Genomic DNA, 144,179 nt, shown 5'->3' on the forward strand with positions numbered 1-144,179 from the left:
TGTAAAACAATAGGTTGCACGTCCATCTCTTATAGGTCCATGGTTCGTCATATCTCGCAAATATCAGTTTTACATTTCAAAACGGAATCATAGTTTATTGCCGAACATCAGCTTGGTAAAAACTTAAATTAAATAAAGACGAATTCAAAACCGACCTTTCTCAGAAATTAAAACACTTATAGATAAGTTTGTTAAAAATGTGAACATGTGAAGCAAGTTTTAGAGCGAGAGCACTTTTGATCAAAGTAAGGAGAAGAGGAGTAAAATATGGAAACTCGTAGAGTTGATAAGTTAAGGATAAAAGGGAGATGCATGACGAGATTTTAAACCGAGAACGATTGACATGCGGTTTTGCTGTTCAATCTGTTCAATAACTTTATGATTTCTGAATTTCTTTTTGGTTTTCAATCTCGTTTGCAGTTAACGGTTCACTGCTCTTGGACACTTAACAACCTAACTAGTGCGTAACATGTTATGCGAAGTAAAGAATATTGTATTTAATAAGTTAGGAATATTTAATGTAAATTATTCAAACAGAACAAAATGGGTCAATATGAGAAAGACAACGGCCCAAAAACCAAACTTTGTTTCATTCTGACATCATTACCATTCTTGGAAATTGGTATTTATAATTCTGTAGCTGCATTTAACATTGAAATAAAATTATCTGTACTTGAATAAAAACTACAGTAAGGTTGAGGAGCATTGCTATGAGTCTGGAGGCTTTTATTTTCATAAATCTAATATAAATGTAAAATATTTTGAATTAGTTTTATATATATTTTTATAAGTTTTTCTAAATTGCTAATTTTTAAGCTGCTCTTGTGCACTTAACAACCACTTAGTTTAGCTCATAGATCCTGATGTTTGCGCAGGATAAAAACTAACAAGTACCAAACAGTTATTATCCGTATAAGCATTTATAGGTATAGTTAAGATAGCCTTCAGCAAAATAAAATTGTATATCATTTAAAATATTTTATTTTCCTAATTAAGTTATATATTTTAAATTAACGAAGATGATCTTTATCTCAATTATCAAAACATTTGTTGCATCTTTTATTCTTTCATTTAATATCTAATATTCAATAAAAGCAAATCATTTTAAAGAGCAGTACATACGTTTAATTTTACGATAACTGAGGAAGTAAAACCACAATTCGTCCCAAGAAGCTCGTTGTTTGAGTTGTTTCTGTTGTGGAAAACGCATTGGAAATTTTAGCATTGAGAATTTAAAATAACTATAAAATGAATGAAACAAAATTTTTAGCACAGTGAGTTTGATATTTCTTAAGAAAACGTTTTATTATTACAAAAATAGAGCAGTTTTGTGATAATTCAAAATTGTTTTCCAAATAAAATAAAAAAAGTTTTTTTTATGTTTTCTTTTTGTTAAAAAAAATAATAAAAAACAGTTTATGTTAGACATTTAATTAGAAAAAAAGTCAAATTAGACAAAAGAAACAATAAAACTGAAGATCATGTCTAAACATATCTAAAGGTGATCCTCTTCATTAGACAAGTAACTTGAAAAGTCTGATTCTGATGAAATTGAGGACGAAAATGGTAACTTGATGAATAAAGAAAAGAAAAAGAAAAAATTCTAGTAACTTGTACAAATAAAATACAATTTAATCTCAAATATTTATGCTCAATTATTCATTGAGAAACTTACAGTTTTGTTTTTAGGTTGTCATGAAACTATTTTCAGGCTTAGCCACGTTCATATGCATTCTTTTTTTTAAAACTTTGTTTTGCAAAATTTTTTTGACTTGATAATATACAAAAGTGTTAAAATATTACTGATAAACATTTTTTGGGGGGTTTTATTTTAAAAAAGTAATATGCTTGTTAAGTTTAGGTGAAATTCTTTTCTTTTTGCATTCTCTGAATTGACTTGGAAGTAATACTTCACTTCAAGGTTTCGTCGACGTATACTATTTTATAGTCGAAATGACGTAAAATCTGACGTAGTAAACAAGTTAAATAATGTTGAAATTCGGTATTAGTTCATTGACACAAAGTGGTTGTCATTAAACGTTGTAATATATAAGTATCAAATAAAAGATACATTAAGTAATGAACATGATATAAATGTCAATGTAAACTCGTTATTAGACTTCTTTTCCGTTGTATTTACTTTCTTGCTTCGTGTCAGATGTTTTAGATGCTATGAAATGGCATCGCCGATATCTGTCTGTTTATTAAGTTCGTTTAATTTCAGTTTCTACAATAAAAAAATTTTTATGAAATTAGGGTTAAATTTAAATGTTAAATCTAGACGTTCGAATGCCTTTTACGTCATTTTTATATCAGGAAATACTAATAACAACACTCACTGATTATTGCTATGCCGGTAACTAACTACCGGTAACTAAAGCGTTTATTTTAGGTATTTTTACAATAAACCAAGTTGGGAAATGTTGTTAAAACTCCAAAACAGGATTCTGAAATCTGAACTTTAAAGAAAACGAGATTTTTACTTTAGAGATCCTAATATCTTTTAAAATGATTTTAATAGTAAAGATGTAAATGAGATAATAGAAAAAATAATAAAAATGAAAGTAAAAATTAAAATGTATTGCTTATAAACACAAAAAAGTTGGGAAAAAAACATTCATTCTATAAAAACATTTTATGCGCTTATAAACAATTTTTCTTACACTGAAAAAACTTAAAATCGAAAAACAAATGAAACAAAAACTATATAAAAAACAAAAGAGAAAAAAAAAATTAGTGGGTTAATTTTTTAAAGAACTTTTTGCAATTTGGAAATCATGCAATAACTTTATAGCTAGTTGAACTCATTGCCTCATAATATCAGAAATAGCATAAATCTTCTTTTTCCCATGTTTGCTGATAGAATACATCTGTAACGTTCTTATTAGAATTGTCCTGTTTTCACTCGCAATTATCTCAACAAGAGTGTTATATATACAACGATATTTATAGAATTGCTGCAAGCTATTGTACTCTAAAAACAGCCCTTAACAAAATGTTCATCTAATTGAGACTTCAAACAAGCGTTTGTTTCATAGCTTATAAAGCAGCTTATCTGTGATCAGCTTGATGCATAGGAGGTCCCAAAAGTAATTCAGCACTCAGCAGGTGGATTGTTTGATGAAGTAGCTTTTGATGACTTTTCTCTTTAGTTTTACATCCTTAACGAACGAAGTGAAATGAAAAGTTATGAACGAAGTGAAATGAGAAGTAACGAACGAAGTCAAAGTTCTGCTGGGAAACTTCTCATCCCTCAAAAGTTTCTAATTGAAGGAAAGAAAATAAAGTAAAACTTGTTTACCTACAATCTAACAACACAATAAAACTCAAACTCTTGATTTAGCTTTCTTTATTACCGATGGTTGCACAAAATCATCTTTTGACAAACAAAATTTTTCAGAACTTTTAAAATAGTTCTTGTCAGCTGTGGGGCCGAATAAAGCCGATTTACAATCTCTTCAGGGAAAATTTACATTCATGTTAGAGGAAATGCATTATCTATCCAGTGAATGTCAATAAACTTCTAACCCAAATGGGCATACATCTTCCGCACGACGTCCGTAAGACGTTCATAGGTCCGGACGATGCATGCCCACTGGAACGGAGAGAAAGAGAACTTCTATATGATAAATAAACCCTGAAAGACTTTATAAGATTTTCTTACAATTTTATTATATATATTTTCTAACAATTCTTTAAAATTTATAAGAACCAATAAACGAAAAAACCTGTCTGTTCCTGCGGGTAGCTCACGATTGTAAAACAACAATTACACTTTTTCTTTTTACTATTTCTCTGTTTAGTTTTTTTTAGCTAACTTTAAAGTACTAAATCGTAAAGAAAAGGTGCATGTTAAAAGATAAACATATGAGATGTACTGATCTCACTATGTTATACCCAGATTACAAGAAGGAAGAGGCTCAGCTGGAATATAGGGATGTATCAATCACATGATATTGACATTCTCTTGTTAACATTTTTAGCTATATTTTTAAGAATGAAATAATTTTATACTTTATCTTTTCTCTCAGGCTGCAGGTAAATTTTAAAAAAACTTCTCCTTAGTAGCGAATTAAGTTGTAGAAAGGTGTTTTTAAGATTGAGAAATAAAGGAAAAAAGAAGTTTTCTCAATTGACATTATTTGTGAGCTCATGTATAACATCCAAGTTATACTATTAAAAAGCAAAAAAAACACTCTTTTCAGTTGCAAATCATTCGAGAAAAGTAGCGAAACAACGTTTTTAATTGAAGTTCAACTTTACAACTTACAACATAAAAATACAAGCTTGCAGCAATGTTAAAAAACCAGAGGAAATAATTTAGTAAAGTTTTTAGTACCTATATTTAAAAAAATACTAGTTATCGTTTGACTGATACACCTGCGGTTGATCTTGGTCGATGAAATCGCTTATCGGTATCGTGGTCATGATTTTCGATCATCCATTGAGCTGTGAATGTTTTAAAGTACTTTTCGCAAGAAGCTTCTACATAAAACTGAGAAGGAGTGCGATCTGGATGATCAGCTTCGCCTTGGATGCGGATGCTGTTTACTTTAACGGGGACTGGAAACTCGTAAGCAATCCAATTTAAACCAGGGCTTGACACTCCGTTTGATACCCATATACTATCTGGATTGTTATCGTAGGCATTGCTAGGGTAGTAACCTAGACAAGACAAAGCAGTTTTAAACGTATAGATGTTATTAACATTAATACTTTGCCTAAAAGACAAGCATCTTGCTAGTTTTGATGTATCTTACCAGGACCAAAGTACGTGCTTGCATAACCTTTGGTAGGATCATCATGTAAAGGAAAGCGAGCATTAGTTGAGTCAAACATTTGTATAGTTTTTACTGTCCATAAAAATGGGACGCTATCTGCATTTCTAATTCTCCAGAAAGGATAGCTCCCATTAATAAAAGGACATTTATCTTTACAAAATCCGTTTGCTGAGTCACATTCGTGTTTTCGGACTAAAAGACGAAAAACATTTAAGTCATTTTTATTGCCGCATCTTGTTAAAAGACATGCAAAACCAGTTTATTTCTGCGTCATGCTAAAAAACACACAAAGCCCGTTTTATGTTATTATGTTATGTTAAAGGTTTAAACTGTGCATTGTTAAAAGAAAAAAATTTTCTCTCATAAAGTAATTTTTCTCAGCTCAGCTCTTTAAAAACAAAAAAAAATAAAAAATAAATCGAATGTAAATATAGCCATTTAAAAGAATAAAAAGATCAACGTTTACTTCCGCTAAGTTCTCTGCAAATTTGTAATCGTTGTTCCTTGTATCTTGGATCTGTGTGCCATTCCCAAGACTCGCAATAACCAGGCTTGAATGGTCTTTTCCATGGCGCTACAATTTCGTGCGAAAAAGTACGGGGATCTTGATCAAAACCCTGTTTTCTTATTTGGTACAAATCTCCATGAACACCACCTGAATATGATGCTTTAACAATATCAGTAAGTAAAATCAGTGCAAAGAAGTATAGGAAAAAGAGAGTCATCCTTATTCTTTTTTGAAATGTGAAAACGGAATAAGTTTAAAAGATTAGTTGTAAAATAACACGCAAGAAAGTTTTTTTTTTAAACAGGGGGCTTTAATTTTTGTAATTTTTATTTCCCTTTCTTTTTCGACCTTTAAGACAATCAACTCAGATAAAAGTCTTTGTTTAATTTACCACCCCCTAAGCATATATAGATGTTGTTGCCAAGCACATATAACATGAGTAAAAAAATTTAGCATTGTTGGAATAAGTTTGTAATTTACAAGTTGGCTGCCATGGTTTCCAATAAGTTGCGTTATCTCTCAGTTAATTTTTTTTTGTTAAATTATTAAGTTGTTAAGTTAAATTATCAAATTGCTAAATTATACTATTAAATTATTAAATAAATTAAATTAAATCTAAAATGTGAAATGAAAAAAAACAAACAAACAACAAAAAAAAAGGAACGTTGATAAAATTTTAGCAGCAAAAACAACAAAATATATTGAAAATGGGAACTTGATGTCATGGTTACTACCCGAAAAAAGATAAGTTTTCTAAAACAAAAGCTTTTTACTGTCCAAATTATTTCACTAAAAGATTACGCTGACAATTTGAATTTTTCTCTGAGGATTCAGGAAATATCCCACAGCAACTTGAGTTTAACAAATTTTTTTGACTAAAATCCCTGTCCACTGTATAAGCACAAAAGTGAGTACAAACCATTACAAGTTAAAGCTAACATTTTATTCAAACAAAAAGTTGTAATATATATTTTTTACATATATATTATAATTAAATATTATTTTAAAAAATATCAAATAATTATCATTTTTTTCTTGCTATCTTGCTATTTTACGTTCTTTTCTTAAAATGGTGCCACTTTATGAGTATATATATATATATATATATATATATATATATATATATATATATATATATATATATATATATATATATATATATATATATATATATATATATATATATATATATATATATATATATATATATATATATATATATATATATATATAAATGAACGCAAAATAGCAAGAAAAAATTATATTCATTTATTATATTCTTTTACAATAATTAGTGAAAATATAATAACTTGAGACACAACAATAGTTATTTAAATAAACGAGATATATATCAAAATGAAAGTCAATAAAGTGATTGCACATCTATTAAAAAATCTATAAAATTAACGATTGATATTTTGTATGTAAACCCTTCACATTTATGACGTCTTGTAGTCACTAAGTTTTATTAGGCATCGAAAAAACAAGTTTTGAAGTAATTTCCGGCGATATTTTTTCCCATTCTTCTTTTCAATAATTCTTAAAATGTTTTTATTCGTTAAAAGGAATTTTGAATGTTTAAGTCCAAAATATGCCACATATTCTCAATCGGATCAAGATCCGGACTTTGTAATGGATGGGGAAGTGTGTCGTACTTTATAAAGAAGCCATTCTTTAACGATCCTAACACAATGTTTTGGATCATTGTCCTGTTGAAATATAAAGTTGCTTTTAATGTTCATTTTTTTGGTACTATTGACTAAATTACGAAAGACATACATACCCATACGAGCACGTTAACCCCTCCATGTTATAGTTGGGATTAAATTTTTCAACTCTAGCTCAGCATTCAGTTTTCTCCAAATCATTTTTCTGCCATCTGATGAAAACAAATTAAACTTACTCTCCTCAGAGAAAATTTTTCAAAACTCTGATGGCTTGTTGACGTACTCTTTTGCATATTTTAAACGTTTGAGGATGTTATGTTCATTTAAAAACGACTTCTTTCGCACAAGTCGTCGGTCATAACCAGCATTTATAACTTTTGTAACAGTTTTTGTACACACTACTTTTCCTGATGTTTCTACAATATTAAATGCTAAAGTTTCAGCATTATTTTTGGCGTATTTTACACTTCTTTTAATTTTTTTTTAACTTTGCCTGTTCCTCACGTTTATTCCAAATTTTTAGTCAATATGCATGTAGTAAATTTTCAATACATTTGGAATTTTTAAAATTTTTTTATAATGTATCATACAGTACACTAAAGGGATCTTTTATGATTTTTCAGATTTCTTGTAAACTTTTTCCTTCTTTACTTAAAGTAACTATTTACACTTTCAAATAACAACCTTCTGCTTTCTTTGGACTCATGTTGAAAAGTAAATTATATAAATTAAATTTTTGTCATTTTCATAAGTCACGAGTTTTATAAAAACAAAATATTTTTTGAAAAATATGTTTTACAAAATATTTTTCTTGAATAATAGATTTACGAGCCAATAAAGCGGTTTTTATTGGCGAGTGTGGAGATACTTTATTGTGAGTAGTTTTGAACAATTTGGAAATTGTTTAGATATGTTTTTAGTTTGATTATTCAAAATTTAACATGTAGTTTGAAAATAGAACAAAAATTTAAATGTATGTATGTATGTATGTATGTATGTATGTATGTATGTATGTATGTATGTATGTATGTATGTATGTATGTATGTATGTATGTATGTATGTATGTATGTATGTATGTATGTATGTATGTATGTATGTATGTATGTATGTATGTATGTATGTATGTATGTATGTATGTATGTATGTATGTATGTATGTATGTATGTATGTATGTATGTATGTATGTATGTATGTATGTATGTATGTATGTATGTATGTATGTATGTATGTATGTATGTATGTATGTATGTATGTATGTATGCATGTATGTATGTATGCATGTATGTATGTATGTATGTATGTATCTATGTATGTATGTATCTATGTATGTATCATATGTTTTTAGATTGTTAAATTTTAAAGAAAACAAGATTTATGAAAATAAAAGCCTCCAGACTCATAGCAATGCTCCTCAACCTTACTGTAGTTTTTATTCAAGTACAGATAATTTTATTTCAATGTTAAATGCAGCTACAGAATTATAAATACCAATTTCCAAGAATGGTAATGATGTCAGAATGAAACAAAGTTTGGTTTTTGGGCCGTTGTCTTTCTCATATTGACCCATTTTGTTCTGTTTGAATAATTTACATTAAATATTCCTAACTTATTAAATACAATATTCTTTACTTCGCATAACATGTTACGCACTAGTTAGGTTGTTAAGTGTCCAAGAGCAGTGAACCGTGAACTGCAAACGAGATTGAAAACCAAAAAGAAATTCAGAAATCATAAAGTTATTGAACAGATTGAACAGCAAAACCGCATGTCAATCGTTCTCGGTTTAAAATCTCGTCATGCATCTCCCTTTTATCCTTAACTTATCAACTCTACGAGTTTCCATATTTTACTCCTCTTCTCCTTACTTTGATCAAAAGTGCTCTCGCTCTAAAACTTGCTTCACATGTTCACATTTTTAACAAACTTATCTATAAGTGTTTTAATTTCTTAGAAAAATCGGTTTTGAATTCGTCTTTATTTAATTTAAGTTTTTTCCTGTGTCATTGGAATATCATATATTTAAAGTGTCATCGAAATATTACGATGTGATATCGTTATTAAAATTTTAACAGGGATTGTAGTTAGTTTAAATCTCGGTATATACCGGAACTCTCGTCATTCCGATGATTTTTTACCGGAATGATAACGATATGGAAATGAAACCATACGCAGACCCTTAAACTAGTGATAAAATTTAATTTGGACTGCAGTTTTAGACTAATTTCTTATCAATTTAAAACTTTGCTAATACATTTAAAATATTGCAAGTTTTTTCCTCTTTTAGAAAGTATATAATTTATAAACTTTTATTAATTCAAAAAAAATAGAAAAAAAAAAACGATTTTTAAGTTGGAATGACAGAAAAAAAAAAGATTTCTAAACTCGAATAACAGAGATTTTCTTTAAAAAAATAGGCTAAATCTTATACTTCTTTTATTTTTACTATTGTTGTGATTAAATTTTAAAAAATGCCGAAATAAAAAATTAAAAAATATATACTTTCTTATTTTCTCAAGTTGTTCATGGTTTCTTTACCTAAACAAATAAATCTTGATAAATCTTGCGATTATCAAGACCAATGTTTATGTTACAGATGCCAAGAAACATAAATATTTAATCATTCCTTCTTACTATATTTCAAAATGGTTAAGTTATGCTATAGTTTTGCTAGAGTGTAGTTTGATAATTGTAACTTTGTTGTTAAAGATATCATTAAAGATGATATTTTTATATGAAAAATGGCAAGAAAACGCTAGGGATCAGTGAAACACGATCGGCAATGTTAACATTATTGCAATAAAAGTATTCAATGAGATAAATTGCGAAAAAACTAAAGTTTATACTTCAACGGTATAAAAAAAAGAGGATGAAACTAGAGGGGCAGTCAATCGGAAATAATCTTGATGTTAGCGAATTACTTCTGCTACTAAAGACAGAATAATTGATACCGCTAATAAAAGAAAAAAACTGTTAACTGTCCCAGAAACTACAAATAGTACAAATAGTTTCCAAGAAGATCCAATATCTGTGACAACATTGAAAAGGCGACTGATGGAAGCAGGGCTTGAAGGTAGAATAGCCACAAGGAAATCACTTATTTGGCTCAAAGATAAGAATTAAAAGTAGAAGGAATCATGACGAAAGAATTGTATTTGGGAATTTTAAAAAATCATGGTATTCCTTCAGGATGTCCGATAATTGGAGAACCTTTCGTTTTTCAAGAAGATAATGACCCAAAGCCTGAAAACTTCGTAGGAATCATTTAAGTGAATTTGAAAATGATAAATTAATTGAAAGAAAGATTTGGCCTACCCAAATACACAATCATTCTCCTATTGAACATTTATGCAAAGAAATGGACAGAAATATCAACAAATTATTGCCAAAGAGTAACAAAAATATGTGTGAAAAACATGAAAAGGAATGGCATAAATTGTGTGAAAAGCATGAAAAGCAGTGGCGTAAATTAGGCTTTCAAAAATTGGAAAAATTCTTTGGTAGAACTCCACGAATATGCAAAGCAGTTATTGCGGCTTAAGTTGGTTACATAGATGTATTACATGGATGATTCTCATCAGAACAAGTTATAAATTAAACTTGTTTGTTAATATTTTTTTTATATATATATAATTGTAATTATTAGTAATAAAGCATATATTTCAAGTGATTTTCGTTTTTAATTTTATCCCTTCATTTGTATGTAAAACATTGAAAGTTTATAGTAAATTTAGATGGTAGTGTGTGATATAAAAAATATATAGATTTAAAATTATAAACATGAAACATCATTTGTATAGACCAGTTGCACTCAAAATTATCAATTCCAAAGAAACTGAGCTCAAAGAATGATTATCATCAAAAAATCAAATCATCATTACAAATCAATGTGTTAAAAGGGAACGAAAATTGCTTGAATATTTACAAACCGCGGTCAACAGCTATTATAAAACGCTTTATTACCGGCTCATACAACTGGTTTAGTACTAATTAAAGCATGATCAGACCAGTCATCAAAGGTCAATACCCGGTTAAAAAACAATAAATAGAGTAGTAAAAGAATATCTTGATCTTCGATTATCAATAAAAACTGTTTGAATTAATCAGAAAACAAATTTTTATTATGGCCGAATGGTTCGTGAAAAACTCTTAGTCAGTAGGATAAGTTTAAAAAAATTGAATTTTGCTAAAAGTCATATAAGCTGCAGTCGTTTTGGAATAAAATTATTTGTCTACTAAGGCATCTTTGAGCAAACTATTCAAAAGCTCAATAATTAAATATTAAATCCAATTATGTTTTCCAGCATGACAATGAACCTAGAACATTGCACGAAGAGTTCATAGATTGATTGTAGTGTTTGTTAGAAACCATCAAAAAAGTTCTTTAATGGCCCACTCAATCTCAAGAAATTTAATCTAATTAAAGATCTATGGGCTTATTTGGATCCAAAAATGTGAGACAAAAACTAAATAACCAAAGCCTGAACATTTCTGATTTATCAATTTTAAGCTGAACGCAAAACGTTCATAAACTCAAGGTTAGCCGAATACGTTTTTTGCATCGAATTTGCACTTTACGTATGTCATAGCGGTTAAAAGAGTAATTATACATGAAATTCTTGCTGTTAAATGAACTTAAAAAAACATTCAGCCAACTTAATAAATGAAAAAAAAAATCTGTGGTACTTTATTAAAAACAGAGTTTTTATCTGCCGATTAAAAACAAAGTTTTTATCTGCCGATTGTTGATAATTTCAACTGAATTTTAAATCTAATTGACTTTTTAATATTACTAACTTAATATTACCAACTATAGATCCTAATATTACCAACTTGATTTGTAATAACAAAAAGTGTCAATGCGCTAAACTATCATATTTCCCATTCCTTACTTTTTCATTAACTGTTTCTAACTCATAATTCACCTATTAGTCACACCATTAGTGAAAAAGCGTCATCTCACACGAGTTAAAGTTATCACGTTAAATCTATAGTATTAGGAATTGCAAATACCAATTAACCACAAGATTTTTTTATGTCAATAAAAACAGTCAAATGTTATTTTAAGAACAAGAATACAAAGGTTTACTTAGTAAGGAAAAATATTTCAGAAGTTTTTTTCAAATAGAAACAATCTTTAAAAAAGCACCAACTTTTTGAAATTGCTCTGTAGTAATTTTTTGTAAATTAAATATATAATTAATTTAAAATTGGCGCGAATACAAGTTAATTCCTTAAATTCTATATCCAAAATTGGAAACAGAAATAAAAAAAGGTAGCGAGGTTATGAAATATGAGAAACTTAAATCACTTCTCCAACAGGAGATACTCAAGTTAACCATTTTGAAGGGAGAAAGTTTGTGAAAAGAACTAAAATTAAAAGTTTACAAAACTGTTATTTGCAATAATATTTTACAATTTTTATCAATACATATTTACAATTTATACTAAAATCCAGTCTTGAAAATAACTATAAATACCACTGTGATAAATGGTTAAAAGATAAATACAAAAAATAAGGAAAAGAATCTTTCCCTTGCTAATTTAATTATTTATTTCATTAAAACCAATCAACCAGCTTCTGTAAAAAAAAATTGATTCTGTAAAAAATCCAATGGCCAAACTTTTTCACGAGTGTTGCTTAAAACACTTTTACACTTCTGTAATCCAAGATGAATCAAGTTCTTTTTTCCAGACTGTGATATACCATAGAAACGATAAATTCAAGCAAGAGCAGCAGCATATTCATTATATTCAAGCTAGCAAACTTTCTTTTTTTTTTTTCAAAAAAAATCATAGTCGCTTTAGTCGAGCTTTATTATCTTTTGCATTTATAGAGTATCGATGACTCGATGAATTAGTCAGTTTTCTTGGTGAGCCAACAGTACCTGGACCACCAATGACTTGACATGTTGGTGAATGTTTTTCTTTTGAATAAAAACAGTGTATGCAAAAATCTGTGTTACATTTTGTACAATGTCCAACCCGTTGATATGATACCTTTGCTGGGGACTGACATTCAGGACATTGTTTATATTTATCTTTAGAGTTTAAGTCCAGAGTTAAAAGTGTACTATTTTCTACTGATAATTTTGAATTAGTAACTATATCTAAGTTCATATTTGATGATGATAAAGGCAGACGAAGTGAACAAGGCACAAATGATTTTTTAAAACTTTCTCTATTTTCCTAAAAATGTACACAAAAATAGTTTAATATTAGTTTAAATTAAGTCACTTATTTTTTAAATTTTATGAAAAAGCTAGTTCATTAACAGAGAACTCTGAAAGAAAATTATGAAAATTCAATCAAATTACTTTATTTAACTCATATGATCGTTTCATCTTTTTTAAAAAGCGATTCATTCTTCTTCCAGATTTTATATCAGCATACTTAATAATTGTTCGCCATGTTGAACTGACATGTGAGGCTCTGAAACATAAATTTGTTATAATTTTTCTTACATCAAAAATGGAATCAAAAAGTACTAACAACTTTCTTGTTTTAAAGCTTCAATAAGATGAAGGTTATCAAACTGTAGTATTTACTAGATCAATCAAAAGGTATACCCAACAGCAAAATAATGTATTTACTCATTCTGAAAAATTAAAGTAAGCAAGATCCGTTTTAGTAATTTTACCTTAACAAATCACGATCAGTAAGACCATCGAATATTTTTTTACCAACAGTGGTTATCATTGATTTTGAAGAAAGTTCCTTTAGAATATCTACTTTTATATCTTGGTCTATATATTCACAGCAGATTTCCTCTGCATCGTCAAGACAAAAAATAGGAGGTTTTTCTTTGTAAATGTTGTGACTAGACCTGTTTGAAGAAGCCTCATCAGAAAAAGGTGGTGTGTACATAAAACTAGCCGAAGCTAGCTCAGGAGTTTTCGCCATGATGAGCAGACTTTCGTAATTATCGAAAATATAATCTTGAATTTTGGCGCTTCAGTTACGTCTGAGAACTGTTTACTTGAAATTCTAAAAACAACCGCTTTAAATTTTAAAGCCAATCAAACACGCGAAAAATATTTTATAACCAATTAAATCAAAGAAAATTTAAACTTTGAAAACAGATTCAAAATATGGAGAAAGTCTTCCTGAAGAATCCACTCCATAGTATTATTACTATTTTTATCAGTATAATAATAATAATAATAATAATAATAATAATAATAATAATAATAATAATAATAATAATAATAATAATAATAATAATAATAATAATAATAATAATAATAATAATAATAATAATAATAATAATAATAATAATAATAATAATAATAATAATAATAATAATAATAATAATAATAATAATAATAATAATAATAATAATAATAATAATAATAATAATAATAATAATAATAATAATAATAATAATAATAATAATAATAATAATAATAATAATAATAATAATAATAATAATAATAATAATAATAATAATAATAATAATAATAATAATAATAATAATAATAATAATAATAATAATAATAATAATAATAATAATAATAATAATAATAATAATAATAATAATAATAATAATAATAATAATAATAATAGTAATAATAATAGCAATAATAATAATAATAATAATAGTAATAATAATAATAATAATAATAATAATAATAATAATAATAATAATAATAATGATAATAATAGTAATAATGATAATAATAGTAATAATAATAATAATAACAATAATAATAATATTAATAATAATAATAATAATAATAATAATAATAATAATAATAATAATAATAATAATAATAATAATAGTAATAATAATAGCAATAATAATAATAAAATTTTTTTTACTACAACAGCAACAACAACTACTACTACTACTGCTGTTGATGCTACTGCTTGTATAATTTTTATTATCATTTATCATTAGGAACTCAGGATGTAAACTTCAGCGTTACAAATTAACACTACTATCAATTTTAATCCAGTGTAAGAAATAACAGCCTTATGAAATAAGCAAAAATTAACAGCAATGGGAAATGAGTATAGGCGAAGTAAAATCTTGAAAGTACATAATAAAAGTTGAAAACTGTAAGACCTGTATGGCTTACAGTTAGATTTATATCATCATCATTACATCATCATCATCATCATCATCATCATCATCATCATCATCATCATCATCATCATCATCATCATCATCATCATCATCATCATCATCATCATCATCATCATCATCATCATCATCATCATCATCATCATCATCATCATCATCATCATCATCATCATCATCATCATAATGCTCCGATTTATAATATAAAACGTCTTTGACCATATGACCAGTGACCATTGTCTTCTGGTGTCAGTCAGCAGAAAGTTTAAATATTTAGCAGACATTTTATAGCGAAATTCAAACGTACAATCAATCAGAAAATTGTTTTCCTCTGATATGTTAATTCCTGATTTGGAACTCTCTGGTTGTTATCAATGAATTAAATAAGTTTTAGAGAGGTTCTCAGTAAATTGCACTATTAATTCCAGTATCGTTTAGATGGAAAATCTTTTAAGCCTGTCCCTTTTTTGAAATCGAGATGCTTTGATTGTTTTTTTGACAAACAATTTTGAAAAGTATTTTACATGAAATTCGTTATAGTTTTTTCTGTTCGGATAATTTAGTCTTTGCCAAGTATAGCGATAGGTTTTTCTTTATTTTTTTAAATCATATCAGCAAAATAATGACATTAAAATAGTACTTTTGATTAAATTCCAGAAAATTTTTTTTGGAAGAGTTTTTTATGAGAATTGCTTTTTAAACTTTTATTCTTAATACCATATTTAAGAGTTTTATATTTAATATAGTAAACTCTTTTGATTATTTTGTTTATTCCTATGCAGTTGGTCAAATTGATCGCTAGCATTTGCAGAGTACCATGGATAAGGTTTTCCTCTCTTTTTTTTAGTTACTTGAGGTGCACGCTTTTGAATACTAACTTTATTTGAAATATAAGATACAATATTGCGCTATTAACATTCCTTATCCCGTAAAGCTGTGACCAATCGATTTTACGTGAGTATTAGTCGTTTTCCATAGGTTGTAATTGTTATACTTACAAAAATTTTTTTTGTAAGAATTCAAGATTGTCCACTTTCCTTAAACAACCCGCCATAAAGTAGCCACTTATTTTTTTTTTTTTTAGTTATTTCCACTGTATTGTTTTGAAGTTTTTTCAACTTTAAGTAATAACACGAAGTATAAAAATAAATGTTTTCAGAGAAATTAATATCGAAAACTTTCAATTCGATTTCATTTTCACTTGTATTGCTCAGCTTCATTCATGTTATTCATTTAAACCTGTGATAAACCAGTTTTGCATATATATATACAATATAATATATACAAAACTGGCTTATATGTATAATAATAATAATAATAATTAATAATAATAATAATAATAATAATAATAATAACAATAATAATAATCATAATAATAATAATAATAGTAATAATAATAATAATAATAAATTTTAAGTACAATTGTTTTTTGTTTTTTTTTTTTGGATGATGATTCTTTGCACGTTATCTGAGTATGTCTGATTTTGGATTTTTAACTTGTAATTTAAGAGTTAAAAATTGATTGACTTTTTACATTGTATTTTTGCTAAGAACTTTTGGTGTGTTTCATAACTTTTAAAAACATTTCAAGGAAACTACACGGATTATAATTGCAACCATTACAGTTTTATAGCTCATTTAAAAATAATTAAGTAATATTTACACTCTTAGTTTTATTTGAATAATTTTAAACCAATAGTTAAAATATAAGCTGAAGAATTTGAAAAAATCAGAGGGGTGTTAGAACAGTGAAACAAAATCTGCGTGTTTTGGATTGCTTGGAAAAAGACCATTGGTTTCTTTTGAGAACCCGTGAGTCGGGTTTTCAAACACCGTCTTCACAGGACATCAGAAGACTCGAAAAAAGTGTTGAAAATTATGTTCGACATGATTATTCCAGAGTTGTGTATTAACAGTATCCTTAATCAAGTTATATATACTTGTGCAATTTGACAAGGTTTTTAATAACAAACATAAAATGCCACTAGATGGATCTATCAGTAAGATGTTACAAAATACTTTACAAAATCTTGTCTCTAGGTTATTTTAGTCAGGCCATTTAAATTGACAACTTAAACATCCAGTAAAAACAATTTTTCGCATTAATTGAGAAAAAAACCTGAAACGAAATACCCATCAATGTACTCATTAAGTTTATGGCCGATATATTGTCAGGCGCTTTTTAATGTCAAAGGTAACTACGTAATGTACATTATTGTTTGATGATATACAGAAAGAAAAAAATCAATAATAAAAAAATTTATATATATATATTTTTCTTTCTGCGTTGTTTTATTTGGTCGTATTCTTACTACCAATGCAATTTCTTTTAAATGTTTTAAAAAGTTGTGAAAAGTTACAATAAAGATAAGAAAGCAGCCAAAATTAAAAAACTGTACCTACCATTGAAATTAAAAGCTACATAGAGAAAAGTGATCAAAAAGAGATGGTCTTATCTTTTTCACTTGATGCATAAAGATTAACATAACTCATAAAATAATATATTTATCTTTCTAGATAGATAAAAGATTAAAAAAACTCATAGAAGAATATAACTCCATTTTAAAATAAATCGAATATTGGTATAAAAGAAATCTTATTTAACAAAAAAAATATATATAGTTTTCACTTTCAAAATATTTACAAGAACAAATATTTAAATAAGTCAATAACAACTAAAATAATTTCTACGCAAAAGGATATATTAAAAAAATTTTAAAATAAAAAGGAAAGATTTTGTTGTACATTTTTGAGTGTTGAAAAATACCTTTTATTTTAAAATGCCAATATCATATTAATTATAAGAGGCGTTAGATTGCTAGAGAACATCTTATTTCAAAGCTACTTATAAAACCCTTCCAACTTTATTCAGACTTTCTGGCGAAGACAATTTTTTTGGATCATCTTTTGCTCGGCGCAATAATACCTTCAAGTTGAGCCTGAAGAATGACACGTTTATTATACAGCATATAAAACAGTGTAACCAATTAAAAGATCCTAGAAAAAATAATTTTTTTTATGTCTTCGAGAAAACGAAATATTAACATACTTTTAATTGCTGATTTGTCTTCTTTAAGAACTGGATTTCTTCTGAATGTTTTTTCTCTTCAATTGCGCGACGCTCTACTTCCCTCTTTTCGATGAGATCACATTTGCCCTTTAATTCATTCACTTGTTTTTCTAACTCCTCTTTTTGTTGAGAAAGCTCAATGATCTAATGTTCGACATAAACTGTTTACATTAAGGTGCCCACACAAAAAAAAATCAAAAGAAGATATTGTTTACTTTTTTCATTTCTATAATTCTTGACGCCAAAAATAAGTTTTAACTTGGTTTAGTACCATACAAACAGCTTTTTACAGAAATTTCAATTTAATAAGATTCCAATTAAACATATTCAAAAAATAATTTTTATAACTAATGTTTTAAAAAGTGCATGTCTCTAATATTAAAAAATGTTTTAAGCATCCTTATTTGGATTTTCTTTAAGTTTGAATCTTGAACAGACTGTATGCTCTAAGCGAATTCAAAAAACTATAAATATTCTTGATAGATTATGTTTTTGTAACTATTTGTGGCTAGAAGATCAAATCCAGAACAGAAATCCGATTTTAAACGAATTGTCGTGTCACAGCAAATTTTGATCAACTAATGCATAGAATTCCAGCAGATATAACATGTGATTGACTAATTTCTTACATACTATACCAGCAGGCATAGCATGAACTTACTTAGTTGAACCTTGGTATTTTCAGACTGAACACTATAAATAACATAATATCTTCACAGTGAAGATGGGTTACAAAATCAGCTCACTGTACCAAATACAACTTTCTGTCAACCGTTTGGTTAGCTTTCCTCAAAATACAACACCATCACTATTTCTTTTTAACATCTTTACAATTTCTTCTTGCAGCAAATCTCCTTTAAATTTATATATGCTTCTTTTTGTAGCAACAATGTGTAAATGTTTGTGTGTATGTATTAAATTGTTTATTTCCAATTTTTAACAAAAAAAAAAAAAAAAAAAAAAAAGAAATTAAATTTAAATTATTTATTTACACTATATCAATGTATTGGGACTGATTTTAATTACACAATAAAATTTTTTAGCAAAATTGGGCAACTTTTAGAGGTGCCCCAAGAATCTTTACTATATCATAATAAAAATTATACTACTCTTGTTACTAAAATTCAATGCAAAGTATATCTTTTCATGCTCAGCTTATTTCTCAGAGTAAAACCACATGTTATGCTTGCATTTGTGAAGGTGAGCATTGAGAATATGGTTTTAAGAGACATTCTGGACAACCTCTTATCTAAAGTTGTAACAATTCAGTTTACTAGGCCTAGCTTTATGTGTAGTGATATTACCATTGCCCTCCAAGGGTCTATAATGATCTCCCCATTTAAGAATTTTTTTTCCCAATTGATCATCAGATAATTTTGACAATTATGACCAATACTTTCAAGGACACAGGAAACTTTGTGAGTCTGCCGAAGAGACCTATCAGGAATAACATCATTTATAAATCTCCAATGACCTCTTAATTGTACTGTTGTAAAAACACAGTCCATCTTGCTGACTGAAAAAGTTTGAAAAAGTTTTATAATGGTTTTTTTGATTTTTGCACACTTTCATCCAATAAATTTCATTGTTTCAGACAAGATATCAGAAGCTCAGCATTAGACTTGGTAAGATAAATATCAGATAATGCTTTTCTGGTTATGGAAGTATGGCTTTCTTTTATAATCTACATTTTTTAAATTGTAGAATGTATTTGCATTATTTCGCTCTTCCTCCAATATACTAATCTCTCCTGAAGGTGGATTGATCCAAATCTGGAGGGGTGGAAAAAGGTCAGAACAGTATAGCACTTGGCAATGTGATAATAGGGCAAAGGAATGTCTAGATACATGATAGGAGGTGCAGTCTTTCCATTTTGAAAATTGGAACAGTCAACAATGCAAGAGCCATTGCTTGAATTACAAAATGTTTTTTCCAAAATCTTGGGATAGCTAATTTCATGCCTTTCTTTTATCGTCTATATTAATCTGTAAAAATTGAAAATAGAATTATGTAAAAAAATAATTACACATTAACTATTATAATACAGTACTTTAACAGAGCAAAAATACCATTTCCTAGAGCATTGGAAGTTGTAAAAATCTTTATTCTAACTCTTTTAAATTGTTAGAGTTGTCAAAGTAATATAAAATAAAACACTGCCATTTAATAGAATGACAATTAAATTGATAAACCTACCTTCAAGAGTTCTCTTGCATTAAGTTGCCAAGGGTTTGTTTTGATCCTCAACAGGTATACAGAAAAATCCTTTATAAGCCTTGAACATCTTGACAGACATTTTTACAATGCTTTTCATACTTCTCTTAACAAATTGTCCACAGATTAGCAATACATCAATTGGCTCCAAGTAATCTCTTGATGTCATCTAATTCAATAATCCTTTGTACAACATCTCTAGTAAAAGTAACACTTTTTACAACATCTCTAGTCAACAGTAACACAATTATTTTTAAAGCAATTCTTAAATACTATTGATGGTGGAGAAATATGTCAAACACAGCTGTACCATGATTCTAGCTTTTGGTCTTGATTCTTTGCTTCTAACTTAAAATAAAACTTCATTATTGGTGAACAGGTGGGCATGATTTCATCCAGTACATTAAAACTTCATCAATAACATGTGTTGAATTTACACAAACTGCTTGAAAAGTTATCTTATGGAAATAGAAAAATTAGAATATTCTAATTTTTTCTATTTAGAAAATAAACATTACTTTAATCAATATTTTTTAAAGTTTTTAAATGAACCAATTTTTATGAAATGTTCAGCAAGCTACATGTTAGATAAACTTGAAATAAAAAAAACTGATTAGGGGGCACCAGTAAATGTTGTTTAAATGTCTAAAAAGTTTACCTGTATATTTTTCTAAATAATAAAATCAATATATATAATATATAATATATATATATATATATATATATATATATATATATATATATATATATATATATATATATATATATATATATATATATATATATATATATATATATAAATGTATATATATAAATATAAGTTTGCATACAAATATATATATACCTTACTTATTACTTTATCTAAGAGGGGTATGTGAAGTGAAGCAATTTTGAAGTAAGCAACAAGTGTAATAAAAGAAGAAAAATTCTTAGAGTTGCTTATGAAAAATTCAGATACCAAGAGGTACGCTTCATGACAAAATTAAAAACTTTAATCCTTTTATTATGTCTGAAATTAGGATATTTTAAAAATACTTTCAACAATGAGTTTGAAATCAAACCGCTAGAACATATAAAAGGCTTTCTTTTACAGAAACTCTATCTAAAATATCTTTACTTTCCAATTCAGATATTAAATCTAGAATAAATGGTGCTTTGTATGTTTATCTCTTATTCCAAATGTTTTTTAAAATATAATTAATACTAGATTAAGAAAAGCTCAAAGAAGTAAAGTCATTATCAAGAATGAGTTGTTTAACATCCATATGTTTCAACAGATGTTAAGCAACTCATTCTTGAAAATGTGAAGCCACTTTCTAAATTAACTAAATAAAAAAAAAACAAACAATAAAATATACAACAAAATTGGAAAAACAAACAAAATATGCTATCTGATTGTTTGAAATGTCTGATAACAAAACTAAATGTATTATGTACAGAGACAACTTTGATGAAGATTGGGTACATGAATGTTGTGTAAAGATTACACATTTGACTACTACAACTGTGATGTTTATGTAGTGAAAAAAAAAATTTATGAAGTGATGAAGTATGATTTTATAATTGAAAGATATTTGTGCATGTCTGGAGCTAAATTGCACTTTTGGTTATTCTTGTTTATTAATGGATTATTTTTTTTGTGCATGTGTGTGTTTTATAAAGTATGTGTTGTTTTTGATTAAAAAAAAAAAAAGTTGCTCATGCTTTGAAAAAACTGTTTTTCAATTTATTTTCAATTAGCAAATAGTTAATATCTACAATTCTAACAATAATGTTGTGAAAATACCTATTTCCTATCAAAGTGAATGGCTGATAATAAATGCATTCCTAAATAGTATGCCAACTTCAAATAGCGAACAACAGAGTTGGGGTTTTTTGGAAAAAAAAATGTTTAGAACTGTTAAAAATATTTTGGACACAGATTTCATTGTGTTTGACAAAGGTTAAACTTAATGCTTCACATTTACATGAATTATCACAACTCTGAATCTTAAAACTCCTGATTGTGCACAACAGGATGCTTGTGGGACATAATGTAAACTAAAAAATGAATGAATTATGTGTCAATTGGTGTCCTCCAATTTTGAAAGTTATTGTTTTATGTTTTGTGCTTTTGTTAAGTACACTATAACTGTTTTATTTTTTGCATTTTATTCAATAAATAGGTGTTTCTATTTTCATTAAAATGTTTTGTCACATTTTTTTTTGCTTGCATAAGGGTAGTACATAACAAAGTCTAGTATATGTTTTTGAGTATAAATATCAAATGTGAAAATACCTGTTGCTCCATGTCAGTTTTTCCTTGCTCTGCCTGTAATGCTTTCCTCATTCCAAAAGCAATGCTGGATCCATAAGTTAGAAAAAATATTGTAACTATGTTTGTGTATGCTACTTGTACAGTAAACTAAGGTTTAATTAACTACTTGCTATCTTTATACAACTATTTCTATGGTTTATTTGAGTATAAATACTTGAAGATAATAAAAATATATAGGGGAACCTGTTGTACCTTTGACCACGTTGTACCTTTAGTCACTTCATCCTGTTGGCCTACTATTATCATTTTGAAAAAACATGAAATACTATTTGAAATATTAGTCTATGACAATTCTTCTTAACATAAAAGATCATGCTTATGATAGATTGTATTGATCCATGAGAAATTATAATTTTTGGCTCTTAAAAAGTAAATATTTGGGGATCTTGAACCTTTGACTGGTCCATGTTGGGCTTTGATATTTTGCGAACTTTAGGAAACCAGTTCTATGAAAATTATCATAAAAGTCATTTATGCATAATTGCCTGATGATCAATTTTAACGATTAAGTTAGTTGGCAGCTACAACAACTTGATAATCAGGTTGATTATATAGCTTTACTTAATTTCTATACAGCCATAAAGAAGTAAGAGCAGAAAAATATATAATCATTTCTGTTAATATATATATTTTTTAAAATGTAAAGGAGCAAGATTGATGTTTTTCTCAAGATGTAATAAGTTATCTCTATATTAACCACAGCTAATGTGTCTTGGTAGATCTTCTGCATACAATAAAGAAACCATAAGAATTATATAAAAGTTATAAAAATATTTCAATATGTTATCATTTTGAACCATCAAACATTTAAAACTGTGATGCAATAGGATTTTCTATAGTTCACATACCACCAAAAATCATAGCTTTAAAAGGCAAAAAACAAGAAGGAAGTATGACTAGTGCAGAATGAGGCAACAATAATTAAAGCCTTTCATGCTACTGGAAATAACATCCCACCATTACTTGTATTTTCATGTGCTAAATTTAAGGAATACATACTGAATGGTGCTCCTTCTAATGTACAATCTTTGGTTGAATAACCAGTTCTTTTTTTAATGGATAATCATGAAATTCATGTGAACGTTTTTATTATTGAGTTAGCTAAACGTTTTGGCATACTTTTAATGACATTTCATCCTTATGCAACCCATAAAATGCAACCCCTATTTAAAATTTTTTTATAACAATGCCATGAATATATTGATGATATTTCTCTAAATGCTGTTAAACAAGTTACAATTTATATATCATAAATCTTACCTTTTTGGTTAAGCTTATTCTCATGCTTTTGTACCAAATAATGATTAACAGTTTTAAATGTACTAAGTTTTTTTCCTTTAATGAAAATATTTTTACTGAAATTTATTTCATAGCTGCAAATGTTGCTGATAAGTCAATAGTGGATATTGAAGCTTATGTTTTTAATGATAGTATTAAGGTTAAAACCACTCCTGGGAATTTACCATCAACATCAATTATTTCACCTAAAATAATACAACCTATCCAAAAGCCAAAATAGAAAAGACAACTATTACAAAAAGGTGTGAGGAAAAATTACATATTTTAACTGATACACATGAAATGAAAGTTATTTTATATTTAAAATCTAACAATGAAAATGTCAAAAAAACCTCTCCAAGACAAATAAAACCAATACTAAAACAGATCATTTTTAAGCTAGAGTTACACAAGTTTAAATGGTGAAAGTTATGATGAAACTGATTTTGGAGTAAATATACTTGATAATGAACTAGAAATTGCAAACAAGAAAAGTAAAATAGTTTCAAAAAATTTGAAAGTGGAAAGAAATAATCTTGATATTATATGGCAGAAGCTATTGAAGTTGTTGGTTTAGCTTATAAAATTAAATATCTTACGAAGTCAGACAATAAATTTACACCAGATAAAAAATATTTCTGATCTGGAATTGAAGATATTAAAATAAAAGTTTTACAATCATTTGTTGGTCACAGATCATCTAGACATCATTATCATATGTTTGATTTTGATTTGACATCTTTTACTATGCAGTAATATTTAATATACTATATTCTTTTAACTTTGTATTTTTTATTGTCTGTATTCAAATATTTCACTTATGCATTATGATCATATTTAAATATGGCAGCTAAAGATTGTGGTTGTGGTTGCATTTTAAGAGGTTTCTGTTACAAACCTATCTATGGAAGATTCGTATACCTTGAGCCTGATTTTTAGTATAATCACATCATACCATTACTTCCTATTGATAACAATATAGTTACTTAAAATATAAAATTTCGTCAAGTAAAAGGATTTTAAAGTCAGTGACCCTACGTACAATTAGTTAATTTCTAATTGTATCTAGGCCACCAACTAGCATGCTAATTTAAAGAATTATATTTTTGCTCTTAAATCTAAAATGATAATAACAACATATTTTGTACAACTCAATCACGTTTGAGTTTCCAACCTCAAACCTAACCATCTCATGCAAAGAGTATCTAACTAAAAAAAACATGACTAAATTGAAGTAAAACTGATAAATGATATCATTTTCCATTATTTCAAAAAATATTTAAATAAAGCAAAGTCGTAAAGATTATGACCATAGATATACTTTAAGACACCATCCTAGGTACTAGGACAATCAATAGCCCTTTGCACAAGACTAGATAACCTCAATCAAAATAAGATCGATTATAAAATTTAAGCTAAGAGGAGACTTATGTAATGTCGCATTTAGTAATAGTACAAAAAAAATGACTTGAAGTACAAAAAAAATATTTTATTTAGTTTTGTAAATCTATTAAAGAGATAAGAAACAAAAGTTTACACAGGCCATCAAAAATTGTTTTTTGGCTATAACTTGCCATGGCAACATCCTTTGAGACTTAAAATAGGATTTAAAAAAAAAAAGGAAATTGATATTGCCAATCAGCTAACTGAGTTGCATAACTTAAAAATTGATATTTTAAAAATAAAGTGGGGTGGCTTTAGATACAAAATGACTCTTGGAGCATAAATCTTCCTAAGATTGCAAGAACCGATTTTTGGATTTATTTTAGGAAACTTTGATTGGTTACAAAATGATTTTATCAACTTTTATTAACATGAAGTTAGCCAGAAGTTATAACAAACTAAATAAGTCCAAACAATCCATGATTTTTTTAGTAATAACATAATGGTCAAAGGAACAACATACCTCGGTCAAAGGTACAACGTCCATGTTGTACCATTAAAAAAAAAAGTCAAAAGTATGATTTTTGCAAAAAATATGAGAGAATAACACAAACTTTCAATGATTTAAATTGATTCAATTGTAAGACAAAAAAACACCCGGAAACAAAAAGTGGTCAGAGGTACAACAGGTTCCCCTACTTAATAAGATACTTTTTCAAGATATCTATAAAAACCTTAATTCCATCATTAGAAGAAACACAGTAAAAACTTGATATTCAGAAGAATTTATGGAATATAAAGCAACAACAACAAAAATTAAGCAATAACAAAAAAAGCACTTCTAACATAGTAAAAAAGTACTTCTAGTATAGTAAAGTAACTAGTAATACTGTAACTTTAGATAGATATGGAGGAACTCTTAATAAACCTGCTTTCGTATAATGTCTGATAGGCAGCTATTGTCATATTAATTTCATCACGAACTCTTAAAAGAAGTAACCCACGCTCTGCACAATTGATTGTTACTTGACGAATCAGCTCATCTAAAACCATTCATAAAACATTTCAGATGATGCTGACAAAACTAAAAAAGTTGATGATATTTCAAAACTTTAACAAACCATACACAACTTAGCTGCAGTTTGTTGCTTTTTATTATGATTGAAAATTTGTATGATTTATAAACTAATATTATAATAATATTATTATAAAATAACTTACCAAAGGTTTGTGAATATAACTCTCTACGAACTGGACATATTCCAGTCTCCCTAGCTTGCCGTTGCTGCAACTTCATATCCAGCTGCTCCTATAAAGTAATTAATAGTGTCATCACATGCATACATACATACATACACACACATACATACATACATACATACATACATACATACATACATACATACATACATACATACATACATACATACATACATACATACATACATACATACATACATACATACATACATACATACATACATACATACATACATAAATACATACATACATACATACATACATACATACATACATACATACATACATACATACATACATACATACATACATACATACATACATACATACATACATACATACATACATAATATTTATATACACATGCATATTATTACATTATATACCTGAAGATTAACAACATCCATGCGTGTTGCAGGTGTACTTGATACTTCTTGGATCCAAAGTTGTCCTCCTTCAGTCCGTTCCCTTAAAATCACAAATATCAAAAAGGCAACATAAATCTAATAAGTAACATAAGTGAATACTATAAAGAAATAACATAACATAACATAACATAACATAAGTGAATAATGTATTCAAAAGTAGATAATAAATTAGGCTATGCAACCTTGGAGGAAGAATACTATTTAAAATTTCTTCAGTTTGACTTTTGTTTAAATCACCAGATAATGTTGGAAATTTTCCTGTTTTGGGAGGAGATGGAATTAAAGGAGAATTTTCTTGCATTTGTAGTTGCGGCGATGACTTCAAAGCTCGAGACTACAAAAGTAAATTTTTATGTTGCACCTACTGATCAGTTCATTTATAATTAGAGCTATAAGCCTCGTAAATATTCTAGGTAATTCGTTTTAAGGATATTCACGTGGCGATTTAAAAGTAGTCTGAACATTTATTTTGTTCTTATAAATGTATAGTGACAAAGGTGATAAACAAGATCTCATTAAATCAAAAGGGACCATACAAAATAAAAATGAAATAAAGTTTTCACCCGTTGAGATTTCTTCTCAGTGTTTTTACTAACCAACAATGGGTTATTGTATTTAACAAGTGATGCATTAGGATTTATCATATTTGCATAAAAAAGGTATATAAAAAGATAGGGAAAAAAGGAAATTAGGTAACAAGTAACTAATCACAACACGGAAATCTTCAACTCTGCAGGCAGTTTAGATAGCCTGTATATAAAGTATCTATGGCAACCGATAAAAAAAGTACAAGTAATTTTAGTGTTACAATTCGCATGAAGAAATTTTGCGCTATGTCGACATAAAATAACTTACCATTTTGAAAAGATATTAGAGTATACGTCCGGCTGTTTAGATATCTAATGCCACTTGTCGATCTACTGACTTTTAAATTAAATAAGAAGAACAAAAGCAATGGCATTATTTGGAAATACAGCCGTTTCATCTCCCAAAAATCTTGTGAACTTTAGAGCTGGAAAAATGAATTTAAAGGGAACAACAGTTACTGCAGATAAACGTAAAGGGCTTGTCTATGTTTATCAGAGCGACGATTCTCTCATGCATTTTTGCTGGAAAGATAGGACGACTGGCATGCTGGAAGATGTATGGCATTAATTATTTTTACTATCATATTTTTTTTCTTTTAGCCATTTGGGAAAATAATCAGCAATAATTTACAGAAGTTTATTCTCAACTTTAATAGATTACAGTTGCACAATTTAATTTTTTTTTGGATAAATTTTTATACTCTCTTTTCTAAAATTTGTATTATGCATGTGAGATTTTAAAATATCACTTTTCAAAAGCTCACATTTAGCTTTTAGAGAAATCCTTAAAAAGATATGTTTTTCTTGAAGTTTATAAAATTGGTTTAAATTACATGTTTATTTTTTTAAAAAAAGAAGTAAATTTCAACTCATATTTCCCACTTTTTTTAAAGTTATTGCATTTTAAAATTCATACTAAAGTTCTCTTACTTTCCTCACATTCTGGAATTATAGATGTTATCTCATTTAGTTATATCTTTAAAAAGAGTAAAGTAAATCTAATTAAAATTTGAACCCAGACATTTTTTTTTGTTAAAAAAACATTTTAGTAGAACTAAGTTTTACTTAAGTTTCTTTTTTGATCATTCAAATGTAAGAAAATATCATGAAGCATAGTTGATGTTGTTTTCTTAACATTGTCTGAATCATCCAAGACTTTTCAGGGCATTTAATATAACTATATTTAATTAGGCTGGCATAAAATTTCATTCTGGTATTACTGATTCATATTGAGTTATAGATGATTATAATTTTTTCATTTTTGTGTGTTGGTCTGCTAGTGTTTAGCTTTGACAAAATGACTTTAAATACTAACATTTTTTTTTTACATCTTTTAAGCTATATTTTAGTTTTACTAAATACAGCATGCAATAAAATAGCCTGTGTAAATTTAAAAAAATATATTTAAAATTCTTTGTCTTTTTTTTTTTTTTTTTTTTTTGTCCAGGCTGTTTTATATGTAGCGTTATGCTGGTGTGTTCCTGCATCTAGAATGTCTGCTTCAGGTTGCAAAGTGCATCTCTTTTATGTACAGAAATAATATGTACAAAATACCTAATTGATATTCTACAATAGTCACCAATACAGTGTATATATTCCATCAGTATTAATTTATTTCAACTTTAATGGAAATGTGAAAAAGAAAGTCACTTTGCATTGGTAGTACAGTGAAAAGATTAAAAAGCAAGTCTAAAGTGGCCTATTGCAAATCATATGATAAGTTGTGTTTTGCTAAGATAAATGATATAAACTTTGTTTATGTTACAAATAACAAATTGATGATGTTTGATGTTTATTCATTACCAAGAATTGTTCATAGTAAAAGAAGTGACCACCAGTATATACCATAATTTTATGTCCAATTATTTCTGTGCACTTACTATAAATTTTAGTAACTTTGAATTGTGAATACAAATTAAGTGCATCTTCAATATACTAGGCCAATCATATTACTGGCCAAGATAAGATTTGATGGGTTCTGCTTACTAAAATATTTTGAGTTATGAAGCCCCATCTTTGACCTTCTTTTAATGAATGTCAACCAATCAGATGAAACTTCTATGCATGATGCAAACATTTAAAAGTAGTTTTAACATTTTGATGTTTTATTGTTTACAAAATTAAATTAGTTAGGGTTTTATTTAACATGCATTTTTTAGTATTTTTTTGTGTGTGAGTTTTTCTTGTATTATATTTACCATGTATAGGCTTGATTAACCATATGAAAGAGTAGTATCAGAATGCCTAAAATCAGTCTTTGATGTGTTAGGCAACTTTAAGATTATATCATAAATTCTGCTTCTTAAAGATTTTCTTAATTTTTAATGATCAAGTGTTAAAAGCTAAACAAAACTAAAATCTTTTTGACTTTAAAAAGTAATATTTTAGAATATGAAAATAATAAATTTATTCATTTGATTTTGTTTTATATTGAACTTTTTTCAACCTTTCTTCTTTTTCCAACTTAGTAGCACTATTTGTAGTAAAATTATATGAACTATTTGTAAATATGTTGGCAAAAGTTTACAGAAAGGATTGCTAGCAAATTTTTTCCCCCTTGATTAGCTTCACATAAAGTTGATCAGTCTATAGTTAAAAAAAAAAAGTTTTTTTTTTTTCATTTAACTATTTCTATTGTATCTGTGTTATTAAGTCTTAAAGTGCTGTAGAATTTTTTAGAACTAACCACAATAACATCTGAAACAATTTGATGGTAATGTGGTTTGATCTAAAAAGTTACAAATGGTAATTTCCTTAAAAAAGATTTGGTATTTAAAATGGTTTCTTTAATACTTTTTAGGATCTCATTATATTCCCTGATGATGTTGAATTCAAGCGTGTAAATGAGTGCAAAACAGGGAGGGTTTATGTTCTCAAGTTTAAGTCATCTACTCGTAGATTATTTTTTTGGATGCAAGAACCAAAAGAAGATAAGGATGAAGAGAATTGCAAGAAGGTTGATGACATGTTGAATAACCCTCCTACCCCTGGAATAAATACAGGCTCTGTTAGTGGCAATTCTGGCTCAGGGCTTCCACCAGCTCTTGCATCACTTGGTGATCAACTTGGTATGTAGACATTTTAATTTGTTTATTTAGATAATAATTAAGTGTTTTTATATTCATTAAAAAGTTTTTCTAAAAGGTTTATAAATCTGTTTACCTCATCTAGCATTCAAGATTTAGTTTCAAGGTTTAATGATTAAAAAATTGCTTTTCACTACAATTTTGTAAAAGATGGAAAACAACTTTTTTTACAAATTTGTAAAAGGTGGAAAACACTTTTTAATGTCTGTTTTCAGTTTAACTTTGTCTTTTTAAAAGTAGAAAGTAATTTTAAAGATATTTAGGTCGTTATTCAGCTCATATTTAGTTTTTTTTTTTATAGATAAACAATTTCTGACAGAATATTATGGTTTAATATGTTTTAGTAAAGCTTTTTATTCACAAGTGATTCAAAAGATTCATTTTTATAAAAAGTACAATTTTAGGTTAGAATAATATTGAGAGCTCATTAGAACCACATTGATTCTGCATAATACAAAAATATTAAATAGGCAAATAGAAAATGTTTTAAAAAATTTTAAAAGAAATTACAAGGTAAAAAAAAACTTTTTTCTAAAAACATGGTTTTTTCTTTCCAAGAGCATAATGGAATTTTTTTTTTAGGTGAGAATAGTCTCCAAAGCTTATTGAACAACATGGATCAGAATCAATTAATGCAGCTTCTTGGGATGACTGGTTTAAGCTCTGGTGAAGTTGGTGGTGGTATGCCTATTTTGACTCGTCCAAATCAAGAATTGAGACATAATTCTACTCTTGGACAAAGTCGATCACAAAGGTTAATAAACTGATTCCCTGAAAGTATTGCATAAAATATCAAATTATTTTGTTGCATCTTTATTTTATAGAACTATCATTAAGTGAGAGTGTCATCTTAATTCTAGACATGATTTTTTTAAAAATTTAGAGAATTAAATACTTTATTCTCTTTACTAAAATGAAATTAAAAAATTTTTTTTCAATTTTTACTGATTTAGACTTATTTTCAAGTGCTAGATGCTGTAATAAACCTTGTTTTTGAATTAAAGAAATTTATGGCAATTTTTTTTTTTTCCTTTAAGTTTAAGATGAATTTTTTAAATCCTCATGTTATGAAAAAATATGAAATCATGCCAATGGTTAACAGCTGAATTTCTTCAATATTTTTCGTCAAGTTAATATATTTTCTGAAAGCTTTTAATATACCTCATAAATATCTTGTTCAATATAAATGTAAAAGATAATCATGAAAATATTCATGATTATTTGAATCTTAATCAAAAAAGATTCAAGTTATTGAAATTATAATTGTTAATTATCCTAGCTGGAGCTTAAAGAAATTGGCATAATTTTCTACCTGAGTATGAAAAAATGTGTTAACTGCTTATACAAAAAGTTTATTTTATCTCTATAATATTGATAATCTTCTGTTAATTTTTTTAAGAATCAATTATCAGTTTCAGTTGTTTTTTAAAATAAGAAATGTTTATGGAAAAAAATTAAAAGAAAATTAAGTATGGCAAAAGTTTGGTGTTTAATTTTCTCCCCTACTTCTTGTAGTGCTGAAGTTAATCCTGTTGTTCCAACTACAGCTAGTGCTGCACGGCGGTCTAACAATGCACCAACACCAGCTCCTTCTGTACAGCTAAGTGAATTGCAAAGTATACTATCAAACATGAATGGTAAAAGAAGTTTTCATCTAGTTGTAGTTATGACAGTGTAATTATATCAGCCACCTTTTTTTTTTTTACACCATTTTATTATGGATTTCAAAATTCAAATAGAAATTAAATCATTTGTTTATTATGTATTTATTAATAAATTTTTTAATCCTCTAGCTCCTCCTGCACCTCAATCTCATGAAAGTAAGTTTGTGTTTCAAAATTAAAGCTTTGGAATTTTTTGTATCATGAAGATTTTTTATATTTTTTTTTCAATGTTTTTTGAGTTTCACTTAAACATTTTTTAATTTCATTTTAATCTTTTACTCAGTGCTATGTGTTTGAAACTTGTCCAGATGATGCATGCTAAAAAAATTTAATTATTTTTTTTTCAGTTTTAAAAAAAGTTCTTTTTTAAAAGTATGAAGGGTAAAATAAATTTCTTGCTTTTTCTTTTATGTTTGTATATTTAGGTGTGGACTTATCTTCCTCATTTTCAACAGAAGCACTTTTACCGCTACTAGTTGATAAAGATGTTCAGGCACGCCTTCAGCCATTTCTTCCTGCTGTTTCTACTCTCACAGGTTCAGAAAATGAATTAAGAGAAACTATCCAATCACCCCAATTCAAACAGGTTTGTTGGTATTTTAACTAGTAAACTGGAACGTTATTGTAAAATCTTGATTATGCAGTAGTGTGCAAAAGTTTGGAAACAATACTTATATTTATTTTGATTTTGTTTTCTTCAATTATTTTTTTTTTCCTATTTGCCTAATCAGGCTGAATCTTTCACAGGAGATTAATAATATCATATAATAATTATAATGGTATAAAAAGTAATATTTTGCTTAAAAAACATCCAAGTTCTACTTCCTTTGAAAAATGATTTATGAAATTAAAAATAATTAAAAAGAAATATTACAAAGAATAAAAAATGTGCAAAAGTTTGTTAATATTTAAAAGTTTTTAAATTTTACAGAAGTTTTAAAAGTTAATGTAAATATAACTAATAATGGGTTGGACATCAATAGGATATTGTGATTAGAATGCACCTGTCATTGTTTTTAAGGCTTGTAATAATTTAGGGTTTCTGAATTCCCTGGTTTAAAAAACTGGGAAAAATTCATCAAAGAATATGGATTCCAGGAAAAAAACAAAAAACCTGTAACAAGTATTTGTATTTATTTTTGCTTTTTGAATATAGTATTCTTATCACTTAAGTGACTGCATAGCTTTGCAATAGATAATCCAGCAGCAGAAAAAGCTCATTCAGCCTCCACAGAAGATGGTGGGAATGGTCAGCAGGGTATTGTAGAGTAACTGTAATAAGAGTTTAAACCTCTGTTGCTGCAAAAATATTGAACTTTCTGTTAATGAATTTTGGCAGTTTCTTGCTGGTTACACAGGTTGAATCGTATGAAAATTTCCAACTTTTCTGAAATTATTTTTTCTTGTGCAATCTTTGTATTTTGATCACTAACTACTTGACATATTTCATCTTAATCACTTATGTTTGGAAAAAGTCAGTAAAGAAGCTCTTTTACTTTTTTTTTTTTTTTTGCATCACTTTCTTAGAAGGCATTGAAAACAAATCATCGTGGAGAAAATGTGGCAAGCTGACTAGAGCTCCTTTTTACCCTTCTATGAGACATTTTTTAACTGCTGTTACTTGTTGTATTGAAAATTTAGAGTGACAAGTTTCTAACTGAGTAAATATGAAACAAGAAATGGCATCAGCAGAAAGCAGTGAATGGCATCAGCAGAAAGTATTGAATCTTGCCGACACAATGCTTCAACACCTAAATTTAGTGGTTTTAAAGCAAACTCTAGTTTGATATAATTCTGCAGGACTTCATTTTTAACAGGACTTTTTGTAGATAAGTTGACTGGTGTATGCACTTTTTTTTATAACACCTTCAAGCTCACAGACTTGGTATTTTGATATCAACATGATTAACATTAAAGTCATCATTGTAAATATTTTCATCACCATCATCACTAAAATCTGTGTTTTTTTCTTCCATATCAGGAACAGTTATGGGAGAATAAAGTACATTACACACTGCAAGCTGAACAGCATGAGTATAGCGAAGCTGATGTTCCAATGCAGACAATCGGCCCACTTTTTTTCATTACTGAAACACCATCTGTTACTACACAAACAATTGAAGTCTCAACATCCAGACCAAGCTCACTTTTAAGAATGCTAAGACATTTTTCAGCAAAAAATGTACCTGATATCCTAACCATACCAAGATTGTAATGACTGTTTTGCACATGAACATTTATGTTCATGTATCGTTGATTCCTAAAAGTAGTAAACTCATCCAGTGAAATACTGAGACGATTTTTTTTTTCTTCTTTTCTTCAATTTTATATTTATTTTCTTCCTGAATCAAGTCATATTGATGATAGATTAGTGCCATTATTGATTCATCTTTAGGTAGTTTTAGTCCATTTCACATTTATTTTCAAAAATTTCATGTTTTGAGATGACGAAATAACTCACTAGTAGACCATTCTTTGCAAGCTGAAATTATTTTGCATTTAATAAACTTTGCAGTACTGTCTATCAATCGACAGTAGTACTGCCAAACATAAGATTATTTTTGCCAAACATTTTAATTTATTCTTCAAAGTGTTTTTTTTTTTATTTACATGTTCAGTTGAATATTTATTACACATTAACTAATAAAATGATTAATTAAAAAATCAAAACAAAATTAGAAACATTTAAAAATCAAACACAACTATTTGATTTGATTTCAACAATTTGAAAAACTAATTAAATTTTTAATCATTTTCTTATTGCATAAGGTGACATTTTTTTTGATAAATTTCTCATTTTGTTTGCAATTAAAAAACCAATACCAGGACGGGATTTTATGACCAATTTCCCGTTTTTCCCGGTTCCAAAACCCCATAATAATTCAAGAACATTTTTAAAGTCAAGTTAAATTTAATGATCCTACTATAAGTTTTGGATTATGCTGGAAGATCCCATTTTCTTCTTGGATAAGGCAGCATGAACAAGGTGACTTGGTCCAGTCATATCTTAGTTAAAAACACCCCCTATGCCATCATTTTTTAATACCCTTATGAAATGATAAGAAATTCGTTAACTTTCCCAAACTTTTTCACTGGTGCATTTTTATTATTTATAAATATTCAAGGTAATTAAGTTATAAATTGAATGTTTTTTTTGAGCAAGTTGTCACTTTGGGTTAATCTCTTTTTATTTCTTTTTTAATGGACAGGCTTTATCAATATTCAGTGCAGCTCTTCAGTCTGGAGAACTTGCTCCCCTCATGCAACAGTTCAAACTTTCACAAGCCGCTGTTGATGCTGCAGCTAAAGGAGGTTTGATGATTTTTTGTAATCATATCGCCAAAAATGTTTTTGCAGTTAAGTTTTGCACAGATTTTATATTATAATAGTCAAAGTTACTATGATATAATTCTTTTATCTTAGACATCGTTGCTTTCACTAAAGCTCTCCAAGACAGCGAATCTTCTAGCAGGCATCAAGATTCGGTTGAAGATATGGCGTTAGATTAATGTATGTTGATTTGTGCGTTTACGCCATTTAAAATAATGTATTTTTTTTTACTCATAAAGTTTCTTGTGTTGATGTTTTTGTTATAATGAATTTCTCTTTACACCCAAAAAGATTTTCTTTGATTGAAATAAAGATACAATAGTCTTGTTTTTCATAAATACGAACACCAAAGGAAAAAAAAAAAAAAAAAAAAGATGGCTTTTAGGAACCAGACTCTGATAGAAAAAATAAAAAGATGACTTTTAGGAACCAGACTCTATTAGGGGTCGAGTAAGGTTTGCTACAATCACCTTATTGCCTTAAAATTAAAATTTTTGGTTTTTATGGTCAGATAATTTATATCTTATATAAAAAAAAAATCATGTTAAACGTTTGTTCTTATTTAATATTGCACTTTTTACAAACTACTCTCTTACAAATAGAAAGCTACTTTAAAAGTGCTTCTTGTTGTAAGCAACAAGTGTTGCGACATTTGAATTAATTATTTGTCTCTTTATAAACAGAATACTTTTTCTTTCAACTTTATATACAAATACATCGTGGTCTCAAACTAGTACATTGATAACATGCAACACAAAACAAACGTCTGTACATACGATGCAATAACACCATTTACTTCCAAGTGACAAATGTCATCAACTGGAACGTGATATCTGACACGGAACCATAATTCACCAAATGATAAGAATATAACAACTGCGTTTTTTTAGCACTTCATAAAGTTTGGATTGTACTCTCCAACTTTTCTTCGCTAAAACTAGTTAAAATCCTGATAAATGGATTTAAGAGCTTTATTCGGTTTAAAGCTGTCTATGGTTTAAAGTATTTTGTTGCAAGCGTTGTCTTCCAAACAATACTGCCCTTGTCAGGATGCTCTCCAGATTTTAGATAACTTGTGTTCAATCCTTATTAAAATTTTGACACCTAACTGTTTATGTAGACCAAAAATATTTACAAGTTTTAGTATTTTTTTGCTGTTGTTCCCTGTTAACAAAAGGGGGAGGTGTAGATGAACTACATTTGTGTACTTTTTTTGCTTTTTTTAATTTTGCACTATCGGCCATCCATTGGTCGTACAATCTGCACAAGATTTAAAAATTTAATGGTCAGCTTTTTAAAAGTTAGGACTTGAGGTCATGCAAAATGAACAAGCGTGCTTTAATTTGTTTTCTAACCATTTGAAGTAAAGATATTCAGATACTGTGTAATCTAAGGAAGAAATGGCCAATATAATAGTTTTGTGGACAGTCTTTGAGATTTTTTCATGCATATCTTTCACACTTGCTCAATTTCTCTGGGATTGATGGTGATAACTCTGCTTGTAGAATGATTAACAAAGTAAGGAAAGCCTATCCTCCATTTTGTAGAATGGAGGATAGGGTTTCCTTACTTTGTTAATACTTTCATAAAAAATTAGAAATGAATAACTGTAATTTTTATTGAATAACTTGTTATTTTTTTTAAATAATCAGATTGTAATCTGATTATTTAAAAAAAAGTTATAAGTAATAGATTACTTCTTTTTTCATTTACTTTTAATAGAAATGGGAATTTATCCCCGTTAAACAATTTTCCAATTAGCTCGTTGTTCTCAATCAGTTTAATATTGAAATCAGATTTCACACTTTTCTATCTTCCCTCATTTCACAGAAATTGTGCAACTTCAATCATATTTTGATTACTTAAAAATCATAATGAAATTATCAAAAAAAAATTAACTTTAAACCCATTAGAAAATTTTTTTTCCAATAAATAACACTTCCTTACAGGTTTTGCAGTTCTAATTTAAGTTTGTTCAAATTATGAAAAAAAAGAGAGGTCTCTTAACCTCAGTCTGTCCGAAAGAGACGAGTTGCTTTAGACTAAGGGTTTTCAAAGCTAAGGTGTTCTCTTATTCCTTTGTGTTCAAATCTTTGATTGAATTGGAAAGAACTTTTCCTTGCGTTGAAGGAGATGTTAATTTTACAAGTTTTTTTGTCGTTTTAACTTAAAAAACTAAAGTATAAAATCAACATGTTCTTTTGCTTGATTTGGCATTTTTAAATGAATGCTTCAAATAAAACTTCTAACATGCATTCGTAATAAGCATCTGCGTCTCGTTATTTTTTTTATTCGAGACGAGACGAGACGATGATATCCGGGACACAATTTTTAAAAACCGAAAGAAAAGTTATTGTCCCGGTTTATAACTTCATTCCGGGACAGTTTATTCGTCAATTTTTTCCGGGACATTTCTTGTCTCGTTATGCTTGTTCCGGTTCATTTCAGACAAAACGATTCCGAGACGCAGACCCTTAATTCGTAATGCTGGCGTGATATATCGGCCGGCTTTAATTATTAACAATAAACAACGGACGTTGTTAATAATAAAATTTTCTTTGCTTTTATCTTAATAAAAAGTTAAAAATATATCATGAAAATTACATATTTTCAATACTTTCTTTTCCTTTTCTGTCAAATAACTTTAATGTTAAACAAACTTTTTAATCTGATTGTTTCAGAAATATAAAGCCAGTTATTTTCATATTGTATATGTACATAATGTGTAATTAAACAGCATTATACAGTTTACATTACGTACATATACAAGGTGATGAAAAAAAAAATTGGCTTTATACTTATCAATTCATCAAGTTGCAACAAAGTAAGCTGAATCTCAAGCCTCAAATGATTCAATTACCGATGATAATAAGTTCGTGCGGCTTCAACAATGATATATTAAAAATAACTAGATGTCTAACTTCCGCGTATTTTTTTGAAGCAAAAATCGGCCATTATGGGGGGCAAATTTAACAAATCATAAGCTTCGTATTTGTTTTGTTTTGATAAATGGCGTAAAGATTTTGCCCCCCATAATAGCCGATTTTTGCTTCACTTTTTCTTATGCTGATTTACGGCAGTTAGACATCTAGTTATTCTTAACATATCATTGGGCTTCAATGCCGCCAACTCCTTCGTTGAGCCACAGGTCAGCGGTAGGAGCTGACCATTCTCTTTACAGACAAGGAGCTGTATTTACCGTGAAACAAGCTTCCGTATTCCCTGAATCTTATTCAAAAAGACTTAAGCATCTTGTCTATTTTTTTTGTCCATAATATCACTGCTTAATATCGCGACAACATATTCTTAAGTTGTTCTCTATTGACTAAAGACTAACTTTTCTTCTTTTTTTACTTCATCCCAAACAATTATCATTTCGACCATTTATCTGGTGTTAATGTATTAGTAGGTAATATATTAAACCGTCATAGGTATAATCGATTGTCCTATTATATTTAGATGCATGCATGTATTCATAAAATATTGAATAGTTCTTTTCAAGTAAAGTTTAGAATGATCAAGAAATTGATTTTTTGTAGTTGATTAGCAAAACTTGTTTAATAAGCTTAAGGGGTGATCTCTTGACTTGAGACATGTCTGGTTTTACGAGTATTCTTTTACACCACTAAATAGCATAAAAGCTTTCGGCGAAGAGATTACTAAAGTGAACAATACCAGGCAAAAAAGTTGTTAAAAATTTTTAAGTAATTTTTTTTTCTACGATGTTATAGGGTATGACTACGATGTTATAGGGTATGACTACGATGTTATAGGGTATGATTTTGTCATATCTGAAAAAGAAGAAAAATTTATACGAATAAAATTTTTTGCTGTAAAACAATGTGACCAGTGCACCATTTTTGCAATAAAATATGATTTTTTAATTATAGGCAGGTGGAGTCACAGAACCTATGCCACGACCATTGAACAAGATTAAAGTAGATTTAATTGAAAGCACTTACTTTGGAAAGTATGTTAGGGACATTGAGTCAAAGGAAATACTCAAAGTAAACAATTGATAAACATGGTCAAAATACAACCCCAATATACAAACTTTTAGGAGGGAAAATTACACTGTACAAAATAAGAAAATTATCATTAGAAGAAAGAAATATTAACGAAAAAAATATGCGCGATTACAGGTTTTTCCATGTGCAGTTATGGGAGTTCAACAAGCCCTACATCTTTTTAAAGAAAACAATTTGAAAGTTTAAGATCGATAAGCAGTCAGTTTTAACTTTTTAAATTGAAGCCTCCACGAGAAACCAAGATGAAGTTAATAACTTGCTAAAGAGTTTTTACATGGAAAATAAGAGACCTACAGACCACAAAGATCATTTAGGTAACCCGTTATCTTAGAAAAATATTTATGAAAAACTTATTAATGGACTCTAAAATTTTGCATTTTTACAGCACCAAAAACTACATCAAAATATTCCAGAAACATACAAACCTGACCTGCAGACTTTTAGGAATAAGAATAATAGTAAAAAACAATGATATGTTACATTTATTGCTGCTGAAGATACAGATAAGTAAGCCCTTTAATCCTGTAAATATTATTAAAAATTCATGCTTACTTGTAGTTTTTGACCCAACTTTTACCCAAACTTCATAATTATTGCAAACTTGCAAAACCACAGGTTATTTTACGAAAAACCTTTATTTGTTTTGAAATGTGCGGCCGTAGCAGGATCTTTTTTAATCGTCAAAATGTCTAACAAAGCAAAAGATCACGAAGATTGCCGGAAAACCATTTGTTTTATGTGCATGAAGAAGGCTACTAGAGAGCTGACTCAGTTTCAAGCGGACAGAGTGAAAAAAATCTTTGAAGAAAATCTCAATTTCCTTGACCCTAGAGTGCCCAGAGGCATTGGTTCAGCATGCCGGATTACACTTTTGAGAAAAGATGTTGAGCATCCCTCCCTTTTCAATTTCAAGTCTATCAATGTGAGAATGGCAACCAGAGACCAAGAATGTCACTGCATAATATGCCAGATAGGTCACTCAAAGCTGAATGAAAGAAGTCCATTAGAATCAAAGGAAATGAAGGATTGTCAGCCACAAAAACGTTGCCTGAGCCTTATTGGTAAAGGTTTGACACACAACTGTAATCAGTTTCAGTACCGACAAAATTTGAAACAACTTGCATCTAAAGACCCAAAAGCAGCAGAGCAAATTGCCTCACAAGTGATCACAACCAAAGATGCAATTCCTGGTGGATCAGTCAAAATCTCTCAACCTCAAGGAGGTCACAACTTCGTGTAAGATCAGGTAACATAATGAAGATCTGATTTGCAAATTGAAAATACTTTGATATTGTGCTCAATCATTATTTTTCTTTTCTAAATGGTAGTAAAATATTTTTTATGTTTAAGGACCATCCAGTGCAAAGGGATTATTCCATGAGCCCAGCATGACAACAGAAGATCTTGTTCAAGTTCAGCTTAATACTGGGCTATCAAACAATGGAATGGAAAAGCTTGCCTCAACCATTAACCAAGTTGCTAAATCAAGGATTGTTGAACCCAACTTTCGAGCAAGGTTTCAGCTAAAGTCAAAGCTTTTGTCCAACTTTTTCACTCAGACAACAATTTCATCACAACCAGAAAATAGTACTGAACAGACAGAGAACCTTGTTGTTCATTGCAAAAGCTTGGAAGAGCTAATTGATGAGGTTCTCTTGTCAAGAAAAGTTTTCTCTGATCATTTGATCAAGGTTGGGATTGATGGAGGTGGTGGATTTTTGAAGGTTTGCCTTGGAATCATTGAAATGGGCCAGAGAGAGGATGTCAGCTCCCCACCTTCAAAGCAACTCTTGACTCAGAGAATAGCCAAAGATAGTGGTGTCAAACTACAGTTGATTGTTGCTTTTGCTGAAGAATTACCTGAAAACTGAATGTCAAGTAATCTGGTCACTGATTCAAGAAAATTCATCAAAGTTTATTATTTCATGTGATTTGAAGTTGGCTAACATCATGTGTGGGCTGCAAAACCATGCAAGCTCACATCCTTGCAAATGGTGTGATGTGGATTCAAAATGCCTTTCAAGTTGTGGCTCACTTAGGACACTTAGATCATTGATGAACTGCTACCAAGCATTTAAACGATCTGGAGGTGATGTCAGAGTGGCAAAATCTTTTGGCAATGTGATTCATGAGCTAATAATCACTGGTGCTTCTGACTCATTGATTTTAGAGCTGATACCTCCAATGGAGCTCCATCTTCTGCTTGGTGTGGTAAATCACCTGTACAAATCTTTAAAGTATATATGGCCCAAAGCCAGCCAATGGCCTGCTGCTCTTCATATTGATGAAGAACCTTTCCATGGAGGATACTTTGCAGGCAATCAATGCTACAAACTCCTCAACAATCTGGACTTGCTTCAGCATCTTGCAGAGAAAGATTCTGCCTTCCAGGCTTTTGGTTTTGTGGAAACCATGAGAAAATTCCAAGTGGTTGTATCTTCTTGCTTTGGCACAAAACTTGGATCAGATTACTCAGAAAGCATCAACCAGTTCAAAGCCTCTTTCTTGGCACTGCCAATGTGTAGTGTTACTCTAAAGGTGCATGCTGTGTTTTTTCACATCAAACAATTTGTCGAAATAAAGAGAGCACCTCTTGGCATTTTCGGTAAACAAGCAACAGAAGAAATTCATCACCAATTTAGTGCCCATTGGCAGAGGTACAAGCGATCTCCTGGTTATCCTGACTATGGTCGGAAGCTTTTGGTCTGCATTAATGACTACAACAGTAAGCACTTGTGAAGAGAACTCGAGAATATGAGAACTAAAGATTTTCAGAATAACAAGAACATGATCTAATTCGAAATTTTAAGATTATTTATTTCAGTGTAAAAATATTCTGTATTATCAGCCTTAAGTAACAACAGAATATGTTGCATTATATTTTAACTGCTTTTTACAGAAATGGAATTGTTTTGAATGCTGTAAAAATGCAAAACTTTGAAAAGCTGTCATTTCATCACTATGTGCTAAAGGTAATAAAATTTGAAATTGATTTTCTCTTGTGGACAAAATAGATGGATTTCAATTCTTACATTTTTGGAGTCTGGATGCACAGGGCTTTCAGCCAATATAACTCAGTTTCTTGGCACAGCTCAAAGTATTATCTTATGATTTTGTGGAGCAGTGTTTACCGTTCTCAGTATATTACACAATATATCTCAATAAACATTCTATTAGTATGTAATGGTTAGCACTCTTTTATTCATTACCTTTAAAAAATACTAATGATACTCTCTCACTCTTCTTGTAGTGTTCAATACTGTTTTTGTCTATTACTCCTCTTTTTTTCTTCTTCTTTTTTTTTTTACAAATATCTTTTCTTCTTTATTTAAAACGGCCAAAACTTCTGTTTATTCTTCTTTAATCAAAATTTCTTCTGACTTCTATTTAATTCTTTACTTCTTCTGATAATCAAAACGTTCTTCTTCTTTTTCTCTTTTGTTCACTTATAAAACTTTTTGTGTATCAAAATATTTTCAAACACAAAAATTCTCTCTCTTTAAAATTCTTCTTAAAAACTTTCATAAAAAACTTCTCTTTAAAACTCCGTCTTCCTCTTTTTCTGTCCTTCTTTGAGTGTTTACATCTTTTCCCAGTTATTTTCAACTTTTCTTCTTTCAGCTTTACAATTTATTTATATGAAGGGTCGTCTTGTGAACGTCTTTTCCAATCATTGTCAATTTAATTCTCCCTTCTCACAATAAAATACGAGACTAAAAATACTGTTATTGGTTTACCAAGGCTTGGCAGGTCCAAAAAGTCTAAGACTGAGTAGACTCAGCATCAAGGTTTTCAGGGGCCAAATTTGGTCTTGTATTACGAAGTTACTTCAGATCAAACTCTAACTCTTCTACAGCATTGTTGTCCCCGCCATTATTCATCATCTCTTCAAATGGGTCATCATGGTTATCCATTGCACCTTGCCAAGCTTCCACTGAGATTCCTGTCTTGCGAAAACAGTTAATGACTGTTTTCTCAATCACATCATTCCAAGCCGTTTTAAGCATTATCATAGCTTCAAGTATTGATGTTCAGGGCAGTTGAACGTCAATACTTGAAGTTCTCTTTTATACTTGAAGTTACACTTTTGATTAGTTCTTAATATCTTTACTCTTTTCATTAGCTCTTATCATCTTCCGAATTACTAGGGAACGGTATTTAGCTTTTAATGACCTGAGAAAAAAACTTTTTTATAAATGTATTATATTTTCTCATAAAAGAATAAAGGAGAAAATTGTATATTGAGTTATATATTTCAATAATAGTATTGATATTCATACCCTAATAACAATATTTCAAACCTGACTTCTATGCATTAATGTATGTATATGCAATAGGTGTTCATTATTGAATAATGAATATTTTCAATAGTAAAATCATATATTCGATAGTGATTCGGCCATGATTAAACAAACATTGAAATCAAAAATAATTAATTAAACATACCTGATAACCCCCTAATCCATGGGTTGTGCACAGGAAGTAGTATTTGATGGTAAAAGTTGTAAATGAATAGCTTTTAGTCCTGAAACCTCTGAGTGAAATGGGCATTTATCGACTAACATAATGTGAGGAGGGAGAACAAAATAAAAACGACGATCGATAAAAATATACACAAGATGATTCACCAACTCTTCACTTAAATAAGTGATAAAGCGTTAGAAGATGACTCGTCCACTCTTCAGATTAATAAATGATAAAGCAAAAAGAATTAAGTTAAAAACAACAACTGAGAAAAGACGTAAACGCGAAGACTCGTAAGCGACAATTAGAAAAGTCAAAAACAACGATCAGAAAAGACTTATACACGATGATTCACCGATCTATCACGTAAGTAGACGATAAAACGGAAAATAGAAAAATTAAAAACAACTGAGAAAAGACGTAAACACGAAGACTCATCAACCTGCCATATAAGTAAATGAAAAGATATCGTAACAGGAAAACAAGCAAAAACTATAAAAGCTCAAAAAAAGAAAGAATCGGACAGTTGTTGTTCGGAGAAGAATTGGAGAAGTTAAGAGTTAGAAGGGTTAGTTGAGAGAATTAGAGATAAAGAGATCGTCTCTTTTGAAGAAGAGATTTAAAAGAGAATTTTAAGAGAAAGAATTTTTAAGAGATTTAAAAGAAGATTTTTATGAGAAAAGAGTTTTAAGAGAATTAAAGAGGATTTTAAAGAAGAGAAAGAATTTTGTGATAAGAAGAGTATTTTGAGGAATATGTAGTTTAATAAGCAGTTGAATAAATTAAGAAAAGAAGATTTTAATATTGATTGTTGGAGAATAACCAGAAGATTTAATTAAAGAAGAGATATTTGTAATAAAAGAAGATATAAAAGAAAGAGGAGTAATTAAAATAAACAGTATTGAACACTGCAAGAAGAGTAAGAGAATATTATTTGTATTATATAAAAGTTATAAGAGTAAGAGTGCTACCATTACACATTAATAGAACATTTGTTGAGTTTTATTATATTATAGAATATACTGAGGACGGTGATTATAAGTTTAGCCCTTTTAGATTAAACCTTGCCCATTCCTAATTAAACTATCCCTAAACCTCGCCCTTACCTAACCAAGTACTCTCCAGACCACTAACCTTGTTCCCAACCTCCATATACCTAATCCAAACAAACCTTAACCCAAACCTTCCCCTTCCCCTTTCCTTCGTTAGCTAAACTAAACGTTAAACAAACATTAAAATTAAATTTAATAGTTAACTGAAACATAAAAAACGCCACCCTCACAATAACAACCTTTCTTCCTTGCATTTTGAACTTACGATCGAGTTCACGCAACCATTCCTCAAAAAGTGTTCCATCCACCTATGTTTTTTTTGTGATCGATATCTACAAGAAAGGTTACGCACGCGTTTGGTTTACGAAGCATCGTAGGTAGGCAGATTTTCCATCATAAATATTGAATTTTTTTTACAGAGAGCGTTTGACACAGCTATCCCGGTTAATCGAACTTTACTGTGTTTTCCCCCTGAACATCATTCACCTCGGAAATGAAAAAGATTTTGATTGTAGTGCTTCGTAGAAGAGATATTTTCAATTCGTCTGAATTGAAAATATCATTTAGTTTGTATTTAGTTTATATTGTTGGTAGGGTTGTTTCTTCCCAAGGTGCAGTCATATCATTTGTAACTTTTCCCGACTCTCCAGAGACCTCCTTGAAAATTATGCAATGTCTAGAAAAGAGATGATAAATCCTATAGTCTATCCGACATTGCACAACCATCTGTTCGATGCTTTAAAGTTTTTGTAATTGAATGCAATCACCAATTCTTGAGCTCCAACAGAATAGGATTATTGATTGGAACTTTACTTAAATAAGGTAACACATTAACAAGGCTTGATTCAACTTTCTGTACGTTCCTGTTTTGGGACGTTGGCCTTTTAATAACGAGTTTTCAAAAACATCAAAGATCATTTTTTTTATTTTTCTTCCATGTAGTTAGGGTACTACCAAAAATGCTAAATGGTTTGCCACATCTTTATTCTGTCTACCCTTAACCAGTTTTTTAACGCGTTGTACTTTACTTTCATAGTAACGTCATTTTGCTTTCTTTTAGCGGCCATTTTGTTTGTGTCTGCCACGAGCAAGTTAATTCAAAGAAGGTTTAAAACATTAAAAAACTCAAATGTATCGATGCATTCTAATCTTAGCATTCGAATTAGCTATAGTAGAATGACGAAAAATAAAAAGAACTCCAACGTTGAAAGCAATTCGAATTGCACGATGAAAAATACGTCCATGGGACCCAAGAACCTGTTCGACTTACACGATTTTTCGATTTACGTGAGTTCGAATTAAAGGAATTTTCTTGTTAGTATTTACTAGTAAATCCTTACAGGACAGTAGAATTTGTTCGAAGTAAATGATCATTCCAATTATAGGAGTTCAAATATACGTGCAAACTTTACTTTGAATTCCGAATTTAGAATACAACATAGAAACATTTAGTTTTTAATCTTACATTGAGTTTTCTTTCAAAAACTCAATGTAAGATTAAAAACTAAATGTTTCTATGATCTTTTTCAATTGTTCTATAAAATTGGAAAAAGAATACAGAATAGGGATACAGAATTTAAGTTGAAGTTCAAGAGGGTTATCGAGGTACTCATTCAAGAACTTCAAACCGAGGCTCATGAACAAGAAGTCATCATCAAATAAATACTATAAATATCTTAGAATAAATAATAATAATAATAATAACAACAACAACAACAACAACAACAACAATAACAACAACAATTAACAGTAATAAAAGTTCATAAAAAAGAAAATATGAAGCAGATAAGAAGAACTTGACTACACGCGTGAAATTCTTATTGATGAACACGAGATCTTAATAAAATCGTTTTAATCCATTTTCCAATACCAGTCACCAGTGTAGCGTCAACCCCCTGAAAAAACAGAGGAAAAAAAAAAGAAGCATATGACTCGATTAACAATAAAATAGGTCAAAAGTAAAAAGATTTCATCAAATATTTGTAACAAAACAGCATAGGAAAAAAAATTTAGGCCGTTGCTACTTGAAGCGCAATGCGCTCTATGCAGCCATATTCTACTTGGAGCGCAACACTTTGTACGTATGCGCTTAATCTTGTTGATGTTTTGAACAATTTTGATGTGATTTGCTTTTATTTTGCGATAATTTTTTTGTTCAAAATAATGTTGCTAAAAGTTCATGATACTTTCTTATCTTGGGATGAATTTTTTCGAGCGATTGAAATACACTGTAATGGAACATTCCAACCCATGGTTAAACATGGTTGCAAGCTAACGGTAACAGCTAATGCTAAGACCAAGCTCGACCAAAGACCTTATCCTGAAATGTTTAAATACGTGTACTATATATTAATTTGCACACATGGCGGATTCAATTCAAGCAAAGGCATTTTATTATAATATTTAAGATTAGTACTGACAAACCATTATGGTATGCCAGCATTGATCTAAAATATTTATGTACAAGACTTTGGCATTTCAAACAGATTTTGCAATCTACGTAAATGTAAGCAAATATCATTCATTAGTTTACTTAAAAAAATTTTTATCTTGTTCATATTAAAAAAATAGGATGTATATTCTCTTATTTTTTACAAATATATATGTGTGTGTCAATTTTATTTTAAGGCTATCAATTCGATCTAAATATAACATTATCTTTGATCGAAATATAATAAATATTATGCATTTTAAATTCAAGCATGTGCAATTAAAAAATACTGTAAAGTGACCAAATATAGTTGGTAAAAAAAGAGTAAATTGCAAATTCTATTTTGGTGCTTACTGTTGTTGGTTTTGAATGTAGGATTATTTGCAATGAAATAATTTTAAAGTTTGATTAAAAGGATTTTTTATTTTGTTATTTTGTTATAGACTAGTATAATTATAGCTCTTTTGAGCCAACATAGTTGATATGGTTATTCTTTACATAACCTTGATACTGTAATTCCAATAATGCTAATTTCAAAACTAAATAATGATAATGATATGTTCAGATCAAATGCCTTTTTTAAGGAGATATGTTTAAATGGAAAAAGGACAGAGTTTATGATGTCAAAGTTATGAGAACAAGACTTATCGATGTCATAATTTTAGCAATCTACATCAAAATATTAAATTATTAGTTTTGTTGCAATTTATACCAATAAAATATTTACTATAGTTAATTATTTATAATTATAATTATTACTTTTTATTTACATTATTGTAAGAAGCTTTAATAAAATATACTAAAAATGTATTATTGCTATTATTATTACTACTAATAACTGTACTAAATTTAATATTTTCTAAAATTGTGTCATTGATAATCAAAATTGGTTGAAAGAAAAAACAAGATGAGCCATGTGGTTCATTATCTTGTTTTTTCTTTGGAAAATCATATTGTTATTATTTTAAAAAATAGTGAATTTATGTTTATTTCAAAACAAAAAATAAATACTTTATATACTTTATAATATAAAAAAATATTATTAATACACAAGTTTTTCTCCTATATATAAAAACAAGAACACATAAAATTACATGTAGATATCTATGATGTCTGCATGTAATCTAAAGACAACTATAAACTAAAAAGATTACCTTAGTTTACTTATGCATATGAACTAGAATGTTTTTCTCAAATGAATTCATGATTATTTTAGATAAATGCTGGCAAGCCATAATAAATTGCTTAGAACTAATCTAAAACATTTCATTCAAATAAACACTGCATTGAACTGATGAAATTAATGACTCTCCAAATAAATGTTATCGTTGTATTTTGATGGCTATAGGATGTTCTAATCCAAAACATTTACTTTATAAACTGCACAAAATGTTTCTTTAGTAAATAATTTTTGATTTCGATTTAACCGCCTATCCAACCAGCTTTATTGTGAAAAATAAATTGCACTGTTTTAATAATAATTGCGCATGCGTGTACAATATTGCGCTCTGAGTAGCTTATGGCTATGTAGAGCGCATTGCGCTCTACGAAGACACTTTGAAAAATTTAACTTCAACGAGATTTTTAAAACTCAATTTCAATTTTCAAATTTAAAAAAAATCAAAATTTTAAAAAAATATAACTTATTATAGAATTTAACGGAATATTAACACACTAAACCAATAAGCAAAGAAACTTACAGTTTTCATTCCGTTATGGTGCAACATTTCAAGAACATCTTCAGTAGCTACATTACCTGAAGCCCCTTTTGCGTAAGGGCATCCACCAAGACCAGCTACAGAACTATCGACCACTCTGACGCCAAGCTGCAAAAACCATGTTTTATATTAAAAAAAAAAAAAAAAACGAAACATAAAGAAATGAAATATAGATAACTGGTAATGAAGATAATGTCAATTACATCAATTGCAGCTTCGATATTAGGTATAGCTCTTCCATATGTATCGTGACAATGTATGGCGAGTTTGCTAATATGTATGTTTTCTTTCACACAGGTAAGCATAAGAGATATTGACTCTAGAGTTTAAAAAAATAAAATAAAATAAAACAAAGCAGGTTAATTGATATATATTTACCACCACGCTATGAAAAAATCTACACACTTAAATCAAAATCCCATGTGTATCAATTTAAAAAAAAAATGTCAAAGTATTTTTAGCGTTTAATGAATTTTTATAATAAATAAATCCTAAATCGAGCGTTATATATCACAATAGCGAACATTAAAAATCGTCGTTATACATGTTTCCAAAGACGTTTCTGTCCTATTTACTGAGTTCATGCATACAAGGTTTAGATTTAAGTGGTTAAAACACAAACGTTTTAGAATAGTTACCATATTCAATAGTAAATTGGTTTACAATTAAAATGTACTCCCACATTATATCGACACAACTTTAAAACTTTCATTAGATTGTTTTTTAAAACTTCGTTTATTAGATTTTTTTATGCTAAAAATGTCAAATTATTTCATCTCAATCACCTCATATGCTAAAAACAATCCTTCGTTTCAATAACTTTCTTTTAATAATTTAACACAGCGCCGAGAAAAATCAACGCTTTCCTTTACCTGGGGAACCAACACCAATCGTATCTCCGAGCGATATCTCATAGCATCCTAAATCTATCAAACGCTGAGCAACCTGTAGGATTAAAAAAAAAAGGTGATATCAAGTTTTTTGTATTTAAAATCTACGTAACAGTAACTCTGTCCAAAGATATAAAATAAAAGAATTGCAGTGGATTTTTATTGGAAAAAGATAAAAAGTCTTACTCTTAAAACGGCTTCAGGTTGAACATTTCCTTCATAAGGACATCCGGCTACACACGAAACATATCTAGAGAAAAAAATCTCTAAAATACAAATGGAACCATATCAGCTAACGAATCTTGTATTTAATAACCTTTTAATATTGCTAAATATGTTTTATAATACTTCCGTCAGTTATTACTGCTCAAGTAATAACCGACTTAAATTGTATATGAATCCTCCATGTTAAATATAAATTTAATAATTTGTATATGAATCCTCCATGTTAAATATAAATTTAATAATTTATTTCTTACTAGATTCGTAAACTTAGCAACGTCTAATAATTCAAAATTTAAATACTAACTTCTGATTTCCTGAAATATGACTAAACGAAATGTGTATGTCAATTCGAGTTTAAAAAGTTTGGTTACATAGAGGGGGAAAAACAAGAAGACAAAGACTGTGAGGACATAAAAAAACAACAACATGCTTTATAGAGAATATGATCAAATTTAACAGCTATAGTTATAAGTAATTAACTTTTAACATTTTTTAACTTTTATTAAAATTTAAAACTTTTCATTAAAATTTTTTTTTTTTTATACTACATGGTCTGAAATCTGCATATTGTTTTCTACAATACTCGCTTATGTTTAGCAGCGTCATGTGCTGGAGGTTTATTAGAGCTGAGGGGTTAAATGTTCTAGTAAAAAGGTAATGCTCCATCAACTAAGCAACATAAGAGGTGCTATAAGAATTATATGCTACACATAAGCTTTCCCTCAGGACCTGGGTGGGAAGACTACTTCCAATATTGGATTAGAACTTTGGGAAAACTATTGAACTGTGCCACATTATTTTCAATTGATCAAAAGTTTCCAAAGATTCCACTGTCTTAATTAACTTTAATGTCAAAGCACATTGGACAACCATGTATCTGGTAGTCTCAAATGCTTTGGTATACGTTTAACCATATCTACTGTGAGTGAAATGTTAAACGCATTTATTTTTTTCAGGCGGCAGAAAATGTGATATTTATACTACTTTTCCGCGTAAAACATTTTCGGTGTCAATGTTTACAATCATAGAATCATACTAACTAAAACAACAAAAATATCGTGAGAGCTATCGTGGCTCGCACGATATTTTTGTTGTTTTGCTTGGTCTAAAAAATGCGGCATTGAAAAAGGCAATATCTTTCGGACCATGCGACCATTTTGAGTTACTCATAATTTTGCGTGTCGCATTGTGAAGTCGTTCAAGGATACTAGTGGAATAATCGACCGTCCGAAATTCGGCCGCATGCGCGTTTTAAGAACAGGCCGAACCGTTATAAAAACTAACCAACTGTTGTTAGAATCGACTGAAAACCCCTGGGAAGTAAAAAAATATTTGTGTGAGATGAGCATCGCAAAGCATCCAACTCTCGCATTCTTAAACTTCATTTGGGGCTCCGAGTGTACAAATGAAACATCTACTTAATTATGATACCATTAAAGTAACAACCAAAGCGAAAATCGAAAACGTTACGTCGCCGGTACGCAAAAAATGCACGCAGACGAATTCTGTTTACTGACAAGAACATTTTCACAACATTGAAAATTCTCCGTGGACCTTTGCCTTCAGCCCATAAGAGAAATTGAGTGGGTCAAAAATGTTCTGAAGTCTGTCTCTGCGGATCAGTGACCATCGTGTAGCCTTTAACTAAATCTATTGGACTAAAAATTGTGGTCCGTGTGAGAAGGTAAGGCTTGCTTTACTCGACACCCAAATATCTCTAAGGAACGCTCTCTTGTGAACAATTTCCCCGTACATGAGATCCATGCTCCAATCGACGACTGGTCGGACAGATTTCGCTTGTGTTGGAAAAAAAAGGTAGCTATTACGAATAAGTTGTAGCTATTGAATGACTTAAAAAAATTAAAAAAGAAATTTAAAAAAATCTTTTATCGTTTTCATTTTATAGGCAAAAAACCGTAAACTAAAACGTTTGAGACTACTAGGTATTATATTGTGTTAGGCATCGAATGTGGGTTGACATTAAGGTTAATTATTCTACAAATGAGAATCCCAGACATGTTTTAGACACTGAGGTTAACGACCAAATTACTAACAACATTTTACAAATATACATTAAGTCAGAGGTATTGTGAAACTGTTCTAATTTGACTACATCAGAAAATGATATTTAAAAAATGGAAATGTTTTCACATTTTTTCACCTTAAATCTTAACATCTGAAAATAGCTCTTAGAATGAATTAAAATACCCCCTAACTTTTACATTTTTTTCCACCGCAGCAAGACAAACCGATTCAAAGCGTTTGAGACTTTCGTCGATTGTACAATTAATGTTCTTCTTGGAAAAGGTTTCTGATGCTGCAGCAAAAATTGCAACTTCTTTAACTCCCACTTCAATCTACATGCAAGTAAAATTTAGGAATATTTATTAATGTTTTTTAAAACCTTCCATTTCATCACTTTATTCAACTTAAATGAAAATAGACACTGTTTCATGTTGTTGCTCAAAGATTTCCCATTAAAAATCCAAACGTATTTTGCATAACAAGCATAAAACATATTTTGCATAACAAGCATAAAACATAAAGAAATCTTACAGCAGAATTAAATCCCAGCAAGTTCGGTACAAGGACAGGATAAGAAACACCTTCTTTACGTTTAATCCCGCTTATTACTTCCTTATGATCGCGCATCTATTTTTACAAAAAATTATTCAGAAAAACTCAAAAGCATTAGGAGTTTAAACTAATATGGGTTTTCAAAATGCAATCTCAAATTAATACCTGAGGGACCCATTTCGGTGATACAAAGCTTGTAGCTTCAATAACAGACAAACCTGTTTCTGAAAGTTTATCGATGAGTTGAATTTTTACATCGGTGTCTATAATTCCCTACAAAAGCATAAAAACTAATTAGAAGTTTTGTTTCTTTAAACATAGGCAAAATATTCTTTCAAACACTTTAGAGAAACTGGAAACATATAAGAAGGATGCAGATTTAGGTTAAAGGTAGTGGAAATAGAAGGAAAGAGACAAACCAGAGGAAAAAAAGTTAAAAAGAAGAACAAAATATTATTTAACAACTTATAGTCGTTATAATAAAAAAAATATGAACTTAATTTTAAAGAGTAAAAGGAGCCTAAAAAAGATTTTTATGGAAAAGAATGATAAAAACCAAAACAATAAGATATGTGATGTCCTAAGCATTGACATTAATTAGAGCAATTGTAAGATTAACCTTTTCATTTTGAAGTCCATCTCGAGGACCAACTTCAACTACTTTTACAAAATTCAATCCATCTGAGTAAAAGCGAGACTAAATTTGATAAAAGAACTTTTTTTAAAAAGAAAAAAAAAAAAACAAAAAAAAAAAAACAAAAAAAAAAAAAAAACAAAAAAAAAACAACTAATTTATATATTATTTCAAGACTTTTTTCATGAGCTTTTATCCAAGATGTGGCCACAGAAAAACGACAAAGAAAGTCAGGACATTATATACTCTTAATTACTATATGTTACAGACCGTTTTTTTTATAACCAAAAAATAGTCTGTAAAATACAGTACTTAAAAATATATACGCTACTTTTATTTGTATTTTTCATTTTAGTTGTATATTAACTTCTTACGTTTTAAAGATTGTTAACAATTTGTAAAACGTAAGAAGTTAATATACAACTAAAATGAAAAATATTTGGCAAAGAACGCACATTGTTTATCAACTTGTAACTCTAATGAGCATTTCTTACTAGATCTAACGCAGCTCTTTATACTTCCTCAAAACAAGTACTAAAAGCAAAAAAATTAGAAGGCGCTCTAGAGGCTTATCCTCCAGTACATTCTCATAGAGTGATACCTTAGATGTACAAATGATCTTTTTCACAATGAACATTGATCATATTACAATCAAAATTTATCACAACTGTTGATATACAGTTGTGATAAATTTTGATACAGTAGATGCATATTTAATTACTTCTATGTTGATTAATCCCCTTTTGTTTAATATTGTCCAATGTATCATGTGGTAAAAATTATCTCTTCTTCACTTGATGGATTTTGTTCATTAAGCTCCACTAACTGTTATTGCTAGTAACAATCTTTTTAGAGATTAAAATTTAATTATTTGTAAATATAAATAAACCTAAAATGAATTGGACAAATAAAACTGATAAACCCAGAGTAAAGTATTGCTGACATTAAAACATCAAAAATATTTCAATTTGGTAACTAAAATTCTCTGGCGTATTTCTAGTAAAAATGAGACTCAATCGTCTTACTGCTTGATTGGTTAGATACTTAAGCAAATTAATTATCATAAGTTAACTGACAAAAACATTTTTGTTATTGGTGTGTTTCTACAAACTTTATATCATTTTTACTATGAGACCATGCCTGAATTAAGGGACCTTTTCGCTATAAAAAAAGAAATTTTCAGGTTTTGATTGATCTATCTAGCAACTGCTGATAAAACTGATACATAGTCATATTTCAAAGTCATATTTCAAAGCTCAAGCTTTCCTTTTCTACTTCTGGTCCATACAGTTGTTAAATATGCCTGCTTTTAATTCTACACAATGATTTTGTATGACACTGAGAAAAGTATTCACATGTTTTTTTAAAAAAACGTAATTTTAGTCATGAGGTTCTTTTCTTTGGCAATATCACATCAAGTATAATACTTTGATAAAACAAAAAAAACATCAACATTAAACTGACATTAAAAACATAGTTATCCTTAAGTTTATATTAAACCTTAGATGATTTTCTTATTTTTGTGAAAAACTTGCTAAAAATTTTCTAAAAAAAAGTTCTGACTTTCCCTGTCACTCTTTCATAATAATGCTTATAAAAATTACCCACAATCTGCATGCTTTTAGTTGCTTTTTAATGACGCGACAATACAAACCAGAACCCATCTAAAGCTTGGTTAAACTTCTGAATATTTCAATGCAGTGATTCCATCAGAAGAAGATAAAAGATATTGTACTTTAAATTATCAAGAATAGATTTAAAGTAAATATATGATAAAAATGCTGTCTATAGTGTACATATATATTACAGAGATTACATAATAACTACATGGTGCAATAGTTATTACAAATAACCACTTAGAAGTTTTTAAAGGGTTTGACAAAATTGAAAAATCAACACTTAGGCAAAAAATCCAAAAGAAAGAAATTTAGCTCTAGCTAACATTAACTTGTCTTTAAAAACCATTATTAAATCAATTAAATACAACTGTCAAAATTAAAATATTCTTATAAAAATACATACATACATACATACATACATACATACATACATACATACATACATACATACATACATACATACATACATACATACATACATACATACATACATACATACATACTTACATACATACATACGTACGTACGTACGTACGTACATACATACATACATACATACATACATACATACATACATACATACATACATACATACATACATACATACATACATACATACATAAGTACATATCTTTATGCATGTATGTGTATATGTATATATATATACATATACACACACACACACTTTCAACTGACAGAGTCCTGCAAAAGTATTATAATATTATTATACAGTAATTATTACAGTTATTCTTATTTCATTATAACAATTAATTTACAAGTTATGTGTCTTTTAAAGCAAAATATTTCAAGAAACTTAAACAACAATTTTGTTTAAAACTATTGTCTATTTGTATAGGGACTACTCTCAATTATTTACAATGCTATACAGAAAAACTTAGATAGCCTAGGCTAAGGAAATTAGATTAAAAATTAGCCTAACTTAGATAGCAAAAGTTTCAATTCCAGTTCTTGGATGGGGTTTTACAATTTAAAAAATAAGCAGTTTAAAATATAGTTTAAAAAGAAAAAAGAAATTTACAACATACACAAACATATAATATGCATATATTATTATAATCGCATAACATTATGTTATGTAACCATATGTTGTGATTATCAAGCTTTGAAAAGCATTTTGTACTTCAGAAAATAACTGTTCAAGAACAAACTTTAAAAAATGCTTATCAGGACCATGTTGCATTTAAACAATCAACATAACAAACCATGTCTAAAACAAACTTAAACAATATTAATCAACAACTGTGAACACAGTTGAATTTTTTCAAACACCGGTTCTGCAGAAGTTTGGGAATTGAAGCATGGACAAATGCAGCTACTAGATCTGCTACGCCCTAGGACATACAAATATTTGTTTCGATTTAAATCAGGATCAGTCCTCTGACCTTCTATAGTAACATGGATGATCTCAGGTATGATTTCATCAGAGAAGCTGATGCAACTGTGTCTGGAAGTGTAAGGAGGAGATGCAGTTTGATGCTGAGCTTACAGTACAACTCTAGAAACTGCTTACTGTTACTTTAGTTAGCATATCTTTTGGATTGGAAGAGACATGGTTGGGAAAGGTGTGGATTGCTGAACTTACTTCTAAAGCTAAGCCACCTGCTTTAATGTCTTGATCTGTTTTTTCAAGTATTCTGCACCTCTCTTGCAGTTTTTTCTCTGTAACTGTTTGTCTCATGTTTTCTATGGAGAAGAGAAAACTGTACACTCCATCTTCGCAAAACAGTTGTTGATATTTCTGAAGGCTGTTAACTAAAAAGAAAAAGATTTCTTTTCTGAATGTCTTGTCTGAACTGTGCAGTGTCTCTTCTTCTGCTGACTCAGAATAAAAATGGCCTTTGTAGCATTAAAAACTATGTCCTAGACGTCTTTTCTAGACCATCAGGTCACATCTTTGAACTGAGCTATTTTTTTAAAACTACATCAATGCCACTTTTTGACACAATACCCTCTTTTTACATTATTAAGCTCATTGTTAACACAAAAAGGTTGTAAGCTAATGAAGAAATAAAAAAATTAAGTTTTTATCTAAAGTAAATCTCAAAAAATGAACTAAATGAAATAAATGTAAGCTACTAAAAAAGCAGTCAGAGATACTTTCTAACACTAGCATGCTATGTTGTTGCTTTATCGAGATTAACAAGATAACGTTAGCTTTAATCAAGTTATGGTGCTACTATGCTAAAGTAGATAATTGAGACCAAAGTTTTTTTGATTTCTTCTTGCTTCCATTGTCTTTTAGAAAATTCTGAGTACACACACTCCATTCTACTTTGCTTTAATCACAAACTTTATACAACTTTACAATGGCAGCCAGTGCAGGCATGCACATTTTATTGATTAGCAGTATAAAGGGAACTTTCCATAACACAAGAATGCCAACCAGCCAACTGCATGACATGCTGGTCTGCTTGGAACCACATTAGAGAGGAGAGCAACTTCATGAGTATTACCCAGTCATTTTGATAGAATTATGTGCTTGATGGTCTAGAGCCCCTTTAGCTTGGGGCCTGGGCAAATATCCAGCTTGCCTATCGTATCTCGACAGCTCTCTCTATATATACATATATATTCTTTTAGTAGAAGTTAATTAAAAATTATCGCAAAATATTAACTTCTTTTGTTAAACTCACAGTAAAAATATAACAATTGCATGAAAATTGCTTTAAAAATAAGCATATTTCTTTATAAAATGATTTGAGGAATATTATAATTGTTTTTTTTTTTTGGTCTATTTTTATTTCTATAAATAATTTTTACTCCCATTTTTACTTTCCTCCAATAACGAAATGCTTTTCCTCATCTTCTGATTCATCATCTTCACCACTGCTTTTTTGTTCTATTTAAGAATAATACTAAGATTGTAATACTCAGAATTAAGCTTTCAAAATGTTAATGTTAATGGAAATAAAAATAAATCTGGTAAGAAAGTACATAAAAGTTACATATACTTTTATGTACTTTATAAAGGGAAGCAGCAATTTGAAGTTTCTCAACAAATATATTTTATTTAACCTTTTCTGGTCTCATTAAAAACTTTTTAAGGAACATCAATTTACTGACCATTATCATTTTTAATTGAAACAGACTTTAGCTTCTTTGAAAGTAATTTCTTCTGTTTTTTCTTCTGTCTAAAGTTATTATTAATATGGATAAATAAAATTTGATAAGTTCACATAAAAAAAAAAAAAAAGAATGATACGCCCATTTGAAAAAAAAAAATTTGTTGCCAGAATATAAATACTGAATAACTATCAGTTACAATTATAATAATAATAAAGTAAAAAAATAATTCAAAAGTTTTTTAAACTATTGCAAAATAAATCAATTGTTTTTCTGTTAAAAAGCTCAAAAAGTCATAAAAAAAAAAAAAATATGTAAAATATAAAAATTTTAAACATAAAAAGTTTTTACCTTTTTAATCTTTTCTTTTCTGTACTTTTATCAGCATTTATTTTGTTTTGTATTACTTTTTGTTGGAACTGTTCATCCAATTCATCCTATTAATTGTTAGCATTATGCAAAGTAAGTTTTTATTTACTTTGAAACTGAATACTCTACAATAATTTTAGCTATGTTTAACTATTGTGACTGCTTTCCAATTTTTTTTGTCTTAAAAATAAATTATTTTGTTTTGTTAAGATTTGTTGAGTACACTTATAAAAAGGTAACTGAGTAAATTTTAAAATTAAAATTTCAATTACTTTTAGTCCTTTTTTTTCAAGATACTCATTTCTTCGTGCTTCACGTCTTCGTATTCCACGATATACATGGAATTCCCCACTACCTGCCCCAGCACTGGATCCTATTTTTAGAAAAATTGATTCATAATAATAGCTAATGAATAATTTATATTATTTCTCCAAAAGATATAAAATTAAAAAAAAAAAAAAGAAAGAAAAATAAAAAAATAACCTAAAGTTAAAATGTTTGAAGGATAAACAATGGATTTTACTTAATCTGAAATTATGATTCTGAAAAAAAAAATTACCCATAACATGACGAACAAATTCAGCAGGTTCTCTTGGTTTCCATTCTTTTCTTGGTTCAGGTATGTAAGGTTCTTTTGTCTAAACCACATTTTCATAACTTAAAAGTTGATATTTATTCAAAGCTATAGTAAATGTTTGTAATCCAAAAAAAATTGAATTTTTTTTTTTGCTCTGAAAAATTTGACAACTGTTGTTAAGAAAATGATTATAATTAAATTTAGATTAATGAGTCAATTTTTTTTTTAAATGTTACAACTGAAAATTTTTCATAGTTATATACATTCGGAATTAAGAGCTACAAATAAAAAATAAATCTACATATTTTTATAATTTATCAATAATTCTTGCATACATGTTTAAAATTAAGAAGCAAGATTTGGATAAAAATTAGCAGTTTCTTTCTAAATCATATTCAGATAGGTCAGCTTTTGGAAATTTTTATAGGGCCCTCATTTATATATTCATTTTTGATTAAAAGAAGTAAAAACTGGGAGAGTAATATTTTGAAAAAAAAATCAACTATATTGATTATGGATAACTAAAATATACATGAAAAAAGTGAATTATGTACTCAATTCATATTGCTTAAGTGGTGTGAATTATGCCCATAATACATAATAATTGTTGAATCTAAAGGGTGTTTATTTTTGAGGTATAGAACTTTGAAATGGAATAAAACAAAGATGATTTTTTTAAATAGACATGAAATTGACTTTATTCGAAAGATAATCTTTTGACATTATAATTTAAATATGATTTCTGGCTTATGACAGACATGTCTGGCTCTGATGTAGTTTAGTTTGGAGGTCCAATTTTCAATGACTTTTTTCAGCATTTGTGGCTGTATATTGCCAATACCACGGCAAATGTTATCCTCCAAGTGGTCAATTGTTTCAGGCTTATTGGCATAGACTGTTGAAACCACAGCTCCTTGATTGCTGTCTTTTTGAAACCACAGCTCCTGTACATCATAGTTGTTCAATTGAGGAATGAAAAAGTCAATAATCATGGCTCTATAATGGTCACTATTGACTGTAACGTTCTGGCCAGCATCATTTTTGAAGAAGTACGGACCAATGATTCCACCAGTCATAAGAACACTAAAAGTCAGTTTTTCTTGATCTAATGGTGTCTCAATATACACTTGAGGATTATCTTCACTCCAAATATGGCAGTTTTATTTGTTGACATTTTTTTTGTTCAACCAAAAGTGAGCTTCATTGCTAAACAAAATTTGCTATGAAAATCGGGATCAATGACAATATCATTTTGGGCCCATTCACTAAATGTATGCTTTGCTAGGTAATCGTGTGGTTTCAATTTTTGCACAAGCTGAATTTGGTAAGCACGCAAACCAAAGTCTTTCTGCAAAATCTTACATAAAGTGGATGGACACATTAAATTGCTGTGCACAATGGCAGATAGACTGATTTGGATCTTCCTCTTTGCTCTACAGCATCAACTTCTTCTTTATGCACTGTACAAGGTCTCTGTGGATACTTATTATCATTTAGAGTAAATGTGGTGCAAAAACATTTCATGGTTAATCGAATGCTCTGATGGACAATTATGTTGACCATAAAATCGACGTAGTGCGCAATATGCACTTTGTACAGAACTATGATTTTCAAAATAAATTTGCACAATTTGGAAGTGTTGTTCAGATGTCAATCTATTCATGCTGAAATCCCAAATCAAACAAAACATAAATCACTTGACAGCTGTCAAAAAGTTTGCCAGTTAAAAAAGTGTTGCTAACTTACCTTTCTATACCTATAAAAAAAAAAACACCCTTTATTTCAATTTAAAACATTCAGAAAAATAGAAATCAAGTTTTTGTTTGGTATTTTTTAGGATAGTATCTCTAGCTATTATAATTTAGTACTCTTTTGATAAGAATTTTTTTTTTTTTACATCTACACTAAGATAGATAATTAGGTAAATATATATAAAATGTAAAGATAACATAGGTAGGTATGGAAGAAATACTTAAAATATGAGCTTCAGTATTTTTCTGTCCCAATGTATGACTACATAATTACAGAGATATATCAATAAAACAAAAAAACAAAAAACAAAAAAAATATGCAAAATGAAAAAATTTAAAACTACCGGGTCATTCATTAACTTTTCAATTTTTCGTTTCTGTATGTCAGTAGCTGTGTTGCACACCACAACTTCTTTTGCTTTTTTGTTTTTATTTTTTTCCAACTCAACTTTAATTTCATCAGGTTTTTTCCCTTCTTTTTTCAGTTTCTCAACTTTTTCTTTTATACGTTGCTCTTTCTTTAACTCGACTTCATTTAGTATTTCATTCATACTTTTTACCAGTTTAATGAATGCTTTACTTTTAACAGTTCCAATAAATACTTTGCTTATACCAGTTTCAAAATTAAAAAAAAAACCATTATGAATCAAGATTTATAAACACAACAACAAAATAATAAATTTAAAAAATAATAAATATATTTAATTATAAACTTTAAACAACTTAAAGAATTGACTTGATAATAAGTTAAATTAAAATTTAAGTTATTATCAAGTCAAAATAACCCTTATGAAATCGATGATAAATTTATAAGATTTATCATCAACTTGATAAAGGTATATAAAAAGTTAGAATAGTAAATAATTAGTATTCAATATTCAAACTAAATTTAGAAAGAAAAATAATTGTTAAAGCTTATAAATTTGGTAAATTCTTTCATGTTTAAAACTAAATTAATTTGTAAATATCTAGAAAATGTAAAAACTTTTATTTTCCTCTATAAAAATCAAGAAGAAAAAAAGTTCAAAGTTTTTAAGCTTAAAATGTCAGAACATTTTACATTTTTAATTTTTTGTAGAAAAAAAAAAACAATCTTTTTAATCAACAAAAACTGACAGTTTTTTTTTTTTTTAAAGCAATTATCTAGTTAACAATAATAAAATAAAAGGTAAGAAAAATAAAAATAATGAACTTTAAAAAAAAATTCTCATTCACAGCAGATTGATATCTCTTTAGTATGTTTTAAGTTTTAACTTTAAATAAAAAAAGATTCTACAATTTGACAAGATTCTATTGAGATTTTGTTATCCACCAAACAACTGCTTTCCAAAAAAATTCTCTAAACTTGTTTGAATTCTTTCTGTGCAGCAGCTTCAAAGTTTGCAGCTTTAAACACAGCACAATGAGCAAGAAATGTTGCCTGATCACCTGAAAATTTTTTAAAGTATTAACAAACATTAGAAATAAAACATTGAACATAAAAAAATCATAGATAATTAAGATTATAGTTAAATTAGTATGGTATCAACAAGTGTTGTTTGAGAATTTCTTAAATAGCAATGGAAAATATTTATACCAATCATTTTTATCAGTCTTAATATAAACTAAAATTAGTTATTAAGGTGATCATTAAGATGACTTAAAAACAATTTTTTGAAAAACTTTATTCCATTAATATTCAGAATTGTAATTTTTTTTTTATGTAAGCTAGTTTCTTTACTTTAACTTTTATAGGATAAGAACTATCCCAGGCAATCAGATCTTCCAAGATTTTGCTTCTGTGTTCATGATTTTTTTGGTCTAAGTAAACTTTAAGTCTCATCATCATCTTCTTCTTTAATCTTCTAGATTTTTTAACTCCAAACATTTCTTTGTCTCATTTTACAAACACAATTTATGGTTTGTAAGAGAAAGAATTACAAGTTCAATCAATGATCATAGCGTAATAACTTTTGCAGCATTTTTAGAGAGATAGCTAATATGCTGAAGTTGGTATGCTAAAGTTGGTATATCCAGTTAGATCACAAGCTAAAATTAAATGATTTCATCAGCATAACTTGAGCATACTTCTTTGTTCTCTGTTTGGTTGGAGTCAGAGATTTCTATTTCTAGAGCACTGTTATACTCTGTTACTATTATGTTCTGTTTTTATTTTGGTTTAATACTGCAATTGTTTTTTTTCTGATACTCTCATCATTTTGGTCAAATCTACAAATTCGATTAAATGAGATGAGAGCTATAGAACAAGTTATCAGTCATAACTTTGAAAATCCTATGGATCTTTTAAAAAAGCATAAATGGATATTGCTGCATCATAACAGCACAGTATGTATGCAATTTATCACCTATTATTACTAGGAGTATTTATTTTTCTGAACTATAAAGTTATTTGTTTTCCATATTATACCATAATTTACAGAACAAAAGAATTTCAGGGAGACAAACATTACATGTTTACTTAAGACTCAGTCAGAACTATATCTAGTTCAATTTGTCTTAGTTTGGTAGTAGTCTTTCAACTAAGTAGCTCTCCACTTAAAATGGAGTTTAAAATGATCCAATTTAAAATGGGTTATCTTTGATCTCTGGCATAATTTCATATAACTCAATATATTTTTGTTGCAAAACAATGAATCATAATTGAAATTTTACAGGTAGCAAAAGTTTTTTAATCTTAATTATAATGATGCCATCATTTTGTCTGAACTGAACAAATAGAGTGAAAAATGCTGAAAGATATTTCATTCTTCTATTTTCATAAATGTAAAAAAAAGCCTGATATCAATATTTTACTTAAGTATTACTTAAAATATATACACACAAATATATAAACATTTAGATTATAAATTTTAATTAATTTAGAAGTAATTGAGATTATTAACATACATTTTCCTTTTTTTTTTTTCATATAAATTTTATGATTGGCATCCAGGTCTGTTTAAAAAAATGTGATGTTTATCTACTTCTTAATTCAGAAAATATTTCAGAGAACAAAACTGCCTTTTAATTAAATCAATTCTAACAAGGTTCAAAGGTTGTTATTAAAATAGTGTCTAGTACCAAAATTAACAGACACTTAGATCCTTCTTTTGTCTATGAAGGTAAAACTTTTTTCAGTTATCAGGTTGTTTTTAAGTGTCATAATACTGACCAGGGCTGAAGAGCTGGAGTTGTAGAATTTGAGACTTTTTGAGGGCTTCTTAAGCCCGAGTCAGTAAAATTGTATAGAAAAGGTAAATGATGATGATGACGATGATGATGATGATGATGATGATGATGATGATGATGATGATGATGATGATGATGATGATGATGATGATGATGAAATTTAAAAAAATTTCTTTTTAAGTAATATATGTGCTGCACATAGCAATCAATCATTTTGGAACGCTTTATTTAACAATATATACCTTAAATTCTTACATAAGGAGGAATCAGATTTAAAGTCAGGGTTTGATAATCATAAAAGGGTGAAGTCAGAGTTGGAACTTTAGCTGTCTTCACAGTACTGGTCCTGATCTTAACTAGAAAAGTTTTTTCTGAAAGTTTTGAGGTTGCTTGTACTTATCATTTTAATCAGGATTGCATTTGTGGTTAGAACTGTCCTAGTGTACAACAATTTCAAACTGCCTGCTGAAATAAAATCAAAGAATTCTATTTTTCAGTTTTTGCTTGATTTACGTGAAGAACATGCACATAATTTAGAAAAAAAGACATTGTTAGATGTTGTTACATGTTTGGCTCTTTGTTATTACAAGAATTTTTTATTTAAAAAAATTTTTTAAACACAAATTTTAAAGCAAAGCAAAAAAAATTGCACATAATCATCATTGATATATTATGATAATACTTTTATCAATACATTTTTTTGTAATTAAATACTCAAAACTTTTATTTGTATTATGGGTTTTATTTTTAAAATTATAAAAAAATCTTTAACATGTTCTGTTCTCCTCATTTTTTCCTCAATTATTTCATTTTTGTAATTAATAGTTTAGTTTTTCATTCTTATTGAAATATCTTAAAGTTAATCTATAAAAAAAATGAAATATCAAAAGATTAAGTTAAAAAAAAAAGATACTAGAAGCAGAAAAGGTCCCACATCACAGGATGGCTTTTCATCTTAATTTTTTTTTTACAGATTTTATCTTATTTAAAAAATCTCATTTCTTACATCTAACAAGATAATATATGTTTTGGTCAAAAATTTCATGAAAAGAAATAAAAAACCAACTGCAGTTATTTAAAATTACTGATAAAACAGGGAAAGAGTTTAAACTTGCACATTATTAAGTGTTTTTATCTCAAAAAAAACTTAAATATTTTTTATAAAAAAAGAATAATAAAAAACATACCAAGGCCAGCAGCATTTCTATCTAAAAGTTCTTTCATAATTCTCTTAGACTTTATCTCTGAATAACAAAACATTCAAAGTATGTAAAATAAAAAGTAATAAACAATAAAGCATAACAAAGTTGAAGAAATAAATATTCAAAGTTTAACACTTTTCCATTTAAAAGGCCTAATGATAGTATTTTTATAGACAAGATTAACAAAAATATTCATTACACAAAGGGGTTTTATAAAAAAGCAAAACAGTAACATCTCTTACATTAAACGATAAAATTAAAAAATAAAAATTCTTAGCATAAAAAAGGATTATGATGGCATCTGTTACAAAATACCAGATAATATTTCTAAGTGTAAAAAACTTACTTTCAACTTTTGATGAAAGCTGGACCCATTCTGTAATCCAGTGGCGCTTAGCATCAATGCATAGAGAAAATTCATCAAGACCTCTAACATGTACAGCCTGTGATATCAATATGAACAAAACAACTAAAGCTTGGTGACATTTTTGTTTTAACATTATGTGTATCAACATTTTCATAGCTTCCATAAACCTTTTTTTTTTTTTTACATACAGCAGTTCATTTTGAATTCCTGAAACTTTCACAAAAGATTAATGATATAAAATATAATACTACTTTTTCCCAAAAAAAAAACCACTTCTAATTTTTAATTTATTTCAAAAAATATTTGTAAAGAATAAAAAACAGAAAATAATAGACTTTTGTTGTAAAACAATTGATAATCAAGCAGTCAACAAAAATATCTTTGCAAGTAAATTAGCATGACAAATAAAAAAGCAAAGTAATTCATCATCCTCCAGGTCAATCACTAAATCTGATGTTCGTTTTTGGACAAAGTATAACATTTAATATTATAACCTTTTGTGAAAGTTTTTTTCAAATTGAGCAAAGAGAAAAAAAAAGTAAAACAAAAAAATGATCAAAAAAGCATCATTTTTTGACTATTGCACATATATGTAAGTGGATTGTGCACATATATGTAAGTGGATTGTGCATAAACAATTGTACATAAATATTTGTACAAAAACAACTTTTAAAGGAAGAATGACATATGAATAACTTAAACATATACTTTTTTTACAGTTGAAAACCAGATTAAGGGCAAGCCACATAATTGCAATTAAACAGACAACAATTATCATTGCAAAGTTTAATTGATACTTACATGCTCAATACAACTTGGTGTAAGCATATCAACACCATCACGAAGTATCAATATATCATCTTCATGCAAGTGAGAAATCCGCTTTCTGAGAGAACTAACAAGATACCACCGCGGCAGAAACCAGCCAGTGGGTATTAACCAACATCGACACAACTTTATCTAACAGATTAAACTTTTGTTTAACAAAATACTTTTGACAATTAATTATCAAAAAGAGTTGTAAGAATTGAAAACATTACAACTATGTTTTTTTGTAAAAACAGCTAATAAAACTTATTTTAGTATTGTTTGTTGTATTGTTTTTTTGAATAGCATAAAACATTTTTGTCAAATTTGTTCAATTGTAATTGTGGGGCATGTGACAGTTGTGGAGCTTTTGACAATCATGGAAAATGTGACAGTTGTGGTCTCATGAACCATGTTATTCATTATAAACATTTGATTAAGAAGAGATTTTATGAAGCATTAGTTAGTTAACATTATTGTAGCTATTTAGTTCACCTATTGTAGCTATTTAGTTCACATTTCAACAAAAATATTTAAAACCAGATGAAAATAAATATATTGGATAATTCATATGAGATGAAGACAACCATTTTCATCTTTTTTGATTACATTTGAATTACAAAATAAACTTTAAGCTCAGTCTAATTCTTTAAAGCTCTGCGAGCTCAGAAGAAATATTTTCTGATACTACTTTAATCTAAAACAAGCTACAGATTCATTTGAACAATTTTAGTTAATCTTTTAAAGTTTCAGATTGTTTTGCTTTATGATTCTAAAGTAGTAAGTAAAATGATGATTAAAAAATATACTGTATATATGGTTGTATGGTACTATTCAATATTTAAAATGTAAATTAAAATATCATTTAAAAGTAATAAAACTTAAAAAAGAGAAAAAAAACTGAATTCTTTGAATTAAATGAATAAAACGAAGTTTCAAAAAGAAAAGTCACTTTAAAGCTGGAGTAAATAACTAAATGACTAAAACTTCTGAATCCAGGAATACATAACACATTGCAGAATCAATACTATTGCTGCTAATGCTAAAAATACTACTATTACTAATATTAAAACTAGTATAATAATAATAATAAAACTATTAATAATAGTAAAAAAAAAGTAATAACAACTGAGTTTTCATAAAGTCATACCAGGTGATATCGTGTCATTTTATTTAATGAAAACTCCTCATGCTGGGAAAAAATGTCACGGAACTGTAGCAGTTCATTATTCTCTGGATGCTTACCATCTAAGACCTAAATACAAAGGGTTCATCAAAAGACAAAAGTAATAAATGCTAATTTGCTGACCTTGAATGCTGTAAAATAATGGTTATCTTCTAATATAACCATAGTAACCTTCAGGAAAATTCAATTAAGAAAGGGTAAAGTATTAAAATTGTTTTCTATACTTTTTTAAAAAAAGCATTTTAAAATTATATCTTAGAATATTTAACTTTGAATCTGTTATGCAGATTCAAGATTAAATTTTCCAAGATATAATTTTAAAATGCTTTTTTTAAAAAAGTATATAAAATTTAAAAGGGTTGCTGTTTTAATCATATTTAAAATTAAAAAAACTGCTTTAATTTCAATGAATTAACTTTGTAAAATACTTCAAGCTCTTCTTGAATAAGTGAAAACAAAATTAAGCAATCATTATTTCTTTTTTCCTGAATATACAATCGAAATATATCAATATTGTAGAATATTTATAAAGGTATCAATTGGCAAAATGTAACCTTACTTTCAGGCAAAATTGAAGAAGTTGCTTATTTTTAATTTCTTTACTAATAATACCAACTTCTTTGATAAGTGGTATGTAATATTGACTTCTTTTTTCATATTCTTCAAGTATAAACTCTTTCTTTTGATCTGGGTGCCAGAACTGTTGTGATAAAAATTGCTTTGGATAAAAGTATCTAAAAGTAAAAAGATAATAAACATATAAAAAACAGTTATTTATGGGTTTGGTCACACCAGAGCTATTACTGTCAACTTAAGATAAAAATTATTAACATTGAAACAGCAGAATTTTTTAATAGAATCCTCAGATCAGGAACAATAAGTAAGTATCTAAAAGATCATCAAGATATTTACATCTTGATATCAAACCAGAAAACTGTTAAAAAGAACAGTTAAGTAATATAAACATGGCTTGAAAATCCAAATTCTACAAATCCTATGAAAATTCAAATGACTAAATTTTTTAGCAATCAAAACCATATAAAAAATCTAACTTACGCAATAATAGGTGCTGCATAACCCAAGAATGGAACCATAAAAAGCATAGCAACTGGAAACGTCTTTGCAACATCCCTTCTTGTCTATAAAAGAAAATAGAAATATAATCAAATTACAAATAAAATAATATTGTTTAAGGTACAAAAGCAAAGTTGGGACAGAAAAAAATCATAATCTAAAAAGCTTCTATTTTCTTGATTGAAAAATTGTTTAAGTTATTTCTAGCTGTCCCTTCTTTGTGACAATGCAACTTAACATTAACCTCTTTGTGTTTCTTTCTCTTCAACAATATAGTTACTAGAAATACTATAGAATATTATCTCATAGTAATCTATTTATTAGCAACAGTATATTTTCAAATCATGTTTGGAAAAACATTTTTCAGAAAGAGATGACTTCAACATGGAAACAGTAATAAAAATAGATAATTGTGTTAAAAATAGATAATCTAGCAATTAGCTACTCACAACACATTAGTTGTTGAAGATTTCAAGGACCTTAAGCAACTTGAAATTGCAGCATAAAAAAACTGGTACAGATGAATAAGTTGCTCATATTATATAAAAGTTTTTGTGATTTACTAACAAGTTGAGAATGCTTAGGCAGTTTTTTTTTTTTCAATTCAGCATTAATAAAACTTTTTCAAACACTAGTCATGATAGCTGATTGTGTTGTATCAAGTATTCAGTAACTACTTGATCCTCCACTTCTTAGGTCAATTAGCTCATATCACATCAGAAAAGTAATGATTATTTATTTGCTTAATGATTTGAGGATTGAAGCCTCAAAGTCACCAGTAAGACTTTGTAAGACTTTAGAAGCATTAAAAAGTGTTCTGCACAGCAAACAACTTAATTGCATAGATCTAATCTGCTTCCCACAAGAAATGCATGAATTCATTCAGAAACAGAAAATAGACCTTCATTAATCATCACAGCATAAATTGAAATATATACACAAGCTGATTACCAAGATCTGATGATTTTTTGTTATTTATGTTACTTGCCAGTTACAGGTAACTTGTGTAGGTGACAGGATGACTTTTAAGCTTGTTCTCTTTAAAGCACAAACATCCAAGTGAACATAAACACCTTTTTATTGTACCTAGCACACAGTTGAAGTGAATGCAACATGGAAAACTTTTACTTTATATTTGGTAATTTGTATTTTTTTGTAGATACTTGATCATAGTATCCTAAAATACAAATCAGCCAATCAATTGATATAAAATAATGCTGAACATAGTTTCAAGGGACATTTATGACATGGTTTTATGCAGTGATATTTTCATTAACATGAAGTAAAATTAGAAGTAAAAATAATTGATTTTGTTTATGTGAATAAAAATTTAAAATTAGGATCTGAAGAACGAAAACTGAAATAGAATTGAATATAAGCATCAAAAAACGAAAATAGGAATAGAATTAGGAATTATTACCGAACGAAAATTATTGAATATCTATTCAATGCGTTCAATCTTTTGTTGTAAAATAAAATAAACATCTAAAGATTCTTAAGAGTTGCAAATCAATCAATAACAGAATAATGAGTTTATCAAGGTTGTTGGCTGGTGGGAAGCGTGACAGTCCTGTATAGAAATTCTTCGTTTACGATGAAAAAACTGACAAATCCACGTGTCTAGTACAGGACATAATGAGAGCGCGTGTGATGCATCTCTTGCCGGAAAAAATTCCAGTAACTTGGTAGCGCACATTCAGAGAATACATAAAGACATGTTACACGGTTGAAAAGAAAAATCCAAATGCAAAAAAAATATTTTTGAAACACAAAATTGACAACATCAATTCTACATCTTCCTGAAATAGTGGAAAGACAAAACCTCAGACAATAAGAGAGTGCTTTGAACACTGAATCACCGCATGGCCAACTGATTCAAGTGAATATCAAGTGTGTCAGGGTAGCGTGATTGAAATGATTGTTAATACCAGCTATCCAATGGTATTGTTAGATCAGCCGTCATTTCGAAAGATGATAAAAACGCTTGACCCAAAATTTAAATTGCCAGGTAATAATTAACACAACTAAATTTTTAAATTATTGTTTTAAATTCCTTTAATGCTAAACAATTTTTAAATAAAAATTTAAAAAATTAATTATAGTATCATTAATGTAACACTATAGTAACTAACAACACAAACTGATGTGCATTAAATTTTAACTGATTTAAATTTTATATTGCAGGGTCTGCAACACTGAACAAGCGGATAAACGAGCGTTTTCTTCTACAATCTGCACAACTGAAAGACTTGATGAATTGTACACTCAAAGTAACAATTTGTCTTGATGGTTGGACGAAGAAGGGTCTCACAGCATCGTTCCTTGGAATATCTGCTTGTTCCTATGACATCACCATTGATAAAACACAACTTGCTTTCCTAAATTTGATGGAACTCCAACATCCCCACACGGGTGAGATGCTTGCCAAATGCTTAAAGAAATGTCTTGACCAATGGGGTATTAAAGAATATCAAGTTACCTTGATTGTTTCAGACAACGGGTCTAATATGGTTAAAACCACCAGGCTCTTAAAGAAAGTGCATGCAGCTAAGAAATCTGACACTTCAAGACTACACTTTAATTTTTTCAAAAAAATGTGCCGTTAGGACTACTAATTGCTATAAAATTTGATAGAAGTATAGTATGAACTAATTTAATAACTGAAATAAGAGCTAAAATGATTAAAATCATAAGAACTGAACTGAAATTAATTTCATCAGAACTGATTCAAAAGAAGTAAAATTAAAATTAGAAATTAAATCAATGCTACAAAAACTAAGTAAAAATGGAAATTATATTTAGAACTTAAATATCATTGGTTTTGTGCAAAAGGCTCCACTTTCTTTGATCAGCTCTTATGTTCAAAATATTGAAAACTGATTAATAAAGAATAAGCTTTTTTTTATCTACAAAAGTTTATAAAAAGTTTTTGTTGCACTGAAAGCTCATATTGGTTTTAAATACAGAAAGACCAAATTCCCAATTATCAGGATTCCAAACTGTCAGATTTCATTACAGAAAACCTTTTTTTTTTCTCTATTGGATAATAACAATGATTTCGTACCTTTACTTGCAGATGAATGGTCCAAATCTGAGAGATTCAGACCACTCTGTGTAATGTCAGTGCTATAAATTTTCTGAGCAATGCCAGAATAAACAAACATTATCAAAATACCTTAGAATTGAACACACACCCTACAGTAAAAACTGCTAAGTGAAAGAAATGACCCAGATGTATGTGATGGCCAGTAAATCCAATTAAATATTGGTCACTAGATGTATGAAATTAAAAAATAGAAGTTATGTAACAAGAAATTTAAAAAAAAAAGTTTTTTGTGAAATATCTTGAATTTGAAAAATTTTGATCATTTCCTAATAAGGAAACTTTTAAAATTATTTAACAAGACAAGATATAAATTAAGTTAGAGTTTTAGAAGAAAAATAAAGAATTTAGATTACAATTATATCTTTTTAAGTTTAACTTATATTTTTTTCTAACCATTATATTTTTCTAACCATTCTATTTGGAATTAAGCCTTCTCAGACCAAAACTGTGATGTTTCTTTTTTAAAATCACAAAAACATGCATAAAACATATTGAGCCAATTAAATATTGGAACTATTTAATATTTTTTTTGTCAGTTTTCTATAAACTGTTAAGTTTTCCAGATAAAAGAGTTCCTGCAGACTTAATACTTCAATCACTTTACTTTCGTCTTTAATTTAGTAATTTAGCAATCTTTAAATACCTGTCAGGCAATCGTTAAAATGAAGCATCATAACTTGCTTTTCCTCTTTGGAACTTTTACACAAGGGGCAGGGATGGGTTGGAGGAGCTGATTGTATACTAAAATAAATATCAATAAGTCAAAAACATAAAAAAATTTCCAAGTTTAATGTTGACATCATTTTGAACTCAAGTTTTCTCTGTAACTTGTAATATTTTATGTCATCTTTTATCAAGTGGACTGGACTGGAAGTTGACTGGAAGGGCATTGAGGGCAGTGACTGGACCAGAAGATTGAGGGCAGTAAAGCTTTAGGTTTTTCTAAATTGCAAGCCTTCAGAATCGATAGAGTATGTGCAAACTACTTTACAAATGTAACAACTATGAATGCTTTGACTTGTGGTAAGGATGGGAATCTCTACCAGAAACTAAAGAACTTTTGACATTTTAAGCAATATCAGGAAAATAAGCAAAGTTATTGATTTAGACTAATAATTTAAAGTGATAAAATATATTTTAGATTTACGGCCCCCTCCTCTTTTGTTCGTTCTTCCACTAAAGGAAACATTTACGCCTTCATATTTTACGATTGTTAAAATTTTCTAAAAAAACAAAAAGACACAATAAGTCTTCCAGACTCAATAAAAATTTTTTTGGTAAATGTTAAAGGTATTAAGGTATAGGTTTTTATTCATTTTGCAATAAGCTTTTCAAGTCCACTTCATGCACAATATTTCATTAAAAAGGTTTTTTTTTCATTTGATAATTTGAATTCTTAAATTTTACAAATCTAGACACAAATATGGATTTACCAGTGTATAACATACATCTAACACATTTTTTTTCAATTAGCATTCTTTTCTCTAAGGAGTTAGCTCAAGAAAAAAAATATATAAATTTTCATGTAATGTAAATGTGTTTTAAATAATAATGAAAACTCAATTCTAACCATTTTAAATTAAGTGTATTTCATTTATTGGAATATCTTTTGCTATTTGAGGTTTAAATACTGAAAACTGATTTAATCTAAAAAAATTCAGTTTTAAGTATTTAGTACAAAAATGTAATGGTGGCTGCCCATATATACATAACCAACCTTAACAATTTTTCACTGCTTAGTTATTTGACTAAAAGAATAAATTGACTAACCTACAAGAGTGTTTGTTTTAAAAAAATTGAGGTAGTTTTGTATACTCTTATGTCTATTGTATTCATAAGGATTGAAATTATTATAAATGGTGCATAACATTACTAACAGTTATTATGAAAAGTGTAAGTGTAACTTGTAAGTGCTCTTGTTAAGAAAGAGTATTCTGAAAAAATAAACAAAAAACTTAAAAGAATATTAAATTATTAACAGGTCAGCCAACAGCAGAATTTTTACAACAGCAGAATTGCTTTTGAATTCATTTAAGCAAATAAACTTTGACTCAAAATGAAGTTTTAATCATTGATTATCTATCAATTATTACATATTTTTGTGATAAAATAAAAAACATTTTTAACATTTTAAATAAAAGTTAACCTTAAAAAAACAGTTTTGCTTAATAACCAAATAAGCATGTGTTTTATTACTTATAAATCATAAATTGAAAATTTATTACTTGTTATTTAAGAATAAAAGTTATATATAAATAAGAATAATAAAATACATAAATAAGAAAATAAATTAAAACAATAAGAATGATAAAATATAAAAGAACAACAAAATATATAAACAAAAATAATTTAAATATATAAATAAAAATAGTAAAATATAGATAAGAAAAATTACTTACTTGCCTCATGTGTAAGAGATCATCTCGGGAAATTGCAGATAAATTTTCTTGATACTTGTATAGACCAAGTTTGCGTCTTGTTTGTAATGCTAATTTAACATCTATCAATAAAGCTTTGCAGCCAAGCCCAAAAGACTTCAAAATATTTGTAAACTTATGATATCTAGAAATTTTTTTACTAACAATGTCTTTATTTTCACTGTCATTATTTTTACTATCATCATTTTTTTTATTACAGTCTTTTTCATTGTCTTGAGCTTCTTTTTTAATTAAATTAGCGTGATGTGTTTGCAAACACCTCTTTAAATTCAATTTTATAGCTAAATAGGATTCAGCAAATTTAAAATGATGCACATTGGAAGTTAGTTGATGAGTAAAAGAGTTGATATTACCAGTCTGTAATACATTTTTTCTGTAAGTAAACTTGGAGCGATTCCGAAAATAAACACGACTGATAAAGGAACAGGAAGCCATTTTTGTTACATTCTAATAAACTTTCTTTAGTAAATAATATAAATCTTACTAATCTGCTATAAGAAAGCAAATTAAAAATTTTAAACAATTTCTTAAACTGTATTAAGGTTTATTTAAAGTTGTGTAAAAAGTAAGAAAAATTTTGTATTAATATTGACCACAAAACCTATAACAATTTTACCATCAATAAAACTTTTAAATAAAACAAGAAAACATAAAACAAGAAAACATAAAACCAAATCATTAGCACATTTATAAACATAAGAATTAAAAGCAAAATGCACTTTAATTAAAAAATAAATTTTTTTGTATGAAAAAAAAATTCATCTCATAGAGAAAAAAAAGAACCATAGATGTCTAAAACCTTCAAAGATATAACAAAAAACATAGATATTATAATGAACAAAGTTTTTGAAACAGAGAATTTTTCATCGAAACAAGAAAAGTTTAGCTTTTAAATAAGTAGTTCAAAATTTTTAGGTTTATCTCAAAGCAAACTTCTGCTATCAATTAAAAATCAGTTGGAAAGTTCACATATTTGTATATCACCTTGTTCCTTCACTTGAACATAGTGAGCGTAGACCTTATGCATTGCTGTAGGCAGTTTTTTTTTAATTTAAAGAAAGACTTTGTTTATGTTAAATATGTTCAATAAGAGGATGAAGAAAATGTAGGATTAAGAAAATGTAGGATTTTAAAAAAAAGGTCAGCAATTTTATACAGCCATTCACATGCAACCAAGATGAAAAAATTTTCAAATTTAGTATCACTTAGCATTTAAAAATAATTCTAACTGATGGCCTGTGCAGTCAAAAGTATATAAAGAAAAATATCTTATAGTAAATATTAGAAGTAAAATATTTAAGAAATTTTTTCTCAGAGGTAACATGAAATTTATAAAAATACCAAAAAGAATTATTAATTACTAGAAACCCAGGATATCAATCAGGATATCAATCAGAATATTTATTTAAATTTCCTTGTGTAAAGTCCAAATTAATGTTTGGCCACAGCCACTGGAAGAAATTACTTTATATCCAATTGCTTCTAACCTATTTAATATAATTCTTGGTGAATGTGGGGATCGATACTCAATAAAATTTTGACCAACATCTAAAGAAGAGTTTCATAAAATTAAAAAAAAAGAAAGGCTAATCATTTATCATCATTTCATTACATTGTTATGATTGCTATCAGAATAAAAAAAGTATAAATTACCTTGAAACTTAACAGCATCTAAATAGGACATTACATTCACATCGCTTTCTTCATCCCCACAAAATGTTGGACCATGTTCAGTTCTTATTTGAACACTTATGAGTATATAAGGCATTTTTATTATAACTACTATTTAGCAATCAATTTCTTAAAATTATTTAAATTACAAGAAACCATTTGTTAAATAACTTGAAGCCTCATTAAATGACTGAAGTGTGATCAAAATTTTACATACAGATTAAAGGAATTTTCTAATTATTACATTTTTTTAATAAAATATCATAACCTAATACTATATTACAAGACTTAACTTTTTAAAAGATTTTAAACTTTCACTGAAATATTCAAATAAATATTACTTTGATTGAGTGCAAATCTAGAGCGTATTTATTAAAAACTGTAAATCCCATTAGAACAAACTCCATCAAAACTAATTTCTCAATATCATTTATGTAGTCCTACAGTTTGAAAATTTACTTATGAAACATTTATTATGAGTACGCTGAGTTTATCAATTTAACTAAAGAGCAGCAAAGTATATGTAACTTATACTAAAGTTTATTTTTGCTTTTTTTTTATTTTGAAACAAAAATTGAGTGATATTTTAGGTTATTAAGAAATTACTTAACAAAAAAAATAAATAACCAATGAATGTTGCAAGTCAAAACTATGTTGAAACGTGTAAACAACTATTTTTTTAAAGTATATATAGTGTTATATATTAGTGTATATGTTTTTTAAGTATATATAGTGTTATATATTAGTGTATATGTTTTTTAAGTATATATAGTGTTATATATTAGTGTATATGCTTTTATGTAATACAAATACATCATTTGAATTAAATAAATATCAAACAATTTTAAAAATCTTCATAGCATTTAAAATATTTAAATTAGGCTCAATTAGATTATCTAAATAAAAAATGCCAGGTCAATTTTTTAGTAGGACTCAAGAGTAAATAAACAATTACATAACGTTAATACTTCTGACTGGTGAACAAATGCACCTGATCATGAGTAATTAAAATTCTTTTTTTACTTATATATTATATATTTTTTACATATATATTATTCAACTTTTTTTTTTATCATCATATTTTACCTTTCTTATTGTTTTTTACAAAATTGAATAAACAACTGAACATATGATGTACACACTACATTCTAGATTTTGTCATTGAAAATACTTTGCTGGTTTTGGTCCTATTTTTTCTCTCCATGTTTCCCTGTTACTAATTTATAGTTATATAATGAAGTAAAGATTTTTTTAAACTAATTTTTAATAATTGACAAAACTTTTTAACGTTTGTAACAAAATTCAAAAGTCCACAGATTTGACTTTTTGAGTTAATTTATATCAGTAAATTGTTTGCTTTATTATTCATTAATATTACTGATATAACTTTGATAAAGTTATATCAGTAATATTAATGAATAATAAAACAAATAATTTTCAAACTTTACACAATTAAGTAAATAATGATGGTGTATATTTTTTAAACTTTTTGTTCTCTTAACTTTTTATTCTTTTAAATTTTTTAAACTTTTATATAACTTTTTACAAATTTCTTTGCATGGTTCCAAAATTTTATATATATATATATATATATATATATATATATATATATATATATATATATATATATATATATATATATATATATATATATATATATATATATATATATATATATATATATATATATATATATATATATATATATATACGATTATTAAGAAAGAGATAAAAGGCGTAATTATATATATAATTACGCCTTTTATCTCTTTCTTAATAGTCCACTGGGCTATTAAGAAAATATATTTATTTATTATGGAATGGGTGATGGACCCCCATTCAGTCTTTAAACTATCTTTACAGTAAGGTCCGATTTTTAGTTTTGTGATGCGAATTAAGTTTTAAGGAAGTTTAAAGTTTAAGCTCCCAACTTATCCAAGATAACTGAATTATTAAGCTGAAGAAGTATCAGATGCGGATTAACCATTTGTGGGGCCTGAAGCTAAGTGAATTTTTGGGCCTCAAAAGCTTATTACCAAAATATAAGTAAAACGTAATGAAACACAAATAAGCTTTGGAAAAACTATAAATTCATTTTAATTCATAAAAATAACAATAAACACATTAAAATTTAAATTTTTTGTTTACGGCATTTTTTATTTGCAAATTCTCTTAATACTTCATCATAAGATTTTGTTAAGTCATTTTCAATTGACAAAATTGAAAGATAATTAAGTCTGATTTCCGGCATTGTGGTGCGATATTTATTTTTAATAAATGTTAATTTTGAAAATGCTCTTTCGGCCTCACAACTGGTTATTGGTAAAGTTAGAAATATCTTTAATGAGGGATATAAGTTTGGAAAAACATCTATCAAATTTCTCTCGTATATTAATTTAAGCATACTGGAACATTTTGTTTGTTTTTCTTTATTTGTAATTTGAAGATATTCCCTATATTGTGTACATTCATTTATTAGTCCAGCATCTATGTCATTATTGTAGAATGAAATGACATAATTAATGCTTTCCATGTCTATATGAGAATGATCTTTTTTTCCTATATTCAAAAGAAATTTATATTTCTTATTTATTTCTTTGTATACTCTTCCTCTTTTCGATAATTCGTTTGCTAAAGAATCAAAAAGGACATTGTACACCTCCTCTACCCGAAACTTGTCCTTGCCATTAAAAATGTGTCTTTCGCCGCTTGTTTAAATCATTATCATTTCCTGTAATTTCTTTACTCAAATATTTAGCTTTTTTTTCGAACTCGTTCATTTTTTCTTCTGAATTTTTTCGCATTTCTTTTACAAATAATTCTAATTAGAAAATTAATTCATAGCCTTCAAAAACATCGAGCCCGGGGGTTTGTAAAATTTGGCTGACTTTATTAAAACGTTCAAGAACCTAAAAATATATATATTACAAACATGTAACTAAATATTAAAAAAGGCTTTCTTTCTAAGAAAGCATTTTTTGTATTTCTTTATAATCTATGTTCTCTTCGGGGATATTTTCTTGCTTAGATATTTTATTTAACTATTAAAAAAATTTATTATTTCAAAATATAAATGTAAACATTTAAATACTTGGGTAACTAAATATTAAAAGGCTTTCTTTATCTAAGAAAAGTCTTTTTTTATCCATTTCCATAACAAACCAAACCAATCAAAATCTCTCTTCGGTGATATTTTCGCGCTTATAGAAATCTATAATTTTAATAACTCTCTAAAACTCTCCGTGTCAAATCGCACAAAGGGAATAAAAAATCTAGTACAATCAGAAAATAAATTAAAAAAATTTTTTTTTTCTTATTTTCAATTTCTTTAATTTTTTAAAAATTTTTTAGAATTATATTTGATATAAAATTGGCAGTGTTCGGGGCCCCTGAAGCTTCAGCTTCGTTAGCGTACTGGTGGATCCTCGCCTGAGAAGTATTATTATTTTAAAGTCAGAATTAATTAGAGCATCCCGCCATCGGAAATTGCGTAAATGCGTAAATTCCGATGAGAGAAATAGTTTATAAAGGTCACTCCGATGTGATGCGATGGTGAGGAATGGTATCACATCGGAGGTGCGATGTAGTCCGAGGCCGATGGGGAGAATTTCACGCACTCTCCGTTATATTTCGAGATTAACGCATTATCGTACGATATTTTCGCGTAATTTCACAATAAATCGTATTTAAAGTGCAAACTCGTAATATTGTGGTATTTTCGATGTATTTATCTATAATTACGAAGTTTTCGCAAAATTACAGCAAAATTTTGCAAGCCACCACAAACCATCGGAAAATATCGGAAAATATTGGAAAATAAAAAGATTAAATCACATCGTAGTGACCTTAATAAACTATTTCTCACATCGGAATTTACGCATTTACACTATTTTCGATGGAGGGATGCTCTAGAATTAATTCAAAGTTTTATTTTCCAAAGTAACCGTTTTCCAGAGTGACTATTTAAAATTTTACGGGAAAGTTTTGCTAAGCTAAAACTCGCTGGAGGAGTGTCTACTTCGAAAAATAATTCACGTCAGGATTTTGCACTTGTTGGGGATTGTCAACGTGACAAACGATCGCCAACTTGACGTAATGGGTACAAATCTGTTACCATTAAAATAAAACCCCAGAGTTTCATAGCATCATCTAAAATTAAAAAAAGAAATTTAAAATAACTGCTGAAGTATTGGAATTTATTTTTTCAAGGCAAATTTGTAGCAAGTATTTAAAAGTCGATTTTTAATGCTGAATTAAGATGTCGGTTAAAGTAGCAGGAGTTTTAATAAAAATGTGAAAACTTGTTGTTTTCACCTTTTTTAGAGGAAATTGAGAAACAAAATTCAACCTTTTTTTAGATCATAAAGTGTTGATGCTGAATTCAAATATGTAGTTAGTGCTTCGTCCTCGCCGTTTTTTTTTAACACGTTGCACTGAGTCAAAAAAGGTGGGAAAATGGCAAACGATCATCAAATATAAACATTTGATACATTAATATTAGCTTTTTTCGGGTCAGAAAATTTAAATTTGTTATTAGAAATAAGCTTTACGGGTACCTAAACGCGTATTATGCGCGTGTCAGTGTCATTTACGCGTGCAGATAATTTAAATTAGAAATTAGCCCAGCAAACATCGAGTCAAAAAAAGAGGTCTTTTAGAGGTATAAAAAACGTCTAATACGTCTAAAAGACATATTTAAGGCGTCTTTTTTAGACTAAATGTTTGTTGGGAGGATTCCTCGATCCCAAACACCTTATAAAAAAATACCACATTTTTAAAAATAAGTTTTACGTGTAGCTAAGGCGTGTACTCGACACCTGAATGCTTGTTAGAGTCTTTTATGCGCACAAAGTTTTATTTTAAATTAAAGAAAATTTTGGTTTCCTTAAACCAAAACGCGCTTTAATTTGCTAATCAAAAAAAAAATTGGATTGGATTTAAAAAAAAATAATACCGTATTATCTTGCCTTACTTTTCCATAACTAAAACAAACAAAAAAAAATTATTAATAGTAAAAACAGCTTTATTTTGTTATTACGTCATAAACAAAGATGGAACTTCAGGGGAAGTGGTTTGAAACTTATGTTAGTTATTACGGGATTACTTCTGATAAAAAGGTGTTGGTACTAGTTCATCATAACATTCATTCTAGATATCTTGACTGTCACATACCAAGAATACCTTTCTAGTATAAGAGCAGTAGTTTCATAGCAATTCTAATCAAATCTCTAAGAGTTCAACTCATAACTGGAACATACTGATATAAGCATTGTCCTCAATCCGATAATAACACCGACCATTACTCCTGTTATATCAATAAACACCTCAGGATTTTTATATGCCGTTATGCCAGTGTTCTTATCATTTGGCAAAGCAACTGTAAGGCTTAGCTCCTCTTTAAACCACTGTTAAATATTCTTCTTTCTACTTTTTACTGACACTATTTTAGAAGAGGATTTGGCAAAGTATGTTTTAATATCCATCTCGCATCCCAAATGTAAAATATACTTAAAAGATATAAGCCAGCAATGCAGAGTAGAAATCCCCAAAGATAAAGCTTTTTCATTGACTGTTTTAGATCTAATCAATATTGGATTATTAAATTCACTAAGTTTAACTCCACAAACATCACATAATTTTGGAGGATAGAGTGTAAATAAGAGCATTCACCACTTTACTATCAAAAATTGTTAAAACTAGTTTAAGCATAAAAGTGATAATTGTATCAGGTTTGCCCTCTGCTACTTTTAACTTTACTTTAAACTTTAAGCTTTAAGATGTTCATCTTTATTTCTGATCAACTCTTTTGTTTCCTCTTGATATTGGAGTTATCAACAATAATATGTACTAGAGAGTTTCTTATTTAACCATATTGTTTCCTTCATAATGGTTACTTTAAGTGGGACAATAGCTGTCTAATTTGGGCCTCGCCAATAGTTGTGACAATAGTATATTTCGGTTTATACGCACTTTGACTGGAGGCACCATCAAAACCCCCTTTCACCTCAAACATTCCCCCACTCTCAGGGATTATTCTCATAAAGTCTTGGCATTCTGTAAAAGTTAGTATCCTTGTCAGAGTATGATTAAGCATACTCTGTAGAGGACTTGAAGCAGATATTTCTGTCACAACTATACCTTTGTTTCATTTTCAATTTCATGAAATAAAGGATAAATATCTGCATTCTGTTTTATGGATGATTTTCTGATAATTTGGTACTATTCATCAGAAAAATCACACCGAATTTAAGCTCAAGGCATCATCAATCTTCATTTTTATTGGGAAAATAACCTCAATCCCTTTAACTTTGCCAGGATTCGTAGCATTTTTCATGACAACAACAAAATCTTTTTTGGAAGGATCTTCAGAGGTTCTTGTTCTTTCCAGCTGGGACTGCTGCAACGTCTTTTCTGTTAACCGTTATTTCTTTATCCAACCAGGTCGCTCATGTTTCCATCAATATAAACTCCATCAATATTTAAATATAAATTCAAATTTAAATTTTTGAAACATTTAAGAACCTTTTCAAGAAGTCTAGAAAAGGATCTTGAATGTTTCAGCAATTTAGATTTGAATTTACATTTAAATATTGATGGAGTCTTCTTGAGATTTATTATTTCAAGTTCATCAATATTTTCATGGTCTTCGACCGACAAATTTACTAAGCTCAATAAGAAGAGCCTCAATTAAATTACCTTGATAAATTCCTAACTCTTGAATGATAGGAACTAAATATTCTTTCGATGATGAATGTAAGCAATGAACTATTCTTCGTTATTTCGTGCGCAAGTTTTTTTTTAAACGTTTAATTCAGGCCGTCAAATCAAATTTTGTTTTTTTTGATAATTGAGAATTAGCATAATTTGTTTTGAGCATGAGTTTTTAAATGTTGGTTTTTAAATTATGACAAATTACCTCTGAAATGCTAATGCAGTGTGAAGAATGTGTGAAAATAATTAACATGAGTTTTTACATTTGACTTTTTTTAAACGTTGTATATTGAATTTGAGCAACTTCGGACAACTGATTTTTTTTTTTTTTTTTCTGCCTTTTTATAAACCCATCAATGAGAAAATATTAAAATTAACATGGAATCCAGTGGATTCAGTGGATTCTCTAAGCTTTTCAACCGAACTCGTGATTAAACAAATTTTAAAAAATCAATTTGATCAAATGACAATCTAAAATCAAAATGTGATTTCAAAAATATTGTTTAAAGTTACCAAAAATTTAAGTTATAAAAAATTACACACATTAAAATTTACCAAATACCTTCAAAAAGATGCCTTAAAATTAAATTTTGAGCTGTTTTTAGCCAATCAACCTTTTAGAGAATTTAATTTAGCCAATCAACCTTTTAAAGAATTACTATTAAGAGAACATTTTGTGTACGAGCTTCGCCATAAAAAAATTAATACTTTCTGAGGAAAAGGTGCAAAAATTGGGGAATCTTTAAAAATTAGCGAAAAATTCCAGTTTTCTGGTGGTATTAGCTACATTATAACTCAATGTATTAGTTCCCAGTAATTGTTTTTTTGCCTGCTTTTTTTGGATTTTGACTCATTGTGCGTTGATGAACTTTTTTTTGGATTTTGACTCATTGTGCGTTGATGAACTTTTGTAGAATGCAAGAAATGCAGGAACTATTTGAGTTACCTAAAATGTGTTTTTTATTTCAAATTATGAAATCCAGCACCATTAATAAAGTTGGTTCAAATGAAATCAAGCGCTATTAAAAAAGTTGTTTCAAATTATGAAATTAAGCGCTATCAACAAAATTTTTAAAAAGCCTAATTTTTTTTGAGGGCAGTTAAAAGAATCATTTTTAAGTAAACTAGCGATCGACAACATTTTTCTCTCCAGGCTTTAATATTTGACATTTTGACCGTCTATCCCATTTATATCAAAAACAACATTGTGTTTCTCTCAAATTAATTGGATATGCTACAGACACAGAAGAAAATTTATTAGTGTTGTGCGAAATTACAGCCTTTAAAAATTAGGTTATAAAGAATAAATGAATTGTCTCCATCTTGTAGATTAATGATCATGATAAACTACAATTTTATGTTTATTATTTTAACAAAGTTTCAGAGAGATTCATGTTCATAAAATGTTATAACTATATGTTCATAATAAACTAAATTATTATTACTAAATTTTAAGGAAGACAAAAAGCATAAAAAAAGGGAAAAGATTTTGAAGAATAACGAATCAAAGAATCAACGCTGAGGGCTGAAGAGGTAATGATATATATATATATATATATATATATATATATATATATATATATATATATATATATATATATATATATATATATATATATATATTTTTTTTTTTTTTTTTTTTTCTTATTTATTTTTTTGTATATATATATTTTTTTTTTTTTTTTTTTTTTTTTCTTATTTATTTTTATATATATATATATATATATTTTTTTTTCTTATTTATTTTTTGGATTTTACAAGTCTTTTAACTGAAAGTTTTTCATGTTGTTTTTAGAAAAAAAATTGATGTTGAGGCAAATGATCATTTTGAGAATATAAATTTTAATACAGTGAACTAAACTATCATCTTCAGAATATTAACTTTGATACTTTTCCTGAAGATTACGAAAGAAACACACTTTAGTGTCATTATATAGAACATTGAAACTTGTAATTAGCTGTACATGTGAGTCATCTTTATAAGGTCTTTTAGCAGGTGATAAAGTTTAGTTTCTGTGTGTCTATAAGGTGTAGATTTGAAGTCTTAAAAAAAATTTAAAACAAATAGATGATTTAGAAATTGAAGGCTGCTGAAGTTAAGATATCAATTCAAAATTAAAAAGATTGAATTTTCCCAAACTTAATTATAAATACTTCTGCTTCCGATTGCAGTTCAATTACACAATATTTTTTTAAACGAGTTACAAATAATTTTTGTTAAATGATAATTACAAATAATTGTAATAATCACACATTTTTAAAATGAGTTTCACAATAAAATACCCGTTTTACAAAGGTTTTCATCTTTTAAAAGTTGTTGTTTACACGCTACTGAATTTTTAGACCAATCCTCGGTGATTGATTTAAAACACTGATCCACTTTATGAATTGCAGCATTGATGCATTCATTGAATTGAGAATCTTGCCTTTTATCTGTTTCGCTTGTGCATAACGATGTTGATAAAATTAGTAGCAGAAAAAGAATGATATTCATTCTACTTTTTGTAAAAGTCCTAAAGTCAAAAGAACAGCTATATTGTAAATGAAGATTTATATTTTCATTAAATTTTAATAAGTTTTTGTAAACTTTAAATATTATCCAAAAAACCAACTACAATAAAAATCAATGGAGAAATTATCCGGCAGATAATATAAACAAAAACCATCTGGTATCCAAGGTTACACAACTTGTCGCAGAAATATTTTAGTATTCGTGTTAAAGTACTTTGGTGTTTTTTCGGAAAAAAAAAAAAGACCTGCAAAGAAGATAAATGTAAACAAAAAGCCATTTACATCTATTCAACCATTCGTTTTTTACAATGTACGCTAAAACACTCTAAAATAAGTTTTAAAAAGCCTAAAAACACATTGAGGGTAGATGAAGAAGATTGGGGAGACCGAAGGGGAAAAAAAACACGATTAAAATTTAAATTTTAAAGCGAAAGAATTTGTGATTTTTTTTTATCTCAGTTAAAAATTTTTGTTATCATTAGATATAGTAAAAAATAACGCACGCTTATACTTCAACCTAAAACCTAATCCAACCACAAACCCATGAGCCAAAACCCTAATAACCAATGCGAAGAAGTAATATAACAAGTAAAGAAGTAATATAACAAGTAAAGAAGTAATATAACAAGTAAAGAAGTAATATAACAAGTAAAGAAGTAATATAACAAGTAAAGAAGTAATATAACAAGTAAAGAAGTAATATAACAAGTAAAGAAGTAATATAACAAGTAAAGAAGTAATATAACAAGTAAAGAAGTAATATAACAAGTAAAGAAGTAATATAACAAGTAAAGAAGTAATATAACAAGTAAAGAAGTAATATAAGATATAAAAAGTAAGTGAATAAACGCGAACGCACATTCTTTACTTCTTACACACCTAATAATAAAACTGAATAATTTATTTCACTTTTTCCGAAAGAAAACTTTCCTAAAATAAAAAAATCTTGCATTAAAAAGGTATTGGCGTACTTTTTTGACAAGGATCGTGAATTTCTACAGAGAATTGTCAAATATTAGGCTTTTGACAAGATTCCGTCAATAAGGACTAACTTACGGAAAAACCAAATTTTCAAATAAATTTCCCGCTAACCGATTTAACGAAGAAGTTATATTAAAGTTATCTACGCTATTTTATCCACCGCAAGCATTTTTTTGTTTAAAACCTAGTGACGAAAAACGTTTTCTAACACTTCATATTTTGGAACGAATTTAAAGACGAAAATGTTTAGTAGGCACTATGCAATGCAATATTTTCATAATTACCGGTTTCTATTCGATTCAATCATAGAAATACAATATTTTTAAAAACATATGTTGTGATTGTTGTCATTTGTTTCTTTCCTATTACTTGTAATGTTTTTGTTCCAGCTTTTGATAAGGGTTGCGAGTTAAATGAGCTTGAGTTCAAGTTACTCAGTATTTCCTCCTCATAACTTGATTACACAGTGGGGTGTTACTCTGGAGTAGCAATAGAATAGGAGATAAAAAATTCCATCTTTGTTGTAGAAGTCAAAGACTGCAATAGTTTACTTAAACTGTAGTTTACAAGGACCACTTTTTTATTAGAGATGATTTGGCTGAATTCTAATATAATGAAAGATTAAATGATTGAATTCTAGTATAGTAAACCTGTTTAGTGCCACATCATAAAATCAAAATGAATGGTTTACAATTAGGGGAACATGGGTTAAGATGACGAATGGGGCAAGATAAAAACATATTGTTATCTTCAAAACTCAACTTAATATGAAATCTGACTGTAGCTGAGAGGGAAGTAGATTATATTGCTTTTTTTATAAATATTATTTTCGGAATCAAAAATAATTATTAAAAAGGTTTTTCCTATAATAAAGAGAAAAAAAATTTATCCACTTGTATTTGATTTATTTCATCATTACATCACCAGCCAAAGGTAAAGAAGAGTTTCTCATTCATTTTGTTCAATTTGGAAGCCATACAAGTAGTATTAAGCTATGATAGCTTATTTATGTAGAGTTCTGAGTCATTTTGAAGATTAGGTAGCCTAGGGGCAAGATGAACGGGGCAAGATGACTCGTTTGTCGTTTCGCCAAAGTACATGTTTTACCATAAACCTGTAATGTAATAACTTTTGTGTAGCTTAGTCATTGTTACATTGCTTTATTATGCATTAAAATACTTTGTTTGACATTTGCTTTATTTTGTTGTGCTGGAATTTGCTACGAACGATTAGTAGACTTTTTTTTGCATAGCCCTATATAAATATATAGTTTAATTGTTTAAAAAATTACATAACCGTTTGTATTACATATCTTGTTAACTAGAATTTATGATATCGTGTTCTTTAAGAAGGAAATGGTATAATGGAATTTACTTTATTTAAAGTCGCCATCTTGATTAATGACTTTGGTTAATGATTTTTTTCCTGGGTATTTTTAACTTTTATATGGGTTTTTTTTATACATATGAAACGCATAATAATATTTCCACTTTTTGATAAAGTTTTACTTATTGAAACAGTTATTGAATAAGATATATGTGCTTTTCAAAACGTTCGTCATCTTGCCCCATTGTCCCCAATATCTCTTTCACCCCTTCTTACTCCAATTTTTCTAGCGTAAACTTTTAGCTTACGCTCAGTTTTCTATTCCGTATTTTGCTGAGGCCTCAGGATTTTTAGGGCGTAGAAATTAAAAATTTAAGTAAAACGTTAAAATGTACTTTTTAATAAAAATATTAATACTATGACATGTCTGTCAACTCTCATTCTATGGGTTTACGAATTTTGAACAATATGAATGAAAAAATACTGGAAAAAAACTGGAATATATGTATTGTAACCATGGATGAAACTCGTTTTTTCCGAAGTAGATTGGTTTTTTCACTTTCATTCAGTTCTGTTTTGCTTCTCCGTCCTTCGTTCTTCATCTATCGTTGTTGTTGGCACGGAAGAATATTACTGCATTAAATTCATCAGACAGTAGTTTAGAGAGAAAATTTGAATCTGGTCATAACAAGAGAAAAAGAAAACTTGAGGAAGAAAAATACCTCGCGACTCAAAAAAACTTAATTTTACATCACATTAAGCCTTTGAGTGATGCAAATACTCAAGAAATTGGTTTTTATGTTACAGATCGTTCTTATCTCATCTCTTATGAAATTTTGAATACTCACATCACATGTAGCTTAATTATGTGTAAATCAAATTATATTTTGAATTAATTATGTGTAAATCAAATTATCATTATGAAATTTATAATAATTCGCTAGGTTATAAAAGCTAGAGTTAATTATGAAAAATAAGTAACATTTTTTATGCATTCAGCAACTCAAATCTAAGTACAACTTGCTTGCTGGGAATGTGCAACTTGCTTGCTGGGAATGTGCAACTTGCATGCTGGGACTTGTTTAGAGAAATTCTAGTTCAACAAGATCCTTTAACACTGAAAGAGGAAGATTTCCAAAGGATAACCATGGACAAAAATTCCCAGTGATGTATTATAATGAATATTTTCTAAATAGGGAAACCTACCTACGAGAACCTACAAGAAACCTGCAATAAAAAAATGATTAGTTAATTCTAATCATTCAAACAGCATATTTTGTTTTCCTCGCAAATTGTTTTCAATATGAAAAAAGAGCACAAAATTGATTGAAATTTTCATATTGAAAACATAACACATCAGATCTCAAGGACCATGAAAAAACCATAAAGAATGCTTTATAAAATTGATAGTTTAACTACAAGAATGAAGAAAAATGAGATCAATGCAACTTAAAAAAAAATGTCAATCAATGCAACTTAAAAAAAAATCAAATTAGAAGTGGAACATTTGTAAAACATTTTGAAGAGAATAATTTCAGTTTTAAAGTTTCTTGCCCTCCTAAAACAAAATGATAAATTATTTTCTAAAGGTAATAGAAACTTTTTGGGATTGAAATGATTTCAGAACTTAATCCAAATTATTCTAACTTTTGAGTTCAGAAAAAAAGAAAATCTATAATTTCAAACTGTCTGAATGCAAAATATTATTTAATAATTTGATTTGAGTGATTGCACTACAGACGTAACTCACCAAGAACAATTAACCTTAGATCTTAGATTTCAAAAACTTCATTTCAACTTCATTCAAAGATCATTTGTAGTTGAAAAAATAAAAAATTTAACATTTGATGAAAGCAGACCTAGATATATCAAATTGACGAGGTCAATCATATGATGATAAAGCAAACATGAAAGGGATTCATCCTGGAATGCAAAAGGGAGTAAATGACATTAACACTAGGGCGATCTTTGAGCCATTTTGTGTCCACTGTTTGAATTTGAAAATATGTGATGCTGCAAAATCATCTTTTAAAGTTTGTAATTTTTTAGTTTGGTATAAGAAGTTTATAACTTTATCTTAGGTTCTAATACCAGATGGGGTGACAAAATATATCCACGTGATACAGGTGTGCCATTTTAATGAAATCAGTGTAAATATGTCTGAACTCGATGATAGTTACGAATGGAGTTTAAAGACATTAAAAAATGAATATTCCAAAGTTTATGATGCTCTAGTTGAAATTGCTAACAGTTCAGAATATGATCTATCTACCAAATTTCAGACAAATAATCTTTTTAAACAAATTTCCAAATTTACAATCATGGTTAGCCTAAGTGTATAGTGTGAGATTTTACCTCAAGTATGTTTGGTTAGGAAAAAAACTCTTATTATGATCTATATACAGCGCAAACAGAAATTGACCAAGTATTTTACTTTTAACTACTCAAGTATTTCAATGACTTTTGAAATAAAGAAATTAATCTGATGCAAAACGTTTTGCTCGAAAATTGAGGAAAATTAGAAGTAAATCGTTAGTTTAAAGCTAAAAACACAGTTCGCCCTCGAAAGAAAAAAACTCTTTTTTTTCTCGATGAATCTGTAGAGAAGACAATTTAAAATCCAGAAACAGAGATATGGTGGAAGTTTTCAATATACTGGTAGATCAAATGCTACCATCTTTAGGTATTCGATTTAATCAACTGGCAGAACTTTCTGAGCTTTTTTAGTTTTTACATCAAATTCCGAAAGTTCCACGTCACACAAATTACTCAACAGCTTAAGAAACGTTGCAAAAACTTTATGGTTGCCTTAATATTCAGATGTGATTTTAAATCAATTATTTAATTAAATCAAAGCAAGATCTTGTATGGTGCCAGGAAAACTGCTCCCTTAGGCACTAATCAAGTTTATTTTAGAAAATCACTGCAAACAACCTTTTTCAAATTTAGTTATACTTTACGAATTTTACTAACATTTTCACACACTGTTACATCCACAGAAGAAGTTTCTCAAAGTTTAAATTGATTAAAGCCTACTTAATATCAAACATTTCACAGTGTAAACTTACAGGCTCAGCACACAGTGTAAACTTACAGGCTCAGCACACAGTGTAAACTTACAGGCTCAGCACACAGTGTAAACTTACAGGCTCAGCACACAGTGTAAACTTACAGGCTCAGCACACAGTGTAAACTTACAGGCTCAGCACACAGTGTAAACTTACAGGCTCAGCACACAGTGTAAACTTACAGGCTCAGCACACAGTGTAAACTTACAGGCTCAGCACACAGTGTAAACTTACAGGCTCAGCACACAGTGTAAACTTACAGGCTCAGCACACAGTGTAAACTTACAGGCTTAGCACACAGTGTAAACTTACAGGCTCAGCATACAGTGTAAACTTACAGGCTCAGCACACAGTGTAAATTGATAGGCTCAGCACACAGTGTAAACTTACAGGCTCAGCACACAGTGTAAACTTACAGGCTCAGCTAAGACAATTGACGTGTTAAAAAATATTGATATTAGTGCATTAAGTGAATCATTTGCAAATCCTAAAGTATGTAAAGTCAAGTTTCAATAAAGTCATCGCTATAATAATAATTTTAATAAATAAAGTTTAAAATATTTTTTTTCATTTTACGGGGTCTTACATTTTCATCTTGCTTAAGGGCTTCAAAGTTCAAATGCAGCCTCTGATGTAGAAAAATGCTTTATAGTAAATAAATACGAAATACAATTAACAAAATAAATCACGACGAAATGCAATAAATAAATATGAAATAAACTCATAAATAAAAATGTAATAAATTTGTAAGAGAAGATGTAATAAAACTATACTGCCCAGCTTAGAAAATGGACCGTATCTAATAAAAACGAAAAAAATCGAGTTTAGTTCGTTTTCGTCTTCATTAAACAATTTAAATTCGTAAAAAAATTAAAATTAACATTAAATTTAATATTATTTTTTAATCAAATAAAATTAAGTAGATTTTTTTTATTAAACATTTAAACGGTCGGGCCAATCGGCATTGACGTTTTTTTTACAAATGCCACCGCATAGTTTTTTTAATTACTGTCTATTTTCTAAGTAAAGCAGAATACATTAACTTTTAAAAAAAAATGTGTATAATTTTTTATTAAAAAAAAGTTTATTCAAAACACCCGAAACTAAAACATATATTGACAAAATTTACATTTATTTTAAACAAAAGTTGTTCAATTTCATGCATTCCTAGGAATCTTAATTTGTATCAACCATGTACTTTCTAGAAGTCGCGCTGCAACATATAAACTTTGTTCTTTACTCAGTGTTTTTTAGAAATCATAAAAAAAAAAAAAAAAAAAAAAAAGAATAAAGTTCAGTGGAATTACTCAAGGATTCATCGTTTTCTTTTCTTTTTTTTCTTTTTTTTTTTTGCTTGATTAGTTGTGGTCAATACCTTCAAAGTAATTTTTGGATGTTCATATTCATGCCACGCAAACTTTTTACTCGCCCAGCTTTCATCGAGTTCATCGAGTTCGGTTAAGTTTCCTTATAAGCTTGGTTTCCAATAGTTGTAGAAATATCGTACAACAATGGTGCAACATTCGTTTGATTTGTTGTGCGGTAAATTGTTGTGCAACGCAATATTTCCATTGCATTGAATTAGCGCAAAAATCTTTCAAAAAGACAGTGTAAACAAACAAAAAATGGCCGTCATAAAAAAAAATCTCCTTTTAAATTATCGACTTTTTGTTATACTTTTAACTTTAAGACACCGAACAAGCGTAAAAAAAAGAAAGCATGTGTTTAAGGTCGGAGAACTTTTTAAGAAACGCGTTAAGCAAGGTGCGTTTAGTTCTTTGGTGCAAGAAATGACGCTAATTGATAGGGAATTTTCTTTTATCGATACTTAAGAATGTCTCCTAACAGACTTGAACACCTTTTGTCTTTAATCGGGTTTTCAAATTTGTTGAAAATCCGAAACTTGTTGTGCTGTATGGGAAGTTCTCAAAAAAATATCTCTCAGAGCCCCAAATGACATAAAAGAAAGGCAAAATATAATTAAAGAGTTTAATCAGAATTTGAACTTTCCACAATGTATAGGAGCTATTGATGGAAAGCATGTACGCATTGAGGCTCCCGCAAAATTAGGTTCTTATTTTTGCAACTACAAAGGATTTTACAGCATGATTTTATTAGTCATTTATGATACTAAATATTGTTTTATAATTTGACATTAGGGCTTAGTGAAGGGATAATGATGCTGCCATTTTAAGTGAAAGCACATTTGGTAGAGCATTTAGTAAGGGAAACTTTGATTGACCAGAAATGTCTGAAGTCGATCCTAAAGTTCCACCAGCCCTTGTTGAAGATGATATATTTGCACTTAAACCTTGGTTAATGAAACCATACCTAGGTAAAAACCTTACCGTTCAGCAAAAAGTTTTTAAATATCGCTTATCAAGAGCACGGAGAACAATTGAAAATAGCTTTGGAATTTTAGGTGCTAGATGGAGAATTTACAAATCTCCAATTAAAGCAAAACCATCGAAAGTGGAAAATATAATAAAAGCTACTGTCTGTCTTCATAACTATTTGTGTTTAACAGATGTAGCACATTATATCCCTACTGGTATTGTTGATAGTGAAAGTTATTCAAGAATTATTATTCAAGGAGATTGGAAAAAAGAATTACAAGATCAACCATGTTTGCTTCATTTCTCGAAATCAAAAAGAAATAGATCAGTTTTTGATGCAATTGCAATAAGAAATACTTTTAAAAATTATTTGTATTCATGTGAAGGAAGCCTTTCGTGGGAATTGGACTATGTTCAATCATGTGACCAGAAAGTTTATTAAAGTATATTACATATACTTTAGTTAATAACTAGAGTATATGTAATATACTTTAATAAACTTTCTTTTAAATGACAATATGATATATTTAACAAAGCAATACTTTTTTATTTTTTTATATTTTAGATATGCCCCAATAGTTACTTAAAAGTTAATAAAATTCGTATAATATATTCCATGATTTTATTTAAAATGTGTAGTTTTTCACATCAATTGGTGAAACAAAATAGTAAGCTAGACTATAATATTTACATTATTTATTCACATTAAAAGGTTAAACAGAGAGGCTAGATTGTTTCACCTTTATCTGGAAACTCTAATTTGAGAAGAAGTGCTTGTATTTGAACTTTAGCCAAAGTTTTGGAATAGTTGTTTAATTGCTTTAGCTGTGGAATCAATGATTTCATAAGTAAATAATTTTCATCCTGTTCTTCTTCAATCTTATTTTTAATACTGGAGTTAATTATTTCTAATGTTTTCACTAAAGTTTTGTCAAGTAAATCATTAGAATCTAAGTTTTTTCTTTTTCTTTTAGTTTTGTTATAAGTATGAATTGTCGATTCATTTGACTCTACTTGCACACAAGAAATTATATAATCGTTTTTTTCAGTCTCATCTTCAGATAAATGATGATTTAGCTCCTTGTTCAATGCATAATGAATATTTTCTACTTGCTCACAAACCACCTCATCATTTTTCTCAAAATTCTTTGTTTCTAATCTGGAATCAGAAGGTGAACGAATATTCGATGTTGCTTCACGATGTTCTATAAAATTATTTAGCCAATCGAGCTGAAGAAATTGAGGTGGAACTGAATTCCTTCCAGAACCTGATGGGATATTTCTTTTTTATTTCAGCCACCTTCCATAACTACTTCGAATGCTTTTATAGCATTCTTACACTTGATTAGCAGATAAGTTTTACAGACGACCAATTTCTTCCCATGCCATTTTCTTTTTCCATTTGTCTTTAAATTCCTTATCAAACTTGTCATACAAAACTGGAAGTTTTTGAACTTCGTTCATAAAATCTGCCTTAAAGATTTTTTCTAACACACAAGATGGAGCCGTCGCCATGCTTTGTAAAAAATGGCGATATTTTGTAAACTTTATTGTTGTACCACAGTTATTGTGTGGTTTCCAATAAAATAATAAGCTGCGCGTTTTGCACAAAAAACAAAATACTGCTGCAGTAATTTCTTCGGAATTAACTGTATAGTTTGTGTGCTGTTTTCTTCGGAATTAACAAACACTGACACCATCGTAGCTATTTTCTTCGGAACTCTTCAGTATTTGATTTGAAAATCCTTCGGCACATTGATCCAGAAAAAAAGCAGAGGAATCTTTCAGTTATTTATACATCGGGTGCATCGGTATTGTGAATTAAACGGAAAAAAATAATAAAGATAATGTATAAATTTCATTTTATACATAGAAAAATTCAAAAAAAAACATTTTTATGTATAAAAGGTTTTTGAAACAATCTGAAAAGAAAAAGTTTTGCTGCATTCATTTATTTATTTTGAATTGCACTTGTCTTTTATGGCATACTGTTGACCAATTTTTAGCATATTGATACCGAAATAGTATACCAAGCTATTTTTACAACATCCCGCAGATTTTTTTTATTATTTCGAGCCTTTTGCTTTGCTACCATTTTTACGATTTTCCATAAATTTTCTGAGAATAGTGCTGGGCAATCCAATTGTCTGATATCATTATGTTGGAATCATACCTTAGCTTTAGTTATCTTGCTGATATGGTTAAAGCAATATGGTATCCTCTTCATGTGGAAGAATTATTTCTTCAAGTATGTAGGGATAAATATCAGCTGTCGTAATGTCTGTTGTTAAGTGAATAAGATCAACATCAGATAACGAAAAACATCCCCGCAGTATAATACTGCCACCACCAAACTTTAATGAATTTTTATTAAAAACGTGGGTCTCTGTTTCTCTGCCTATAATATCCCAAGTTAAATATATATATATATATATATATATATATATATATATATATATATATATATATATATATATATATATATATATATATTATTATTATTATTATTATTATTATTATTATTATTATTATTATTATTATAACCATATTATTTACTTTAAATCTCCTGCTTACATAATTATTAAAGAATTTGGTTTTAATTTTTTTTTTGGCCAACTTCCAAATTTTTTTAGGTTAATTTTAAATAGTTTACTGTGAACATCTAGTATCAGTATTTAGTAGAACAATGCAGACCTAATTTCTTCTGTTGCTGGTTATCAAGATGCTCATATAGTACGGTTCATTTTAAATTGCCGCATATTTGGGTGTTTATTTTCAGTTATCGAGACTTAAATACATTTCTGAGTTAAGGTTTATTTAAAAGTTTGCTGAATACCAACATTGAACCCAACTCTTTTATGAGTTAACAAAAAATTACCTTTAAAAACCTCGCCAATCTTTTCATTCAAAATGACTGTCCGTTGCAGGTTAAACATTACTTTTTACAAGCCACTTTAATACTTCCTGCCAAATACTTTATCCTTCTGTAAGAAAAAAAAAAAAAAAAATCAGGGCGATGTGATATAAATTATGAAGAACTGAATTTAATAAGTAAAAAATATTTGTAGTTTGATCAAAATCGCTGAAATTGATATTCATCTCGGAAGTTAAATTATCAAAGAAACGCTTTCTTTATTTACGAAGTTTGATATATTTACGAAAATTGATATTTGATATTTTGACATCATAATGGTTATTAATTTATCAAACTTTGTTTTCAGTATAAAGGTAAGAGTAAATGATTTAGGTTGATTTGTTTGTTTAGTAATTTCTATTTTTTTAGTGACAACTCCATAGCAACCATAGCTTTAATAACGTCACAACTTCATATCAACACTATCATCACCAATCAGATTTTAAGATATATTTAGTTGTTAATTATAGTTTAATTATTCTAAAGTTTTTTTTTGTTTTGTTTCAATCTGCATGTTGATTTATTAGGGTAAGGTTGCTAATATTGTACCGATGCCTAAAATTTTACTAATAGAAGTTAATAATTTTATAACGCTATTACATTTTAATATTGTTCTTTTGAAAAAATATTTTTTGTCCTAACTTCCATGAGCGGCAGTGTATATTGTACTTTTAACATAACTCGTTATTTTTACAACCCACAAGAAATTTTTTAACTTATTTTTTATCTTTGCTGAATGAAATTAAGTAGTCAACTGTTTTTTTTTGTCATCCAACTGCTTTAAGGCCAGAGTAAGCTCTTTTTGGTTTGTTATTGGAGATTTCTTATTTTAGGTTTTTATGGCTAAACATATTTCACTAAAAAAAGCAGAAGATGATTTGTTCTAAAGATGATAATTTATCTAAATTCAAAATAAATACCTAGAATTTAAAATATCTTATTTTTAGTTGTCAAATTTTTTAATTAACTGTATGTCAGATTAGTTGCGTAAATTGTACCTCAAGGCATGTCCTAAATTGTACCGACGCAACCATTCTGACCGCTAAAAAACGCTTGTAAAGTTTAACAAATTCCTTTTGAGATTCCAATTAGAAAAATATCCATACTTACAATACGAACTTCACCACTTAAACAAAAAATAAATATATTAGTATAACTCTTGTATTGACCAGCAGTCCTTAAAAAGATGCACTCTCTAGTTCAGTTTTACCAATATGTCAAGGCTGTTGTCATGTTGGCTGTGCAGGTGTTTATCAAAAACAGATACAATATATCTGAAACTTTTGCCAAAAATAATGTTTTTATATATTTTATTTTACAATATTTAGTGTGGTTGCTTTTAAAACAGATATAGTATATATTTTTTACATTATTTAGTATAATTATCTTTAATACCTACCTTCCTCCTCTATTCTAATCTTAGCTAACCCATTGGTAAACACACAATTTAAGTAAAAATTGTGCCATATGTGGTGATACCTGTTTTTGGCAATTTCCAGAAGAAAAAAAAGGTCAAGTTGCATAGAGTTTATTAAATAAAAAACTTCATTTCATTATATTACGGGCAGTTAGGTGTTATGTTATGTTATATCAGAATATTTCTAATTGCTGATTTTATAAAAACCATTCCTTTTAATCAGTTCTTTAAATCCCTTAAATCTAAAATCATAAAATATTTGCAAAGCTGTAAAGTAATTTAAAACAAGAAAGTGGTACAATATTGGATTACAATGGTACAATTAAGGATCTAGTTTCCTTAATTGTACTTTTATCGCTATTTTTTTAATTTGATTCTTCGAGACTTAACACTTTTTAAATTTTGAGTTTTTATAACGTCTTTACAACAAACAATCCCTAAATTATGAAACTCAATTGAAAATCCATGTTTCCACTCAGTAGATTGACTACATTTTTTAGTTTTGTCTTAGGGGGTACAATATTGGCAACCTTACCCTACATTATGCCAACGTATCCTTATGTTTTACACGGGGGTTCTGGAACATCCAGATAGAAAAATACTTTTAACAGTAAAAGTATCATTGATAATATTCTCTGTGTGTGTGTGTGTGTGTGTGTGTGTGTGTGTGTGTGTGTGTGTGTGTGTGTGTGTGTGTGTGTATATATATATATATATATATATACATATATATATATATATATACACACACATGTATATATATACATATACATGTGTGTGTATATATATATATATATATATATATATATATATATATATATATATATATATATATATATATATATATATACACATGTATATGTATATATATACATGTGTGTATATATATATATATATATATATATATATATATATATATATATATATATATATATATATATATATATATATATATATATATATATATAAATTTGTGTAACTTTATTTTATTCATAAATTGTTCAAGTTTATTGAACAATTTATGAATAAAATAAAGTTACACAAATTTTTTAAAATTTTTTTACAGTTAAACATGATGTATCATAAAAAAAGAAAAATTGAATGATAGAGGTAAAAACTGAATGATAGAGGTAAAGTTAATAAAAAGATAGAAATAGTTAATGATAGTAGGGGTAAAGTTAATGAAAATGAAATGTGAGCAGCTGTTGATGCAGTTTTGATGGCTAAACAGTATTACCAAAAAAATGGCATAACAATGCTGTCCTTTCCACCACATGGCAGTCACAGGTGATAAAAGAAAAAATAGTAATATTTTGAACAGCAATAACAATGAGAGTGATACATTAGAACCATAACATTTAAATGAATTGTCTCGTAGATCTACTCAAGAATATTTTAAAGAAGTAATTTTGTACTTGAACAACTGAGGAAACGTTGAGCCTCAGTAAATAAATAACATTTTTGTCTCATTGATTTTTCTTTTTGTTACGTTAATTTTTTTTTCTTTCATTGATTTTACTTTTTTTTATAGCTAATAAGAGGAATAAATTTATAGTAAAGTTTATTAAAAATTTATTGGTTTTTAATATAGACATTGTTTGAATGACTTAAAAACAATTTTTACACATTCACGGTATAAATTAGGATTCGGATCAAGTATACAAAAAGAGGATTCAGTGTTGTTAATTTTTATAATTTTTAATTTATTTTAAATATTTTGGTCAGTAAATGATCATTAAACTATAATAAAGTATATAGTTTGCTATGATGTTACTTTAGAGTTTTTAGTGAAAACATATATTCAGTAAATTGGCCGGATTTTTAGGATCATGGGTGTATACTCTCCCCTATATAATTTTTTAGGATCATGGGTGTATACTCTCCCCTATATAAACGTTCAATTTTTATTATTTTCATTTATGAAGATGACAAACAAATTTCGGTCGATGGCTTAATTTGCTAATTAGCTTTTTTAAAGAATGGTAAATACTACATCTTTCAACCTATTGTTTTGTAGAGTGACAGACGCCTATTGTTAGGTCTTTCATATCTTATATTAAAATCAATCATGAGTTTGCTCTAGTGTAAACTTACCATTTTGATAAAAGTTTCAACTTCAAGTTGATGGATCTTTGAATATTTCAACTAAAGTTAATGCTTCTCACCCAATGCTTATTTTTAGAAAAATGTCAAAAATGTTATTGAAACACTTAACATCCACTGAAATTTTTAAAAGTTATTACTGCGTTTTTCAAGCACAAATCATTTTTTTGCGTTTTGCGTAACAAACATTCTAGGATTGGGCCTAGGTCACATTCCATACTAATTTACATTAGATTTACATTAAGTATGGAATGACGTAATGATGATTTTTGTTTTGACCAATGAATTTGTTCATTACATAAAATACTTACAATATCGGTTCACTATTTGTTTTACTTTTTCTTGTCAGTTAGATGATATTAAAATATAACAAAACAAACATTCAAAACTTAATTTAACTTTTTATAGTGATTCCAATATTTATAACATGTTAATAAGAAATATTTATGTTGTCCACTTTGATTTGGTTTTTGCGGATTTAAATTTTTTTGAGGGAGACTGTAGTTTGCAAATGCATGTCACTCTTATATTAAACAACATAACTAAAATAATAAATCCGCTGTATGAAAATCGATATTAGTTACAAGCTTAAATAAATTTAACTGTTGTGAAATTATAAGTGTATTTGAAGTTATAAGTGCATTTATGGCGTTGCTTATAACTAAACAAAGTTAATTCTAATGGATCACATAACTTTGTATTTTATTTGATCTGTTAGACTTGATTTTTGTTTAATTTAGACTTTTGTATATTTTGTATGATTAATCTTTTACTTTTTTAAGTATCAAAATCACATCATCAAAAAAAGTTGAGATTTTAATTTAATCAAAAAAAGATTGCACTCAATCTTCTATTAATTGCAAGATAAATAGAAGATGAGTATCTAGTGACAACTTTGATATTAAAAACTTTGTTTTAATTGGTGTAACACAATTATTACACTTGACCATAAACGAAAAAGCTCATTTCAATTTCCAATCCAAGTCATTTGCAGGACTAAAAGAATTTCACTACCAACGAGTTATTGAATTAACAAGATGGTTCATCGCTCTGAAACATTTTACAAGTTTTGTTGGTAAGCCCAAAAATTTTTTTATAAATATTACAAATCAAAAAAGGTTTACAACTTGATCCTAAAATGTGTAAGAAATACCTCAAAGGTATTTTAAAAATATTTTCTTGAAAAATACTATTTTTCAAGAAAAACACGTTTTTATTGTGACTATAACTGTAGTTTTCGATTAAGTCAAAGTGTATTACTAGTTCGCAATCCACAAGATTTATCACGACTTATCGGACAGTTTTTGGTGATATTTAATTACCGAATTTCTCAGAGTGCAAGGAATGTAATTTACTTCTAATTATTCTTCTAAAATCAAGACAATTTGCGGTCGTAGAACACCAAAACATGGTCGAAACATCATTGGGTAAATGGAAATTTTTTTTTTTGCGATTGGTATTACTGGAAAACAGATATTTAATTTTTCAGCAAATTGTCTAAGCAATTTCTTTGTTTCTTGTGTTTTTATAGATATCTGTAAATAGAATGTCCTAACGACTTACAATTACGAAAATAAATTTTTCTCCCTCCAGAAAAGTTATATAATTTCAATTCTTTTTAACTTCTTATTTAAATTTTCGGTCGTTACAATAAAAAATCCATTTTTAATTTATAAAGATATAAATTTTTAAGAAGATTAATTTTAACAGTATTACAATTTAAAATATTATGCTAGTGGACAAATTTTCTTAAAAACTAAAATATCAACAATTAAAAAATTTTCAACAACCAAAAAGAAGGTTAACTTCGTATTAAGAAAATTTCTTGAAAAAAAAAGAAAAAAGCAGTAAGAAAAAGAAAAAGGGCATCAAATTTTGATTATCTTCCACGCTTTCGTGACAAGGCAATCGAAGTGCTAATACTATTTTTTAATGCATTTAAGTAGCAATAAAATTAGATTTAAATATCAATTTTTGAATTAAAATTACGTATTAGGACCCATATAATCCATTTCTATTGTAACCTAAGAAACATTCCTACCGAAATACTTGTTCTTTAGTTTTCAATTCAATAAACCAATAAGAGAAAGTTAGCACAAAGGAAGGAAAAAATATATATATTATCAAATAAATACACTAAGTCAAAACTCGACATTTTTAAAAAATATTATTTTTACAAATTATTTTCAGTTTTTATTTTAGTATAAATATATAACATAATTTAAAATAACTTTGGTCAAATATCAAACGTTATATAAACGTTATAGGCCGATCAATCGAGTCCTGGATTGCAGGTTTTTTGATAGTTACGTGAGCTATTATTATAAGAATAAAAATTGCACGGTATAATGATAATAATAATAAAAATAAAAATACATTAGTTATTCATGTATTATGAAGTTTTCTAAATGTTTTGTAGGAAAGGTCGGTAAGGTATTCGTTTTTATTATCGCTTGATGATTGTAGATTAGTTGGCGACTGTTTTGAGCGCAAATCTTTGATAGCTTCTCTAACCCCTTGAGACTTCTCAAAGTCTATTTTTATATAGTTGCATTCATCTTTGTTAGAAGTTCCTTTTTTTTTATCGTTGTTAAATTGAGATTTACCAATCAAAACGTCAGCATAAGCAAGAGGCTTAGAGCGAATATTTAGATGATTATCAATATTGTCATAAGTCGTATCATCCAGCTTTTTTGGAAAAAGCATGCTTTCGTATTCCGGCGAAACAGAATCTTCAAAACAAGATCTATTAGCATAAAAAAACTCTACTTCGGATGTTTGATTTTGGTATGGAACAGAATAGTGTAGATTATGATGAGGAGGGGGAGAAACATTTGTATATAGAGAAAGATTCAGTTTCGAATTTAGATTAGGCGAAAACTTTTGTTTTCTTGTTAACAAAGACGTTTCTAAAGACTGCGTCGGTGAACTAAAATGCTTCGGAAAAACACTAGAGTATTCATTTGGCGTTGGATTATCTAAACTAAAGTTGTTATCTTTTAGTAACGTAGGATTTTTTGCGGTGCTATGCTTGTCTTTTGGATGAAAATCCCTCGGCGACGGCGAAATTTTAGCATAACTATCGTCTTCGCTATCACTTATGGGATTTAGATTATCATTTTCAGTTAATTCGACATCAGTACATTTTGGATTCGTTAATTTTGCTGTCTCGACTTTACAATTATGTTTTTTAACACTCGTAAAATGTCCGCTGCATGTTTCTTCAAATGATCTATTTTCATTGATTGGAAAATTGACGTTCATTTGTTCGTATCCATAACTACTGGGTGTTAATGGAGCCGCAATTGTGTTTTTTTGTGGAGTGGTACTCCTGTTGAACATTATTTCATATGATCTATCTGATACATCTTCATATGAACTATCTTTGCTCGGGTCTTTTCTCATTTTCTCATAGAAAAAATCAGTCTGATCAATGCCATTCACCGGGAAATTGGAAGATATTCTTTGCGGCGGAATAGGCGGTAACGCATCATGATTTGAGTTGCGTCTGAATGTTATGACGCTATTTATTCCGCTTTGACCGTTTGGAGAAAACACATTTGATTTAACTGAAACGGGGGGTATTTGAACTGATTCGTAAACTGGTTCGCTATCACTCTTTAAAGTTCTTGCCTGCATTACCGTACTGTCTTCTTTGATGTTTAAAAAATTACAAGAGCTTCTAAATACACTGGTGCTCGGTCGAAATTCTAATTGAGTCAAAATGGAAGTATGCAGGTCAGTATCGCAATTTTTCAGTGGCTCGAAAGAAACACGAAGATTGGCTTTTTGTGACTTCTTCGAAAACCTCCTGCGAAGCAAAGTTTTAAACTTGGATCTCTTCTGTCGCTCTTCGATACCAGCATGAATCGGCGAATAATACTTAGAAGGGAAATCAAACTTTACATACGTTGGATTTTGATAAACGGAGGTCAAGTCCTTTGCGTTGATTGCTAAATAATATTCACAAGTTTTTTTTCAATAATTTAATCTGGTAAAAATAACAAGCGTTGAATTTTTTTTTTTTTTTTTTAAAAAGAAGAAACATCAACCTAAATAAAGAAAAAGTTTCTTTTTTTTTTCCCACAATTAAAAGCCGAAATTTTTATCAATTCGCAATTTAAACAATTTTGGTAAAATAAAAGTTTAACGCTAAATTACTTTATTTTAATATTGCCATAAACAAAAATAATAGAAAGAAACGTCGCGCAGTCATGTCGAAACCATCGACGTGACCACAGAGATCTAAAGTAGCGCGACCATCAACTTTGATAGAAAAGAAGCTTTACAATAAAAAGAATCTACCTAAACTCTGGAAAGAATGACAGACTCGGGTGTAGTCTTCGTGAATAGTGCATCGGCGCGGATTAACAATAAATGTTGGGAATGAGTTTACTACCTTTGAACTTCTTGTTTTTTGCATTTTCTTATATCTTCTGCTATTGCAGCAAAGTTAACACTTCGCAGATGTCAATGCAAAACAACGCTTCAAACTGAACTACTCAATAAACGACCAAAAAACAGGAATTAATTGACAAATAATTATGGCAACTAAATTCACGACAATATAATCGCGGCACTTTATTGCCAACAGCTAACTCAAATGATCAGGGTGATTACCGATCATAAATTGTACTCTATGCTCTGCTTATATTCTTTTTGTACTGTATTTCCTTAATGTGGCAAAGATACTGGATTTTGTATGTTAAAGATTCACTGATAAGTTTTAAGAATGGAGTAGCTCAGTTAGAAAAAAAATTGTAAAGAAAGTTTATTTTGCTGAACACACCTTTAAGTTATGGAGAATAAACTAATTAAACGATTTGATAACTATGTGTATGTCAATGCAAAATCGACATAAAAATTGGTCGGAAATGAATTTAGATGATCTAGAATTAAGACAACCGTTTCTAATATTTGTCTGTGGTGATGCAAGTATTACAACATTTTTGATGCAAGAATTACAAATATGCATCTTTAAAGACTTAAGAAATCTAACTGATCGTTAACTAAAAAAATTTTTATAATTTCTATTTTTATATACATTAAATTGTCATTAACCCGACTTCTTTCTGTCGATCACGAATGAAATGAGCCATAGAAATTTGCAAACTACTTAAAGTCTTTGACTTCGATTTTTGTTTGTTAAAAGTAAATATTTTTCATAAAACAGATAAGGCGAAAAAATGATTACGTCAAAAATTGCAAACCCTAAGTTAAACGAAAAGATAAAAAAAAACATGCACGAATTAAAATGTCCGAAAAAATCTGACAGCCCCAATCAACGTGGTTAAAAAAAAAAAGCTTAACATATAAAAAATGCCGCTTTGTAACTTTATTTGAAAGTTATTTCTCTTTTTTAAAAATTAATGTAGCAATATTTTTTTAGCTTTATAATATACCATCAAATTTTTGTGCTACTAAAAATTATGTTTATTATTGCTTATATTGCTTATATTGAACTGTTGAAAATTTGTAACTTGTTTTCCTTATTACATCGTAAATCCGATTGCAAAAAAAAAAATGACATCGTTAACAACAGAGGTAGACTTATTGTAGCCTGTACAACAGCGCTCCTGTGAAATACTAAAACTTCCACCATAAAAATAACAATCAATAACAATAAAATATTTTGCAACCTAAAAGAACTTTTTTTTACCTTGCTGCTCTAAATCTAGAAACACTTCGCTCTCGTCATCAGCAAAGCTTGAAGACGTCGACGTTTCGTACAGAGTAGAAAAACAGTCATCTTAAAATAATATTTGCAAAAGATGAAAATAGCACTTTTGAACAAATTTTTTACTGCCTCGATTGGGTGAAAAAAAATTTTTAGGAGAGAGGTTCTTTAAAAAATACGAAAAACTTTTTCACCGCACAAAATAAAAAAAGTCGATTTACACAAATACCAACATAAAATTTAAAATCTAAACATTAAAAGAAAAAAGGTTACAGATAACCAAGCAAAAAAAAAATAAATAAATAAATAGACGCTGAAAAAGGTATGAAATCACATAAGCTGAAGTCATGAAAAAGATACAATTATCAAAACAGTATAGAAAACGTAGAATTTAATTTTAAAGAAAACAGATGCAGGAAAACAAACATTTACTAAATTATTCCGTTCAAAATCATCCTTTAGCAAAAGGTATTTACAATTATATACCCATATTAAATGATTTTCTTTTCATAGGTTTATTTGATAAACAAACAATAAAATAAACAAAGCTGAACTGTTAAAAATTTACCATTTGTTTCAGCATCACGTATATCACAACAATGTTTAGAAGCACTGCTATTGAAAAAAGGCTCGCTTTGTTTATTTTGATCTTTTGGTTGAAACTCAGGTGACGAGCATACAGAGGAAGTGGAATTCTTAAACTGGCTAGATTTATTAAAATCTGAATAATTTGAGTAAGATGAACATAAAGAAGAAGCACTTGAAATTTCATCTTTATCTAATAAAAGTATTAACAAATAAACTCAAACCAAAATGAATTTTGAATGTTAAATACAATTTCTTTTACTATTAGTCCAAAATTTAAACTACATATAAACATTACCAGGAGAATAAAGTAAAGCTTTTGATAAAAGGTTAACTTGTGTTGCATTTTTTGCTTTTTCTTTGTGAGATTTTTGCAACAAAGGACTGTCAGTAAATGATTTCTTTCCTTTACCAGTTAATCTAGGAAACAGTGATAAAGAATTTGCACAGTTAGGAAAAGTGAAAAATAGTCTTTTTTTTAATTATTGATAAAATAACTTTTTAGGTTGTAAATAGTATGTTATATATGCTGTGAATGGAACATAGATGCTGTGAATGGAACATAGATGCTGTGAATGGAACATATATGAACTACTTGTTGATAACTTAATAAGCTAGAACATGAATTTTCAAGTATACTGTTTAATAAGCTGATCAATGCTACAGGCGCTTTGTGGATCTTCCATATCAAGCCATAACAAGCAGGTTACATTGCATATCCATATTTCCATGTAGAATGAATTTTCAGTGTAACCACTCCTTTCTATAGATTTAACAGCAAGAGAAGAAACAACTCCTGAGATTGATCGTGATACAAAATCGAGTTGTGTGAGAGTAACCCCCAAGAGATACCATCCTTTTAGTGAAAAATTGCCACGACATCTAACATTCACTATCCATGATTTCACTAAAAACAGTGAGCAGTTAAATATAAGTCTTTTATTTTTCTAATAAAATCTTTTAAAATGAAAGTCAACTTCATACTAAGAGAATGTTTGATGTTTGCATATAACAGTAAAAATAACAAAATTATAAGAAGAATAAAGTTTTTTTTAAATAATTAGATATTCATAGTATAGTCAATATATTTTACTAGTTAAAGAATTTCATTTACAATTGTTGTAAACTCCTATTCTTTCTCTAGATCAAAAAGTGAAGATCAAAATAGCTGAGGGAAAAGCAACTAATCTAATTATTACTTTATCAACATTCTCAGCAAAGTTTTCCTTTCTAGAACATTGTTAAAGCAACAGAAAATATGTGAAAATTTAAAAATACACTTGGTTTTTTAGCATTTCAATTATTCAGATGATTTTACATTTTGAAAAAAAAAAAAAAAAGCAAAAGACAATTTTCGAGGCTAAGAAAATTTGTAATTATTCACATAAGATACAATGATACATGCAAAATCTGCAGCTGAGTCTTAAATTGAAATTTTTTTGAAGGTGATCTACCTTATATATACATATACGTATATAAACACACACATCTATATGCATATATATGTGTTTGTGTGTGTGTGTGTGTGTGTGTGTGTAAGTGTGTGTGTGTGTGTATATATATATATATATAAATCAAAAGATTGTAGACTTACAATACTTTGGCTCATTGTAAACATATGAACCACATACTTCTCTTTCTTGCTCTATGGCTGTCAACCATAACATACAATCACGTTCAGTATCAGCAGATATTGATATTCTTTCACTTTTAGTGAAGAGTATGATTGTAAAAGGATTTCTTTTTATTGAAGTTCTAACCACATCAAAACAATCACTTAGAAAAATTACTTTACTAGGATAATCTGGTTGCTTAATATTTTCATATGATTCTAGTCGAGCAATTGAGGCATATCCTTTTTTGTATAAAACAAACAATTGATCCTTGTTGCTCTAAAAAGAGTGTTATCATATAAAATGTTTTTATCAGAACTAATTTAGAAAAGTAAAATTTTAATTTAAAAGTAATTTAAGGATTAAGTACAAAAAGCCAAGAGCCTAAAAAGCCATGTGTTAGGTTTTGATATAACATTAAATGTTAAGCAAATTAAGTATTTATCATCAAATACTAACATCAAAAAAAGACTTTTGAAACAACCCTGGAACATTTCCAATGGAAGATACACAATATATATTTGGTTTTGATCAGGTCTGTAGAGCTTTTGAGATGCTCTAGTCCAAAATTTACGTGGAAACCTTTAACAAATAATTTTTTTAAGGGACATTCATAAAAAAGCACAAATCAAATCTAATTGATCTCGATTTTTTTTTTTTAAAAAAAAATGTACTAATATAAGGCTTTAATATACAAACACACATAGCAGGTCATTTTCATGGTCAAATTTGAAATGATACCCCTTTTACTATGATGCCAGGTGCAAACTACTTCAATTTTCCCCCTCCCTTCTTAGTAACTCTGTTTTAGATCAATCTTCGATTCTCATTTAGCTTCGATTTTTGTTTATGACCCTATTTTTTGATTATCAAATAAAGAACCCAAATCAGAAGATTTTATCTAATAAAGAGTTTGAATAATGAAGATTTGTTGAAATAACTTTAGAGTTGAAGTAACTTGAAAGTCACTTCAACAAATCATATCATATATAACAACATATTTAACATTTTATTAGATTTAACAAAAAGGTTTACACTACATATATTTATGACCAAGGGAAGCTGGGGGAAGTGGATTCTTTTCACCTCTGGATTTATTTTGAATTGATGATGATGATGATGATGATGATGATGATGATGATGATGATGATGATGATGATGATGATGATGATGATGATGATGATGATGATGATGGGAATAAATAAAAAAGAACATGATTTTAAATCTTAACCACAAGAATGAATAGTTTAAAGTGAATCTCACTTCAATTATTAAAACAAAACCTTTTTTAAATCTAAATAACTTTTATAATTCACCTGCAGATTCTTTAAAATACCTTTCATCAAAATATTGTTTTCTATTGTATGGTGGTGCACCTTGTAATTATCCTGTATTTTGAAGCAATTAGGTTTCTCTTCAACAGAGTCTTCATCTAATGCTACAAGAAGGGATTTCATTTTAAGAATCCCTCTTTGCTGAAAAAACAATTAAATTTTTTTTCAAAATAGAAATCAATATTTTTCATTTAAGAAGATAAAAACATATTTATACAATATGTGTGTGTGTGTGTGTGTGTGTGTGTGTGTGTGTGTATATATATATAAACACACACACACACACACACACACACACACACACACACACACACACACACACACACATATATTGTATAAATATGTTAAACATAAACATACACCAAAGAGAAAGAGAGAAAGAGATATGATAGCTTTGAAATGAAGAATTATCAAATTAATATAGATATGTAACTGTTAAATTAGCAAATCACATACACGACTTTTTGGTTTTTTGGGATTTGAAATAAATCTTAGTTTTGCTACTGTACTTTGAACCATGTCCCTAAAAAAAATTCACCTCATACATTAAAAATTGTATTTTTCAATGAAGCTATATAAAGTAATTGTTTATCATTGTATTATTTTTATGTTTGTTTTTTAAACCTTTTTTCGAAATAGTTAAACAAAAATATCACAATCAGAAATTTTTGTTATTGTTAGGCAATCACAGATTAACTCAAAAAAATAAAATGAATCTAGAAATCAACAGTAAAAACATTGGAAACAGGGTGCATTAAGCTTATAATCTGCTTAAATGCTAAATAATTTTTTCTTGTAAGTTTAAGTAAAAAGAAAAATTTAATGAAAAAAAAGGTTTTCTAAAAATCCTGGATGAGTAAAGTTTAACCTATTAACTTTTCGAAGCGTGTTAATCAAAAATCTACTAAGAAGAAATATATACCCTTGATTTTAGTATTTTTTATATATAAAGGATTTATATAAGTAATTAAAAGTCTATCGCATTTTTTATTTACTTTAATTTTTTATCATTTTATTTACACTTATAGAATAGAAACAAATAATTCCCGCTCTTATTTGAAAACATTTTCCGGGACCGATACACGAGTTTTAATCAAGCGCTCGTCTTTTATTTCCGTAATAAATGAAGAATCTCTTCAAAGTACAACTAACCAAAGAAACTTCCAGTAAACGTAGAATTGATTTACTCATAACAGTTGTACTGGGACAAAATCTTCCTAGATAAACAGATCTTTTGTAAAACGACTCTAGAAATGTCCCACAATAACAGGTTACCAAATAAATTGTCACAAAATAAAATACCCCACTATCGGTAAAGAACAATATAGTATCTATGATATTTATGTTTTAAACACCCAATTAAATAACACTTTATGTAGTAAGGTTGTGATCTAAAATTGAAACAATTAATTATAAAATAATAATAATAATAATAATGATAATAATAATAATAATAATAATAATAATAATAATAATAATAATAATAATAATAATAATAATAATAATAATAATAATAATAATAATAATAATAATAATAATAATAACAATAATAATAATAATAATAATAATAATAATAATAATAATAATAATAATAATAATAATAATAATAATAATAATAATAATAATAATAATAACAAATGAGAGTGGGATATCAACTATCTTAAATTCAAAGTCAACAAACAAAATTTGATTTTTGTTGAGTTAGTATTAATAATCAACAGAGCCTTCGAAACGAGGAAGGTGAATGTGGAAATGGAGTCATTTGCTCCTCCAATACTTCATATTTAATCAATTAGCATAAAACATATCTTTACTGCCGAAAAATATATTAATCAAATTTAATTTTGAAAAATCTGAATCAAGAAACCACTTTTTGATATTTACAAGTTGTAAATTTGTTCAATAAAGTGTTATGTAAAAAAAGACCCTTTTTAACGAGCGCCGTCAATTAAATGCTTATTTCCTTAAAGAATTTATTTAAGTGGGTGGCTTCATGAGGATAAATGATGACGGTATTAAAGATCCATTTCTGAAATTTTAACTTTTTTGGAATTACTTTTTTAGTAACTCGTATTTTGGTAAGGAGACAGGTAAATCTCGGAGGAGACAGAGACGCAGACAACCTTGTTTATGTTTACAATTTCATTATCTTGTTCAAATTATTTCACATTGACAACTCTGCCTTGATTATTCCGACTTAGTTTTTGTCAACTCTTTGCCTATAAAAATGTATTATTGCCCTATCGTATTCTGTTAATTACCTGTAATCTAACAAGATTATGTTCATGTAAATTTGAATGAAAAGGAGATAATGACTCTTTTAAAAAAGACAAAAAACGGATTTATTAAAAAAGTATTGATTAGAACTTATGAAATTAAAGCAGCTTGCAGTTTGCGTATTAGTCAACGAAAGAAACTATGGCTAAGAAAGAAAATGATAACTTTCCTTAAGATTACAATGCAGAAATTATGAAATGCTGCTCTGTTTGCTTTTCAAGGCCTATATTTTAATTTTTTTTAGCAAGTTTCTGCGAGCGAAATCTAAATTAGAAGAGAAATCTTCGTTCAACTTTACGAACATTGTTCTGAAGTGCAATGCTGGAACCGTACTAAAAAACGGCCGATGTTTAGACATATTTTGTTCTTATGGGTATGAGGAAGAGCGATCCATTTGTATGAAAAAAAAGAGCGTCTCTAATAATATAATTAGCAAAGCTGACTTTAACTCTTGTCTTATGACAGAAGATACCTCAATCTATATGAAAGTAACAGGAAACATTCTTAGTAGTGATTTCAGAAAGATTTTTGAAGACGGGTACAGCTTACAAGTAACCCGAGATGATCGCACTATTCAAGTTGTCCCAAAAAATAAACAAACGCTATTTAAAATTGAAAACGATATCTCAAATACTTGGATTAAAAACTCATTTGTTCAAAGTGTTTACATCGTATCCGCGAAGGCCAGATATTCGTCTTTGTATGGCTTTGATGTTGGCAGAACATTTGCAAATGAAAGTATATGTGCCGAGTTGCAAACGTTCATGGCTGAAACCCAAAATTTCATGAAAAACTGTTCTTATGTTCTAAATAAAAAAATCTACAAATCAAATGAATACGTTATTTGGAGTGAAGATGATAAAAATACTTTCTACAAAAGGAAGATAAGCGTGTGTAACTCCTTTTACCATACAATAAACCAGTTTTGTCCCATGCAACTTCTCAATAATTATAAAATCAACAACTTCTCGGTTGTATATAATGATAGCATACTTGAGCCAAGCACCTATTTGCCATTACCAGAGGGAATTGCAGTATGCAAATCATTAACTCGTACCGATTATTCTTCGAATTTCAAGAAAGCCAGGATCGAGTTTAAAATTGCTTTATATATTTTGCCTTTGAGCATCTTTTGTTATTTTTGGCTAATTGTTGTACATATTTGTTTCAAAAGTCTCCGTAACACTCTGGGTTACATCAATATTGGATTTTCTTTCTCATTTTTATTAGCAGACATGTTATTGATTGCTGAGTTTTACACAAATAATCATTGCGCACTTTTTGGTGTCGCAATGCACTGGACCTTACTATTAGGATTTACTTGGATATTAATACTCTGCTGTGAAGTCTGTCGCTACAATTATTCAATCGTTAATCACGTGAGCTGCAAGAGAATTCTTGCATACACCATCATAACGTTGTTTGTAGCTTCGTCAGGAATTATTTTTCAAATTTTTTTCTCATCAGGGGCTAGTATAAAAGAATATAGAAATGTCGAAAGTTCAGGAAAGTCCACATACCGCACATACCGCATACTAGAAACCTGCTGGATTCGTGGTTTGCATATGAATGTGTATAGTTATGTTATACCAATATCAATAGTTGCATTTATCTCTATTATGTTGCTAATGCATTCAATATTTGTAATAAAACGTGGCAGTAATAATTTTGGTCCTGGAAATCGTAGTTATACAAATATTTCTCCACAAAAATTAGCTCTAAAACTTTTATTAATTTTCTTCATCATCGAGTGTTTCTTATTTTTAAAATTAAGCTCAATCAGCTTAACAATAGTGTATGAGATCTTTTTTACAATAACAAGAACTTTGAGAGGCTTCGTTATCTTTCTAACAATGGTTTTAAGCGAACCTCTAAAAACGCTGCACAAGAACAAGTTAAACTCTTTGTTTTGTAAAGTTAAGTTTTCAAGCGATGATGACAGCCATATGCAAAGAGTGGCATTAGTTGACGTTACTGAAAGGAGAAATAACGAAGGGAATTCTGAGACAACACATTTGTAGATTGTATTCTTCACTTCCTTATATTAATTTTTTTTTTTAATATTCATCAGAGTTTTAAAGATGAAGTCAGAAAGTTTTTGATACCTACTATTATGTTATTTTGTAGAACCAATCGTTTGTGTTTTTAAGAACTAAAATATTTTGTGGATTGATTTAATAGTTATGAATTATTGGTCCATTAGTTTAACATTCATTTAAAAAGTAAATAATTTTTAGAAAGAAAAAATTAATGACTTTAAGATTCTTAACTATTTTACTATTAAGGTGGTTCAAAAGTTGACAATTTTATGATTATGTCAGTAGTTAGAACAAATCTTTGTAAAGTAGTTGTAAATTATTGCATATGTTCTAAGATTGCGATTGCCCTAAAGTTGCCTTTACAGGCGTTGCTAATTCCTTGTTTTAAGATACCGCTACCGTAAGACTTTCGTAACTATTGGAACACTCTAAATAAGACGTAGGTATTCCTAGCCCGGTTTGGCAGTAAAATTAGGCTAGAATTTTTCGAAAATAGAAATTTTTAGACATTAATACTATATATTTTAAAATCATTTAAACAAGGGTTTCAAAAGTTTTTAGCAAATTGTAAGCAAAAACTGGAACTTTGATATAAAAATTTATGCGTCAAAATTTAAAAAAAAAACAAATTAATAATGTCAATCTTTAATTGCTTTTATCGAAATTTGGACGTTTATTAAAGTTTTTATATTATTTTTATATTAAGTTGTGTGCCAATATTTTTACGAATTTTTTGTTTTGATATTTTGTTGGACAAAATCTCCTTTTTGGAATTGCTCTTAGATATTTTCAGAATAGTGAAAATTATTTGAACATTTAAAAGTAATACCATATGAACATTTAAAAGTGTGTATATATATACATACATATATATATATATATATATATATATATATATATATATATATATATATATATATATATATATATATATATATATATATATATATATATATATATATATATATATATATATATATATATATATATATATATATATATATTCTAAGGAAAAACTATAGATTAATAAATACATTTTAAAGAAGTTTATATAAATTATGGCAGCCATTTTAAACATACACCAAAGATCAATACACACAAAAAAAAGCAGAAGATCATCTGATTTCAGTCAAATTAAAATGAAGAAAAAAAAGATTTTTTAATGAATTTAAGAGACTTTTTTTAAATGTTGATATTAAATGAAGTAGGTAAATTCTAAAATACGTCACCACTAAGTAAAAAACTTTTACCGTACAAAAAAAGTAACGATAAACTGAAAAAAGCAATATAAAAATTGTTACCAAAAATACGTCGCGTTTTATGTAAATATCTAACCTCACTGTACTCCTATTGATTACAGATAGATCTCTCATTTTTGCATATGAATTTATTCGTTCTCTTTAAAATTTTAAAAGCGCTCCACTTTTTATAATAATTTTTAAGGAAGTTTGAAAACTTCAAAACAAAATTTCTGAAGGTTGATTTCGCAGGCCGTAAGTTTGATGAATGATTCTCGTGTTTCGAATTTGATGTATATAGTTTAGGCCCGATCGTGACCACGTGATTAACTATATCACGTGCTGTTACTTGCAAAAGAATAATTATTCAAATTTTACCTTCTGTATAGACAAAAGAAATTAAAATAAATGAAAATATGCAAAAACTTTTCTACACTAAAACACCGGTATGCGCTCCATGGGCGCTCACACAATGGTGTAGGCTAGCCATTTCTTCCCCTGGATTTCTAGAAAGCATTTTTTTTTCCTCCACAAATGAATTTTTTCCAGAAAATTGCGCACGAAGTTACGGTGTTTTATATACATCTAAGAATTAAACGTAATTAATATAAGTGGAAAAACCAGAGTAATCTGAACAGAAAACGTCTTTCTTTTTATTGCACATATGCCATGAGATTTATTACGTTTTGAAGGCCTACTATTTACACCTGAAAAACTTGTAATAACTATGATTTTAACTAGTAATAACTGCTATAGATCATTTACTATAATAATTATTACTCCAGTTATATTAACATTTATCCTATCAACATGTACCGATCAATATCTATCCCATCATTAGTTTGCATACTGCTCTTATTCCAAGTTCCGAACACCTTTTTTCGAAAATGCATTTTTAAAATTAATGAGTAATCAATAAATAAAATTGTGAGCTTGTGTTTAAACAAAAAGGTTTAAGATTTCTCTATTGTTAAGATTTTTTTTTTAATCTTCCTGGTTTTGTCCTAACACTTTTTTTCTTGACTTGTGATCCTAACATAGCGAATTTGCATTCACAGTTAAGGATTTCAATATTTTTAAAGACATTTAAATTAGAACATATTTGTAATGAACAAAGAGCTACTCGTGGGTTCCCAACAAAATGTTTGATCAAGTTTATGTATTAGGCATTTTCCCATGTTATTTATACTTTTCAGTTTTCAAGAGACAAAAATTTTCATACCAAATATTGCATTCTTAGCTTATTTCATAATGTCATAATGTCATAATGTCAGGTCCTTTGTTATCTTCGGTCTTAATTTCGCCACATATTTAGCAAAACTAATCTCGATAGATATTGTATCTTATGATTGAAAACATTTTACTTTTACCTAAATGAAGAAAAAATCTCGAAAGTACGGTAATAATGTCCTGATTCGAAATCAACTTTATTAACAAAATAATTAACAAAAGTTTATGAATTAAATAATGAATTAAACCATGAATTAAGTCATGGATAAAACTACGAGTTAAACTACGAATTAAAACATGAATTTAACAAGTGAATTAAACCAAGTGAGTAAATACATAAATAAACATAAATCATACTTTATTTCATAAACTAAAGGTCACAGATTTCAAAAAAATAGGAATAATATACTATTATTCCTATTTACTATGCCGTCACATTCCAAATATTGTAAAAAGTGTTAAATTATAAAAAGTTTTAAATTATAAAATGCTGGGTACTAAGTGCTGCGTAATAAGTGCTGGGTACTAAGTGCTGGGTACTTATTGCTGGGTAATAAATGCTGGGTAAAAAATGGCTCGTTTAAAGAGAATTGCGAATAAACTACTGGAAGTTGTTTAATCTTATTTATTGTTATCTTCAACACAAAAAACTAAATGTAGGCGCGAAAAAAATTTTCTAACAAGATTGAAAAAAATATATATATATTATAAGAAGCATATGTCGTTGTAATTATTTTTTTTAGAAAAAATTTCAGGATGCAGCTAAGTCCTTAAAAGAGTATACAATCAAAAACCATTTTTTAAAAGGAAATTTATATTTAACCAAAACTGTAAACTACACTATATATACACTATATATATACAACAATATATATACTCAACAATGTGAAGCACATAAGTTATATTGCTAACTATGTGAAGCACATAAGTTAAAAATATCGCTATTAGTGATAAGCTTCTCTCGTTAATTTTTCTTTCGAATTACGGAAGTATATTTTGAGTTACAACAGAGCTTATCAAAACAAATAACATAGAGTCAAAACAAACGACATGGCGCCGACGATTAATAGCAAAAAATAACTTAAAAGCATGATATAGTTAATTGAAATCTACTACCGGAAATTAATATCTTTTTCCTTCTAGAAAAGTCGGAAAGTGCGTCTTATCAATGGTAAAATACTTATTAACGTTTGATTTTATTGTATATAAGAGCGTGGTATATTTTTATAAAGTCATTCATTTATGAACTGATGACAACGATTAAAAGAACTATCATTTATAATGTTAGATAATGGTATTTGTTATTCTATTCTTTAATCAAAGACGTCTTAAAAATATCAAGATATGATATTTTTATTCTCCATTGTAAATTATTGTCGTCCATGATTTTCCTTTTTCCCTCATTTTAAATGTCGGAAAACATAAACTAAAAATGTCAGAAAAAACGAAGTTTTATGTTTTTTTAAATATGAAATCCTTTTTTACTTATTGCACTGACATTTCATAAACGTTTCTTGTTATCAATATTTTCAAAAAATAAACGTTTTATTGTTACGAATATTTTCAAAAAATGAGAAGTTGTTGCATAAGTTTTTAGCTATATACATATATTATTCATAAATATATATTTATTTACTTATTTTTTATAAATAAAATGAATTCTATATAAAACATAAAGTACAATTTGCTTGAAATAAATAGTTCTTGTGTGATCTTCTAAAACGATTGCCTGCAATACTAACACGCCATCTTTTTTGAGCCACACTTTACTTCTCTCTTGCCTTTTTTTTCTTACTATCGTTACTGCGCAAAAATTTTGCTTTCTTCTTTAACAAAGAAAATAGTCTACTTTTCCGATGAGGTTTTTTAATAACTTTTTCCTCGTATTCAAAATCTTTTTTATTACTGTACTCTGGAATACAAGAGTCAGTAGTGCTATAACTGATCCTTCGCCCCATTCTTTCGGTAAATATCAAGTAATCGTTCAATTTGTCCTTTTTAAATGATTTTACATCATTAACAGTCTTAAAAACACTTAGACAACTGCCTTTGAGAGTTACATAGCAATCGTCATCCATTAGCTTCTTGTCTGGTTCATGTCCATTTAAAGTTCTTTCGTAATGACCAATGTCAGTTATGGCTGGATTTTTTTGATGCAGCTTTTTCCATCTTTCTACTTTTTGACAGCTAGTTGAGTATAACGCTCTGTTTGGTTTTAAAATAACGACCCGAGCATGACCAGGGTTATTCAGTGGAAAGGGGTTTGGAAGAGAATTTGTGCGTTTCCAATATTGGTAGAAACTTTTATGAAGATCAATTGAATTACTTTCACCAAAACAATTTTCTCTGCAACATAAACTTGGTTTAGCTTCTTGAATTATTATCGGTTTTTCACCAGGATTTCCAGCTTTTACCCAGAGCAACTCTGATCTTGTGTCGTCGTCATACATTCTCTTAAACTGTTTAGCTTGTTCTTAACTGGCTTTTATATCGATTTGTATCGCCTTTTAATCTTAATTACAAGATGTCCGTTTATTCTTGTTGTGCGATTATCTTGATATTAAACGAAATGTGAAAAGCAATTAGAAAGTCTTTTTAAAAAAAGCTGCAAGCTCGGTATTTTAATCAGTTTTACGTTAGAAAAAACGTCAATAAAGAAGTTACTTCCGCGTTAATGCAGCCCGGAAAAAATGTTGTTTCCTGAGTTTACTTTAGATAGACGCAAATCCTTGGGTTTTTCTTTGAGGTGCGAGAAACTATTAAGAACCATTTTTTTTATAAATTTATTGACTTTGTTGTTTGTACAAATAAATAGTTTTTTCTCAGTTTTTTTCAGAAACATTTTTTATTATACTAATTTTTTGAAGATTTAGCACAGAGCTGTGGAATTGTTTTTCACTATTTAGCGTTCGTTTATTTTTTATTGTTGTCACCATTATTTTCTACTTTTATTAATTTTAGTTGTAGTCATAGTTTATTTATTTGGGTCGTTTGTTTGCTTTTTCTTTATTTGTTAATAATTCGTTTTTTTTCTTTTAAAATTTTTTTGAGAAATATAAAGCACTGGTGAAAAATATGACTAAAATTCTATACTGAAATATGTATTGTAGTAATTATATAGAGCTAAATTAAGTGAATAAAGCTGCCAATCGAACATGTCAACAATAAAAAAAAAGTATTTGAAATTGTCGACCATGCATTTCACTTTGTATAATAAAGACTGAATTAAATAACAATTTTCTGGGACGCAAAATCCGAAGGTGACGATGAGGAAATTCTTAACAATAATTCTAGGAATTTGCGTCTTAAAAAGTAAACAAATATCTGTAGTAAGCTCATGGTATGTTCACTATCTTTCCTGAAAAGATTATTAAAAATAAAAGAAAAAATTTACTTGGCGCCAGTTACGTTGTGTTAGGTTTAATACTCATTTTTAGATTTCTTTAGATACTTAATCCGGATTCAGTCAATTTCGTTTTCATCTAAATGCATTTTTTTTTCAACGCATTTAATTTCAGAGGGATGAGTATCACGATCTTCCGAAAAATTTCCTTTCGATAGGTTAGGTTTCCGCAATAAAGAATTTAAAGACGAGAAATAAAACTGTAACCGCCAAAGATTACATAAAAAAAAAAAAAAAAAAAAAAAAAAAAGTAATTCCGGTAAATTTAAATTTTTATAGTAGTCCAATTTTTTAGAACTTGGAAATTTTTTAAAAACAGCGATAAAAATGTATGAAGTATTTAGCGGCACATCATCAACATGTTTAAATTTATATTTTTTTGAGATACCCGTATTTGATTCACTTTAATTCACCCCTGATATAATAAAGAGCAAAAATATTGAACTATTTTTTAGTTTCACTAATATTATGTATCAAAAACTAAAATACAAAACATTCTACATCTCAAATTGAAATGATTTACAGCAGTTTAGGTGTGGAGGAAGGATTTTGATCAAGTGATGCGGATAACACAGAAAAAGTATATTTCTTCGTCGATGTTGAATTCAAAAAAAGCGATTTCATAGCGAAAAATTTGTTTTAAAAGATCATATTTTTTTTACCTAAACCTTTGTTATCAAAAAAGGTTTACAAATGAAGAGTTTTCAAACAAGCAAGACTTTGGACAAGTCTTTCATAATTCATCAAGAAGAAATAATTGTAAAAAATCAATAGGGAAAGTTTTAAAAGATGTTCCGCTATTTCCGCCATTTTTTATTTCATGATTAATTAAAGTAAATATTTAATATTGTATTCTAAAATTGTTACTTCAGGCGTTGTAATTGACTTGTAATACACTTCTTATACGATCTTTTCTAAGTAACCAAAACTTGTTAATTATTATTTTACAAAAATGTCGTTTTTACCATGAATTGAAGGCGAAAATGGTAATTTAAACGTGTTGATTACTAAGTCATTAATTACGGGATGCCATAACCAATATAAAAACCAGGTATTGTTTAAGAATCTCGTTCCTAACATCAATCACTTTTAAAAAAATGTCTTGTTACTACCAAACGCTATATCATTTGTTCTTTGTAGAATAAATAGATGTAATAACAGCTTTATGTCTACTATAACCTCTTAATAGATCAAGTTCTTTAACCTTTTTAAAATAAAATGGTTTCATTTTAGTTTAGAATTCAAGATAATTTCCGTCTTGAAGTACTTGTTTCCATAAAAATACAGCAAGGTTTTATAGTCAGGAAAAAATTAGTTCGAAGTATAAGACGAAATTAGTTCGAATTATTAAAAGTTCAAACTATCCAGTTCTCCGGTTACCATAATAACGTTTGATGTAAAGCCATATGCAGATAGCTACCAGCCAGAAAATAAACCAAATAATTAATCATATTTTGTTACCGCGACAAAAGTTCGTTAAGAAATTTGTTATCGAAACAATCTCTAATTCTAAGAAACAACACCAGACAAATTTTGAGTCTTGGTTTCAGCATATTTGGTTTTTTACCGCAAAAGTTTGTTTTTGTAGCTATCAGAATGAAACCAGTTTTAAAATCTCCACTTTTTAAAATACTTTTAATGTAATTATAAAATAAACTTTGTTATGAATTTGAATCAATTTTCTTTATAAGTGAATTATTCTAAACAAACGGCTACTGTAACAAAAAAAAATTTGAAAATCAAAACTTTTTTATTTCATCTGTTATTGTATGGACTTTCTGGTATCAGCGCCCAAATAAAGTCCCCCAAAATGCTCTGATTGTATTTCCCCTGATAACGACTTTCATGTTGCCCCTCAAACCTTGATGAAGATGTTCAATATGTTATTCCAAATAGATTCCCATAAACTCTTTAATTTGGTCAAAGTAAGCAATTTGTGTATTCTCAAGGGGAGTTCTGCGATCTGTGAGTCCAAAGGGATTAAAGAATAGTTTCAATAAGTTTTTTGTTACAGCCTACTCTTTTATTTCTGATAAAGCTATGAACTAATTTTTGAATGCTGCTCCAGGCTTGCTCATGAGTTTTAAGCGACTGACATGATATGTCATTGGTTATCATTTTCTTTACTTGTGGTGTCTGACGAATATACCGACTGTACTTTTGCTTGAGATTCCTTACTCTTGCTTGAGATTCCTTAGGAAGAAGGTTCTTTAAGTATTAAAAAGTTCCAGGTTTTTTTTTAAGAGCTTTAAAGAGCTCCTTAATAAAATTATACCCAATCAAAACATTATGCGATTAGCTCCACAATTGGTTTTATTTGACTTTTTTTTTCCTGTCTCAAACTTAGACCTCTTAGGCCATGGTTGCTGTTAATGATGGTTTGTATTTGCCCTTCTTTTCGAGAAAAGACAATAAGGATATTTAGTACACCCGCCTTGCATTCCCATCAGAAAATCAATGAACATATAATTCACTGTCACTGACCTAGTGTTATAACTCTAGGGTTCGAGCCCTTACCAGTACAAGTAAAAAAACCTAACTTTTCAGTAAAGCCATTTCAAGTTTTCAAATTCTAAGAATAATTTGTAGGCAAAGTAATAATCAACTCTATTTTCATATACTCCTAAATGTAGAAATGGTGAAAAAAAACAAAACAAAAAAACAAATTTGAAAACTTGAAATGGCTTTTGAACTTGTACTGTTAAAAGCCCTGGAATTTTAGAATTTAAACTTTCAAGTACTACTTTCACTCTTTTTTAATTTTCTTTGAGAATTACGAAATGAGTCTGGGGAAGAAATTTACTTCCGTTGTAAACAAAGATTATTTTTTAAGAATTTTGTAGGACTGTCTATAAAAAGACACCAGTTAGAAGGAATTTAAAATCCAACTTCTCCAAATAACTCTCTCACACTAAATAAAAACTTTTTAGCGCTTTCTACACTAATGAACACTTATTAAAACATTTCTCTCAAACAAATCCAACTATTTAACCTTCGACTTTCTGCTTTTGGGCAGGTTTAGATTCTTAACTAAGTTCTTTAAGGTTTTCTTTAAGGTTTTCTCCGTATTTATTACACTAGAGCCTCACTGATATATTCTCCACAATACCAGTCTTAAATTAAACTAAATTATCATAAGAAACGAGATAATGTTCAAAGAATAGTTTTTATCTTGATTTCAAGTAATTGAGGATAAGCTGCATTGGCACCACAAAGCTTTATATTTGCAGTCAAATCAAATTATTTACCTCTAGTTTTGATAAATTCCTCACAAATAGCAGAATGAGTCTCGCTTTACAAGTTGTTAGTGCAATCTGTAAACCTGCTGTCACAGTGGACTATATCTTTTACTTTACAAATATGTTAAAATTGAGTGCAATTGTTAATATTTTAAATACTATAAACCAACATAAATTACAGTCACAATATAGTTTTCTAGACACTATTACAAAATATGCTTAGTTAAAATTACGGTCATTATTACAAAATTACTCATATACTTATGTAAATGCTTAAATTATAATTTTTTAATGTAAATAATAGCAGTGTACTAACTCGATAAATATATGATGTTTATACTTACTGTTTGTCTTTCCCTTTTTTTTATGATACTCAATAAATGTTCTAAATCTTTTACTCAAATATAAAATCTTTAATACTTTACAAATGATAGTTTACACAATGAAACTTTATTCAAAAACCTTTCTTTAACGGTTTTAGAACTTTTGCCCAAAATATCTGCTTATGTTGGAACATAAAATCTCTCAGCAGTAATTTAAGTTTAATTAAAAATATTCTCTCTCTCATTCTCTTAAAATGAGCCAATTTTCATTTAACTGATTGCAAAACGAAATTGTAACTTCATTTCTGTGACTGATTTATTTTTCATTCAGTTGTAGAGATGTGTCAATCTTGTTTTCGGTTGTTTTATACTTTACAACTCTTTTTTCTTTGTAGTTTGTAAAACATTATTCGGTATTATATCTCTGATTGCTGTTCTTTTAAAAATTGTAAGAAGATGTAGTGATCTTCACAATTGTAAATACAAGTGAATTGCCAGTGGAGCTTGTGGTTCAATTTAAGGCTGATTGAATTAAGTTTCGGACATATCTACTATTGCAAGCATATAACCAATATTAGTTTTCTTTGGTGTTATTTTTTTTTATCGAGAGAAAATGTGTCAGTATTTTTTAATAAATTTTGTGTATTTTCTGCTTTAAACCAAACGTTATCAATTAGTTGAAGATTTAAACTTGACCGGAAATTTACAAATTGAACCAATGAACTTATTTTTAACCAAAGTTGTTCTAAAAATTTCATTCCATTCATCACGCCGCAGTTAAACAGCAATAAAAAAAAAAAAAGCTTCTATGAATTTGCCAACGAAACAAAGTGAAAGTTTTTTAAAAATTGTGAGATGAATCTTAAAAAGAATCTTTTTACTTGTAGATGGACATTTTTAAATGGGTTTCATTTAAAATAATAGGTTTAAGTAAATTTCGTTATGTCTTTTGCAACCTTTTTCGTTTTTTTTTTCTTTTTTCGTTCCGTCTGATGTATATATATATATATATATATATATATATATATATATATATATATATATATATATATATATATATATATATATATATATATATATATATATATATATATATATATATATGTATACATCAGACGGAATATGATGTATATATATATATATATATATATATATATATATATATATATATATATATATATACATCATATTCGTATATATATATATATATATATATATATATATATATATATATATATATACATCATATTCGTATATATATATATATATATATATATATATATATATATATATATATATATATATATATATATATATATGTATATATATATATGTATACATCAGACGGAATATGATGTATATATATATATATATATATATATATATATATATATATATATATATATATATATATATATATATATATATATATATATATAGTATACATCAGACGGAATATGATGTATATATATATATATATATATATATATATATATATATATATATAAATATATATATATATATATATATATATATATATATGTATACATCAGACGGAATATGATGTATATATATATATATATATATATATATATATATATATATATATATACAAAAGACGGAACGAAATTTACTTAAACGTATCATTTTAAATGAAACCCATTTAAAAATGTCCATCTACAATACAAACCTCTTGCAAACAACTCTGCACGATTAAATCAGAATATTAATAAAACAAAGTTTTGAAAAAATACTAATGAAGATGACCACCAAATCATTTCATCCTAAGATGGAATAGTTTGTTTCCCAGATGCAATTGTTGAAAATTTGCCGTTTAATTTCACTTTTCTGTAAATCACAGAAAATTTACTGACAAATTTGGGTATAAATTTTTAAACTAGTGTTACAAATCAAATTATTGATGTTAGACTATCTAAATTACGTCTTGTTAAATAATTTTATTTTGTTTTAAAATGTTTTAATAGTTAATAAAAAAACGAACCAGACATTTTCTAGACGCTTTAAAAATTTTGAAAGATTTTTGACATTAATATCAAATAGTTCAACAACTGCAGTTGTTGTAAAGAATCACTTTTGGATATACCTTGAGATATGTTTGAACAATATTAATCATCTTTGGTTTTATTTTTTTCTTAGACTGGTTTGTCTTTCCTGCTAGGCAATTATTTTTCCCCAGACGAAATACGTTCCTTCTTGAGAAACTACTACTAATTTTATCTTAAGAAACGATGACGAGGAGGAATTTACAAGCTTACTGCCCGTTTTCTCTCATTAATATTCAAAAACAATTTGAAGCATGATTAATCAACAATTGGTATTTGAAACTGGAAAAAAAAAAGATAACCTCGTGTGGTTTAAAATTATTGCTAAATAACATATTTACAAAACGTAGTAATATTTTCATTCAAATAATGAATATACAAGAAAAAAGCTCAGCTATCTATTTAAAATTTGGATAAATAAAGTAGTCATGTACATTAAACAAAACAAAATTTAAATTAAAAACTTAAGAAGTGTATAAAAAGCGTCGTTCCGAATTCCCCATTTAAATATTGCGATGACGTCTTTAAATTAAAAAAAAAATTGAGTTTTTAAAAGATGTTAAAGTTAAAAGATTATTTAGTGTAAAAGATTCCAAAACTTAAAAAAAAAAAAACAAAAAAAAATCAAAACAAAAGTTTTGTTATACAGTCACTGATATATAAGTAGGAATCAAATAAATGTTAATTTATAGTTTTATATAATAACTTGGCTTTTTCTTTTTTAATACTTCCACCTTTTTATGACTCATGTTTCAGCTTCTTTGAAATTGCGTTATTGTTGGAAGCTGATTTTATTCACATTTTAAAGCGTTTACTGCAGTGGGGAAATTGTAATTGGGTTTAAAGAACATATTTTAAGTTTTTGTGGGAGAAAATTCAAACTTTTTGCAAACATAACGATTAAAGATTTAAATTACTTGCGTTCGTTTAACAAAAGCAACAATTAACATTATCAATTAAATTGTGAAACTAAAATTCTAATGAGTAACTGATTCAACTGATTCGTAACTACAATTAATCTGCTTGAAAGGTTTGTAACAACTGACGTAAATAAATTAATTTGTTCGAAACATCTGTTATAAATTACAAGAAACAACAAACTTTTACAATCCTCTGTCATTAAATTGACGTAAAATTTTGTAACTAACTAGTTAAATAGATTAAAAACGAAATAAAAATTGTTTTGCCAGTAAAAAACAGCTGTCATACCTGAGTTTGCAACAATTCTGCAACAGTTGCTATTGATATGATTTGTCAGTAAAGTCTACTTTTTTAATTAGAGAAGAGACTTACATTTCCGATTAAACAAAGCATTGTCAATTTAATTGCAAGCTAGGAAATTTTAAATTTTACAAAAAGTACTACCCAAAATTTTTCTACTAAGTCATTCTTTAGTAAACCACTGTTAAAGAATGTTATACACATGCATTAGAGTAGCTTGATTTTCATTGCTGAGAACTGAGACTGAGAGTTGCTTTGAGTAGCAATTACTCATCTGCTTTTTCCATTGAACTTGTGACATCAGTATTTCCTTTCTCTTCCAAGCCATCAATCAGAACGGAACTGCTTCCATTCATTTGGGTGCTTGTATTGAAGATGGTATCTGATGGTAGGAGCAGCCTTTTTGCAAATTTTAGTTAAGTTGAAAAAATTATATAATCACATTTTCATTGATAACATAAAATTTTTTAAAATTGAGTTTGATTCTGTAAAAATTTGTAATATCAAGTTTGTTAACATAACATTTTCTAACTGATGAATACTTGCATTTTACAAAATCGTAAATAGCAATTAAATTACAAACGACAAGAAATAAATTCCATTACCAATATCTTAATAAAGTCAATACTCTTTAAAAAACTCTTACTTAAAAACTCTTTAAAAATTTAAAAAAAAAATCCAAATTGTTAACAAATGAACTTTAACGCAAGTTATTAACGCAATTTTTGTAACTTTCGTAAGATACGTGTTATTACGATTAAATCTTGCGAATAACTCTGCTAGGGTCGTTAATCACAAATCAAGTGATGACGTGTTTACGAATAACTCTGTTAGGGTCGTTAATCACAAATCAAGTGATGACGTGTTTACGAAAAATGCAACTTGTTTAATTGATTTTCGGAAAATTAAAATTTTCCTAATTTGCTATTAAAATGACAAGGCTTTGTTTAATCGGTAATGTAAGTCTCCTCTGATTTCTGTACACTTTTGGTTTTTATTACTTTTGACATTATTCAGAAACGAATGAAAATCAACAAAATTGAAAAATTTTTACTCATTTTGTAAAAAATAATCAGCCTTCTATTACTTGATATAGAAAAGTATTCCAAAGGACTTATCGTATCATAAACTTATATTATAAAAAATGGTTGTTTCGAAACGGAACAGAGGCTAATGATTGAAACTTGCCAAATGTATAACCAAATAACAGGTTAAGCCATAATTCATGTTATTTAAAAAAGGTTGAAAGTTCCTGTTTATATAAAAGTGTAATAGCTGGACGTCACAACGAATACCTTTTTCTGTCGTTTTGAAGTTCCTCCCATTTTATAATCGACAAACTACAAACAATTCAAATATTGGAATTCTTTTCTGAATTTTTCAAAATTTTATTTGTATGTTCGGGAAAATGTTAAACTATTACCTTATTCGTTTAAAATCGCATCTAATCGAAAACCAAGCAGAAAAAACAAATAAAGAAAAACGAAACGTAGGTGCTTACAAATTTGTCAAAGGTTTAACTATAAAGTTTAGTCATGAATATGACGTAAAACATTAATATTTTGTGACTTTCATCGACTTTCAAAATAAGTTGAAGTTATGTTACTTATTCAATGTCCCGAAAAAACGTAAATATTTAATCTAATATAAGAAGTACAAAAGTTGCCTAAATTTCAACGCGCAAATGACGTCGAGTGTAGCTGGATAAATTTGGGTTTCTAAAATTTAATATCCAGCGCTAAAATGTTTTAGAAACACTTGAAGTAAAAAATGGTACAATTGATAAGTAAGAATTAAAAAAATGCTAATAATAAATAAATAGTAAAACGATTCAACTTGTGCCAAAAATAAGCAGAAAACTGGGAGCTCACAAAACAATTTACTTTTTCTTTTGCAAACAAATTACAAATATGATTATTACCAAAAAGAGTTTTTAACAAAACTTTAAAATGACTTTGTGACAAAGTTCTTTTCTATTTAAATTTTTTAGCCTTTCGTAGATATTTTTCCCTCACATTGCGTTTCAACGTCTTTATTTTTTGAATGCGTTTTTAAATTGGTTTGTACACCTCAATTGATCAAAGCTCGCAACTTATAAAGGCCAATCAGGAAAATGACTAAAGAGCGTTATGTGAGTGAGCACACTATTTTGTTGGGTAAAAATAGTTTGAGCAAACCACAATAAAAATATAATTTAGTAAAATTATTATGCAGTTAGTTTTAGATATCTATAAGTATTTGTTTTACTTTCATTGAGTAATTTTATATTTCTGTTGGGGACTTTCACAGATTATTGGGTTTTAGTTCTGATTTCTAAGTCTTCAGAATCTCAGAATGTATCAACAAAAGGAATCTCAGAATGTATCAACAAAAGGAATCTCAGAATGTTGTGCAAAGCAATTCAAGTTACAATAAAGGAGGGGATAATTTTACTGTTCTGTTATGTAAAATTTTTTTTTCATTTAAAATTTTTTATTTCGTAAAAAAAAAAAGTTAAGCTCCTGTATTCCGTATTTTTGAAAATAATTTGGAATAATTTAATTGGTTTATCAAAGTTACAATTTTTTTCTTTTTGGTTTTGTTTTTTAACTCTACAATTATTACAACTATCTATATTCATTATAACTATTTACAAATAAATATTAATAGAGGACAAAAACACAACTTTAATAACTAATCATGACTGTAAAGACGCTGAGTTGATCAAAAAACAAAAGTACCCAACTTTTTACTGTATTTGTTTATAGTCATCACACCATATATATTGGACGTTGTAAGATTTATGCTGAATGTAAATAAAAGATTGTATTTGTTAATATTCAGCATAAATATTACTGCGTCCAGTGAATTTTCGACAGCTGAGATATTTTGAATAAGGATTTCTTCTGAAGGAATTTCGACTTATCGACCATTTTGTAGTTGTAAAAATATTTTTTGAATCTTTTTTGTACCGACAATTTAAATTTTCAAATAAAGATGTTTAGCAACCTGGATTTTTGCTTACATTTTATTTTTCCTTTTGTGATTTTGCTTTAACTTATTAGTGGCACTGACGAAGTATTTTAGTGGGAATCGATGAAGTATTTTAGTGGGAATCGATGAAGTATTTTAGTGAGAATCGATGTACTTTTAGTATATTTTTGACTTTTCTGAAGGGCTTCGTTGCATGTTAGTTCAATTATTTTTTCACCACAAAAGTATTTAAGAAAAGAGACCTATAAACACAACAACAAATTCCACCTTTGAGCCATAATGACTCTATCGATGCCAAATTTTGTTGCCATCTTAGATGGTATTTCAGATTAGTATTTCATTACAATTTAAAGTCGCTGAAATCTTTAGTCTTTTCTTATTTTATTCGAAGTGTTTGTTTTAAATAAAGTTGAGGTAGAAATGTTGAAATTTTAGCTCTTTTATCCATCCTTAAAAGTATTTATTACATCAGATTCTTTTTTCTTCCTTAACTTGCGCGAAACTTTACTCAAAAGGTTTCCAGTTCAGCTGAAGAAACTAAAATTTGAAAGCTGAAAAAGTGATTTATTAAGAAGAAAGCAAATTTGATTATGCAAATTCTAAACATTAATTTTTAATTTCTGGTGTTTCACACAAAACATTGTAGGCAATTTAATTGTGCATCTGGTTTATAAGTTAAAAATATTATCCTTAATTCGATCATGTTAAATTTTCAATACATTTTATTTCATATTCAAATGAGTAATCCGAAGCTCATTGTGATAAGCAATGTCATTTAGACGAGCCTTAATACGTCAATACTTTAGCGTTAAAGCTTTTCACACTTAGATGGTATAATTTTTTTCTTTTTCTTTACTTTGTTATAAAAGTCGCCTTATTACGGAATTTAAAGCAAGCATATAGAGTAGCCGGCTTAGTGCATTTTTGTCACATAATATTAAAATGAATTAAAGACAATAATTTATAGACTAAACAAAATGAAAGGTAAACTAATAAATTAAAAAAAACATAAAAATAACTCTGTTAGGTCATTTTCATAACTTCACCATAAAACTGTGACAACATCTATATTGATGTGAATTTATATATATATATATATATATATATATATATATATATATATATATATATATATATATATATATATATATATATATATATATGTATATAAACACACACACACACACACACACACGCACATACACACACATAACTTTTTTTATCTTCTTTCTGAAATAGTTTTAACTGACTATAATATTAAATTGCTTCAAATATAATATTAAATAAAATCAAAAGATGGCATCAATTCGATCTTCTTCACATTATGATAGTATTACTGCAGAGGATTTGTTTGATTCATTTATGAATGTTGCGTTGAGTGTTGAAAAAGAAATCCAACCTAAAGCTCATGAAAGATTTGATTATAAAAAAAAAATAAATTTTGACAATTCTAAGGAAAAATTATCACCAAACAATAAAGTAATTTTCAAGCGAGAGAACATATATGCAAGTTGTGATGAGATTGTAAATTGTAAAGATGAATGTGAACTTAAACAAACTTTAAGTTCAAATAATAATAAAGAATCTTCTGACATGAATAATGATGCCTATGCTGTTGTTGATAAGTCAAAATCTAATGCAGAGGCAATTCAGACAAGCACACCTATACATGAAACTCATTTGAATGATGAATCCCAAGCAGGGCTTAAATCATCTATAGATTATACTGTAAATAGTTCTAATCCCCTGGAATATGAGTTATATGCAAAACCAAGCAAAAAATATGGTGTTGCTGTTCCTGGAGCAAATTTAGCTGATGATCTACTAACAGACATTTCCACTACATCTAGTGAAGACAAGTATGATGTTGTAGGAAGTATTATAAGTTCATCCATAAACTATGAAAGTTTAGATATGTACAATCTACAGCACCAATCTAAAGAAAGACCAGTAGCAACTGTAGCACCCATGGTTCATGATTACAAAATCAAAGTTGAGGATGTTGCATTTAACAAACGTTTATCTAGTGCAGCTTGTCATGTAATGTACAAAAATTGTCTAGAAACTATTGAAAAAGGGAATAATTCTGCTTTACAAAAAACAGATCATAAAAGTAAAAAAAATTTCTTTGGGTTTCAAAGAAGCAATAGGTAAGTTTTAAGAAATTTAAATTTAACATAAATGTGTAAGTGTTGTCATTTTATAAAACTTTTTTTTTTTCCAGCAAAGAAAAGTTATACAAAGATATCAGCAAATATAACAATCTTGTTCCAAAAACTGAAGCTAACAGTAATTCTTTTTGATTACATTTTTTTTTAAAAGATAAATATATGTTGAATGTTTATTTTAATGCACCTACAAATTAAATTTTGAATCAAATAGTTGTGTATGAGTAGCTGCTCTATAAAAAACTGTTCACTAAATTAACATCATGCTTCAATGTGCATTTGTTTAATAATATTTTTTCTTTTTTTTTCCGTTAAATAGGTTGTTAATAACTTTCTACCCTGAGTGAAACCTCAAGATAATATAGGATTCAAATTTCACACAGTTAAATTATTTTGTAAAATGCATACTTAAACCCAGAACATAAAAAACTTAGTAAAAAAATATTCCATATATAATCTTTCCACCTTAATTTATACTACAAATCACTTGTCTAAAATTCACCTGTCAGAGTTGTCCAAACCTATATCAAACTTTTGCCTATAAATCAAAAGATGTATATCAGAATAAAAATTGCAAAGACTCTACTTTGCTTTTCATTTAATCTACAGGCAAAAATCTAATTAAAACTTCATTCGCATTAACCCAGTTTTGCATGCAGAGTTAACTATTAAATTAACAAGACTTAGAATGTTACACTATTATTACATACACTTAGAATAAGAAATTCTTAAAAAAACTGTATGAATATTTTTTCAATTTTAAGCAACCTCTAAGTATGATCAAGTTTCACTCAAATTTTGATTTGACTTAAATTGAATTGTCTCAAATTTGATTTGGCACAGATAAAACTGATCTGTAACAAGTATTGCTGATTTTTTTTTGCCAGTAAAAAACAGCTGTCATACCTGAATTTGCAACAGTTCTGCAACAGGTGTTGTTGATGTGATATGTCAGTAAAGTCTACTTTTTTAATTAGAGAAGAGACTTACATTCCTGATTAAACAAAGCCTTATCATTTTAATAGCAAACTAGGAAAATTTAAGTTTCCAAAAATCTATTAAATAAGTTGGATTTTTTGTAAACACGTCATCACTTCATTTGTGATTAACAACCCTAACAAAGTTATTCATAAGATTTAATCGTAATAACACGTATCTTATGTAAGTTACAAATATTGCGTTAATAACTTGCGTTAAAGTTCATTAGCTAACAATATGAAGAAGGCTCAGGCTAAGAAGTAATTGCTACTCAAAGCAGATGAAGAAGGCTCAGGCTAAGGAGTAATTGCTACTCAAAGCAACTCTCAGTCTCAGTTCTCAGCAATGAAAATCAAGCTACTCTAATGCATGTGTATAACATTCTTTAACAGTGGTTTACTAAAGAATGACTTAGTAGAAAAATTTTGGGTAGTACTTTTTGTAAAATTTAAAATTTCCTAGCTTGCAATTAAATTGACAATGCTTTGTTTAATCGGAAATGTAAGTCTCTTCTCTAATTAAAAAAGTAGACTTTACTGACAAATCATATCAATAGCAACTGTTGCAGAATTGTTGCAAACTCAGGTATGACAGCTGTTTTTTACTGGCAAAACAATTTTTATTTTGTTTTTAATCTATTTAACTAGTTAGTTACAAAATTTTACGTCAATTTAATGACAGAGGATTGTAAAAGTTTGTTGTTTCTTGTAATTTTTAACAGATGTTTCGAACAAATTAATTTATTTACGTCAGTTGTTACAAACCTTTCAAGCAGATTAATTGTAGTTACGAATCAGTTGAATCAGTTACTCATTAGAATTTTAGTTTCACAATTTAATTGATAATGTTAATTGTTGCTTTTGTTAAACGAACGCAAGTAATTTAAATCTTTAATCGCTATGTTTGCAAAAAGTTTGCAAGAGTTTTCTCTATCTTTAATTTTGACTTAATTGCAGTTTTTAACATTAAGTGATGGTGTTGTCAGCATTTATGTCTTTGCTCTTAATATTTATAAGGAAATCAAAATTTCCTTCCCTGAGCAAATAAAATGCAGTTTTAACTAAAGGTTTTTATAATTAAACAAGTGACCTTAAAAAAATACATGTTATGATAGAGTTTTATAAGTTTTCATAGAAGAATGTTTTATTTGAAATATTTATCAGCACTTTAGATAAGTTAAAATCTTTACAGCACTAACAATCCTGCAATTAATGCATTAACAATAAATTATTGCCAAGTCTTAGGTTTTTGTTTGTTTTTGTTTTAAGTTTTTGCCATTGATTCACTCTTTTTTAAATAACCTTTTTGTATTTTTTTTAGTAGTATATGGTTAATAAATGATGAAAAATAAAGCTTCACTTGAATATAGTTAGTTATTTTTTGCTATAAGTTTGCATGTCATACTTTCATCTAAATATGAAAATATGTAATTATCACTATGATTTTTTAAATTGTTTGTTGAATAAAAATTGAAATGGTAAAAAAATTTTACTCAAGCTTAATTTTAAAAATGTCACCAAAACAGTACATTAGTGTAGTGTTTTGAAGACATTTTTTTACATGTTTAAGCAAAATAATTTTTTATTACTGTTTTGTATTAGATAAGTCTTATTATTAATTATTAATTATTAATCTAATTTTAAAATTGTCTATCATCTTTATATATAGCTAGTGACACTCATAACACTACATTCTCTTTGACTTTGACCTCTTCATGATAACTTCATCTGATAAAAATTCTGAAAAAAACTAAAACTTAAAATATTTGTAAGTTGTTTTTGGGTTATCATTGAATATTTATATATTTTAGACATTGAAGTTCTCTGTGATGGTTACCTCTTTAAGCAAGGTGGCACTGGTATGACCCTCAAAAACTGGCGTCTAAGATGGTAAAATTTGTTTTCGACCTTAATTTTCAAGTTTTTTAAAAGCAGGTTTTTGCATTTTTAATAGGAATACCACATACTAATAGAGAGTACTTGCATAGTACAATGATATCTTTGGTAAAATACATGTTTTTTCATTTACTTCCCATATTATCAATCAAAGCTTCAAATAAAGTTGCAGTTTAGCATCAATAATTGCCATAAAAAATGTTTAATATAAATGACTTTCTGACTCTTTTTTTTTTTTTTTTATCTCCAACTTATTTTGAGTGCACAAATATATTTGTACAAAAATTGATTATATGTTAGATTATCTTTTAATTGTAACAAGTAAACTATATTTCCCCTACATTTTTTCATAATAAATTTTACTCAAAAAATTGCAAATGTTTCTTAAAGAGTAGTTTTATGTTCCTGAATGCAGTTCTGACAGTTCTAAAAAGTTATGGTATGAGGCTGTATTGTTTCATCAATCTGGTTCAACAACAATGTGGTAGTGAAAGCACTATGTAAAAAACTTTTACAAAAAATATTTCATAACTTTTTTTTATTAAGTGTTTTTTTATATTTGGCGTTTTTGTTGTTGTTGTTTTCTCTAAGATTAGCATTTATTATTTAAATAAAAATTAAAAAAACGAGAAACATATAAACTCAAAACATTTAAAAGAATTATTACTGAGTCTTTTGAAATTTGCTGCAGTTAAAAAATTAAAATGCTAAGTTTTAATGCATGTAATACCAGTGTTTTGGTGCTGCATCATCTTTTAGTGCTTGCCAAGTGCTAAAAGAATTTGTTAAATTTAATGACATTAAAATTTTATTTTGTAATAACTACATTGTTTGTATGAGTTCTTATGATGATTTCCATTCTTTGAGTGAGTTCTCTTTTGTTAAATGTGTTGTTTATGCTGCTGACAAAAAGATTAAAAAGGACAAAAAAGAAGTAGACTTGTAAATTTATCATATTTACATTTTTTTAGTTGTTATGAATTCAAAAATTACATAATTTTGTATGTATTGTTTTTTTTAAAAAAAAACTTTAGATGTGTTTTCTAATTTTTTTTTTAATTTAAATTATATTGTTAACAAATTTCTGTTTGAAATGGTGTTAACAATATTTAAATTATGTTTTTATACAATAAAAAATCCATAATGGCTGCAGCGCATAATATTGATGGTGTTACATTTTTTTATACATTTTTTATACAATAATGTAACAAATTTAAAACTTGCATTTGTCATTTTATTGGGTATTTTAAAATATTGTTGTTGTGCAGGTTTGAGTTGAAGAAAAATAACTGTTTGTATTACTACAAGTCTCAACAGGTGGGAACAATTATTTATTCAAGAATTTTAAAGTCTATAAAAAAAAAGTTTGGTTTTTAAAATGATATAACAGGTATAATAAATATTATTATGCATGATATCCATAACCTGTTTGCTGAAATATATGCATTGAAAGACACCTAAGTGCAGTACACTATAATCAAAATATAGAAATATGCAATAGATTTTTAGAAATGTGTTTTGGAAATATAAAAATGCATAATTGAAGTATACAAATCTGTAATAGAAATGTAGAAATGTGTTATGGAAAAGTAACAAATCTGTAATAGAAATGTAGAAATGTGTTATGGAAAAGTAACAAATCTGTAATAGAAATGTAGAAATGTGTTATGGAAAAGTAACAAATCTGTAATAGAAATGTAGAAATGTGTTATGGAAAAGTAACAAATCTGTAATAGAAATGTAGAAATGTGTTATGGAAAAGTAACAAATCTGTAATAGAAATGTAGAAATGTGTTATGGAAAAGTAACAAATCTGTAATAGAAATGTAGAAATGTGTTATGGAAAAGTAACAAATCTGTAATAGAAATGTAGAAATGTGTTATGGAAAAGTAACAAATCTGTAATAGAAATGTAGAAATGTGTTATGGAAAAGTAACAAATCTGTAATAGAAATGTAGAAATGTGTTATGGAAAAGTAACAAATCTGTAATAGAAATGTAGAAATGTGTTATGGAAAAGTAACAAATCTGTAATAGAAATGTAGAAATGTGTTATGGAAAAGTAACAAATCTCTCTGTTGCACTTAAAAGAAGTTTTATGAGCAACAAAAAAACATTTTCAACAAAATGTTTTATATTTTATAAATCATGTTTTTAGGATCATGTCCCCAGTGGTGCTGTTATCTTGTGTAACTATGTTATCACCCGTGCACCAGAGGTCAGTAAGCGCTTTGCTTTCAAGGTTGCTAAAGGTGGAGCCCGTTCATATTATTTTGCTGCTAACTCTGAAGAAGAAATGAAAAAGTAGTTATCAAATTTTTATTCTTTATAATGTGTTGGATATAAAAAATAATGACTTCAAAACTCAGTTTAAAAGGTTTTATTTTAATTTTTAGGTGGATGAAGTTTATAACAGAATCATCTCGACAACCTATATCTGAAGGAGTAAAATTTTCAATTTTTTTTTTTTTTTACTTTCTATTGAAAAACATTTTTGATTATAAGTTAGTGTGTTTTTTTTTTGTCAAAAAAGTTCTCTGAAATCTTTGAGTTAAATTATTAGCTTTTTTTAATTGATTTTTATTTTCATTTTTAATCTATTTAACTATTGTCTATTTTTAATATTAGGAACTGAGCATTTTTTGTTTAATTTTCTCACTAAGATATTTATTTTGTCATATTAATAGTTTCCCCATTGAATTGGCTAACAAAAAAATTCATAATTTTAAATGACAAAATAAAAATTCTTTAAAAAAAATTTTGCAAATTTAATTATGACCAATATGAAAAGTTTCGATTAATTCGATTGCTGTTTCTTATTGTTTTAAATTGGAAAACTTTTTTGAGTTATGTAATTTAAATTCAACCATTGTTTTTCAGACCACTATACCAGAATGCAGTTTAAAAAATGTCAGCATTCCAGCTCTATCCATACAAGTGCCAGACTGTCATGGTTATCTTTGGAAACAAGGAAATTCTCATAAGGGTTGGCGAAAGCGATACTGTGTTATGAAGTATGGCTGTTTGTTTTACTATGAAGACATTGGTGATCAAGTAGCCATTGGTGTTTTTAAGTTACATAATTATGTTATTAACAAAAGCGATGATACTAAAAATGGTTTTCAAGCAGATCCTCCTTTTCAAAAGTTGAGGACTTACTATTTCTATACAGAAAGTGAGATCGACCTACGAAGGTAATGTTATTATACCTTTTCTTCTTTTTTCCTTAAGGATTTGTGGTTATTCACTGAATTTTATTTTTTATTTCATTTTATTTGATTATCACTGTCGAGTAAATTGTGTTAAATGATTGTATTTTTATTTTTGAATAACCAAACAAAACAATTGATTATTGATATTGGTTATTGATAGTTGATACTCTTTTCGTTAGTGAGTTGCAAAGCATTCTTGTATTTAAGTTATTCATCAATTTATTTTCATGATTTAAAATTAATTATTTAAGAATGCTAACTAGTTTTACCAAATTTATGACCGACTGCAGAAACTGTACTAAATTTTTTTTTTTTTTAATATTTAATTGATTACATAAAATAAAGTAAACTATTTTTAACATTTTGATGCTGTTAATTTTTTATTTAAGATGGATCGAGGCTATGAAGCACTCCATTGAAACCGTAAAGTAAAATATATTTTCTCAATTGTTTGACTAATCCGATAAATATGCGATTTATGTTGTGTAGCTGTCGTTTGCGTATATCCAAACCAAACAGATATACTAGCATATATTTTAAAATATGTGTTTTTTTAAGAATGAAGATTTTTAGTTGAAAAGAATCGTTGTGATCATTCAACGATGCTGCTTCTTTCATTTTTATAAAAGTAATCGAACGATTTCATTTATACTTGATTGGTTGAATCTTGATTCTTTAAAAAAATTTAAAATAATCGGCTCTTCGTTAAAATAATCGATTTTTCAATATAACAATTCCAAGGACGAGTTATTTTTTTTAATTTTTTTTTTAAATCTAAAGCAACGCAAAATATTTATTTACTTGCATATATATATATATGTTTTATTTTCTTACTATCAAGTTAAATGTAAATATTTTTGTATTGAGGTATATGGTGCTAATTTATTATTTTATTTCCTGAATGTTGTCGATGAAACAAAATTATTTTTTTAAACAATAAATTCTTTTTTAAATCCTTTCTTTTTTCTTTCATATTTTAATCGATCAATAATAACAAGGTTCATGAGCATTAAAAGTTCGTATCCCAATTTTACATCATCCATTGCTTTCGTTCGTGTGATTACTGAGACTGTGCAACTAAATATTTATGTTCTGACATGTCGTGACATGCTCTGATATGTCGTGCCGTAACGATATTTGTCACTTATTTACTCTGTAAAGGAAGATTAGGTCAAAAAAATACTTTTAGGTTTGTTATCCTTTGGTGTACCTTTCGCAATTGATAGGAACATGCTCTAAGACTTTGCAGCACATTATGGTCCCATGTGAAAACAGATGGAATCATTTAACCTTTGCCCTGTTACTCTAGTGGCTTTAAATAATTGCTCTGTGTCGAGAAAGCATAAGAAGAAAAGTGTTTGAAGAAACTATTTGCTTATAGACGGACTGATTAGTATACTTTTATACAAGGTACATACATCGCCAAAAGTACTAAAGATTGAAAAAAAAAAAGCGATATCAGAAAAGTTATGGAGTATGTTACATGAATTTAGTGATTTTTTAAAAACTTTACACGTTTTTTAAAAATTTTAGATTTTGGGACCTTTTGAAAATAAATGACTCAACTGAAGGATGCAAAACTATTTTGATAAATTCCAGATTTTGGTGTGGTAGGAGAAATACATTTGTCATGTTATGTGCATGTGTTTATTAACTTATGATACTCTGTATTTTTTGGATTCAACCCGTTCATAGAAGTAAATAGACTATTTTTCCAAAAAATATAAATGCCTAATTCTAAAATGCACACAATAGGTATACATCTAAATTATTGGTAAATTGTATTTATTTAAAGAAAGGAAATTCTGAACCAAATTTAAATTGACATCAATTGAAACTTTTTAATTGCCGTCGTCTGCAATTCTTTATTAAAAAACTTTATAATTGAACTTTGACCCAAGTTTGATTTCTTTGCATTGAGGGCTTCATAAGTTAATGTGTAATAGCATATCTAACAGGAAATTAATGTAGCATATATAACAAGAAATAATGTAGCATATATAATAAGAGCTAGTTTGGTATTTGTAGAATCCTTTGCGCATATACAACACTTTTTGACTCAATTTAAATATTTTTCATGGCGTCAATTGCCCATTTATGTAATTAAGTTGCTTCCTCATCAAGCCTTTTCAATAAATTATCTTGTTTTCAATAAATTATATTGTTTTTTTTTATTATTTCTTTTTTTCGTTTCTTTTTTTGATATTCTTTGAAACCCTGACTGTATTTTTTGATTGTTTTAAAGTTATTATTTATTTCAGAATATTTTTTTTTTTTTGTTCACCTTTTAAGGGGGAAGTACCCCATAAATTAAGCAAAAAATTGAAAAAAATTTTTTGTTTATTTCGGAAACAAAAATTAAAGAACACAATAAAATAAAGAGATCTTGTAAACAATGTCAGAAAAGTGGAGTAATTTCAATTTTTTGAAACATACTCATCACGTTTAACCATAGCAACGCACATAGCAACGATAAAGCTTCTGCTTGTCTGCTTATTTCAGAGGCTCACATAAAGTTATAAACCTGTTTATAAAAAAGGTTTTATCTACTTTGTTTTTACTCTAATTATCTACTCAGAGTTAAATTAAGTTTAACTCTGTTGCCTCTAATCATTAAAATTTTTAAACATTCCTAAAATGCAAATAATTACTTTGTTTATATGAGTTGTTAAGTGTAATAAGAACATATTTTATCAAATTTTATTAAAAATTAATCTTAATTATAAGAAGAAAAGATAGAGTCAAACAAAGAACTAGAGCTACTGGGAAAGAAAAGATTGCTTTGTGGTAACCAACACACTTTATCATCACCAACATCAATGGTAAACTCAAAAAAAGATTCAGACATTGACACTAGTTCTTCAAGATCAGCCAGTAAGATTAAATATATAAAATTGATATTCCAATTAAAAATGATGAAAAAATAAATCGTTACAGAATAATTGAAGTTGAAATTTTAAACACTATATTTGAATCTTTATGTTGTCCACAGTGTATTAACGATTATAGCTTGGTATTGAAAGAAAACTTTGTGAAAAAAAAAAAGGATACGCTTCAAATTTAATATGTTGCTGCAGTGTTTGTGGATATAGAAAAGATTTCTATACATCTAAAGTTTGTAACCGCACTCATGATATTAATCTTCGTATTGTATATGTATGAGATCAATTGGGCAAGGGTATTCAGGACTTGAAAAGTTTTCTGTATTAATGAACCTCCCAAATCCGATGAGTAAAAAAAATTACAATGGCTCTGTAAAGCTTATTACTGATGCTGTTACTACAGTTGCTAAAGAAATAATGGTTGAGGCTGCAAAAGAAATAAAAGGTAGTAGCAACAACATTGTTGATACTGGAGTTTCAACTGATGGAACTTGGCAATGTAGAGGATGCAGTTCACTGAACGGAGTTGTGACAACATTGTCAATGGATAATTTAAAAGTGTTAGATGTTGAGCCAGAACAGTTAAACATGACACCTGGGAAATATACATTAAGTTTGTGCGATAATCAAAATCGAAAACGTATTTTTTTAGCTGGATATAAAAATCTAAAGTCATCCAAGAAGCGGCAAAAGATTCTACGAGGGTTGTCAAATGCATCAAAGGAGAAATATGAAAACTTTGAATAAAGTCAGTATGCTCCTGGGTCATTCTGAAACTTTATTTTAAACATAATTTAGTTATATTTTATATTTTTTGTGAAATTAAAAATTTTTTTTTCCTGTGTGAAATCTGGTACGGTGGAGTTTTCCCGCCACGGCGCTCCTCCGTGCCTCATGGCAAATCCCTCTTGTTGTATTATATAGTTTTAGTTGAAAATAAAGAGTATTAGCTGGAAAGACGTGTCTATATAAAAATTGAAAGTCTTTTCCCTGTCTTAAAATAGTTTATATTTTAAATTGGCGCCCGATGAGTAGAAAGTTGTTGCTTTATTGAGTTAGTTTAATTCTTGTTTACATCGAGTTTGTTTAAACATCAACAAAGTTGTTTGACATAAGTTATAATTTCAGAGATTGTTTTGACATTCATACTCATTTATTATGGCAGCCTTAAATAGGAAAATATCGCGAAGAGCGGGTCTACAAAACGACATAAACGAAATTAATGAGGAAATTGAAACGAACTTGCTAAATAATGGTGATAATAATTTAGTCATTCTAAGAGGATTGAGGAACTCATTAAGTAGCAGTTTAATAGAACTTAGAGAAGTCGAGGAAGAAATTATTAATTTAAAGGAGCCAGACGACATTGCTGAATTCGTCATTCAGTCCAAAAGATTTGTACGTCATTCTAATCAACTTCTTGCACAAATTGATTACAAAATAAATTTTCAAAAGGTGTCACCCAATTCTCAATCTGTTAGTTCACAAAGCATCTCATTTAACTGTAAATTGCCTAAATTAGAAATACAAACCTTTGATGGAAACCCTCTAAAATGGTATTCATTTTGGGACCAATTTAATGCCACCATTAATCAAAATGATTCCTTAAGTGAAATAGATAAATTTTCATATTTAAAAAAATATTTGCTTCATGCTCCTCTATCAGCCATATCAGGTTTAACATTATCAAATGAAAACTATAAAGAAGCAATTGATATTTTAAAGCAACGATATGCAGACCCTCAAGTGCAAATTACTGCACACATGGAAACCTTGTTAAAAGTTCGTCCTGTGACATCAATGGATAATCTTGAACAATTGAGGAAGCTTTATAACGAGATTGAAATCTGTATCAGAAATCTAAATTCATTAAAAATGGACATTACTTCATATGGTTGTCTATTTATACCTATTCTTAATGAAAGAATACCTGAAGAGTTAAAAATCCTTATTTCAAGAAGGTTTGGTAATAATATTTGGTCGTTAGAAAAAATGTTGGAATTTTTTAATGAAGAACTTTTAGTCAAAGAAAGATGTCAAAGTCTTCATGGACAGAAAGTACAGAAACGAAATAATGTGAATGGAAACATTCAATTTACTACACAAAACTTACATGCCCAAGGAGGTCAAGATTATAATAAGTGTTTGTATTGTCAAGGTAACCATTCCTCTACTAAATGCTGTGTAGTCACCAATATTGAAGCTCGTGTAGCCACTCTAAGAAAGTTAGCAAGGTGTTTTGTTTGTCTACGAAGTGGTCATATAAGCAAAAATTGTAGTAGTAATTTTGTATGCAATAAATGTGGTAAACGCCACCATATCTCAATCTGTCAAAAGGACAGTGATCAAAGTAAATATAAAAACCCAAAAAATCAAGAAGCAAAAGAAACTAATGCAACTCACACATGGTCAAACAACAGCAATGCTGTACTTCTTCAGACTGCCACAACTCAAGTTTCAGATTGTCACAATTCTCAATCAAAAAAAGCGTGTTTAATGTTTGACAGTGGAAGTCAGTTTTCTTACATAACTGAAGAGTTTAGAAATGCCTTAAAACTAAAAACTTTACGAAAAGAGAGGCTCATTATTAATACCTTTGGAAACTCAGTTGGTCAAGTAAAAGAGTTAGATGTAATTCAACTTTATGTGAAACACAAGATTAACAAAGGGTGGACATATTTAGAAGCATTATGTATCCCAGAGATTTGCACCCCTATTAAAAGGCAAAATATTGCAGAAGCCGTCAATAATTATAAACATTTGAAACATTTAGCACTAGCAAACAATAAATTTAATACCACAATGAGTATTGATATTTTAGTTGGAATTGACTTTTACTATTCCTTTATCACTGGTGAAGTAGTTCGTGGTTCTGATGGTCCGATTGCCATTAAATCATCATTAGGCTGGATTTTGGCAGGCCAAAGCAAGTTATCAATTCCAATTGACTCAAATAAACATTTTAACAGTCATTCCATGAAGTGCAGTGTTCTTCCTTTACGTAGTAATGTTGATAGTGAATTAAAAAACCAATTAGAAAAATTTTGGGAGCTTGAGTCCATTGGTGAGTTTAAGGACAGTGTTATGCATCAATTTGAAAAAGATATAAAATTTAATGGTAAAAGATACGTCACAAAATTACCCTTCAGACCAGACCATGTAATGCTGCCTGATAATTTTAACATAGCAAAAAAACGTTTAGAAAACCTGTATAAAAGGTTAAAATCGAATGAAAAGTTGTTAAATGACTATAATAAGATATTCATACAATATGAGAAAGATGGTATAATAGAAAGGGTTACAGGTGATGAAATTATAAAACCACCTGGATCAGTATGTTATCTTCCACATCATCCTGTTGTTAGAGAAGAAAAAGAAACAACAAAAATGCGTGCTGTTTTTGATGCTTCATGTGCTGTAAATTTTCCTTCATTAAATGATATTTTATACCCTGGTCCAAACTTACTCTCAAAGATATTTGACATTCTTATTAGATTTCGCTTGAATGTTTTTGGTATTACGTCTGATATCAAGCAAGCCTTTTTGAATATAGAAATTGTTCCTGAACATAGAGATTTTGTTCGTTTACTTTGGTTCAGTAATTTAAGTCATGATGGTCAATTAGTTATTTATCGATTTACTCGTGTTGTGTTTGGTCTTACTTCAAGTCCATTTATTTTAAATGGAACAATACAGCATCATCTCAATAAGTTTTTGTGTTCTAACCCCGAATTTGTTAAAAAGATCTTACCTGATTGGTATGTGGATGACTTAGTTTGTGGGTGTGACAGTTTAAGTGATGGTATACAGTTTTATCATACAGCAAAAGATATTATGCTAAAAGGAGGTTTAGAACTTAGGAAATGGACAACAAATAATTTAGAATTACAAAGCCACATTAATAACATTGAAGGAATTAACGTTGATAATGATGAATACAAAAAAGAGAAGTTGTTACCCAAGACGAAAAGAAACATTTTACGTTTGGCTGCATCAATCTACGATCCTCTTGGGCTCATATCACCAATTACTACTCGTGTTAAAACTATATTTCAAATACTTTGTAAGGATAAACTGGAATGGGATGAGGAGATTCCTGTTAGCGTCAAGTTTCTATGGGAGTCCTTTGTATTACAGCTTTCAAAAATTCAGCATATATGCTTTCCACGATACGCTATAAGAGAAATTAAAGAAGATATTATATCAATAGAGTTACATGCCTTTTCAGACAGTTCAACCCAAGCATACGCTTCTGTTATTTATATTCGTGCTATATCAAGAGCATCAATAAAAACCTGCTTACTAACCTCAAAAACTAAAGTTGCACCACTTAAACCCTTGTCCATCCCGCGATTAGAACTGTTAGGTTG

General features: G+C 28.1%; 12 protein-coding genes, 2 long non-coding RNA genes and 2 pseudogenes across 25 annotated transcripts in view; 6 read left to right on the forward strand and 10 right to left on the reverse strand.

The window, feature by feature from the left end:
• Window positions 1-4,198: 4,198 nt before the first annotated feature.
• LOC145188998 (uncharacterized) lies at window positions 4,199-5,562 on the reverse strand. The gene is made up of 3 exons (XM_080065530.2): window positions 5,248-5,562; window positions 4,761-4,973; window positions 4,199-4,665 (listed from the first exon to the last, which is right to left on the reverse strand). Exons 1-3 carry the CDS (start codon window positions 5,504-5,506, stop codon window positions 4,361-4,363), a joined length of 777 nt encoding a protein of 258 aa, XP_079921656.2. The 5' UTR covers window positions 5,507-5,562; the 3' UTR covers window positions 4,199-4,360.
• Window positions 5,563-12,330: 6,768 nt separating this feature from the next.
• On the reverse strand, window positions 12,331-13,945 carry LOC145189078 (uncharacterized). The gene is made up of 3 exons (XM_080065643.2): window positions 13,595-13,945; window positions 13,272-13,386; window positions 12,331-13,143 (listed from the first exon to the last, which is right to left on the reverse strand). Exons 1-3 carry the CDS (start codon window positions 13,855-13,857, stop codon window positions 12,748-12,750), a joined length of 774 nt encoding a protein of 257 aa, XP_079921769.2. The 5' UTR covers window positions 13,858-13,945; the 3' UTR covers window positions 12,331-12,747.
• A 3,530-nt stretch (window positions 13,946-17,475) lies between these two features.
• LOC145188604 (33 kDa inner dynein arm light chain, axonemal-like) lies at window positions 17,476-27,850 on the reverse strand. Its single transcript, XM_090087253.1, has 8 exons — window positions 27,551-27,850; window positions 27,170-27,321; window positions 26,946-27,027; window positions 26,521-26,608; window positions 26,228-26,342; window positions 22,600-22,663; window positions 18,087-18,251; window positions 17,476-17,976 (listed from the first exon to the last, which is right to left on the reverse strand). The coding sequence occupies exons 1-8, from the start codon at window positions 27,629-27,631 to the stop codon at window positions 17,938-17,940; spliced, it is 786 nt and encodes a 261-aa protein (XP_089943379.1). The 5' UTR covers window positions 27,632-27,850; the 3' UTR covers window positions 17,476-17,937.
• LOC149888741 (uncharacterized) lies at window positions 19,080-20,779 on the reverse strand. The gene is made up of 3 exons (XR_016452455.1): window positions 20,632-20,779; window positions 20,304-20,519; window positions 19,080-20,092 (listed from the first exon to the last, which is right to left on the reverse strand). It is a non-coding gene; the product is annotated as an uncharacterized LOC149888741 (long non-coding RNA).
• LOC145189138 (proteasomal ubiquitin receptor ADRM1-B-like) lies at window positions 27,794-35,906 on the forward strand. Its single transcript, XM_080065712.2, has 8 exons — window positions 27,794-28,130; window positions 30,375-30,642; window positions 31,243-31,414; window positions 32,176-32,297; window positions 32,454-32,480; window positions 32,750-32,910; window positions 35,534-35,636; window positions 35,748-35,906. Exons 1-8 carry the CDS (start codon window positions 27,942-27,944, stop codon window positions 35,831-35,833), a joined length of 1,128 nt encoding a protein of 375 aa, XP_079921838.2. The 5' UTR covers window positions 27,794-27,941; the 3' UTR covers window positions 35,834-35,906.
• Window positions 35,907-46,895: 10,989 nt separating this feature from the next.
• On the reverse strand, window positions 46,896-55,794 carry LOC145188896 (hydroxymethylglutaryl-CoA lyase, mitochondrial-like). 3 transcript variants are annotated; one of them, XM_090087009.1, is made up of 10 exons: window positions 55,278-55,794; window positions 53,659-53,736; window positions 53,205-53,312; window positions 53,019-53,114; window positions 52,671-52,819; window positions 50,424-50,487; window positions 50,220-50,292; window positions 49,551-49,666; window positions 49,330-49,455; window positions 46,896-47,093 (listed from the first exon to the last, which is right to left on the reverse strand). In XM_090087009.1, exons 1-10 carry the CDS (start codon window positions 55,335-55,337, stop codon window positions 47,016-47,018), a joined length of 948 nt encoding a protein of 315 aa, XP_089943135.1. In that variant the 5' UTR covers window positions 55,338-55,794; the 3' UTR covers window positions 46,896-47,015. The 3 variants fall into 3 exon arrangements, 1 of the variants encoding a protein (XP_089943135.1); XR_016452402.1 differs by lacking the exons at window positions 46,896-47,093; window positions 49,330-49,455 and having other exon boundaries at window positions 52,685-52,819; window positions 55,278-55,511; XR_016452400.1 differs by lacking the exons at window positions 46,896-47,093; window positions 49,330-49,455 and having other exon boundaries at window positions 52,679-52,819; window positions 55,278-55,511.
• Window positions 55,795-56,295: 501 nt separating this feature from the next.
• LOC145195759 (uncharacterized) lies at window positions 56,296-61,726 on the reverse strand. Its single transcript, XM_090087010.1, has 6 exons — window positions 61,418-61,726; window positions 59,305-59,383; window positions 59,018-59,118; window positions 58,728-58,813; window positions 58,377-58,444; window positions 56,296-58,152 (listed from the first exon to the last, which is right to left on the reverse strand). Exons 1-6 carry the CDS (start codon window positions 61,622-61,624, stop codon window positions 58,082-58,084), a joined length of 612 nt encoding a protein of 203 aa, XP_089943136.1. The 5' UTR covers window positions 61,625-61,726; the 3' UTR covers window positions 56,296-58,081.
• Window positions 61,727-62,283: 557 nt separating this feature from the next.
• On the reverse strand, window positions 62,284-74,934 carry LOC145195760 (LETM1 domain-containing protein 1-like). 6 transcript variants are annotated; one of them, XM_090087016.1, is made up of 9 exons: window positions 74,387-74,914; window positions 72,627-72,724; window positions 68,860-68,942; window positions 68,363-68,537; window positions 67,768-67,872; window positions 66,612-66,770; window positions 65,790-65,886; window positions 65,429-65,485; window positions 62,284-62,501 (listed from the first exon to the last, which is right to left on the reverse strand). In XM_090087016.1, the coding sequence occupies exons 3-9, from the start codon at window positions 68,904-68,906 to the stop codon at window positions 62,413-62,415; spliced, it is 729 nt and encodes a 242-aa protein (XP_089943142.1). In that variant the 5' UTR covers window positions 68,907-68,942; window positions 72,627-72,724; window positions 74,387-74,914; the 3' UTR covers window positions 62,284-62,412. The 6 variants fall into 6 exon arrangements, 5 of the variants coding, with proteins under 5 accessions (XP_089943142.1, XP_089943139.1, XP_089943137.1 ...); XM_090087013.1 differs by having other exon boundaries at window positions 74,383-74,914; XM_090087011.1 differs by lacking the exon at window positions 72,627-72,724 and having other exon boundaries at window positions 74,383-74,934.
• Window positions 74,935-75,797: 863 nt separating this feature from the next.
• Window positions 75,798-76,241, reverse strand: LOC149888742 (GTP cyclohydrolase 1 feedback regulatory protein-like). Its single transcript, XM_090087017.1, has 2 exons — window positions 76,075-76,241; window positions 75,798-75,969 (listed from the first exon to the last, which is right to left on the reverse strand). Exons 1-2 carry the CDS (start codon window positions 76,187-76,189, stop codon window positions 75,827-75,829), a joined length of 258 nt encoding a protein of 85 aa, XP_089943143.1. The 5' UTR covers window positions 76,190-76,241; the 3' UTR covers window positions 75,798-75,826.
• Window positions 76,242-89,777: 13,536 nt separating this feature from the next.
• On the forward strand, window positions 89,778-90,593 carry LOC149888743 (uncharacterized; annotated as a pseudogene).
• A 3,158-nt stretch (window positions 90,594-93,751) lies between these two features.
• Window positions 93,752-94,540, reverse strand: LOC149888744 (uncharacterized; annotated as a pseudogene).
• A 7,255-nt stretch (window positions 94,541-101,795) lies between these two features.
• Window positions 101,796-114,665, reverse strand: LOC145188905 (uncharacterized). 5 transcript variants are annotated; one of them, XM_090087675.1, is made up of 9 exons: window positions 114,320-114,665; window positions 109,125-109,191; window positions 108,651-108,809; window positions 107,316-107,613; window positions 106,361-106,628; window positions 106,020-106,141; window positions 105,705-105,938; window positions 105,119-105,208; window positions 101,796-103,412 (listed from the first exon to the last, which is right to left on the reverse strand). In XM_090087675.1, exons 1-9 carry the CDS (start codon window positions 114,355-114,357, stop codon window positions 101,845-101,847), a joined length of 2,844 nt encoding a protein of 947 aa, XP_089943801.1. In that variant the 5' UTR covers window positions 114,358-114,665; the 3' UTR covers window positions 101,796-101,844. The 5 variants fall into 5 exon arrangements, with proteins under 5 accessions (XP_089943801.1, XP_089943802.1, XP_089943805.1 ...); XM_090087676.1 differs by having other exon boundaries at window positions 105,705-105,914; window positions 114,320-114,663; XM_090087679.1 differs by lacking the exon at window positions 114,320-114,665 and having other exon boundaries at window positions 105,705-105,914; window positions 107,353-107,613.
• LOC149888745 (uncharacterized) lies at window positions 105,304-107,132 on the forward strand. Its single transcript, XR_016452551.1, has 3 exons — window positions 105,304-105,604; window positions 105,717-106,637; window positions 106,866-107,132. It is a non-coding gene; the product is annotated as an uncharacterized LOC149888745 (long non-coding RNA).
• LOC149888746 (uncharacterized) lies at window positions 110,958-113,118 on the forward strand. The gene has a single exon (XM_090088540.1). The coding sequence runs from the start codon at window positions 111,143-111,145 to the stop codon at window positions 112,964-112,966; it is 1,824 nt and encodes a 607-aa protein (XP_089944666.1). The 5' UTR covers window positions 110,958-111,142; the 3' UTR covers window positions 112,967-113,118.
• Window positions 114,666-129,890: 15,225 nt separating the features above from the next.
• LOC145189359 (uncharacterized) lies at window positions 129,891-137,586 on the forward strand. Its single transcript, XM_090088006.1, has 8 exons — window positions 129,891-130,824; window positions 130,899-130,963; window positions 133,631-133,709; window positions 134,984-135,032; window positions 135,874-136,019; window positions 136,112-136,160; window positions 136,596-136,909; window positions 137,317-137,586. Exons 1-8 carry the CDS (start codon window positions 129,971-129,973, stop codon window positions 137,357-137,359), a joined length of 1,599 nt encoding a protein of 532 aa, XP_089944132.1. The 5' UTR covers window positions 129,891-129,970; the 3' UTR covers window positions 137,360-137,586.
• Window positions 137,587-140,967: 3,381 nt separating this feature from the next.
• Window positions 140,968-144,179, forward strand: part of LOC149888747 (uncharacterized) — a 5,265-nt gene continuing 2,053 nt past the window's right edge. Inside the window, exon 1 of the mRNA XM_090089115.1 lies at window positions 140,968-144,179. This exon is cut by the window's right edge and continues 2,053 nt beyond it. Within this exon, the coding sequence (XP_089945241.1) occupies window positions 140,968-144,179 (3,212 nt within the window).

Source organism: Hydra viridissima, unplaced genomic scaffold (assembly GCF_058129835.1).
Source record: "Hydra viridissima isolate aposymbiotic clone 2 unplaced genomic scaffold, HvirCarnegie_v1 scaffold_5, whole genome shotgun sequence".
Classification (NCBI taxonomy): domain Eukaryota; kingdom Metazoa; phylum Cnidaria; class Hydrozoa; order Anthoathecata; family Hydridae; genus Hydra; species Hydra viridissima.

Excerpts from the sequence above, each read along its gene's own strand:
- LOC145189359 (XM_090088006.1), top strand. The coding sequence starts at position 129,971 with ATGGCATCAATTCGATCTTCTTCACATTATGATAGTATTACTGCAGAG. Across the intron at positions 130,964-133,630 it reads TCCAAAAACTGAAGCTAACA|ACATTGAAGTTCTCTGTGAT; the intron begins GTAATTCTTTTT and ends TATATATTTTAG. Across the intron at positions 136,910-137,316 it reads AGTGAGATCGACCTACGAAG|ATGGATCGAGGCTATGAAGC; the intron begins GTAATGTTATTA and ends TTTTTATTTAAG.
- LOC145188905 (XM_090087675.1), bottom strand. The coding sequence starts at position 114,357 with ATGAGAGATCTATCTGTAATCAATAGGAGTACAGTGAG. Across the intron at positions 107,614-108,650 it reads GTATTTTAAAGAATCTGCAG|AGCAACAAGGATCAATTGTT; the intron begins GTGAATTATAAA and ends CACTCTTTTTAG. Across the intron at positions 105,939-106,019 it reads AGCTTTACTTTATTCTCCTG|TTTATTTGTTAATACTTTTA; the intron begins GTAATGTTTATA and ends TTTTGGTTTGAG.
- LOC145195759 (XM_090087010.1), bottom strand. The coding sequence starts at position 61,624 with ATGAATGAAATACTAAATGAAGTCGAGTTAAAGAAAGAGCAACGTATA. Across the intron at positions 58,814-59,017 it reads TTGAAAAAAAAGGACTAAAA|GATGAATTGGATGAACAGTT; the intron begins GTAATTGAAATT and ends AACAATTAATAG. Across the intron at positions 58,153-58,376 it reads TTCAATTAAAAATGATAATG|AACAAAAAAGCAGTGGTGAA; the intron begins GTCAGTAAATTG and ends ATTCTTAAATAG.
- LOC149888746 (XM_090088540.1), top strand. The coding sequence starts at position 111,143 with ATGCTGCTCTGTTTGCTTTTCAAGGCCTATATTTTAATTTTTTTTAGC.
- LOC145189138 (XM_080065712.2), top strand. The coding sequence starts at position 27,942 with ATGGCATTATTTGGAAATACAGCCGTTTCATCTCCCAAAAATCTTGTG. Across the intron at positions 28,131-30,374 it reads CGACTGGCATGCTGGAAGAT|GATCTCATTATATTCCCTGA; the intron begins GTATGGCATTAA and ends AATACTTTTTAG. Across the intron at positions 31,415-32,175 it reads GGACAAAGTCGATCACAAAG|TGCTGAAGTTAATCCTGTTG; the intron begins GTTAATAAACTG and ends TACTTCTTGTAG.
- LOC145188604 (XM_090087253.1), bottom strand. The coding sequence starts at position 27,631 with ATGATAAATCCTAATGCATCACTTGTTAAATACAATAACCCATTGTTG. Across the intron at positions 22,664-26,227 it reads CAGACATTATACGAAAGCAG|CATTGCTTTTGGAATGAGGA; the intron begins GTTTATTAAGAG and ends TTATGGATCCAG. Across the intron at positions 17,977-18,086 it reads AGACAAATCAGCAATTAAAA|GCTCAACTTGAAGGTATTAT; the intron begins GTATGTTAATAT and ends GTCATTCTTCAG.
- LOC145195760 (XM_090087011.1), bottom strand. The coding sequence starts at position 74,856 with ATGGCTTCCTGTTCCTTTATCAGTCGTGTTTATTTTCGGAATCGCTCC. Across the intron at positions 68,943-74,382 it reads ATCTCTTACACATGAGGCAA|ACAAGAAGGGATGTTGCAAA; the intron begins GTAAGTAATTTT and ends TTTCTTTTATAG. Across the intron at positions 68,538-68,859 it reads TATGCAGCACCTATTATTGC|ATACTTTTATCCAAAGCAAT; the intron begins GTAAGTTAGATT and ends TTTTACTTTTAG.
- LOC145189078 (XM_080065643.2), bottom strand. The coding sequence starts at position 13,857 with ATGGCGAAAACTCCTGAGCTAGCTTCGGCTAGTTTTATGTACACACCA. Across the intron at positions 13,387-13,594 it reads ACTGATCGTGATTTGTTAAG|AGCCTCACATGTCAGTTCAA; the intron begins GTAAAATTACTA and ends TTTATGTTTCAG. Across the intron at positions 13,144-13,271 it reads GATCATATGAGTTAAATAAA|GAAAATAGAGAAAGTTTTAA; the intron begins GTAATTTGATTG and ends GTACATTTTTAG.
- LOC145188998 (XM_080065530.2), bottom strand. The coding sequence starts at position 5,506 with ATGACTCTCTTTTTCCTATACTTCTTTGCACTGATTTTACTTACTGAT. Across the intron at positions 4,974-5,247 it reads TTGCAGAGAACTTAGCGGAA|TCCGAAAACACGAATGTGAC; the intron begins GTAAACGTTGAT and ends TTCGTCTTTTAG. Across the intron at positions 4,666-4,760 it reads AAGCACGTACTTTGGTCCTG|GTTACTACCCTAGCAATGCC; the intron begins GTAAGATACATC and ends TGTCTTGTCTAG.
- LOC149888742 (XM_090087017.1), bottom strand. The coding sequence starts at position 76,189 with ATGCCTTATATACTCATAAGTGTTCAAATAAGAACTGAACATGGTCCA. Across the intron at positions 75,970-76,074 it reads AGATGCTGTTAAGTTTCAAG|ATGTTGGTCAAAATTTTATT; the intron begins GTAATTTATACT and ends ACTCTTCTTTAG.
- LOC145188896 (XM_090087009.1), bottom strand. The coding sequence starts at position 55,337 with ATGGGTTCTGGTTTGTATTGTCGCGTCATTAAAAAGCAACTAAAAGCA. Across the intron at positions 53,313-53,658 it reads ATGGACTTCAAAATGAAAAG|GGAATTATAGACACCGATGT; the intron begins GTTAATCTTACA and ends ATGCTTTTGTAG. Across the intron at positions 53,115-53,204 it reads CACCGAAATGGGTCCCTCAG|ATGCGCGATCATAAGGAAGT; the intron begins GTATTAATTTGA and ends TTGTAAAAATAG.